The sequence below is a fragment of the Haliotis cracherodii genome, unplaced genomic scaffold, assembly GCF_022045235.1.
Source record: "Haliotis cracherodii isolate W230 unplaced genomic scaffold, xgHalCrac1.p SCAF_7, whole genome shotgun sequence".
Classification (NCBI taxonomy): Eukaryota; Metazoa; Mollusca; class Gastropoda; order Lepetellida; family Haliotidae; genus Haliotis; species Haliotis cracherodii.
In genome coordinates this window covers 55,909,657-56,053,835 of record NW_027266330.1, presented here as the reverse complement: position 1 = coordinate 56,053,835, position 144,179 = coordinate 55,909,657, and the positions used below count along the sequence as shown (strand labels likewise).

The window sequence follows — 144,179 nt, the reverse complement described above, 5'->3', positions numbered from 1 at the left end:
TATGACTGGTTGTTGCCTCTCTGAGTTCGAAGGGTAGCGTGCTGTCATTTGAGGTTGTCTAACTGGATTGGAAATGTACTGTGCCGATTTGGTAGGTTGTCCGACTGGTTTTGAAAGGTAGCGTGCTGTCATGGAAGCTTGCCCAGCTGTATCCGAAGGGTAGCGTGCTGTCAAGGAAGGTTGTCCAGCTGTATCTGAAGCGTAGCGTGCTGTCATGGAAGCTTGTCTTGCTGTATCTGAAGGGTAGCGTGCTGTCATGGAAGCTTGTCTAGCTGTATCTGAAGCGTAGCGTGCTGTCATGGAAGCTTGTCTAGCTGTATCTGAAGGGTAGCGTTCTGTCATGGAAGGTTGTCTAGCTGTATCTGAAGGGTAGCGTGCTGTCATGGAAGCTTGCCCAGCTGTATCCGAAGGGTAGCGTGCTGTCATGGAAGGTTGTCCAGCTGTATCTGAAGGGTAGCGTGCTGTCATGGAAGGTTGTCCAGCTGTATCTGAAGGGTAGCGTGCTGCCATGGAAGCTTGTCCAGCTGTATCTGAAGGGTAGCGTGCTGTAATGGAAGCTTGTCCAGCTGTATCTGAAGAGTAGCGTTCTGTCATGGAAGCTTTTCTTGCTGTATCTGAAGGGTAGCGTGCTGTCATGGAAGCTTGTCTAGCTGTATCTGAAGCGTAGCGTGCTGTAATGGAAGGTTGTCTAGCTGTATCTGAAGGGTAACGTGCTGTCATGGAAGCTTGTCTAGCTGTATCTGAAGGGTAGCGTGCTGTCATGGAAGCTTGTCTAGCTGTATCTGAAGGGTAGCGTGCTGTCATGGAAGCTTGTCTAGCTGTATCTGAAGGGTAGCGTGCTGTCATGGAAGCTTGTCTAGCTGTATCTGAAGGGTAGCGTGCTGTCATGGAAGGTTGTCTAGCAGTATCTGAAGGGTAGCGTGCTGTCATGGAAGGTTGTCTAGCTGTATCTGATGGGTAGCGTGCTGTCATGGAAGGTTGTCTAGCTGTATCTGAAGGGTAGCGTGCTGTCATGGAAGGTTGTCCAGCTGTATCTGAAGGGTAGGGGGCTGTCATGGAAGCTTGTCTAGCTGTTTCTGAAGGGTAGCGTGCTGTCATGGAAGGTTGTCTAGCTGTATCTGAAGGGTAGCGTGCTGTCATGGAAGGTTGTCCAGCTGTATCTGAAGGGTAGCGTGCTGTCATGGAAGCTTGTCCAGCTCTATGTGAAGGGTAGCGTGCTGTCATTGAAGCTTGTCTAGCTGTATCTGAAGGGTAGCGTGCTGTCATGGAAGCTTGTCCAGCTGTATCTGAAGGGTAGCGTGCTGCCATGGAAGCTTGTCTAGCTGTATCTCCGTAGCGTGCTGTCAAGGAAGGTTGTCCAGCTGTATCTGAAGGGTAGCGTGCTGTCATGGAAGCTTGTCCAGCTGTATCTGAAGGGTAGCGTGCTGTCAAGGAAGGTTGTCCAGCTGTATCTGAAGGGTAGCCCGCTGTCATGGAAGGTTGTCCAGCTGAATCCAAAGGGAAGCGTGCTGTCATGGAAGGTTGTCCAGCTGTATCTGAAGTGTAGTTGGCTGTCATGGAAGGTTGTCCAGCTGTATCTCGGTAGCGTGCTGTCATGGAAGCTTGTCCAGCTGTATCTGAAGGGTTGCGCGCTGTCATGGAAGCTTGTCCAGCTGTATCTGAAGTGTAGTTGGCTGTCATGGAAGGTTGTCCAGCTGTATCTGAAGGGTTGCGTGCTGTCATGGAAGCTTGTCCAGCTGTATCTGAAGGGTTGCGTGCTGTCATGGAAGCTTGTCCAGCTGTATCTGAAGGGTTGCGTGCTGTCATGGAAGCTTGTCCAGCTGTATCTGAAGGGTTGCGTGCTGTCATGGAAGGTTGTCCAGCTGTATCTGAAGGGTAGCGTGCTGTCATGGAAGGTTGTCCAGCTGTATTTGAAGGGTAGCCCGCTGTCATGGAAGGTTGTCCAGCTGAATCCGAAGGGTAGCGTGCTGTCATGGAAGGTTGTCCAACTGTATTTGAAGGGTAGCCTGCTGTCATGGAAGGTTGTCCAGCTGAATCCGAAGGGTAACGTGCTGTCATGGAAGGTTGTCCAGCTGTATCTGAAGTGTAGTTGGCTGTCAGAAGTGAAGTTGAAGGTGTAGGTTGTGCAACTAAATCTGAAGGGTACTGTGATGTCTTGGAACTATTTCTAACCAGATCTGAAAGGTAGAGATGCGTTACAGAAGGTCCTCCGACTGTACCTGCTGCTTGCTGGTAGCTTGCTGGGGAAGAAAGATCGATTGTGTGGCTTTTCTCTGGTACCAAGGTTGCAAGTGCAGCAGAAATGTTTGCCGTGGACATAAAAATGACCTCATTCTGCCCTTGTGTTTGGCGATCGGTCACCTTCAGAATGGGTTTATCTGGTTGACCTTGAGGCTTCTGGCTGCCCATCCAAGGGTTGCTTCCAATGAGGTTAGCAGCTTCTTCTGCCTCGACAGAGGGGTCGGTTCTATTGGCTGAAGCTGTGTAGGAATGAAACGGTGCATACGTCCCTGAAAACCCTGTGGTGTCGGATTTAAGAGGCTCGCTACTTTCGCAGGACACTGAAGGTTTAGGGCAGACACATTTGCAGGTCGGGCCTTGGTACCCCCCATTGATACACGTCACACGGCGAGGGCAAAACTCTGGAATGAAAATAATAAATTAAGATGCTAGAAGATAATAACAGTTTAGGGTTAAGGAGTTTTAGATATATACAACCCAACAGGTTAACGAAAAACAACAATGAAAGGCTGTGTGTTGCAATACCAGCAGTGAAACCTTTTCAAGTAGCATAATACAACTGTTGATAATGGGCCGCCTCCGTGGTCTAATGGTAGAGCGTCCGCCCGGAGAGCGAAAGGTCCGGGGTTCGATCCCCGGCCGCGTCATACCAAAAGACGTTAAAAGATGGTACTTGTTGTTACCCTGTCTGGCGCTCGGCATTAAGGGGCTAAAACAAGGACTGGTCGGCTCGGAGTCAGTATACTGTGTCTGAGTGGGGTATTCATGTTAAACTGCGGCATGGTATCTCAGTCAGCTAGCACTATAAATCGGCATCAGTCCGGACTAGTACAAGCAGCCACACACACACATATACACGTGCATGCAGTGCAATAATCTTGGACGCGACGTTAAACCCCATTTCACCTCAACTGTTGATAATGATGCTGTTATCTCTTGTTGTAAGTATATAGAAGGGAGACAACCCCGCACCGATAATTGCTTAATCAATTAACGTTCGATCAGCGGAATTTTCAAGCGGTTCTTCGATTGAAAATAGCTTTTAATATTTCTTAGAATGGGTTAGTTATAATTCAATAAAATATATTAATTCAACAATGTTTGGGACGCATAATTGAGGCACACTTTTTCCCAATTGTGTACTCTTGAGTCTATTTAAACAAACGGGATTTCATTTTAATTACATTCAATGCCTATCAGTGTGTACTATATTCCTTTTGATTGACGGAATTATCGGAGTGTCAAGAGGGACTAGCTATTTGATATTCTGACAAAGTGAACAAAATCAATCAGAATCCACGTCTTATATCACTTGTAGTTGCTTCAAACAAAATGGCGGCGCCCAGTAAAGACAATCTGATCGATAATCAAGGTTTCTGATGTAACAAAACGGGTCTGAACTCGCGAAGTGCAGTAAATCATTTGAACAATTTGATCAAAAACATGAAAAGATTTGAAAAATATATGTCGACATACACATGCTTTGCAAATCCTGCAGTCGACAAAAATCTGCACGTTAAACCGGCTGTTTAGTTCGTTGCGCGGTTTTGATTGAACTATGCATAGACTCGTTAATCCAGACAAAGTGTAACTCCGGAATTCCAGCATAGTTCGGCAAGGAATGAAAGTGGGCTTAGTCAGTTAACTCCACTGCCTCAGGAAGAACGAAAATACTTGAAACTAATGGTGCCTCACTATTAGATTTTATGGAAAAGAAAGAAAATTATGACACCCTGAATGAAAAAAAAAGGTTTTGGAAAAGATAATTCAGCTCTTTCCTTCCGAAAACAATGTAGGTCTTCACGCAGTGGTGGAAAAAGTATTGCCTCTCAACATAAATACCAAAAATCAAAGGTAATGGTTTCTGATCTATCACATGCACAGTTCGCGAAGATGCCCTCAGAGTTATCGTTCTTTGCTATTCCTACAGGGGGCTCTACCAACCTGCACACTTGTACATAAGGTTGATGGACTTTATGTCTGTGAAAGACAACGACTCTACCCGGCCAATCACATCCTGGTATTTTGGATCAAGGGTCTTGATTGTCACCCTTTTTCCATCGATGGAGAAGAACTGAAGGAAAACAAGGTTGATGAATACAATAATACTGACACAGCGGCGAAGCCCACTGGAAACAGTTCAGTCCAAATGTTTTTCAAAATTTAAGTGAGTGAGTGAGTTGGGTTTAACGCCGCTTTTAACAGTATTACAGTTATATCTCGGCGTGTCAGCTTAATGTTGGAGGAAAGCCCGAAGTGATGCAGGTCTCAGACGTTTACCACTTCGGTGGAACCCACGAGCACGGGTATGGTGCTGACAAACCTAGAAACATAATCGGGGTGAACCGGGATTCGAACCCACAATCATAGGTTTCTGGCGTGCCCAAGGGACGCAACTCTGCACAGCGAATCGCGGCGCCTTAGACGACTGGGCCAAGTTAAATATCTTCTAGGAATAAGTGCACGTCTTTTGTTATCAAAAGCTTGACATCGAAATATATAATGGAATTCATCAGCTGTTGCCGGGGAGTTACAGAGAGAACCTAGACGTTGTTCTCTGGGTACATTATTCCAGCGGCCAGTCTCGACTTGTGGTTATTAAAGTACTCATGGAAATAAAAAAAACCCTGTTTTGCTGGATTTAATAATCGACACAAAGCATTACGTAGATGTAAATACAAAATAACAAAACAACTGGAAAAGTACTAGTCTGGATTTTCTAGTTTTATCTTAGTGCTCAATACAAAATGTACTTTACAGGAGGTAATTTGTAGGCACTTTCAACATTCAAACATAAAAGTCCAAACTGACATGGCAGAAACAGGCTATAGGCATTATACAAATTAGCCTGGAAAAAAGTTCTCAAAACAACAATAAAAATAACAGCTATGTTTATGTACATAATAATAATGACATGTAAGTTGTTGTTTGAGAAGGGGATATGTTACTTTTACGTTCTGATATTTTGACGATGATTCACTATCCCACAATGCCACTGACAAATCACTAACCACTGACAAATCACATGCACGTGGGTTTCAAGCACCTGTTTTCACCTGTCGTCAAGGTGTCATAGGTCATTGACATTCACCTTGATCTACCAACACCAGGTTATGCTCAGTTTCACAATAGTCTGTTTTGTTCATATTTTTACACACTTTTACGTGTAAAAAGACATAAAAACCTTTGATATGCTGTATTTGTGCCAAGACCCAATTAGTACTAATTGAGTTGTTTGAATATTTATATATTTTGTATATTAACTGCATTTATTTAAAATCTGAGATCGAAAAAACAGGGTTTTTTTTCATTTCCGTGAGTACATTAGTGCGAAATCTTAAGAGCAGGTAATAAACAGATTTAGGTAGGTAGAGATAGTTTTCAAATATTGGCACTTCTTTAAGATATTTATAATAGAAACCTTTTGGACTCGACAATATTGAACTTCTCCAGGATTGTAGAAAATGATCGGTCAATTTTCTTTCCACAGACGAGACAAGCCACTTGGTGTTGAAATTACATGGCATATCATATACTTGGGTCAGGCCACAGGAGCTTAATAAACATTCTAAATTACATAACCAAGGGTGAATATTGGAGTTTACGTTAACATCCATCCTTATGAATTAATACATCAGAGTCGAAAACTTATTTTGTTGAGATCCTATAATATGTCTATACCAGGTCTATCAATAGCTCCCCGGTCGCGTCATTCCAAAAGACGTTAAAAGAGGGTACTTGTTGTCGCCATGCCTGACGCTCGGCATTAAAGGGCTAAAACAAAGACTGGTCGGCTCGGAGTCAGTATACTGTGTCTGTGTGGGGTATTCATGTTAAACTGCGGCATGGTCTCAGTGGGCTAGCACTATAAAGCCGGCATCAAGTCCAAACTAGTACAAGCAGCCACCCACACACTCACGCAAACACGCACGCACGCACGCACGCACACACAGGCGAAGTTCACCTCACGTAGAAGTATTTGTTGTTATTTATTCAGTTACAACTGGATATGGACCTACCGATTTCCCATAATGCATGAGCGACATGTAGTCATACTGGACATCCTCCGTCTCCACCAAGCGTTTGCTGATCTTCTTGAACTGCGGCACGAACGCCGGCATGACGCTCGTCATGTTGATGTAGACGTGGTCGTCTCGGTCGGAACGCTGGTGTTCGTGAATAAGGCCTAACGCATGGCCAAGCTCGTGCATAACTACCTTTTTCTGAAATGGGACAAGCGACGTCATTTTAATGTAAGAGGCATCCCAAACTCGCAGAGTTGTGTCCCTTAGGCGTGCCAGAAACTTATGATTGTCGGTTCGAATCCTGGTTCGCCCTGATTAAGTTTTTAGGTGGGTTTTCACCAAATTGGAAAATGTCAAAGACCTACATCTCTCCTGTACGAAGAGCTTACATTAAATACTGTTAACATCGGCGTGAAAGGAGATCTATTGTTTGTTTGTTGGTTTGTTGTTTAACGCCGCACTCAGCAATGTTCCAGCTATATGACGGCGGTCTGTAGTTAATCGGTAGTGGACCAGGCAAACCAGTGATTGACATCATGAGCATCGATCCACGCATTTGGGATACGGAGGCATGCTTCAGCCAAATATCCGAGCCTGACCACTCGATCTATTTAGCAGCCTCTTCCGACAGACAGGTTGGGGGCCTGTATTTTTACCCGGCATGCCTTGGGATCAGACCTACCGTTCTACAGTTTCCTGGTCCGAGTGTAATTTCCTGTTTGCCACCAACCCGACCGATTCGAGAGAAGCATCTGTAAAAGAAAAGCCACGTTCTATCATCATTTTATTCTACTTTTTAAAAAGATACTTTGTCGGGCATGATCTGTCTCGTGACAGTGAGTGAGTGAGTATTGTTTTACGCCGCTTTTAGCAATATTCCAGCAATATCACAGCGGGGGACACCAGAAATTGGCTTCACACATTGTACCCATGTCGGGAATCGAACCCGGGTCTTCGGCGTGACGAGCGAACGCTTTAACCACTAGGCTACCCGACCGCCCCCGTGACTCTAACAGAGTTACTCGGTGGATGAGAATTCGACGGAAACTAAAATATGGCTCTCCGAGTGAAGTTTTGTCTGCTGTTAAACGCCGCATTCACGAATATTCCAGCCCATTTCTGGTGTCCCCGCTTTTAACAATATTCCAGCAATTTCACGGCGGGAGACACCAGAAATGGGCTTCACGCACTATACCCACATGGGGAATCGCACCCAGCGAACGCTTTAACCAATTGACTACCCTGGTATGAGGTTTTGTTTGTTTGTTTGTTTGTTTGTTGTTTAACGCCGCACTCAGCAATATACAGCTATATGACGGCGGTATGTAAATGATCGAGTCTGGACCAGAAAATCCAGTGATTGACATCATGAGCATCCATCCAAGCCATTGGGATACAATGACATGCATCAACCAAGTCAGCGAGCCTGACCACCCGATCCCGTTAGTCGCCTCTTACGGCAAGTATGGGTTGCTGAAGACCTATTCTACCCCGGATCTTCTTCGGGGACAAGCATGGGTTGCTGAAGACCTCTGAGGTTTTGAATATATCGTACCCGGATCCGGTGTTGAAGACTGCCTTGTCCTTGTCTTTGGAATTAGCTGGGCGGAACGTGATGCACGTCTCATTCTCCCACTCCCTCATGGACGCGTGGATCGTCTCGACTTCTTTGACATCTGGATAGAGACAAGTGCATGTTAAACAGACGATCTCTTCAACTGTATTATACAGTAAACACCCGAATGATTTCGTCGGGAACGGAATCGTCATGTTTGAAGATGTTTCTCTGTTTTATGTGTGTATGTGTGTACTTGCTTGCGCGTGAGCGCGTTCGTGCTTATGTGTGTGTGCGCTTGCTTGCGCGTGAGTGCGTGTTTGTGTTTGTGTGTGTTTCTGATTTCATCGGGAACGGAATGGTCATGTTTGCAAATGTTGCACTGTTTTATGGATGCGTGCGTGCGTGCGTGCGTGCGTGCGTGCGTGCGTATGTATGTTTCTGTCTCTGTGAGAGAGTGTGTGAGGGTATAACGGTGGTCAGTAACCATTCGGACTAGATAAACCAATGACTGATATTGTAAGCAACGACCAACGCCCTAAAATTGCGATAATTGTAATCAACCAAGTAACCGAGTCTGACCACCCGACCCATCAAATCACCACTTACAAACATAGGTTGCTGGGAACCTACTCTAACTCGGAGTATCAGCGTCAGCATCCCGTTAGAAAAGGTCTTCAGCAACCCATGCTTCCTGTAAAAGGTGACTATGCTGGTCGAAAGAAGCGACTAACGAGATCGGGTGGTCTGGCTCGCTGACTTGGCATGCATGTCATCGTATTCCATTTGCATGGAACGATGCTCATGATGTCAATCATTCGATTGTCTGGTCCAGATTTGATTATTTACAAACCGCCGTCATATAGCTGGAATATTGCTGAGTGTAGCGTTAAACAACAGACAAACAGACAGACAAACAAACAAACACAAGGATCACAGTCACGCGAGCATAGCGTCCAAGGAATGGGCCAGTATTGTTACAGATGCTCTCATACTGCAACTGCGGTTAGGTAGTCATGTGGTTAAAGCGTACTCTCGTCACGCCGCAAGCACGGGTTCGATTCCCCACATTGGTACAGTGTAAGAAGCCATATTGTGGTGTCCTCCTCCGTGATACTGCAGGAATATTGAGCCTCACTACAAACACACTGGCGGAACGTTGTTGTTGTTGTTGTTTGTTTGTTGTTTAATGCCGCACTCAGCAATATTCCAGCTATATGACGGCGGTCTGTAAATAATCGATTCTGGACCAGACAAACCAGTGATTGATATCATGAGCATATCCAATTGGGATCGATGACATGCATTAACCAAGTCAGCGAACCTCAACCCGATCCCGTTAGTCGCCTCTTATGACAAGCATAGTCGCCTTTTACGGCAAGCATGGGTTGCTGAAGATCTATTCTACCCCGGATCTTCACGGGTCCACTGGCGGAACAACTCACTGAATATCCCTGTTTTAATTTCGTAGGGAACCTCCTTCTCTAACCATCGTGACGACAAGGCGGTCAGGGCTTTCCTCTTCCAGCGTCTCGGACTTCTGAAAACAGTCACAATGTGACAGACGTGACGTCATGGTGGCACAGATTTATTCGGATACCGTAAGCATTTTCATTGTAATATTCAAATAAACAAAAATTATATGTTTACAAAGTTATTGTCAACAAACCACCTGTGACTTGTCACTGCCCTGATAACCGATACCCATTGGTTTCAGGGGAGGTAGGGTGGCCTAGTGGTTAAAGTGCTTGCTCGTCACGCAAGGCTCGGGTTCGATTCTTTACGGTGGGGACAATGTCTGTACCCATTCTGGTGTGCCCAGTTGTGATATTTTGGGATATTACTTAAAGCGGCGTAGAACCATACGCACTCACTCACTCATTGGTTTGAAACGTATGCCAATACCCTCGCAGATATAAACACATAATGTCTTCTAAATTGTAGATACAAAACCATGTCATGAAAACCGAAGAATCTAAATATGGAGAAATATTTTCCCCCTATATGCAAATACGATATTCACACATTGGTGACCGTAAAATCGTATTAAAACGCGGATTTATTCAAAGTGTGGACCTCGTTTTTGACGTTTAGACCTCTATAAACGCAAAAAGATACAAGTATTAAAGTCAATTCTTGTATAGACAGGGGGCGCGGCGGGCCCAGACGTCAAAGGCGCCAAAATTGGCTGTAGGATGCTCATGATGTCAATCACTGGATTGTCTGGTCCAGACTCGATTATTTACAGATATAGCTGGAATATTGCTGAGTGCGGCAAGAAACAACAAATAAATAAACAAACAAACAACGTCCTACTCATAAAAATAAAAAGGAAAATATCTTGCAATGTTAAAACTCAAGATTACTTGACACGCCCACTAACCATAGTCTTGACATACGTGGAAACCATACCGGTATTATATGTTGTTGTAATATGTGCAGCATAGGTGTCCCCACAGCCAATGAAACGATCGCGTATATTCTGTACCCGGATGGTGGTAATACCCAATCATCTTGCAGGCCTAGGCGTTCATACTGATCAAGCCACGCCCCCTCGTTAGCGCTTTTAAGATTCGTTTTGGCTGTTACAAATGCAGACCTCCAAAAACGTTCTTTTGATTAAGCGCAACAGCGCCAACTTTACGTTTTCAAACATTTTTTCTCGACCAAAATATTGAGGTGAGGTTAAATTGGGTTTAATGTCGCGTCCATGATTATTGCACTTATATAGCGACGTGCGACGTGTGTGTTTGTGTGGCTGATTGTACTAGTCCAGACTGATGCCGATTTATAGTGCTAGCTCACTGAGATACCATGTCGCAGTTTAACATGAATACCCCACTCAGACACAGTATACTGACTCCGAGCCGACCAGCCCTTGTTTTAGCCCCTTAATGCCGAGCGCCAGACAGGGAAACAACAAGTACCATCTTTTAACGTCTTTTGGTATGACTCGACCGGGGATCGAACTCCGGACCTACCACTAGACCAAGGAGGCTGTACCCAACGTATTGAACATCATACTGGCTACATAGTGATGCAAAAAACATATATTACTATTTTTCATGATACTTTAACACCTCACGCAGCAATATTTCAACTTTATTACGGCGTGTTATTAATAATCGAATCTGGACAAGACCATCCAGTGATTGATATTATGAGCAACGATCCACACCGTCGGGGTACGATGATACGCAATCCATCGAGTCACCCAGCCAGACCACCTGATCTATTAATAGATCAGGTGGTCTGGCTGGGTGACCAATTCTAACCCGAAAACTCTACGAGGGTTTCACCATTGACGAGAGACCCGTGAAAATTCCAGGGTAGAATAGGTCTTCAGCAATCCTGCTTGCCGTAAAAGGCGACTATGCTTGTCGTAAGAGGCGACTAACGGGATCGGGTGGTCAGGCTCGCTGATTTGGTTGATGCATGTCCGTATCCCAATAGCGTGGATCGATGCTCATGATGTCAATCATTAGATTGTCTGACCCAGACTCTATTATTTACAGACCGCCGTCATATAGCTGGAATATTGCTGAACAAACAAACAAGCCAAATCTTTGACGAGTAGCTCACCTGGCATCTAGCGCTCGGTAGTGATCAATCAGCTGCTGTTGTTTGGGGGTGAGACACATATCCATGTCAAGAAGCACCCCACTGCACTCTTGCTGTCTGCTCGCATAGGCTGCAACAGTCGGAAACTACAGGTGAGACAACAGGCGGATATGGCAGGTGTGACAATAGGTGGATATGACAGGTGTGACAATAGACAGATATGACAGGTGTGACGGACAATAGGCGGATATGACAAGTGTGACATTAGGCGGATATGACATGTGTGACATTGGGCGGATATGAGAGGTGTGACAATAGGCGGATATGACAGGTGTGACGGGGCGGTGGGTAGCCTAGTGGTTAAAGCATTCGCTCGTCACGCCGGAGACCCGGGTTCGATTCCCGACATGGGTACAATGTGTGAAGCCCATTTCTGGTGTACCCCGCTGTGGTATGGCTGTAATATTGCTGAAAGCGGTGTGAAGCCATACTCACTCACTCACTCACTCACTCACTCACTCACTCACTCACTCACTCACTCACTACAATTGTGACACTATGAGTGAGTGATTTTGGTTTGACGCCGTTTTAACCTTTGCTCAGTTATATCATGACGTGTCCATGACAATGATCCAGGAGAATCCTGTCACGATTAAGGGAGACAACTCCGCATGCCCTTACCCCGCACACTTTATGTTGAAAGAACATGGAACATGGAACATAACATAAAATGTTTCTGACAACCCGGAAAATATTCATAAATATTTGCAAACCTAACAGACTATCAGTAATTACGTGATGTCACTATCAATACACATGTGATACAAATTAATTTTGAAGTATTGCTAACTAATATAAAATCAGTCAAAAACGAGATCGTCATCTTTGAGATTTGATTTGGAAAAAAATAAACGTCATTCAACATGACCGCCAAGAGGGGAGGGCAAACAATATGTGGTGGCATTGGAGATTTTACGTGCGCTTCTGCAGGATCCGACTTCGCACTCGGGCGACAAACGAGGGAACGACAGGCTTAAGACTCCAGTGTCATTCTCGCTTGTCCAAATGTGGGGGAGGATTAAAGTTATGTACCTAGTGTGTAAAATATATAAGAATCATAAGCTGCCGTTTTTCCTCAATTAAGGGCCCGGGTCCATTTGATTTTTAGAGTGGGTGAGTGAGTGAGTAACCCCGCTTTGAACAGTATACAGTTATATCACGGCGTGTCAGCTTAATGTGGGAGGAAAGCCAGAAGTGATGCAGGTCTTAGACCTACGAGCACGGGTATGGTGCTGACAAACCTAGAAACATAATCAGGGTGGAGCCACGATCACAGGTTTTTGGCCACCGTGCGCCCTTATATTTGAAGATAAAAAACTTGTTGAACAAGGTGATTAAAGTGATGCAAAAATTCGTGTCTTGGCCAGACAATCCGGTGATTTATTCTTGCGCCCTTATATTTGAAGATAGCAAACTTGTTGGACAAGGTGATGAAAGTGATACAAAAATTCGTGTCTTGGCAAGACAATCCGGTGGTCTATCCGTGCGCCCTTATATTTAAAGATAAATAAAACAAAAAACAAAACAAAACAAAAGCAACAAAAAAAAAGCAAAAAACCTAAAACAAACTTGTTGGACAAGATGATGAAAGTGACATACGTTATACGAATAATGTAATAATATTGAACGCAAGGATAAACATTATTTTACATGTGTTCCCTTATTTCTTATACTCAGTATATAGTACAATTGTGAGGTATCTAAGAGGGTTGCAGCAGCTGCACGCGTATTACCTAAGGCACCACTCGGGGACGACGTGTCGTTGCTGGGGAAGGCAGCGAACATGGCACCTGAATATCATTAAAATAATTTCAGTTGAGTCACGTTATTGAGAAGTGAGTTAGTGAGTGAATAGTATTTTACGCCGCTATTGGCAATATTTCAGCAAAATCACGGCGCGGGACACAAAAAAATGTGCTCCCGCTTTGTATGCATGTGGGTAATCGAACCCGGGCCTTTTCCCCGGGTGATGAGCGAACGCTCGAACCACTAAGCTACCCCACCGCCCCGTTATTAATTCACAACAAAATATGCGAAAGAATAAAACTGGTTCGAATCGTATGTTAACTGAGTGAGTATGGTTTTACTCCGCTTTAAACAATATTCCAGCAATATCAGAAATGGGCTTCACACATTGCACCCATGTGGGGAATCGAACCCGGCTCTCGGCGTGATGCTTTAACTACTAAGCTAGCCAATCGCCCTTATGTTAACTGGGGGCGGTCGGGTAGCCTAGTGGTTAAAGCGTTCGCTCGTCACGCCGAAGACCCGGGTTCGGTTCCCGACATGGGTACAATGTGTGAAGCCCATTTCCTGTGTCCCCTGCCGTGATATTGCTGGAATATTGCTAAAAGCGGCGTAAAACCATACTCACTCTCTCACTCACTCACTCACTCACTCATGTTAACTGGGAGATAATTAGGTTATTTCGCCAGTGAATGAATTGAGATTACGTGTTCTAATAATCAGGTCAATTCGGAAATAAAACAGAATAACTGGAAGTACTTTGGGTAACACAAGGTAGTGAGTGAGTGAGTGAGTTGGGTTTAACGCCGCTTTTAACAGTATTACAGTTATATCACGGCGTGTCAGCTTAATGTGGGAGGAAAGCCCGAAGTGATGCAGGTCTCAGACGTTTATCACTTCGGTGAAACCCACGAGCACAGGTATGGTGCTGACAAACCTAGAAACATAATCGGGGCGAACCGGGATTCGAACCCACAATCATAGGTTTCTGGCGTGCCCAAGGCACGCAACTCTGCACAGCGAATCGCGGCGCCTCAGACCACATGGTCCATTTGGTCGTCTTTTACAACCAACAGAGGGGACAATTTCAACCCGAAATCTCCACACATACGGGAACGGCTTATCTGTTCGTATTTCTGGAGTGAGTGAGTGAGCGAGTGAGAGAGTAAATGAGTGAGAGAGTGAGTGAGTGAGAGTGGGTGGGTGGGTGAGTGAGTGAGTGAGTGAGTGAGTGAGTTAGAATGGGTGGGTGAGTGAGTGAGTGAGTGAGTGAGTTAGGTTAATACCCCATTAAACTGTATTTCAGTTTTATCACAATGTGTCAGCTTGATCGATGTATTTTTAATCGATCTCCTTTAACGCCGATTTCAACAGTATTCAATGGAATATGTATGTATAGGTGAAAAAACCCACAAAGTGATGCAGGTCTCAGACGTTAACCACTTTTGTGAAACCCACGATCGGGGCGAATCGGGATTCGAACCCATATATTAATAGGCTACCTGAAGAGGAAAAACCTCACATTTCAATCTTCTATACGAATATTTACTTACTTACTTACTTACTTTGGAGATTTAACGTGCGCTTTCCGACTGATGCGTATTTCGCACACGTGCCCGGCCAGGCCATTTAATGTGTTTCCGAGAGGGGCGAGGGTGGTCTGTGCAACCCAAGAGGGGGCTTTAGGGGTTGCTTATATAGAATTTGGGAATTTTGAGATTTGGAATAGATGCCGATGGGGTTGGGGAGGAGAACTAAGGGAGCTGGGTATGGTGGATGTTTGTTTGTTTATGTGATTTTGATTTGGTAGGTTATTATGGTTTTAGATGCGTTTTATTAGTTCCGTTTTTATTAAGAATACGCCTAAGGCCTTGAAGTTTTCTAGTTTATTTTGTGGGTTTAGTATTGCTTCTAGAATGAGAGTCTTGTTTAGATTGAGGGTGGTTTGTAATGCGGTTCGATGTGTTAGGTAGTGTGTGCAGTGGATGAGTGCGTGTTCTGGGGTTTCTGGTTGTTTGCAGTGTGGGCAGTTACCTGTAGTGTGTTTTTTAAGTTTTTTTAGGTGGTTATTTAGGTTGGTGTGTCCTGTTTGGAGTTTAGTGATTACTCTGTCGATTTTTTTTGATGGATGGAGAATTTTTGGTTTGGTTAGTGGTTTGCTGAGCACTCTTTTGATTTGGCTATTTGAGTTTAGATATAGGTTATGCCATTTTTTTGTGATTTTTTGTTTGTTTACACTTTTAATTTCTGATTTTGAGATGGGTAAGTTTAAGCTTATTTCTGGGATTTTGAGTGATAGTTTAGCTGCTTTATCGGCGTTTTCATTACCGTATATTCCTACGTGGGCGGGTATCCACAAGAAGGTTATTTGTTTGCCTGCTTTTGTTAGGTCGTTGGAGCTTTTAAGTATTTGATTTATTAATTTAGGTCGGTTTTTGGTATTTTTGTTTTGGAGGGCTTGTAGTCCACTTAGGGAGTCAGTAAGTATTAGGATTTTTTGGTTGTTTTTGGATTCTTGATTGTGGAGGGCTGTGTCCATGCCCATTAGTTCGGCCGTGAATATTGATTGGTTATTTGGGAGTCGGAAGGATTGTGTGGTTTTAGTTGGTTGTGTGGTATGGACTCCGAAACCCGTGTGTTTGGAGGTCGGATCTGAGGATCCGTCCGTGTAAATGTGACACCAATTTGGCCAATTTTTGTGTATGTATGCTAGTGTGGTAGTTTTAGCTATGTTTGGGTCGGTTTGTTTATTTATTTGGCTAGCTAGTGTTGTGTCTACTTTGGGTATTTTAAGTTTAGGGGTGAAGATATTTGATTGTTTGCAGTTTTGTTTAAGATTTTTAATTTGGTGTTCATTTAGGTAGTTTGTTATTCTTTGGGATATTGGGGTAAGTAAGGGGTGTTTACGAGCTAGAGCTTGGTTTTTGGGGCTGATGTTTTGGTTTATTAAGTTTTAGATGAGAGGGTTTGATTGGGACGCGGCCCAGAAATTTAAGCTTAGCTGTTCCCTGCGTAGACTTAGTGGCATTTCTCCTGTTAAGGCCTGAAGTGAGGTGTAGGAGGTGCCATGTTGGGTGCGTGTAATGAGTTTGAGAGCCTGATATTGTATTGAGTCAAGTTTTTTAGATAGAGAGTTGTTTAGGGTGTTGTATATGGCGCAGCCGTAGTCTAGTTTTGATCTAATTAGGGATATGTAGAGAGAGAGGAGAGTATCTTTGGAGGCTCCCCAGTTAGAGCCAGTTAGGCATCTTAGGGTGTTTAGGTCTTTACTGCATTTAGTTGTTAGGTTTTGGATGTGAGCATCCCAGGTGAGATGTTCATCGAAAATAAGTCCTAAGAATTTGGTTTGTTTTTGAAATTTGATTGTTTGATTGTTTAGCTGGAGGATTGGGGAGGCGGGTTTCATGTTTTTATGTTTGAATACTATTCCTGTTGTTTTTTCTGTGTTAAGGGAGAAGCCCCATTTGTCAGCCCATTGTTGTATTTTATTAAGAGATTTTTGGAGTAGATTTTTGGCCATTTTCATGCTTTTAGTGCGGATCCAGATGGCTCCATCATCCGCGAATTTTGATGTGTTTACTTTAGGGGATAGACCCTCGAATAGATCGTATATCATTATATTGAAGAGGGTGGGGCTGAGGATACTGCCCTGTGGAGTGCCATTTTCTAGGGGACATTGGTCCGATAGAGTTTGGTCTATACCCACGGTTATTTTACGATTGTTTAAGAAGTCCTGGATGTAGTTTATTATCTGACCTTTGAGTCCTATTTTTTTAAGTTTTTGTATTAGCCCATCGTGCCATACCATGTCGAAAGCTTTAGAGAAGCCTAAGAAGATGCCTGTGGTATATTGTTTATTTAGTTGTCCTGTCTTAATATCTTGTTCTAGTCGGGCGAGGTTATCTAGGGTTGAGCGGCCAGGAGTGAAACCGCTTTGATCTGGGTTTATGATTTTATTTTGGGTTAGGTAATGTTGTAATCTATTTTTAGCCATTGATTCCATTACTTTACATAAGTTTGAAGTTACGAATATTTGTTTGTGTTTTGTTGATAAACACAGCATCAGGCAAAATTCTTCAACGATTACAATGTGACGTTGATGTCGCATCTATTCATAGCCATTGTTACCGATAATGGCCTTAAACCACAGTGTCTGAACAGGTCATTAATTATCGTACATGTAATGTATTGAAGTAAGACGAGTTCTATGGATGAACAACTTCTATATTACAATAATTGCTAAATCCCTTTGTCCATCCAATTAATACAGTGGCTTCCATCATCTCCATCTGTCTGCTTGTTTACTCTGTGTTCATTAGTCATCCACTGGCTTCCAATTAGCTTAATCACCTCTCTGTGTCCATCAACTAGTCACTGTAACAACTTAGATGTCAATAAGTGTATATATATATACCTATGTTGTTTAGCCTTATCCATCTATTGCTTGATAAAGGTGTTAGGATCTACACCGAAACGTCGCACTAATTGTAATAAAGAAGTTGTTCATCCATAGAACTCGTCTTACTTCATCACTCCAACTTCTAAATGCCACTGAAAGAAGTTATGTAATGTATTGACACTCGCCTCAATCCCATCAATCACCGCGGTCAGCTCGATCACGTGTCTGTCACATGACGTAACTTAACAAGCCTGTGTTGTGACTCGCCTTCTTTCGAGTTCAGTTCATTTCAACTTCAGTCGACTACAGGAATTGTGGTGAGTGAGTTGGGTTTAACGCCGCTTTTAACAGTATTCCAGTTATATCGCGGCGTGTCAGCTTAATGTGGGAGGAAAACCCGAAGTGATGCAGGTCTCAGACGTTTACCACTTCGGTGAAACCCACGAGCACGGGTATGGTGCTGATAAACCTAGAAACATAATCGTAGCGAACCGGGATTCGAACCCACAATCATAGGTTTCTGGCGTGCCCAAGGGACGCAACTCTGCACAGCAAATCGCGGCGCATTAGACGACTGGGCCACCCGTTCCCCCGGAATTGTGGTGAGGTCGGGTGATTCGACAACACTCAGTTAATCCCATCCATAAAATTAAAAATTGAAATAATGTCGAATAATTTAAAACATCCCGCCGTGTGTAACTTAGTAAACAAAGGGAGGCAATCTTTGAATAAAACAATTATTAAGAAGCTTAGCTACCCCTTCTCCTGAGTCGTCCCTCCTATACCGGTCAGTTATTTTAGCATAAAAACATTAAACCACTGAACGTGCCGAGGATGTGTCTTACTAATAACAACAAAAATATTTTTAATGAATATGCAATGACATTTAGAAAGCGGCCACATGTAACAAATGTTCTATTTGGGATAACACTTTCTTAGTGAAGAAAAGATTCTAGAAATTGTTTTGGGTTAAATCCCATCCGGGATTCGAACCCACACTCCCAGAGTGTGGCACGCATTCGCCAGCACACAAAGTCAGCATTCTAACCCACTCAAACAGCAAGATCTAACCCACTCAGACAGCAAGAATATTTGATTTACACTTATAAGAGTTCATAGCCAAGGATTACCTAGGAGATTGTGTAAACATAATTTTGAAAAATATACACTGGTGAGTCAATTAATTGTCAGGAGATGTGTTGTGAAGAACTTTTTAAAACTGCATATGTAGAGCATGTTGCGTACCAGCGAGGAGGAAGACAGGTGATTCTAAATACACTCTTCAAAAAAAAGAAACGCATAGGTGTTTTGAGAATTCCAATTAGATTTCTTTCACAGCAATCGTCATAAAGGCAATTCTTATGTTTGATTCCCGTTTATCATGTCCTGTTTGTTGTGCGTTGCGCGCAAACACATCTCAAAATGTTTTTTTTGTAAACGTTTATCAGCAAAAATGCAAAGGATGCACGGAAATTGCTTTCAGAAAAAGTTTTCAGCACAATGCAAGTGCAAAGTGTTGGAAACACGAGTAGAGACACTGACTATAAAAGACCGTACAAAATCATCAGTTCATTACGAATTGAGCCGATTATTATATTACCTGCTACGTCTGTGGGTTCCACTTCAAGCAATTCGTCTACGGTGGGGGATAAGGAACTCATAGGGACGCTGCACATCCCCTGTCTGTTGCGTCTCACCCCCCGTCCGGGACGGGCCAGGGTATTGTTTTGAGAATGTCTTCGGATTGCCAACATGTTACATGGAATATAGGCCATCTGCAAAATAAATACGTGAAGCGGTTTCAGTGAGTGAGTGAGTATGGTTTTACGCCGCTTTTAGCTATATTCCAGCAATATAACGGCGGGGGACACCAGAAATGGGCTTCACACATTGTGCCCATGTCGGGAATCGAACCCGGATCTTCGGCGTGACGAGCGAACGCTTTAACCACTAGGCTACCCGACCGCCCCGTGAAGGGTTTCAACACAAAGGTGAATTAATCATTGATAGTACAGAACTGTGGGGAATCCAGGTTAGAATTACCCCCCCCTGCTTGTTGTATTAACGCGACTTAATGGATCGCGTGGTCAGGCTCAGTGACGTTGTTCATAATATCAATCACTTGATTATCAGGTCCAGACTCGAATATTTACTTGACGTCGTCATGCAGCTCGAATATTGCTACTACGAGTACAAGTTTAAACAACAAACAAAAAGAGCAATACGTTGGCCATAACCAAGAACAACCCTTCCCCTTCTCCCTCAAAACAACGTGCTCGTATGTTTCACCAACGTGGTAAACGTCTGAGACCTGCATCACTTCGAGCTTTCGTCCTAGATTCAGTTGGTCCGTCGTGATGTAACTGAAATACTGTTAACAGCGGCGTTAAACCCAACTCACTCACTCCCCAAACAACACCAAACAAGAAATAATTCACGTAATCATGTCCATGTGCACTAAATCAAAGTAAAACCCCTGAAGATTCGGGGTAGAACAGGTCTTCAGCAACCCATGCTTGCCGTAAAAGGCGACTATGCTTTTCGTAAGATGCGACTAACGGGATCGGGTGGTCAGGCTTGCTGACTTGGTTGATGCATGTCATCGTGTCCCAATTGCGTGGATCGATGTTCATGATGTCAATCACTGGATTGTCTGGCCCAGACTCAATTATTTACAGACCACCGTCATATAGCTGGAATATTGCTGGGTGCGGCGTTAAACAACAAACAACAATAAATCAAGGTAAGAAAAGAACAACATACCACCTGAAAAAACAAGAGAATCGAACTGGGTCTTCGGTGGGACGAGCGAACGCCTCATCCACTGGACTACCCCACCGCGCGGAATATGTTTTACTGTTAACCAACATTCACTTGCTCACTTTATAAAGTATAAAAAAACAATGATGGACATTTAAACAAGACCGCCATTTCATTCACCCTGGGATGTGACCCTTGAACTAAAAAAGAAGTTATTTGAATATAAATTAAAATTAAAATTAATTTAATTTAAATAGCTTTGTGATATCAGTAGTTTCGGTATGTTCAGTTTGGTGATATCCAAATGTAACTAGATGACCTATTTATGTTTGGCCTAATAAGGCGAGTAACGGGATCGGGTAGTCAGGCTCGCTGACTTGGTTGAAGCATGTCATCGTATTCCAACTGCGTGGATCGATGTCATGATTTCAATAATTGCATTGTCTGGTCCAGACTTGATTACTTACAGACCGCCGTCATATAGCTGGAATAGTGCTGAGTGCGGCGTAAAACAACAAACCAACCAAAAACCAACTGAGGCTACTGTTCAGCAAAAGCAAAGGTGGTCGGGTAGCCTAGTGGTTAAAGTGTTAGCTCGCCACACCGAAGACCCGGGTTCGATTCCCCATATTACTACAGTGCGTGAAGCCCATTTCTGGTGTTTCCCGCCGTGATATTGCTAAAAGCGGCGTAAAATCATACTCACTCAGTAAAAGTACAATTAGCTGAAACACTTGTGTATATATAACGTAAGAATACATACTGAACACAAAAAGGTAGGGGTCATGGATGTTTAAGGGTATTATATTTGTAGTGAAGTCTGTTTCTTTAAATGTTTACGGTATATACAAATATTTCATGATCAGTATATAACCTTGGTTAGAATAGGTCTTCAGCAACCAATGCTTGTCGTAAGAGGCGACAAACGGGATGGATCGTGTGGTCAGGCTCGCTGACTTTGTTGATGCATGTCATCCATCCCAATTGCGTAGACCAACGTTTCTCGTGATGTCCGTCACGGATTGTGTGGTCCAGACTCGATTATTTACAGACCGCCGTCATATAGCTGGAATATTGCTTGCTAAGTGCGGCCATAACAAACAAACAAACAAACAAACAAACAGATAAACAAACAAACCTGTTGTTGTTCCAACTGTAGAGATGGAGTTGAGAAGGAGATGCAGATGGCTATAACAAGGATCCATGCCGTCATTGTGACCCTGTTTGTGCAGGAGGATCCACTTGGAACTGGACGTGGCATCTAACGCAAATCTCTATAGTATATATACTAATCCTTTAATCTCAGTATTTGTAACCTGATTGGTTAATACTGACACCTTGACACCTTGACACCAACTGTGATTGGCTAGAATATGATTGCTTCATTCAATGAGATAATATTATAAATAATATCGCCGTCCCCTTGTTGTGATTGGTTGACTGAGAAAGGTGTCCCAGTCAGGTATAATGTACTGTTCATTGGGTAGACGAGAATCCATTGCGTATTTGATTGACAGGCTATTTTTCAGCTGGTGTGAACATGTCAATATCATCGGCTGGGGACAATGCGAATGGTTACTATATGGTATACAAGCGTGAATCAGAACCCTCCGGCAGATCTTTTATGAACCGATCAAGATTATGTGATAACACGACATTGATACATCGAGATCAATACACGAGTGTAAGTACTCGTTGTAAGATAAATGGTATCTGACAGGTACGAGTGCAATTATCTGTTTCTTACATACACCTAAAATCGCACCTTTTAGCATCGAATCGATGCATTTTGTCTCTTTACATGATCGCAGAGGCGCATTAACACCTATCACATCGGTCATGAGTGACCTACTGATTACTGCTAAAAAATGATGTGACCCGACATAAATGGTTTCCGCCAAATTGTGGATTATCTAGATATGATCAAAGAACATTAACTTTCACCTCAAAGATTTTACCAAATATGTACAACAAAGTTTACTTGCGTATGACATCACTACCGGTGACCGACTTTAACAAAATGGCGTGCTCACTGACGACAATACGCGGGATTTTTAGAGGAGGATTTTCGTTGATTGGGAAGTCGTATATACATAAATGTGTCATATGAAAAATCAGAAACCATCTGACAATCTGCGTACTGTTATTTGTTTTTATGTTTTGTGATGTGACCAAGAGGATAGTCCGGAATGCAGATAATTACCCCCGTCGTGCGCGATTTTGCCTGTCACGGCGTCACACAAGACGGAAACTTTTACCATATCTGTTGAATTTACCTAATCATTGTAAAGTATATATTTATGATTAAATAAATCGTGTTACGATGCTCTTCCCGTGAATATTCTCAGACACGTTATCAAATGTATGCAACAATTAAACGAATGGATCTCTCAAAATAGGAGAAAATGTTTTACAGTGTAAAATCTTATTTTTGCTTTGTTTGATTTTTAGAGATTTTAGAGTTTTCCGAGCACATGTAGTGTTCGTTTCAACACATAATTTATTTTGCTTGCTTTTATCTAGATAATTTGTATAGGTGACAAAGATAATTCTTCGTTGAATTCTTAAATGTAGGAGGAATTCTCTTGGCTTTAGGACATCTACGACAGATAGCGGATCTAACTGCAATTCTTGTTTTAACCGAGCCTCGGGCTGGGGCATGAGGTAGCCTCACATCCCTCTATCATGCTGGGATATACATCAGTGTATTTAAAGAAGCGACAAAACCATTTCCATATCCATTAGAAATCTCTGCATAAAGCAGGGTCGATTGTACAATTCCGACTATATAGGGAGCATCTGTTTATGAATCACCATCAAAGAGTAATGATGATGGCGAAAAGGGGAGCTTATCCCGTCCCACCGGTCGCATTCGTCACAAACACATGCGAGGGCAAATCAATTACTCACCTGAAAAAAACATTGGAACATATGGTACAAGTCAAAATAGGGAATTGCATCGGGCATAATTTTTGTCGCTGATGCGTCAAATTTGGAAAAGGTCCTCCACATGTCTACATAAAACTTTTTGAAGGCTTTACTGAGGCCTTGAATGTTGTAACTTTGATCAAACAACTTCTGAGCAAGAGACGCCTGGCGCTACTTTGAAATCTTGGTAGAAAGAGCATGCTCGATTGTATCTCAAAAGTTGTGAAATGTAAACAGCAAGGCCCGGAGCTGCTGGAATATTGCTCGACATGAAGGGAAAGTTGACTATTCGACAGTTGAAGTCATCCCTCTTGTCTTATAAACCTACTGGCTGTTTGTGTAACCCTTGATAGAACAAAAACTACGAACAGCCTACGAGACGCACGTGCAGATTTCGTGCCATTGGGAGACGCACGTGCAGATTTCGTGCCATTGCGAGACGCACGTGCAGATTTCGTGCCATTGCGAGACGCACGTGCAGATTTCGCACCGTTGCGAAACCCACGTGCTGAGGTCACCGGTTTCATTGAACCGAGTTCACGACTGCAGGCGATATTTCATCTCCGATACAGGTTATACATTTGAGAGTTTTTATTACAGTTATTTAATTAAAAACGTTGTCTATGCGATGAGTCGGTTTATAAGTTGGACAAACCATGTCTCCTCGAGATTGTTAGAGATTGTAAACCCTCACATTCGGGAACGTCCCTCATGTGAGGGTTTACAATCTCTAGGAATCCCTCGTGGACATGGTTTCTCCTACAGATACAGTCTTGTGGAGAGTGTTTTGTCACTCTGAATCTTTATGCATAGGTCCATCTATGAAACAGATGAGGCGGTCTCACTCGTTTCCTTTATTTCTAGTACAGGTGGGTAAATTAGTGGAAGGGAATAGGCTATTTGATGGTTATTGAACAATGTTAGATCATCGATATACCTAAAGCTTAAGTTAAACTTCTTGGCCAAATCACCTTGTTTTGACTTGGCCAATCTGAGCAGAAATTCCGATTCATATGCATAAAGAAACACATCCGCAAGAAGGGGGGCACAGTTGGTGCCCATGGGGATGCCTATTTTTTGCCTAAATGTCCTACCCCACAATTACCTTGATTTTAAATAGATGTTATCAATGAGGAAGTACAGCATTTCACATATTGTTTTCTCAGTAAAGTTCAGATGGCATTTGCTTTCATTTTTCACAAAATGTCCTGAACTTCTGAATATAGTTACGTGACTGTATCTATGTTCGCCACGTTTTGTAACAAAAGCCCCATGGATCAAGGAATGAAGTGTTTCTTTAAGTTTATGTGGGATAGTGGTGTACAAAGTTGAAAAATCAAATGTTTTGATAAAAAAGAACTTGTTTTTGAGAATCCAAATAGCATTAATACCACTTATCTCCAAAACTTTCTGTGAATATAAAGAAAGTCCTTCCTTGATTGTATTAAGGATTATGGTTAGTCGTTGAGACATGGTTTTGGTGGTACATTCGCTGGACCCAACCATATATCTCTCTTTGTACGGGTTTTTATGGAGCTTCGGAATCCAGTACAAAAGAGTAATAGACATGTCTTCAGGCCTTAGATTCAAGTCAAGAATTGACAGTACTGATGTATGGTTTTGGCAGATTTCATCCTCAGTTAACACACCGGCATCATTTGTGACATTTGATATGCCATTTATACAAGTTCTTGGATCAATCAATTAATGTAGTGATGTTTACATATAATGGTTAGGTCTTGTCAGCGGGAACAACTACAAACTTTCCATGTAGATTGCTGAAGACCTATTCTACCCCGGATCTTCACGGGTCATCAAACAATGTACTTGTATTCACGATTATGCATGTTCATTTGAAGGACTGTAACACAGTTATGGTATCCGATAACATGTTGTCCTCTATGTCCATAATTTATAGTCACGATATGGCTGAAATATTGCCGATGTGACGTTAAACTTTAACTCACTCACCATAATTTATAGTGAGTGTGTGAGTATGGTTTTACGCCGCATGTCGCAATATTACAGCAATATCACCACGGGGAACACAAGACTTGGGAGATATACATTGTACCCATGTTGGGAATCGAGCCCGGGGTTTCGGCGGTACCTCACCGCATTTGACTTCACCACATTTGAACTTCGTGCGACCAGATTTGGCAATCGGTTGATCATGATGTAAGTTGAAAATATCTTCTCGTTAACTCTTGAAATTTAGAATAGCTCAGAAAAAAACCCATTCATGCAATGAAAAATATATTGTTACAATATTCCCGGCTCCATCGTCAATAACCTATGCTCGTCGTTAGAGGCGTGGAAGATTCGGGTTAGAATAGGTCCTCATCAATCCATGCTTGCTGTAAAAGGCGACTTTGCTTGTAAGAAGCAACTAACGGGATCGGTTGGACAGGCTCGCTGACTTGGTTGATGCAGGTCATCTTATCCCAATTGCGTGGATCGATGTTCATGATGCAAATCACTGAATTTTCTCGATTATTTACAGACCGCCGTCATATACCTACCTACGTCGTGACTATCTTGAGTTTTTAAGTTTAAAACCGGAGTTCGTTTAAGAACATACGTAATACTTCCATTTCTTGAATTGCTTTTTAATCAGTACGTTTTATTTTTTTTAAAGCTGATTCTCATTTGGTGTAGTAGAAGCTATACAGACTACCCGCCGGAACCACCCCTTCACGTACCACACCCCTCACGTGCGAGTACCACATGTCACGTGGTGTGGTTTCCTTACGTCATCAGGCGGAGATTTACGATCACGTGTGTGATAGATATCTTCACCCCGAGTAATACCAGGTGCAATGAATGACATAATCCATGACACACACTATATATGTAGCTAATACTATATATCACACGGTCTTATGTGGCTAACAGACTGTTATTGTAATACCATCGCGATCATTAAGGGAGCTTATATAATTATTCACATACATCAGTGCGTGTGACTTGCACGAGAAGTGTATGGAATTCTAGAAGGGACATTGACACGTGGTCGCATTGTCGCCCTGGTGAGAATAAGCAAAAGGTGTAAAAAATAACCAAAGAGCGACAGCGCGACATTTTGTCCATTTTGTCGCATTGTCTTTTTTATTTTAACAAAGGGCGACAATGCGACAAATCGCCAAAATGTCGCGTTGTCGCATTGTCGCCCTTAGGTTAATTTTGACAACCTTTTGCTTGTTTTTGACAATGTCCCTTCTAAGATTCCGTAGAAGTGGGTTGACGCATAAGGCATCTGGATTACGATTCCGACGATTTATATGGAGGCCTCTTCATACCTGGATACTAAAGTACTCACGGAAATGAAAAAAAACTGTTTTTTCGACCTCAGATCGTAAATAAATGCAGTTAATATACAAAATATGTAAATATTCCAACAACTCAATTAGAACTAATAGGGCTTTGGCACAAATACAGCGTATCAAAGGTTTTTATGCCTTTTTACAAGTAAAAGTGTGTAAAAATGTGAATAAAACAGACTATTGTGAAACATGGCATAACCAGGTGTAAGTAGATCAAGGTGAATGTCCATGACCTATGACACCTTGACGACAGGTGAGAACTGGTAAATAATGCGTATAGTCTGTTTCTGTCAATTCGGACTTAGTTTTATTTTTGAATGTTCAAAGTGACGACAAATTACCTCCTGTAAAGTACATTTTGTATTGTTCACTGAGATCAAACTAGCAAATCCAGACTAGTACTTTTCGAGTTGTTTTGTTATTTCGTATTTAAAGCGACGTAACACTTTGTGTCGAGTTTTAAATTGAGAAAAACAGTTTTATTTCATTTCCGGGAGTACTTTAGTTTTTTTCTCAGACCCTTGAGAGTCTATTTAGAAATGACTTGCCAAGTCTAGATTGTTTCAGCTCTTATATTGATATTTTTCTGGGCTCCATTTGGATGTTATTATTTATTTTGCAATAATTTGCAATATATTTTGAAATGAGAGAACTTTATTTCTGGGACTAAATGTTAGTCTCATCTGGATACGCCCAGTGGAAGCTATGACGGGGACTAGGAGTAAGTTGGGTTTTACACGGCTTTTAGCAGTATTCAAGCAATGCCACGATGAGGGACAACAGCGACGGGCTTCACGCAGTGAAGATCCGGGTTAGAATTGGTCTTCAGCAACCCACGCTTGCCATAAGAGGCGACTAACGGGGTCCGTTGGTCAGACTAATTGACTTGGTGAGTTCAGGTGAAATGGGGTTTAACATCGCGTCCAAGATTAATGCACTTATATAGCGACGTGCATGTGTTTGCATGTGGCTGCTTGTACTAGTCCGGACTGATGCCGCAGTTTAGCATGAATATCCCACTCAGACACAGTATACTGACTCCGAGCCGACCAGTCCTTGTTTTAGCTCCTTAACCCTTTGGATGCCGATTTTTTTTCTGACGCACATTTTCCTAAGAGCGGAAAAGTGAAGGTTGTAGAGGAGGGACATATATGTCCCTGTGGCGTCCAGGGGGTTAACCCCCTGGCTGCCACCTAAAAATAGCTTGTGTACTATTGTTGTTTAAAGTTTCGGCGAAGAAGTTGCGGTCATTTTTCTGTGTTTTTGCAGAATCTGAGGTTTAGGAAGCATTCATGGAATTTCTAAGTATACGTATGAATATGAGAAGTGGCACATTTTCAGACAGACTGTTTTTTACAGATGTCAGTGGGTATGTATTACTGTATGATTGTTTTTGAATACGCTGTGATACTCAATGTGATGAACGAGGCCTTGAACAAATACTGTGAAGAAAAATATACACACTCCATTCACCATCGATAAACTGGGCATTTAGTGGGTTTCATGAGCTTATTGATACATAGATGCGTAGATATTTGATCATTTTCTTTTAACCAAAATATTTTTGAAGGTTTCAAACATTCAATCAAAATTAAAAAAAATATTTCAATGGCGGCACAGTGACTTGGTAAATGCATGTCATCGTATTCCAAATGCGTAGAATGATGCTCATGATGTCAGTCACTGGATTGTCTGGTCCAGACTCGATTAGTTACAAACCGCCATCGTATAGCTGGAACATTGCTGAGTGCGACGTTAAACAACAAACAAACTTCACACATAATAACCATGCGGGGAATCGAACCGGGCCTTCGGCGTGCGCATTAACCACGGGGCTAGCTAGCCGCCCCTCAGTACAATGAACTCTGATTGTCGTATCATGACAACAATACCAATAACACTTATTTCTATTAATGTGAAGATTGTCAAAGGAGGTGAAATGGGGTTTAACGTCGCGTCCAAGATTACTGCACTTCTATAGCGACGTGCATGTGCGTGTGTGTGTGGCTGCTTGTACTAGTCCGGACTGATGCCGATTTATTGTGCTAGCTCACTGAGATACCATGCGTCAGTTTAACATGAATACCCAAATCAGACACAGTATACAAATTCCGAGCCGACCAGTCCTTGTTTTAGTCCCTTAATACAGAGCGCCAGACAGGGTAACAACAAGTACCATCTTTTAACATCTTTTGGTATGACGCGGCTGGGGATCGAACCCCGGGCCTACCGCTCTCCGGGCGGACGATCTACCACTTGACCAGTGGAGGCGGTCGAATATATGAGGGGGCGGTGAAGTAGCCTAGTAGTTAAAGCGTTCGCTCGTCACGCCGAAGTCCCGGGTTCGATTCCCCATATGGGTTCTATATGTGAAGCCCATTTCATGGTGACCCCGTCGTGATATTACTGGAATATTGCCAAATGCGGCGTAAAACCATACTCACTCACTGACTCACAACCCATGCTTGCCGTCAAAGAGTGAGTGAGTGAGTTTGGTATTACGCCGCTTTAGCAATATTCCAGTAATATCACGGCGGGGGACACCAGAAATGGGCTTCACACATTTTATCCATGTCGGGATTCGAAACCGGTTCTTCGGCGTGACGAGCGAACGCTTTAACCACTAGGCTACCCGACCGCCCCTGCCGTCAAAGAAGACTATGCTTGTCGTAAGAGGCGATTGCGGGATCGGGTGGTCAGGCTCGCTGACTTGGTTGATGCATGTCATCCATCCCAATTGCGAGGATCGATGTTCATGATGTCAATCACTGGACTGTCTGGTCTAGACTCGATTATTTACAGACCGCCGTCATATAGCTAGAATATTGCTGAGTGCAGCGTTAAACAACAAACAAACAAACAAACAAACACTGACTCACTTGAATATTTCAAGGGCATGATCCAGTTCTTGAATGCATGATCCCATCTGTATGCATGCTTCCCCTACATTGGACTGACAGACAAACATACATAAATGTTTATTCAGTATAAGAGGCATAATGGCCTTAAGTACAACTCAGTCACAGGTCAAGATTAACCCTTGTACAGTACATGTCATTTAGAACTGTCTACAGAGCGAACATCTTCAATATTATCATAATTTAAGATATTTACCATTGAGTACCTTTCACACGAAAAAACATGGAATTTACACCAGATTTACAGTGGAAGCCACAACAACCACATGATGACACATTTACGGATAAAATTAACACAAAAATGATGAAGTGATATCTTACATTTACATAAAACAACCAATCAGTGATTTATGTGCTAAATGTATTATGTATAATTCAGCCCCAAAGAAGATTTTAAACAAGAGTAATACCTAAGATGTAGAAACTGAATCGTGCCAATGTTGTTAATAAAAGTCATTAATTAATAACACAAATAAATATGAAAATATCTTTTCATTGAGCTTTTCACCCATATACGGGAGCCTTTTAGGGCCATTTGTTTTTTTCGATACTATCTTGAAATTTCAAGATACTAAGTTGACATTTCAAGATACTATCGTGAAATTTCAACTTAGTATCTTGAAATCAACTTAGAATCTTGAAATTTCCAGATAGTATCGAAAAAAACACAAAAAACAAATGGCCCTTAAAGGCTTCCGTACCCATAAGCAGAACCATTAAAATATAATTTTATATTATGAAGCCAAGTTATATTTGTCATTTTGACCAAGTTGCTTTCTCATTATTTTTTATAACATTGGTTTGTTTGCTGTTTAACGCCGCACTCACCACTATTCCAGCTATATGACGGCAGTCTGTAAGTAATCGAGTCTGGACCGGACAATCCAGTGATTGACATCATCTGCATCGATCCACGCCATTATACGATGACATGCATCAACCAAGTCAGCGAGCCTGACCACCCGATCCCGTTAGTCGCCTCTCATGACAAGTATAGTAATACTGGTAATGAGATACCCATGCCCCATTTAATTTTACCAATATTTCAATACTCAAACAATGAATATCGACCAATTTCATACAGAACAACCTTATTTAAAGCATTTGTAACTATACTCAAAAACATTTTTAAATATCAAAATTTTCACAGACATCATTATACTACAGTCGCAAGATTTCAGAACCATATAAAAAATAGGTGCAACTTTACAGTAACCAATTGTACCGGCTGTTGAAAATATAACGTACATATTTCTTTAATAATTTATATATAGTAATTATTGCTTAGATGCTGCAATTGCCTTATACATGTATGTCGTCGACCAATATAAAAGATTATAAAAACCTTGTTAATATAAAACGTCAAGACGAGAGAACAGCCAACCCGAACACACTTCATTGGACCCGATATGCAAAAAAGCTATGAAAAGCACATGAATGGACCACCGAAAATCACAAGTTACAGATTTTAATCTCGATCCATATAATATCCAGTTTCATGTTTAGATACAATGCCTACGTTTCTAAATACAGAAAATTTTGTCTTGTGTAAATTAACAGAGAACCATCATTCACAAGCGAAGGGTTCCAATACATCTGGTTGTTTTGCAAACCACGAACAGTATAATAGAAAGAATAATATATTCAGCAAATAAACAAACTGACAAAAAACAACAACAAATCAAATAAAACCACGAACTGTATTTTCAAACAGAATGATATAATCACATTAAGACTTAAAGCTCGAGAAAGCTGCCTTCTGATTGGCTAATGTCGACTTCATGTCAGTCATTCCATTGGTCGTTTAAAGTCCGGGAAAGGTCGGTCTGCCGTGACCCCTAATTGGAAAGTTATTGTCTTTTTTATATAACAAATATGAAGATGTGTTCGTAACAATGGCTTTATATCGGATAATTTTTACAAGTTTTTTTAAGTTGCGTGGGTGTGCTACAAGGGTGTATATTAAGCCCCTTTCTAATTTCCTTTTTCATAAATGAATTAGCGTATCAAATCGAAAAATAATTGCACTCATTGGAACTAACTACACGAATCTATTAAATTATTTCTGCTTCCTTTCGCTGTCATGTTCTCGAGCACAATACCTGGTTTGCAAAAGCAAATGCCGGTGACGGGTCGAGACTTACTGTAAATATGGTGAAAACCAAAGTTGGAGTTTTTAAAAATGGTAGTACCGTATCCGGAAAAGAAAAAAGGCATTATAGAGGGAAATTCGTAGAAGTTGTTCTATTTTATAAAAAAAAAAATACTTAAGTGTGTGTTTTACAAGCAGGATAACTGGGTCCAAAGAATGCAAATTACATTTCATGGAAGCTAAGAATATTTTTCTAGAAAAGCAAATTACTACATTTAAGACTGCTACAATACCAGAACCTTATCTATTAAGTGTAACTTTCCACTCAGATCTTTCTTGATTTAGTTGAAGCTCACATGATCTTTTCATTGAGACGGGCACTTATGTAGGAACACAGTGATTGAGTTGGGTTTAACGCCGCTTTGAACAGTATTCCAGTTATATCACGGCGTGTCAGCTTAATGTGGGAGGAAAGCCCAAAGTGATGCAGGTCTCAGACGTTTACCACTTCGGTGAAACCCACGAGCACGGGTATGGTGCTGGCAAACCTAGAAACATGATCGTGGCGAATCGGGATTCGAACTCACAATCATAGGTTTCTGGCGTGCCGAAGGGACGCAACCCTGCACAGCGAATCGCGGCGCCTTAGACGACTGGGCTACCCGTGCCCCCCAGTAGGAACATAGTCTTTGTAGGATTTGTAAAACTTATTGTATAGAAGATATGAAAATCACTTTTTTATGTGTATGTCCAATGTATAATTATTTAAGAGGAAAATATCTAGATAACTATTTCTACCACAAACCCAAATGGTAACAAATTTTGTAAATTAATGACATGTGATTGTAGGGAAACTGTGAGAAGTTTATTTATCATGGTATGAAGCTAAGAATTCATGGTATGAATTTGTAAGACCCCCAGAGTATGTTCTATAGGCTTTTGGCCTCATCAGAACCATGTATGAAGATTGATTGGTACTCATATACGATACCTGTTACCGTGAAGATCTGACGAAATCTCAAGTGAATTCTGAGAGAATTTTGACCACCCAATGAAATTGAAGGAAGTTTTGGTTTCTCAGCCAATCAGATGTCAGCTTTCTTAAACGCAACGGCATCATTTCTCTACCACCTCGATTTGGGAATGTCGCTGCGTACAATGGAAACATTTACGCCTTCGATGGTACTCCCTTTTAGGTGAAAATGCCATGGCGCTCAGAAACGACAGGGGTCCTCAGAGCCCCGGTATCGTATCACAGTCCAAGACGAATTCTGCGGTAAACTTTCCTCCTAAAAATTAATACAAACTCATTTATTTATTTCCAAATGTTAATCTCTTGCAATTATACATTTCAAGTTTTGTTTAACACGTCAACCTTACGTCGTCATTATACCACAAGAACGTTTAAAAGTGAGAATTATTTGAAATTTCGTAGGATTCATTGTATGTTTGAATCGCATGTTAAATGTGTGGACAAAACCCGAAAGCTTGAAAATATTGAAAAATAATGATTTGATTGATATTAAAAGGTTTATTACGCGATTTTTGTTCAATTCTGCGGAAAGTCACATTTTCTGTATATCTTTCCGCGGACCCGCAGTATTCGTCGGGGACTGGTATCGGACTAAAGGATCTACAGAAAACTACGTTGATAACGAACACGATTATAACGAACTGACGGATATAACGAACTTACATTTTTGTCCCGACTATTTGCTGTAGTTATGCTGCATATATGCTTATAACGAACTACGGCTATAACGAACTAAAATTAGTAGTCCCTTTGAGTTCGTTATAACCGTAGTTTACTGTATTTTAATAACCTAACAAAACAAAATAATGATGATAAAGAACGTTCACTAATATGTCCAGCAAAGTTTCGATTTTTCAGTTTGTTAAAAATTCATTATCAAACGATTCCAATAATCAGTTCTTATATTGTAATGACACACTTGAACTCCTATATGTGTCTTTCTCCGGATGTTTTCAGTGAGTGAGGTGGGTTTAACGCCGCTTTTAACAATTAATTGTTCAATAACACAATTACAGTGTATATGATGGCTAGTTTACCACAAATCATTCATACAAAGATATACATGTATTAGTTGTTTTTAGAAAGAACTCCCTCTTACTCTAACATAATGTTATTCCAATAAAAGGAAGCAATCATATATAGATAGCTATAATATACCAACATACATTTTGAATGGAAACCTAATGTAATAGTGAGTGAGTGAGTTGGGTTTATCGCCGCTTTTAACAGTATTCCAGTTATATCACGGCGTGTCAGCTTAATGTGGGAGGAAAGCCCGAATTGATGCAGGCCTCAGACGTTTACCACTTTGGTGAAACCCACGAGCACGGGTATGGTGCTGACAAACCTAGAAACATAATCGGGGCGAACCGGGATTCGAACCCACAACCATAGTTTTCTGACGTGCCCAAGGGACGCAACTCTGCACAGCGAATCGCGGCGCCTTAGACGACTGGGCCACCCGTGCCACCGATGTTTTTAGTTATGTTTCTTCAACAGATAATGTATTCATTGTCACTTCTTAAGCTATCAAATTGTTAAGTATTAGTTGCACTGCATACGGTACATATTTGCACATATTTTGTGCTGATGTACGTATGATCTGTGCCAAACATTTACATATCTCATTGATGTCTATATTTTGATATTCCAACAGTAACAAAATCACAATGATACCGAAAAAACAAGAAATATCACAATGCTTTGACGAGTCTCTTTTTCAAGTACATGAACACCACACGATATATATTATAATACGTCTCCCCGAAATCGCCATACAATAGATAGTGAGTGGGTGTTGTTGGTTTGTTGTTTTACGCCGCACTCAGCAATATTCCAGCCATATGGCGGCGGTCTGTAAATAATCTAGACCAGACCAGACAATCCAGTGATTGACATCATGAGCATCGATCCACGCAACTGGGATACGGTGACATGCATCAGACAAGTCAGCGAGTCTGACCACCCGATCCCGTTAGCGCCTCTTTCGACATGCATAGTCGCCGTTTATGGCAAGCATGGGCTGCTGGAGAACTATTCTGACCTGGATCTTCACGGGACGTGTGAGTGAGTTGGGTTCAACGCCGCTTTGAACAGTATTCCAGTTATATCACGGCGTGTCAGCTTAATGTGGAAGGACAGCCCGAAGTGATGCAGATATCAGACGTTTAGGATGTTGGTGAAACCCACGAGCACGGGTATGGTACAAACATAATCGGGGCGAACCAAGATTCGAGCTCAAAATCATAGGATTCTGGAGCGCCCAAGGGACGCAACTCTGCACAGGGCCTAAACGGGGCCTAAACGACTGGGACACCCGTAGGAACATAGACTTTGTAGGATACCGATAAAGTAATTGTTATCAATCACTGTTAAAGTAGATAGTGCAATTTTCCTTCACAAGACGAAGTAAAAAGTAAAAAACAAACTGCTCATATAATGTAATGCTTTTAAGCAATAGTCCGCGTATATATCAAGTCATGCCTGCAAACAAGATCACGTTCGTTGTGTCACGTTGGTCGACGAGGATGTTATGTGACAAATCGAAATAATTCCATCCTCGCTACTCTGGGTTATTTTTGTAAGTAAATGGCTCCGACAAACAACATCGAGTTCTGCGAATTGCTCTTGTTCAGCGATGTGAGAAGCAGATTCAATGACGTATAAGAATTGTTTTGATTAAGGTAAAGTTTGTACACAGGGTCAGTTTATGTGTCACGTGTTTTAGCAGGAAGAGTAGGTGTCACGTGGTCAGCAGGAAGAGTAGGTGTCACGTGGTGAGCAGGAACAGTAGGTGTCACGTGGTGAGCAGGACGAGTAGGTGTCACGCTTTTTAGCAGGAAGAGTAGGTGTCACGTGGTGAGCAGGACGAGTAGGTGTCACGTGTTTTAGCAGGAACAGTGGTGTCACGCTTTTTAGCCGGGACAGTAGGTGTCACGCTTTTTAGCAGGAACAGTAGGAGTCACGTGTTTTAGCAGAAACAGTAGGTGTCACGTGATTGAGCAGGAACAGTAGGTGTCACGCTTTTTAGCAGGAACAGCAGGAGTCACGTGTTTTAGCAGGAACAGTAGGTGTCACGTGTTTTAGCAGGAACAGTAGGTGTCATGGGGTGAGCAGGGCGAGTATTGTCACGTGTTTTAGCAGGAACAGTAGGTGTCACGCTTTTTAGCAGGACCAGTAGGGGTCACGCTTTTTAGCAGGAACAGTAGGAGTCACGTGTTTTATCAGGAACAGTAGGAGTCACGTGTTTTAGCAGGAACAGTAGGAGTCACGTGTTTTAGCAGGAACAGTAGATGTCACGTGTTTTAGCAGGAACAGTAGGAGTCACGAGTTTTAGCAGGAACAGTAGGTGTCACGTGTTTTATGAACCGAGGCATCGATGACAGCCGGCTACCTTATCTGAAAAAACAACAACCCCGAAACAAAAGAATAGTTCTAGAGTACAAGACTCTATCAGTGACTGAGTCTGTTTTTGTGACACTTTAACCAATTTTTCGTTCATATCAACTCAGCCAAGTTGAAAACGCGGGGTAATGTAAATCTTTGACGTTTGTCACATCAATGAAACATGCTGGCAGGAAAATGGTGCTGATATTTAACAGTTGTTGCGAACCTTGGATTTGAACTGACAACCAGCGGATCTTGTCACGCCTAAGGGACGCAACTGACTAGGGACTAAAGGCTTAGCTGAGACAATACCACGAATCGGGAGTCCATGGACTTTTCTTATACATGTTCAAACAATTTTAATCGTTTAATTACTTGTTGTCTCTCGTAAGTTCTTCAAACAGGACCATTTAGGCATTCATAACCCAGACTATTGTGAGCCTATGTAAAAGTATGGAAGTTAAGATCATCTTAGCGCTAAGGTCGCTTTGTGCAAGTGGGCCCGCAGTGGAGTCGATTTTATCATACTAAATGGGGGAGTTGGAGTAGCCGAGTGGTTAAAGCGGTTGCTCGCCAAGCCGAATGCCCAGGTTCGATTCCTGTGTGAGTTGGGTTTAACGCCGCTTTTAACAGTCCTAACATGGGTGAAATTTAAGAAATCCATTTCTGGTGTCTCCCACTGTGTTAGTTCTGGAATATTGCTAAAAGCGGTTTGATTTTTTTCTCACTCACTCATAATAAAATACAATAAATAAAACAGTACCTCGCGACACGAAACAAACACAACATCACAGATTTAAACCAGTGATGAAAAAAGAGACATTGTTCAGAGCAAATATATACATCGGGCAATAAAAATTATATCTTTTTTTCGTTTTGGGAACATACATAGCAGTGTAAATAAGATAAGAAACACAAACGCCCATCATCAAAAGAAAAAGCAGGGAGGGTCGGGCAGCCTAGTGGTTAAAGCGTTCGCTCGTCACGCCAAAGACCCAGGTTCGATTCCCGACATGGGTACAATGTGTGAAGCCAATATCTGGTGTCCCCCGCCGTGATATTGCTGGAATATTGCTAAAAGCGGCGTAAAACCATACTCACTCACTCACTCTTCTTAAAGCAGAGTTTACTGTGAGATTCCGACTTCACCATAAACAAGTGTTTATGAATCTCTATAAATACTAATGATACAAGGTTTCGCCAACAGGTCAGCGTATCCTATACCATCGGTGGCACCCATCACAAACACATGCAAAGGCAAGTCAAGTGTTGACCTAAAAAATTCACGGGAGCAGCTTACCCAAATTTACAGAATGTCTTCCGCCTGCATTACCAAGTCGCGTTGTTGGGTGGACACTGCTGCCTTGTCTTCTGGCGCAAACACGTAGGAGATGCTGAAATCTGTGTTGGGGCAGGAGAAGTTCACGTCGTCCACGGGAACGTACGGTATCGGCTTCTTGGTGGCATTCGATTGATTCTCTTTGCTGGATTCTGTTAAAAAAAAGGATCCCAGAATGAACGCCTATCTTGAAGAGTGAGTGAGTATGGTTTTACGCCGATTTTAGCAATATTCCAGCAATATCACGGCGGGGGACACCAGATATTGGCTTCACACATTGTACCCATGTCGGGAATCGAACCTGGGTCTTCGGCGTACCCAAGTCGGGAATCGAACCCGGGTCTTCGGCGTGACGAGCGAACGCTTTACCCTACCGCCCCTATCTTGAAGAAAAGTCGGTAAACTGATGCACTAAAAGAAAAATAACGCCCATTTTATGGAATACAGGGGTGTTGGGATGGATAGGGCTTACATTAATTATTTTTCCAAACCAAGATGTACGGTATTGTCAGTATAAAGGTGGCAATACAAGGTCGGATCCAGCATTCTGAAAAGAGTGGGGACAAAAGGGTGGGGGTCTACATCATACTACATTTTTATCAAAAGGGGGGTCTTGACCCCCTTGACCCCGCCTCTGAAATCCGCCTATGCAGAGACCATATATCGGTATATGGTCTCTGGCCTACGTGATATGGTATGTCTCCAGCCAGATTAACGCCGCTTGGGCAATGTTTGTCTCAACCACTCGGCTTGACCATTCGGCTTGACCTTCGCCATGTAAGGCCAAGGACCCGAGATCCATTCTTGTCATGGGTACAATGTGTGAAGCATGATCATAGTGTCCACAGCTTCGCGATGCTGTAGGACAAACCTTACTTTTAGCCCCCCCCCCCCCCCCCCCCCCCCCCCCACACACACATAAAAAAACAAAACAAAACAAAAAAACCCAAACGAAACAAAAAAAAACCAAACAAAACACACACCAAAAACCAAACTAACCCCCAAAACAAAAGCAAAAAAACAAGAAGAAGAACAAAACACCAAAACTATAAACGTTACTACATTTGGGGTAAGAGGCCAAATTATCAAAGAATCTTGTAATGGCCGAGCCCACACTGGTGGCTGCAATGTTACCGAGAGCGTAACGACGGTGTCACGCGCTGGGAAGGAGCTTGAGCTTATCGTAAAAAGGGAGATAATTGCTCAAGGGAGATAATTTCGAGTTAGTGACTGAATGGCAGTTATGTCCCTTACTGTCGGCGTTAGCAGAGCCCTCAGGCTCTCCCCTCTCACAGACGGAAGACTCTGTGGGTTGCTCTTCAAAGGATTGGTGATAGAATGTCCTCACTCCTCGGCTGCTGGCACATCCCATTGTTGCCTAGGTAACAAAGTCAAAATCTGGAAGCAATAATAACACCTCGTAAAACATAATTTCGATATTCTAAAGAAAATACAGATGTCAAAATTAATGACGGTAGAAATATTATCTTGAAGTTTATTCTCTTTTTAATATCAAGAAACACTTTACTACTCCAACAGCGCACTATCGGACTCGTTCTCGAGCATTGGTGTGTGTGCCAACATCAGCCATTAGGACACTTTACGATCAACACACGACCCAACATCAGCCATAAGGACACTATAGGATCAACACACGACCCGACATCAGCCATAAGGATACTATAGGATCAACACCCGAACCAACATCAGCCACAAGGACACTATAGGATCAACACACACACACCCCAACATCAGCCACAAGGACACTATAGGATCAACACACGACCCAACATCAGCCATAAGGACACAATAGGTTCAACACACGACCCAACATCAGCCATAAGGACACTATAGGATCAACACCCGACCCAACATTAGCCATAAGGACACTATAGGATCAACACCCGACCCAACATCAGCCATAAGGACACTATAGGATCAACACACGACCCAACATCAGCCATAAGGACACTATAGGATCAACACACGACCCAACATCAGCCTTAAGGACACAATAGGTTCAACACACGACCCAACATCAGCCATAAGGACACTATAGCATCAACACACGACCCAACATCAGTCATAAGGACACTATAGGATCAACACCCGACCCAACATTAGCCATAAGGACACTATAGGATCAACACACGACCCAACATCAGCGATAAGGACAGTATAGGATCAACACCCGACCCAACATCAGCCATAAGATCAACACCCGACCCAACATCAGCCATAAGATCAACACCCGACCCAACATCAGCCATAAGGACACTATAGGATCAACACCCGACCCAACATCAGCCATAAGATCAACACACGACCCAACATCAGCCAAAAGGACACTATAGGATCAACACACGACCCAACATCAGCCACAAGGACACTATAGGATCAACACCCGACCCAACATCAGCCATAAGGACACTATAGCATCAACACACGACCCAACATCAGCCATAAGATCAACACACGACCCAACATCAGCCAAAAGGACACTATAAGATCAACACACGACCCAACATCAGCCTTAAGGACACTAAAGGTTCAACACCCGGCCAAACATCAGCCATAAGGACACTATAGAATCAACGCCCGGCCCAACATCAGCCATAAGGACACTATAGGATCAACACCCGGCCCAACATCAGCCATAAGGACACTATAGGATCAACACCCGGCCCAACATCAGCCATAAGGACACTATAGGATCAACACCCGGCCCAACATCAGCCTTAAGGAGACTATAGGATCAACACCGGAGCCAACATCAGCCATAAGGACACTATAGGATCAACACCCGACACAACATCAGCCTTAAGGACACTACAGGATCAACACCCGGCCCAACATCAGCCATAAGGACACTATAGGATCAACACCCGACCCAACATCAGCCATAAGGACACTATAGCATCAACACACGACCCAACATCAGCGATAAGGACAGTATAGGATCAACACCCGACCCAACATCAGCCATAAGGACACTATAGGATCAACACCCGACCCAACATCAGCCATAAGGACACTATAGCATCAACACACGACCCAACATCAGCGATAAGGACAGTATAGGATCAACACCCGACCCAACATCAGCCATAAGATCAACACCCCACCCAACATCAGCCATAAGGACACTATAGGATCAACACACGATCCAACATCAGCCATAAGGACACTATAGGTTCAACACCCGACCCAACATCAGCCATAAGGACACTATAGCATCAACACACGACCCAACATCAGCCACAAGGACACTATAGGATCAACATCCGGCCCAACATCAGCCATAAGGACACTATAGGATCAACACCCGACCCAACATCAGCCATAAGATCAACACCCGACCCAACATCAGCCATAAGGACACTATAGGTTCAACACCCGACCCAACATCAGCCATAAGGACACTATATCATCAACACACGACCCAACATCAGCCATAAGATCAACACCCGACCCAACATCAGCCATAAGGATACTATATCATCAACACACGACCCAACATCAGCCATAAGATCAACACCCGACCCAACATCAGCCATAAGGACACTATAGGTTCAACACCCGACCCAACATCAGCCATAAGGACACTATAGCATCAACACCCGACCCAACATCAGCCATAAGATCAACAACCGACCCAACATCAGCCATAAGGACACTATAGGTTCAACACACGCCACATTGTGACGTGAGGTCTAGAAACGACGTCATTCGACAAATTGTGGTTCCGCTGCTGTTGCAACTTGGTGTCCTTATAGGTAAACACTAAAATTCCAGTAATAGATAGAACATTATATTTGTGTTCATGTCATACTATGTTTACGACTTTCGTGTCGTAAACATAGTATTACATTATGGTTGTTGATTGTTTGTTGTTTAACGCCGCACTCAGCAATATTCCAGCTATATGACGGCGGTCTGTTTAAGAATTGACTTTCACTTTGTGCGAGTTCATTGGAGTATGAACCTTCATAGAGTGAGGGCCAAACTGTATACAATGTTTGGCCCTCACACTATGAAGGTTCATACTCCAATGAACTCACACAAAGTGAAAGTCAATTCTTATAATTTTTTATCACAATTTCTTCCCTCAAAGGATGGATGCCAAGATCTAAACACAATCTTATTTAGTACGTGTGACTTCATGTTTACACTGACAGCCATACAACAACCAGCCATATCGCGGAATAAAATAGTTCCCCAAAGAGAGAGGTGACAACACATGTGTTCATATAATATCCCCATTAGATGAGAAAGGTCTGTAATGAACTACCTCAGTAAGTCAGTCACAATGACAGCGTGTCGTAATACATTTACATCTAGTACAAGACGTCAAAATGGCCGACACGATAAACGTGACGGGAGGATTTCCGAAGTTGATTATGAACCTGTAGCGGTTACATGTGTTAGTCATTATTGATCAACTGACCGATTATTGAAAGGGGATTAAAGATGCGTCAAACAGACACCAAGGTAAATTCGTAGATTGCTGGAGACAATCACTGTCAGCCTAGACACAGATCGAGTCGATACTGACGATAGTTTGGATGTGCATTTTTTCGTTTGTTCATTAGGATGGGCCGTAGCGAGGAAATTCGTGAACAATCATGCAGTCAAGCTCTCTAACGTTTCTCAGTATATACTGAAATGCTGAGACCAAGAATAAAGGTTCTAAATGATCAGAAAGAACGCTTATGTATGTTTTCGTGCCAGGGAATTCCCAGGGGTTTCTCCAGGAATGTGGAAGTAGTCCGTCAGTGTTTACGTCATTTCAAGAACACGGTCTCGTGAAAAACGTATGAACGTCAAATTGTGTCGTTCATGCACTTATGAACGTCAATTTCGCGGCCATGTGACCGACCTTTCGTCCAATGGAAAAGCCGTATATCGTGTAAACTTCAAATTAAAAAAAATATTATCATCTCATAATCGCAGTGGTGCATAATGCATAACATAAGTTATGAGTGACGTCATCCGACGTACTGCTTTCTACTCATAAATAATGTGACAGTATACAAAAAGGTTGCACCATATCTATGGATTAGCAAGGCGATGAAGATAATATCTAAACCCGTTGGATGTCGAGTTAAACATGGTCACCTCACAGAAATTGCCAAAAATGTACAACAATGTTTACTTCAGTATGACATCACTACCGGTGACCGACTTTTACAAAATGGCGTGCTTTCTGATAACAGTACATAGGATTTTCAGAGGAGGAATTGTGCATGTGCCCAGCTTCCCGAGGCAAGGGAGTTAACTGAGTTGAAGCTGGACTTTTATAGTCAGTTAACTCCCTTGCCTCGGGAAGATGGAATGTATCATGTATACGTAAGTAATAAGAAACAATCGGAAATTCTTCGTGCTGTTATTTCTTTTATGTTTTCCAATGTGACCAAGAGAATTAGTCAGAAATGCAGATAACTTACCGTCGTCGGCGTGCGTCAGGCGTCACACAGGACGGAAACTTTTACGATTTCTGTTAAATTTACCTGATCATTGTAATGTATATATTTTTAATTCCAAAATTTGTCATACGATACTCTTCCAATGGATGTTCTCAAACACGTCAGCTAATGTATACAATTAGACGAAAGGATTTCTCAACATAGGATTTGTTTTTGTGTTGTTTAAAGCAGCACTCCGCACTATTCCAGCTATATGACGGCGGCATAGTCACCTTTTACGGCAAGCATGGGTTAATGAAGACCTGTTCTACTCCGGATCTTCACGGGTCCTCAAAATAGGAGAAAATGCTACACAAAGTACGGTTTTTCACACGCCTAATTTATTTCGCTTAATTTCATCTCGATGATTTGTATTGGTGACAAAGACACAACTACATCGGGCCGACGTTGACTATGCATCGGCAACCGCCGGCAATATCGGCATCGGCAAACTGCAGCGGTCCGCTGTCGGGCCAATGCTGATGATTGGCATTGGCACTATTGAACCTGATATATGATTTGATTTTGTAATGATAACATAAAAGACAAAAACACATTTGTCGATTACAATGTGACAAATATTAGATCAAATATATTTACGAAAAATACAATAATTCTATTCGAACTCAAAATATTAACTTTATTTTTAATCTTTAAATTAAATAGATCAAGCACATCCACTGACCATTTTTGCTGCACATATACAACACACAGAGAGAATTTAATTTGATTCTAAAATCTAGAAGGAATTCAGGGATGCATGTATGGCAGCTGAGTTTGAAATATCCGTGATCGAACAGGCATAATCGAACATCGAACATAGCCCATGTATTGATAATGGAGATATGGACATCTAAAGAGCACCGACCCGACAAGGCTTGTTGAGATGGTTTGGTTCAACCTATGTTTCCATTTGGGGAGGCGGGGACCCGAAGAATGGAGATGTTTTACTAAAACAACACTTCAACTAAAATGTGATGATAACAATAAGCACTACCTTACCTTATCATCGGCCGAGAAGACCAAAAACTGGCAGGGAGGTAGCAATTCCGATCAGGATTGCTCGGATGTCAGGATCTATGAGAACGAGTCTGCAGCAAATCCAGGGAGCGTCTATCTCTTCTACCTGTCAAACATACATCCAGACTGTGATGCATTATTTTAAAAGGCCACAAAAACTGCTTGGAAATATCCGGGATTTGTTACAATAATGCCCCTTTAGGTAAAAATTCCCCGAGCACCAAAGTGCAGAAGATATCGAGAAAGGCGGGTTTGTCCCATTGGTTGGTTGGTTTGTTGTTTAACGCCGCACAGCAATATTCCAGCTATATGACGGCGGTCTGTAAATAATCGAGTCTGGACCAGACAATCCAGTGATTGACATCATGAGCATCGACCCACGCAATTGGGACGGATGACATGCATCAACCAAGTCGGCGAGCCTGACCACCCGATCCCGTAAGTCGCCTCTTACGACAAGCATACATGTATTCGCCTTTTACGGCAAGCATGGGTTGCTGAAGACCTATTCTACCCCGGAAACCTTCACGGGTGGGGTTTGTCCCAGGTGTACAATTGTCACTCCGTCCGTTCATCCACAATCACATACCTCTACCATGCAGGTGTTGACACCAAGCAGGTATGCAACATCACAAAAACACATGTCTGTGGAATCCTTGAAACACTACATCTCTGGATCTCGCAGTGCGCAGTAGCGAGCCACAAGTGAAGTACTGCATGGCGTTCTTGTACCAAAGGGGCGGTCGGGTAGCCTAGTGGGTAAAGCGTTCGCTCGTAACGCCGAAGACCCGGGTTCGATTCCCGACATGGGTACAAATGTGTGAAGCCCATTTCTGGTGTCCCTCGCCGTGACATTGCTGAAATATTGCTAAAAGCGGCGTAAACTATATTCACTCATCTGAATCTGTAGCTGAAAGTCATGTCTCAATCATGTCGGCATGTCCTGCGGATCGTTTGAACTTGGGTTTACTATGGGCGACATTTCTGACCCATTTCCCTCAAATGTACCTGTTTCCCGTTTCGGGATCAGTATGAACTTTCTTGCCAGAGCCAATCTTCACAATTGTACCATGAATTACAACATGCAGCAGTGAAAACATCAACAGATAACTAACGTTGTCGAGCTAAAAATGGCGGCGAGTATTGTCAACAAAGGTCAAGGTCGAATGACGATCCATATTTGTAAAAGTGGGTCAATGACATGCGTTGTGTATTGATTGCAGTAAATGTTTTAAAACCGATAGTGTTGTTTATTGTCTATTTTAGCTATAATAACGGTAACACTACCTCCTTCGTCGGGCAGTAACTGGAAGACCTCGGGCGTCTGTAAATGGTAATGCCCTGATCCGATTTCACCCAATTAACAACAGCATGCCGAGTCTAAGCTCCCGACAGAGCACCTGTCACTTGAAAGAAAACCTGAATTTCGGAAACACCTGTGGATGAGAAATCCATTTGATTTGTTTGTTTGTTGTTTAACACCGCACTCAGCAATATTCCAGCTATATGACGGCGGTCTGTAAATAATCGAGTGTGGACCAGACAATCCAGTGATTGACAACAAGAGCATCGATCCATGCGATTGAGATCGATGACATGCGTCAACCATATCAGATTCTTAGTCCAAGCCGGTTACGATGGTACGCGTGACATATAGCCAGCCACTCTCCTACCCAGAGTTCCATGCGGCCAGCACCTCTGCCACAGGCCAGCGCCATGTGACGATTCGTCACATCTTAGACAGTCCATTCAAGATATTGCATATGTTTTTCATCTGTTTCATGTGGAGAGATATATTGTCATGCACCTCGCTGTCGCAGTTGTAGTATCATATCTATATAATTATGCAAGACGATATGTAACGCGCACCAACAGGTTTGCATTGTCAGTTTGTTCTGATTTCAGAATAAGCGCGTTTGTTCACAAAAAGAGAAAAGTCCGGTCACGTTATATGCAAATTAGCCAGTTGCAGTGGCGTCATGCTGAGTCATAACTGCGCCGGAGTGTGATTGCTCGCAAATGACGAAACCGGAAGTGGATCTTGTTCATCGAGCCTCGTTTTCGCTTTTAATGGCCGCCGCGTGAGAAACGAGTACAGCTGACTCACTCGTGACCAACTCGTGTTATTCCGGGACAAGCTATTTGGTCGACCGGTCCTTGTTTAGCCCCTTATGCCGAGCGCCAGGGAGGGTAACAAAAAGTACCATACTTTAATGTAATTTGGTATGACGCGGCTGGGGATCGAACCCCGGACATTCCACTCTCCGGGGGGTCGCTCTACCACTAGACCACGGAGGCGGTCCCCTGGGGAGAGTAACGTGGGGTACTGGGGATCAATTCTATCCGCATGTCACTATGACGTCACGCCGTTAATTGTGATCCAGAAAATATGATGTCGCAGTCAGCTACATTCGTCACCACTCGCCCCTTTCCGTAACACACACACACACACACACACACACACACACACACACACACACACACACACACACACTGCACGTCGCTATATAAGTACAATAATCTTGGACGGGCGTTTTCAAACCCGATTTCACCTCACCTCACCGTTTCATGGTTACTTACGAAACTGTGCAACACGCTTTCAATTCCTGTCAAATGTTCCAGTTTTAGAAATTGAACAACCTTATATCTTTCAGTAGTAGGTTACCAAAATTCAACGAAGGCTGTCGGAAAAAAAATATTTGAGTGATATCATAATACGGTTCCTATCCGCTGAATCAAACACTTTCTTAAAATCAATAAGATTTCGTTTTTTGATAAAATATATATGATCTAATAACGTTATATTTCTCTCAATTAAATCAGTCTTATAAAAACCTCCATAAACTGGCAATAAAACAGTATAATTTAATGTAGCTTTATACCTATCAGGTGGCAGTATAGTGTAAGATCGACGAGAGTTCACAAGAAGATTGAAAGCTTAGGTCATTTAAAACACCTAATACTTATTGTATTAAGGGGTCACGGGTGGCCCAGTCGTCTAAGGCACCGCGATTCGCTGTGCAGAGTTGCGTCCCTTTGGAACTCCAGAAACCTATGATTGTGGGTTCGAATCCCCGTTCGCCCCGATTATGTTTCTAGGTTTGTCAGCACCATACCCGTGCTCGTGGGTTTCACCGAAGTGGTAAACGTCTGAGACCTGCATCACTTCGGGCTTTCCTCCCACGTTAATCTGACACGCCGCGATATAACTGGAATGCTGTTAAAAGCGGCGTTAAACCCAATTCACTCACTCACTCATTATTACATTAAGTTTCCATTCAAATATGTCTGTTGGTATATTATAGCTATCTTTATATGATTATTTCCTTTTATTGGAATAACATTATGTGAGAGTAAGAGGGAGTTCTTTCTAAAAACAACTAATACATGTATATCTTTGTATGAATGATTTGTGGTAAACTAGCCATCATATACACTGTAATTGTGTTATTGAACAATTAATTGTTGTCAAAACAGTCTGTAATTTTATGCTCAGTCATCATTTTATTTCCAATACATATAGGCCACAGGCCTATCAACAAAAGTTGAGTACAGACAGGTTTCGCATTTCTTACTTCATTTGAACAATATAGATATTTTGCTAGATTTGTAATAATATATGTATCTAGTGATGACTGAAGCATATTTAATTTATGAACGTTAGGATGACAATAGAACTTTGCTTTGAGATGTAGTTGCCGTAACTTGACATACGATTGACAAATAAGCAGGAAGTGATACTCGGTTTCAACACAGTCTAATTTACAAAGTTTGCATTTTCTTAAATTTCTTGGAATTATAATGACGTCCATTCTCAATTTTTAAAGTATGACAACTCAGTCTGAATCTCGTGAGGGTTGTTCTCATATTTTGCGAATTTAAGAATGACAAATATGGTTCACATTTAACAGTTTTAAAACAAGCATAAAATGACATTTTTGAACTTGCAGGAAGTTCGCTATGCCCGATCTGCTGAAAATTGTCTTTTAAACGTTGTTGAAACATATTAAGAAAATGCTCCGTCATCTCTTGTACGTGACACGGATCTAACGAAAGGCAGAGGTTTGTTTGTAAAAGTAACTTGTAATTAGAGAACGATAAAACAATCCAATTGTATAACAGCAATTAAATCCGATTTTGATATCTTTAACTTGCCGCTGTGCAAAATTTTATATTCCATATCCTTTCACACAAACACACCCTTTAATATACTATTAAATTATTAGTTAAGCATCATATGTAATAATTCAACTGAAATAATACACCTCATGCTACTTAATGTGTCAACAATGACTATACACAAATGTAGCGCCCACAGCAGCACTAGACGAGGTCTAATATTTTATTGGAACGTATTTGAGAACAATTCTATTACATCAAATCAACAATCATGCAAATTCTGATTTGTTCATGATTTTAAATTCTAAGATGCTTCGGTAACAGATCTAGAGCGCCGACAGTACTTTACCGTGCGATAAAGTACACTTTTTGAGTTAATTGAAAATGGGATGACGTCATGACGCTGTTCAAATTACCTCCCCCGTGAGCTAACGTATCCATGGTAACATTGTTCTAACATTTCTGTCAATCAAGATGGCGCATAATATCATATTATCGATCGATGGAATAGTTTCTTTTAATTTGTCAAATAATTGACTATTATTCCCTGGGAAGAAATATGGCAAGATGACGTCAACCATGCGGCCGCCTAACCCAAAACATATTAATGTCATTGTGTTCCTTCTATAGCAGCAACAAAGTTGTCCGAGGCGGGCGTTCATTTAAAGTAATTATAGCCGTCTGTGGACACAGGAGAGCACGGAAGCCTTTTAGGGCCATTTGTTTTTCTAAACACAAATTCTTGAAATTTCATTTTGTATCTAAGTTTCAAGATAATGATAATTAAATTTCATGAAAATTTTAAGATTATAACTTGCAGTTTCAACTTAGCATCTTGAAATTTCAGAGATCATTATCTTAAAATTTCAACTTAGTATGTGTCTTGAAATTACAACATAACAACTTGAAATTTCACGTTAATATCTTAATAAAAATGTGTGCCATAATTGCTACCGGGTTCTGTCTTAGCGCAAACGGGCATACCTAAAACAATTGTCAACTCGTTGCCTAATGATTAACATATATTTCCCCATATATTATATATATTTCAGATGCAATTTAAAGCACACCTGGACATGCGAAATTATACAGTATGATTGAACACATGTAACTGTGTCTTGGGTATATTTTTAGATGCAAGGCGTATGTAAAATCAAAAATTATTTCTTTGACGAAGAACTTGAAATCATGCGCGCATTCTGATTGGTTCGTCGTGTTTCCGCACATAACATTCATCGATGGGGGACGAGTCTTCTTGCAGGTTACGGAAAGGGGCGAGTGGTGACGAATGTATGTTCACATGTTCTCTCGGTCCCACAATACAATTGTGAAATTTTTCGATCTCGTGATTAAACAAAAGCTAATTATTGTAAAAAAATAAATATAAATCATTCTTCTCTTACATCTTATATGTTACATCTGACAAGTTTCTAGAAGAGATCAAAGAATAATTTTCCTACTTGCCAAAGACCAAGCTGATTTCAAATACTGAAGTAACTGAATATTGAAGTTAGACTTAAACAACTAAATAAATAGCTTGGTAAACAGGATGGGTAAACAGTGAACTATTCATCCCACCCTGCATTGTTGGATTTGTGCTAAGTCAGTGTTCAGCTCCTATACTGCACTGGGAAAATAACAGAACGGCCAGACTCACTTGCTAAATTATTTCAGAAAAGGAGATCAGATGACAGCAGAATATTATGTCAGTGATAAGAATTTGAGAGGTCGAATACTTACGAAAAGTGTTGCCGTGATAGTATCTGGATTGCCAAATTGTCACAGCTTGTCCCGCTTGCGTGCCTTGTTCACATCGCGATATGACATTCACCCTATATGCATTCAAAGCCTCGCTTTCAAACGGACGTGTCAAAAAAGTACATTTATCAGTGGATGATTAACAGAGGCTAAATTTACGCAAATCAAAATCTCGGACATCTCTTAGGGCTGTGTTTTTTCCATTAAAATCAGATTTTAGTTCTCGCTACAGCTAAACATTTGTTATTGACACGATCATATTCATATTCTACATTTCAGCGTAAATTAATTAAAGGTAGACCGATCGCGATTCTTGCATAACGTTCAAATTTTAGAATTTATAAATGTGGGTGTTCTTGATATTTTGGAGTTGGATCCCTCCCTTTTACAAATACTTGATCAGCCCTTGATAGCCAGTCTTGACAAAGACCGCTGCCACATCCTTAAGTCTTAGCTCATCAATTGGACTTACCACGGTCGTAGAAATAATTATTGATTGATAAAACTGGCATTGGTATGGTGTTGACATTCAGATCGAACCAGCCTGCAAACCTTTACCTCGGGTGCCCGAGTTCCCTCGAGCAAATACCGAGTGTACAAGAAGGTGACTAGTTGTTGTGTGACCTGCTCGTGCATTGGTGGCAAATAATGGCCTCGTTAATATCAAATACAATTTACGGTGAGTTATAACAAATAAGAATTGAATTTACACGGGAAAAAACCATATGTATACATTACCTCAGTATGTTGTGATGTTTCACAAGAGGAAGCAAATTTGTTATCCTTATATTTTGCTGGAGCTGGATAATAACGCGAAGTACCTGTGGCGCTCGTGCCGCAACCTGTGACTTGGTATTGTCTCTGTGATCACACCTGCTCTCGTCGCGAAGTCCGTGCCTAGCAACGGCGGGATGAAGCGCCAAGTCATATGCAGCTGAGGAGGAGGTGTCCACCTGTCAAGCGCTGCTCGTGTTAAATAATTATCTTACCTCTCATTATTGAGAATTTCAATTTTACAATCAAACTTGATCAAGCTTCTGGAAGGCAAAACTGGTACTAAAAATTGAGTTACGACCATACATATAAACACGTGAAGATCTGGCGAGAATAGGTCTTCAGCAACCTATGCTTGCCCCCCAAGGCGATTGTATGCTTGTCGTAAGAGGCGACGTACGGGATCGGGTGGTCAGGTTTGGTTGATGTATGTCATTGTGTCCCAACTGTGTGGATCGATGCTCATGGTGTCAGTCACTGGATTGTCTGGAATATTGCTGAATGCAGCGTTTAACAACAAACAGACAGACAGACAGAGAGAGAGAGAGAGAGAGAGAGAGAGAGAGAGAGAGAGAGAGAGAGTAGCCGGATAGCCTAGTGGTTAAAGCTTTTGGTCGCCACTCCGAAGATCCGGGTTCGATTCCCCTTAGGGGAAACAATGTGTGAAGCCCATTTCTGGTGTCCCCCGCCGTGATATTGCTGGAATATTGCGAAAAGCGGCGTAAAACCAAACTCACTCTCATCACAGAGGAAGGAGTCCCGGCCAGGTTAAAAGACCATCAAAGCCTGTAATTATCTGCTTAAATTCCTCTTTATTTGTGAGCAGGGGTATTGCAAACTTATTTGTGTCATTTCTGTTATCGATATCCTGTTCGCGCATTGTTGTAGAAGAAATACACTTGCATTCTGCGCACAGAACAGAACTTTTAAAACGATATATTCACGCTATATTTTGGTATGCACAAATTGAACAGAGATCCGATGCCCCACACGGGTACAATGTATGAGTCTATTTCTGGTGCCCCATGCTTTGATATTGCTGGAATATTGCTGAAACGTAAAACTATACTCACTCTTATAGAAGGAGCACAGCGGTCGATAGCTCCCCCGTGCACCGTGCTGACTGTGTATGATGTATGGTGTATGATGTACGATGAACGGTGTATTATGTACGATGTAACGTGTACGGTGTAGATGTATGATGTATGTTGTACTGTGTAAGATGTATGATGAACGGTGTATTATGTACGATGTATGATGTACGGTGTAGATGTATGATGTATGGTGTAAGATGTATGGTGTAAGATGTAAGGTGTATGATGTAAGGTGTATGATGTACGGTGTAAATGTACGATGTATGATGTATGATGTAGGGTGTATGATGTACGGTGTATGATGTACGGTGTATGATGCACGGTGTAAATGTACGATGTATGATGTATGGTGTAAGATGTATGGTGTATGATGAACGGTGTATTATGTACGATGTATGATGTAGGGTGTATGATGTAGGGTGTATGATGTATGATGTATGGTGTATTATGTACGATGTATGATGTAGGGTGTATGATGTAGGGTGTATTATGTACGATGTATGATGTACGATGTATGATGTATGGTGTTTGATGTAGGGTGTATGATGAACGGTGTATTATGTACGATGTATGATGTAGGGTGTATGATGTAGGGTGTATGATGTATGGTGTATGATGTACGGTGTAAATGTACGATGTATGATGTAGGGTGTATGATGTAGGGTGTATGATGTAGGGTGTATTATGTACGATGTATGATGTACGATGTATGATGTACGGTGTTTGATGTAGGGTGTATGATGTAGGGTGTATTATGTACGATGTATGATGTACGATGTATGATGTACGGTGTTTGATGTGGGGTGTATGATGTAGGGTGTATTATGTACGATGTATGATGTAGGGTGTATTATGTACGATGTATGATGTACGATGTATGATGTACGGTGTTTGATGTAGGGTGTATGATGTAGGGTGTATTATGTACGATGTATGATGTAGGGTGTATTATGTACGATGTATGATGTACGATGTATGATGTACAGTGTTTGATGTAGGGTGTATGATGTAGGGTGTATGATGTAGGGTGTATGATGTAGGGTGTATGATGTAGGGGGTATGATGTACGATGTATGATGTACGATGTATGATGTACGGTGTTTGATGTAGGGTGTATGATGTAAGGTGTATGATGTACGGTGTTTGATGTAGGGTGTTTGATGTAGGGTGTTTGATGTAGGGTGTATGATGTACGGTGTATGATGTAGGGTGTATGATGTAAGGTGTATGATGTACGGTGTTTGATGTACGGTGTATGATGTACGGTGTTTGATGTAGGGTGTATGATGTAGGGTGTATGATGTAGGGTGTATTATGTACGATGTATGATGTAGGGTGTATGATGTAGGGTGTATGATGTAGGGTGTATTATGTACGATGTACGATGTATGATGTACGGTGTTTGATGTACGGTGTTTGATGTAGGGTGTTTGATGTAGGGTGTAGATGTAGGGTGTATGATGTACGGTGTTTGATGTAGGGTGTATGATGTAGGGTGTATTATGTACGATGTATGATGTACGATGTATGATGTAGGGTGTATGATGTAGGGTGTATGATGTAGGGTGTATTATGTACGATGTATGATGTAGGGTGTATTATGTACGATGTATGATGTACGATGTATGATGTAGGGTGTTTGATGTAGGGTGTATGATGTAGGGTGTATTATGTACGATGTATGATGTACGATGTACGGTGTAAGATGTATGGTGTATGATGTAAGGTGTATGATGTACGGTTTATGATGTACGGTGTTTGATGTATGGTGTATAATCTACGGTGTATGATGTAAAGTGTATGATGTACGATGTAAGATGTAAGATGTACGATACATGATGTATGGTGTATGATGTACGGTGTAAGATGTACGATGTATGACCTACGGTGTATGATGTACAATGTCTGGTGTACGGTGTATGATATATGATGTATGATGCACGGTGTACGATGTATGACGTACGGTGTATGATGTGCGATGTATGATGTACGATGTATGATGTACAATGTATGATATATGATGTATGGTGTATGATGTAAAGTGTATGATGTACGATGTAAGATGTACGATATATGATATATGATGTATGGTGTATGATGTACAATGTATGATGTACTGTGTATGATGTACGGTGTATGATGTATGGTGTATGATGTACGGTGTACGATGTATGATGTACGATGTATGATGTACAATGTAAGATGCACGGTGTATGATGTACGATGAATGATGTACGGTGTATGGTGAACGATGTATGATGTACGGTGTTCGATGTAAGATGTACGATGTATGATTTAGAGTGTACGGTGTATGATTTACGGTGTACGATGTATGATGTACGGTGTATGGTGAACGATGTATGATGTACGGTGTACGATGTAAGATGTACGATGTATGATTTAGAGTGTACGATGTACGGTGTACGATGTAAGATGTACGATGTATGATTTATAGTGTACGATGTGCGGTGTATGCTGTACGGTGTACGATGTATGGTGTATGAGGTACGGTATACGATGCATGATGTACGATGTATGGTGTATGATGTACGGTATACGATGTAAGATGTACGATATGTGATGTATGGTGTATGATGTACGATGTATGACCTACGGTATATGATGTACAATGTATGGTGTACGGTGTATGATGTACAGTGTCCGGTGTACGATGTATGATGTACGGTGTATGCTGTAAAGTGTATGATGTACGATGTAAGATGTAAGATGTACGGTACATGATGCATGGTGTACGGTGTATGATGTACGGTGTACGATGTATGGTGTAAGGTATATGATGTATGATGTACGGTGTATGATGTATGATGTACGGTGTAAGATGTACGGTATATGATGTATGGTGTACGGTGTACGGTGTATGACGTACGGTGTATGATGTGCGATGTATGATGCACGATGTATGATTTACGGTGTACGATGTATGATGTATGACGTATGCTGTACGGTGTACGATGTATGATGTGCGGGGTGTGGTGTACGGTGTATGATGTACGATGTATGATGTACAGTGTATGATGTATGACGGTTCAGTCACTGGGCCTGCTCAGAGGCAAGTCTACAGCAAATGTCAATAACAATTCTCATGTTTCAGTTTATGTCAATATAGTCACAACTGATGGCTGATGTCAATGTGACTTGGATTTCACTGGTAATAGGACCAGTACAGAGTAAGTGATTTAATGCAAAATTTACAGCATTGAATTGGGGGCAATGTGAAAATACAAGACCTGCAAAATTAATACTTAGGCTTTCCCCCCACATTAAGCAGACACACCGTGATATAATAGGAATACTATAGACTCACGCACTCTAGTCCGTTCGTGGAGCTCTCTTTACTCAACATGGTGTGTCAGAAGTGTCTAACAACCTTCTCGACACGGAACTTTGTGAGTGCGACGAGCGGGCGTCAAAATAGGTGGGATTACTCCTGTGAATTCTAAACGGAAACGAGAATGTGTGCCTCGAAACTGCAGGAAAAGACAATGAGTAATTCCGAAGTACGGAAACAGTATCGGTGAGTGAACAGCGGTGTAATGCTTAACTGAAGTAAACAGTAAACACAGAACTTTGAACTTTATTTTCTTACGAAACAAGCATGGCATTATTTCAAATTCAACCACCTGAGCAGTTTGACTTTCGTGGTGGTTTGGTGGTGGTTTGTTGTTTAACGCCGCACCCAGCAATATTCCAGCTATATGACGGTGGTCTGTAAATAATCGAGTCTGGACTAGACAATCCAGTGACTGACATCATGAGCATCGATCCACGCAATTGGGATCGATGACATGAATCAACCAAGTCAGCGAGCCTGACCACCCGATCCCGTTAGTCGCCCTTTACAAGCATAGTCGCCCTTTATGGCAAGACCTATTCTACCCCGGATCTTCACGGGTCTTTCGTAACCCAGAAAAGTGGGAACAGTGGAGAAAACGCTTTGAAAGATTCAGAATTTCTTCAAAACTAAGCGTAGATGATGAGAAACTGCAGATTAATAACTTGTGGATTGAATCTGAAGCAGAGGAAATACGTCATTTCTTTTGTCAAATGATGATGCGATTTTGGGCAAGTTTGATCATTCTTCATTGTGAAACAGAACGTTATATTTGAAAGAGCCAAATTTAACAGTCGCAAACAAGATGAGGGGGAATCAGTTGATTCTTTTATCACTGCACTTGCTGAACACTGCAATTACCAGAATTTGAAAGAAGAGATGATCAGAGACAGGATGGTTGTAGGACTACGTGATACTAAACTTTCAACCAAGTTGCAGTTAGATTCCACACTCACCCTGGATTTAGCGATCACACAGGCTCGCCAGTCAGAAACTGTAAACAAACAACAGGAGGCCATGAGAAACAACTTTCAAAATCAGAACGCAGAAGGGAAAGTTAATTCAGTTACCGTAGAAACCGGCAACAACTGGCACCATTTAAGCGATGTGAAGATGTAAGGGAGATAACTCTGTCCCTACTATATTTGTGACCCGAAATACGGCTGCCAGTATCAGCATGTTCAGATTCGCCGGCGGCACCTCTTCCAGCAGATGTACCTGTATCGCCATCGTCAACAACGACAACATCATCTACCGGTGTGACTTCTACCACAAGATCTGGAAGACGTGGGGTGCCTCCAAATAGACTTGATTTGTGACATTTATGTGTTAACATTTCTTCATGTACTTTTGAGTACACGTTCAAAGTTTGAATGTTTCAAGTCCCAAAATTCATGGGAAAGTTTTCAGTTAAATTCAAGGGTGCCAAAGTTAAATGGTAATTCGCGTTGTGCCAAATTGACTTTAGTGAGTGAGTGAGTTGGGTTTAACGCCACTTTTAAGTCCACTTTTAAGTCACCGAAGTGATGCAGGTCTCAGACGTTTACCACTTCGGTGAAACCCACGAGCACGGGTATGGTGCTGACAAACCTAGAAACATAATCGGGGCGAACCGGGATTCGAACCCACAATCATAGGTTTCTGGCGTGCCCAGAGGACGCAACTCTGCAAAGCGAATCGCGGCGCTTTAGACGACTGGGCCACCCGTGCCCCCCAAACTGACTTTAAAGGTGACTCTGAACTTTAATTCATGAAAGTTCTCAAAGGAAAGGGGGATGCAATTTCATTCAAATCAGACCTCAGTTCTCGCTACCGCTAAACAAAGATCTGAGGACATCCTATTAGGGGTCACGTCAGAACGACCTTTCATCCGACCAACCAGAGCATCGCTTACCAGATTTTGAAAGTGACAATGTAGACCATCTATTAGCCATTCCAGAATGTTCTTTTGTTCAGGTTTCAAATTTGTAATCGAGAATAGCGTTATCGCTGTTCAGGGTAAAAGCACAGGAACTCGATGATAGCGTCTATAACACAATATATTCGTAAAGAAAAAAAATCACACCCCTCTATATACATAGAGACTATATAGAGGGGTGTGATTGTTTTCTCTATACGATTATATTATGTTATACACCTATCATCGAGTTCATGTGGGTAAAAGCCCAGTCTAGGTTAGTTAGAGTTAGCTCCCCTATGTTGGCGTATTACTTCATGAGGTGACGTCATGAATTGTGTCGGGGCTCGAGTGGACGCCATGCTGGCTGTCGCATGTAACGCCGGTCAATAAATCGTACTCAAACGAACCTTAGTCTTCGTGTCAACGTAACACAACACACTCGACCCGTGAAAATCCGGAGTAGAATAGGTCTTCAGCAACCCATGCTTGCCATAAAAGGCGACTATGCTTGTCGTAAGAGGCGTCTAACGGGATCGGATGGTCAGGCTCTCTGACTTGGTTGATGCATGTCATCGTATCCCAATTGCGTGAATCGATGCTCATGATATCAGTCATTGGATTGCCTGGTCCAGACTCGATTATTTACTGACCGGGGGCGGTTGGGTAGCCTAGTGGTTAAAGCGTCCGCTCGTCACGCCGAAGACCCGGGTTCGATTCCCGTGTGAAGCCCATTTCTGGTGTCCGGCCCCGCCGTGATATTACTGGAATATTGCTTAAAGCGGCGTAAAACCATACTCACTCACTCATTACAGATCGCCGTCATATAGCTGGAATATTGCTGAGTGCTGCGTTAAACAACAAAAGATAAACACTCACCCATTACTTATACCACACAAAAAACTGATAAAACAATAAGTTATGTTCTTACCGTGTCAACTCCTTATAAAATATGACTTACTATTGTTATTAATGGCTTACAAGGAAATGGGTGGAAGGAGACAGTGATGGGGTGTCGTGTTATTCCGGGACAAGCCGAATAGCAGGTTACGGAAAGGGGCGAGTGATGACGAATGACTCGAGCTGTCACCTCCTTATAAAATATGACTTACTATTGTTATTAATGGCTTACAAGGGAATGGGTGGAAGGAGACTGTGATGGGGTGTCGTGTTATTCCGGGACAAGCCGAATAACAGGTTACGGAAAGGGGCGAGTGATGACGAATGACTCGAGTCAGTACATGGTGCACACGGGCTAAGTTACAGCAATTTTACGCGCGCTTCATTGGATAAATCATTCAAAAGAGAATTCCATTTATTCGAAGGATTATTTAGGTTCTGATTTAGGAATGTTGTCAACTTTTGATGAAAGTACTAAGATATTTCTGAGGTACAATCGAGCATACACTTTCTAAGAAGATTCCAAAGAGCGTCATGTTTGAAAATCAAATGGTTGCCCCCTAATCAGCGGAGGGAGTGTGTGTTTGCGTGCGTGCGTTGGTTGATATATCCATACGCAGCCTGATAACACAGGAGTAGACCACGAGTCTGCAGACGTTGGCTAATGAACTAACAAAAACTTGATTATCTACACAGCGAAGTTGTTAAATTATGTGGCGTATGAGACAAGAAAAGAGATTACAATTTTACGCTTGTTGCAAACGCTCAAAGGGAGGGAACTTTTGAAGGACTATGATATCCAATTGAGCCTCGGCATCTTATTTTTTGAGTGAGTGAGTTGGGTTTAACGCCGCTTTTAACAGTATTCCAGTTATATCACGGCGTGTCAGCTTAATGTGGGAGGAAAGCCCGAAGTGATGCAGGTCTTAGACGTTTACCACTTCGGTGACCACGACCACGGGAATGGTGCTGACAAACCTAGAAACAAAATCGGTCTTATATTGTCCTTAAATGCGTCCTCCTTTTTAAGTATACTATACGTATATACGTTTGAATAAATTTTTTTATAGGAATCGGGTATACTTGGTGTAAACGTGCTACATCACGTTAACTACTTATTGTAGATGTGTTTTGAACAACAATAGTACGAGATACGTATGTCACGAGCGGGGTAGACGGGATTGTACGTGCTGAATGGGCTTAGACACTACCAGGCCGAGGGTCGACGAGTGTACACGAACGTTCCGCTCGTACAACACCGCTCGTACAATAAACGTTTGCCATTAATAACTTCTGTTATTATTACTTATGGTATCTTTAGTTGCCGTGTACGAATATGAATTTTATTGCTGCGTGACGTCATTGGCGTGAATGTTTTGTTTGTGAAGTCATCATTGTGTTCTATGACGTTGCTATGTATAAATAACTGATCTTCGTTGTGAGAAGTTTTCTCTGTAATTTTTATTAATTAAGTCACGAACCTGGTTTGTTTAAAAATTAAAATCTTTGCATATTGAAATGAATGATATGCACAACACATAAACTTAAACATAAATCGTCGAATGAAGCCACCATATAACTCAAAATGTGAATTATTACTTGACAATCAGATGACGTCATGAAAACATGAAACCCTATGACGTCATGTCCGTACAGACCGACCGATCCATTCGTGACCAACTCGTGTTATTCCGAGGTTACGGAAAGGGCGCCAAGGCTCGCTAAATACAATGTTTATTCCTAATGCAGGATATTTACCATCCCCAAACACGCTCGCATGATAACCTCTATGTACCCTCGTTCTAAAAAGCTGGAGATGCTAATTTTAATCCAACTCCATAACTGTGTCTTTATGTAAGAATGTAAGAAGTGTACAATTCCTAGGGAAATTTAAAACATCAACGCCAGAAAAGAACTAGTCACGATTAAATGCCGAAACAGATTCCATTGGGTGAGTGAGTGAGTTGTGTTTAACGCCGCTTTTAACAGTATTTCAGTTATATCACGGCGTGTCAGCTTAATGTGGGAGGATAGCCACTTACGACTGTCGTTGCGCTACAGTACGATCGCCTTGTGGAACGGGGCCCTGAACAACAAAATTTACAATCACGTCACAATACCCTATGACGTAATTTGAGGAATTTTGTTGCGAGATCCACCAGCGAAGCAATGCCATGAGACGTCAGCCTGGCAACATGGTTGCTGGGGTCATCGAGTGTGCATAAGCTCCTCTAAGTGATCTATCATCTCCAAACGCACTGTCGCTGAATAAGCCAAGTGATGTTGAGAGGTTTCAATATCTGTTCGTGAAACTTGTTCCCTTAGTACACACAATGTGTAATACAGCTGTATGTTTATTAAACGGATGATGTCTTCACGGCAGGTAATAAAAACGTCTACGTCCTGGCGTGTGTGTTGTCTAACGTTGCACAGCAGTAGTCCTGCCTTACGACGGTGGTATGTTGTTTAACGCCGCACTCAGCAATATTCCAGCTATATGACGGCGGTCTGTAAATAATCGAGTCTGGACCAGACAGTCCAGTGATTGATATCATGACCCGGATGTGACGTCAAATTGGGATCGATGACATGCTTCAACCAAGTCAGCGAGCCTGACCACCCGATCCCGTTAGCCGCCTCTTAAAACAAGCATAGTCGCCTTTTACGGCAAGCATGGGTTGTTGAAGACCTATTCTACCCGGGTCTTCACGGGTAGATCCCTTAGCTCAGGTCTGTTGATGACGAAGAAGGGAGGTAAGTGGACCTGGTACTTATCCTCTCGTATCATTAGTGAGTGAGTGAGTGAGTGAGTGAGGATGGTTTTAGGCCGCTTTTAGCAATATTCTAGCAACATCACGGCGGGGGACACCAGAAATGGGCTTCACACATTGTACCCACAGACAGTATACAGTATACTCACAGACAGTATACACCCCATGGAGATGAGAATGAAATAGGATCACACCGATCCATGGGGTAACCACTTCGCGCTTTGAGCGTGTTTTAGTCTATTGGGTTCGTAAGGGTAGCCTTGAGTTGCCTATCCTACCCCGGATCTTCACGGCAGCATGGCCTGACAATCCAGTGATGAGCCAGATAATCCAGTGATACGACAGTGCATTTACTGATTATGTTGAAGCTAAAAGCAATGTTAATTCTGAATTACGTCTTCTGTGTACAAGTACAGAAATTCTGCTTCTATATGTAAAGAGAAACATTTAAGAAATATGTTTGTCAGTTGCGTTGGTTCGTCACCTAAGTTCCCGGTTTTGATTCGTGACGTGTATACATTGTGTGACCCCCCCCCCTGTGCTGTGGATGCATGGTGGTATAAGGCGCCATTATTCAACGTGCAGAGTTTTGTCCCTCAAGAGTGCCAGGATCCGCTGACATGATTGGCTTCACTGAGGTGGGAAACGTGCGCACCTGTGCCATTCCTACAACGCTGAGTTCACACGCCATGTTGTTCTTGTTACTGAGTGAGTGAGTAAGTGAGTGAGTTTGGTTTAACGCCGCTTTTAACAGTATTCCAGTTATCTCGCGGCGTGTCAGCTTATTGTGGGAGGAAAGCCCGCCCGAAGTGATGCAGGTCTCAGACGTTTACCACTTCGGTGAAACCCGAGAGCACGGGTATGGTGCTGACAAACCTAAAGACAATCAGGGAGAACCGGGATTCGAACCCACAATCATAGGTTTCTGGCGTGCCCAAGGGACGCAACTCTGCACAGCGAATGGCGGTGCCTAAGACGACTGGGCCACCCGTGCCCCCTTTTGTTACTGAGACAGCGTCATCACTGAGGCACCTAATCGCCTGCAAACAAATTATCACGTTATTCAATAAGGTAAGACCCGTGATGATCCGGGGTAGAATATAGGCCTTGTCGTAAAAGGGATCGGGTGGTCAGGCTCGCTACTTGGTTGATGCATGTCATCGTATCCCAGTTGCGTGGATCGATGCTCATGATGTCAATCACTGGATTGTCTGGTCCAGACTCCATTATTTACAGACCGCCTTCAAATAGCTGTAATATTGCTGAGTGCTGCGTTAACAAACACACATTAAATCACTGTAACGAGAAAAATAAAAACAAAACCGGTAGAACACACCCGGCCAGTTCGGTACGGAGGACAGCGGGGATGTCAAGATATGTTGAGCCATACTGGATACCGTATTTCCTCTAAAAGACGATAATGTTTGCCAGGACCCTACCTGTATCGTTGGCTCCCCCCGTGGTGATTCCGCGTATGGTTGTTTGTTGTTTAACGCCGCAATATTCCAGCTCTATGACGGCGGTCTGTAAATAGTCTAGTCTGGACCAGACAATCTAGTGATTGGCATCATGAGCATCGATCTACGCAATTGGGATACGATGACATGCATCAACCAAGTCAGCGAGCTTTAACGACAAGCATGGGTTGCTGAAGACCTATTCGAACCCGGATCTTCACAGGTGGAGTGAGTGAGTGAGTGAGTGAGTGAGTGAGTGAGTGAGTGAGTTTTGTACGCCGCTGACAAAACAAAACTATATATGCCACGTTAGTTAAAGTATAGTTGTCTGCATGACCAACGACCAATGCATTCGGGACACGATGACATACTCAGGCCATACGTTGTGGTGTGAGTAAATGAGGTTTAACGCCGCTTCAAATAGTATTCCGGTTATATCGCGGCGTGTCAGCTTAATGTGGGAGGAAACCCCGTAGTGATGCAGGTCTCAGACGTTTACCACTTTGATGAAACCCACGAGGCGAACCCACCATCATAGGTTTCTGGCGTGCCCAAGGGACGCAACTCTGCAAAGCGACATGCGACACTTATGACGACTGGGCCGTCCCATGGGGTGCCAAGGACCCATTAAGTCCCTGAATCCCCCGGGGAGACAAGCATGGGATGCCGGGGACCCATTCTGTCCCTGAATCCCCCGGGGAGACAACCATGGGGTGCCGGGGACCCATTCTGTCCCTGAATCCCCCGGGGAGACAAGCATGGGATGCCGGGGACCCATTCTGTCCCTGAATCCCCCGGGGAGACAACCATGGGGTGCTGGGGGCCCATTCTGCCCCCGAATCGGAGAGATTGAAATAGTGTAGTCGGTAGACCTTAGCTCCAAAATCACAGACCACAATTTTAACGGTCTACTGCAGTTTTTAGTTTATTGCGATATTTATCTGCAGTGGTTGCCATCTAAATTCCACTGAAGCACGACAAGGGGAAACGGTAACATCTCTATAACTTAATTTGAGTGACAATGTTCAATTTGTATACAGGTATGCGCCGGCCGTTCGCTTGTCAATTTCCTCAACACAGTAATTCGTGTGGTATGAAATCACGATCACAGCACGTCCAATGTAAACTCGGCCAATAGCAATTACCGGTAATCAGCTACAAATATGTACCACTTGTCGAGCAATATCATAGGACTTCATGACATAATATCCCCGTGAACTACTAGCTTAGCAACTTATGTCACTCAGTGAGTGAGCGCAAGCGACTGGTGACAGACGACGGAAGTCAGTTGAATGACACCTGAACGCTCAGCTATCAGCGGCAGGTGGCTTTTATTAGCCGGGCATAACGCGCCCAAGGAAGAGTCCGCTCACAATACAGGTAGTAGGTGAACGCTCAACATGGCGACTCCGGATCGGTCTTACAGGCGATATCGCTCTTGGAACGCCGATATTGACGAGACGGGAAGCGATGCCTTATTAGATTACCCTTCGACAGAAAGTATTCCCTCCAAACGACCACGATGTGTCAGTCTTTGGACGTGTGTGTTGGCGGTTGTTACCGTCGTCATATTGTTTCTGTTGGGATTTTGCCTCGGCTATTATATCCGAGAGAGCCTCAGCTCTACACAGATTCAAACTTTCGATTGCGCTTCGTACCGCAAAGATAAGTTCAACGATTCAAAATTGGAGAGTGTTCATGAAAAGATTATGTATTTTATTGCTGAGGATCCCGGGCGAATAAGACAGTTCGTAAGGTAAGCATTTGATTTAATTTGGAAGATCAGGCTAACAAAAGAAATTGTCATGATTTTGACAACGCAAAATGATCATTTTTGCATGGTGTCATAATTTTGCCTTTCTTACTTTTACATTGCAACACTTAGATTTAACTTCGTCTCATGGAAGTTGCTGATATTTCTAGAACTGCATTGTAGCGTGCTTCTGTCAACAATGTGTGTCCCCTTATCTCTGCGACATTCCGAATGATTCATCGTCGTATTATTCAAAAGGTTATTACATTGAACATTAGTTGTCATAGCAATGGCATAGAAGATACGTGAAGATTTATAACTGCAAGATTGACTTAGTAAACTATGGTTGCAAGTTTCATGGCATGTTAATGTCTACATGTTTGAGAACATCAACAGACACTTCACCCCCTAGTTGGTAAATTTAGCAAGTAAATTTAGTAATTCCTTTCTACTCCTGCTCAAAATGACAGTAGAAAACATGACCTAACTTGTAACGATTGTAACATCTAGATTCGCTTTGTCATATTGAGGTTTTATTTCTCCGGTTACACAGACAGGTTACTTTGCCGTTTGAGTCTGTTCTTCCATGCATATCTAAGTCTGTTTAATAGTTTAAACAAAAATAAATAATTCAGTACCGATGTTGAAACTGCATGTACTATCCAGACAAATACCTGGATAACTTGTAGAGCAGATGGCTATACTCACATGTATGACTCATTCAACTATAAAGGCTCTTAACTGAATCTTCCACTTTCGATTCACTGAACCTTTTAACATGTTTAACCCTACTTTTAAATGAAGATTTTAAGATGACTGCCTACTTGATGAAAGTTCTGAATATGAGAGTGCTTTTATGTTTTTTCGGACAAGTCATCCTTTATTGACGGAATGTTATTTTCCAAGGAAGATCTATAATGGCATAGACATGTATTCAATGGTTGCTTGAATTGGCAAATTACGCAAGCATTGTTTATCTTGTCTCGATATCGGAAGGTTTTATAAGAAAAATAATTCTGGAAATCTAACATAATAGATGTTATTGTGACGCTATATATACCATCTTGAAGTCTCAAGAAAATTTCTGCTTTATATACGCTCGGTTATCATTATACTTAAGCACTTTTCCATGACAAGCTTAATGTCCAAAGAAAATGTATGTCATATAGTTTTTTATTTATTTACTTATTTTATTTGGGGGCATTGGTCCAGTCATCTAAGGCACCACAATTCACAGTTTGTTGTGGGTTTGAATCCAAGTGTACCAGACAATATTTCTAGGTTTGTCAGCACAATACACTGTGGGTTTCACCGAAGTGGTAAAATGTCTGAGACCTGCATCACTTCGGGCTTTCCTCCCACATTAAGCTGACACGCCGTGATAAAACTGGAATACTGTTAAAAGCGGCGTTAAACCCAACTCGCTTAGTCACTTGTCCATATTTCAAATGAGTTGGGCTAAGTACCTGAAGCAAATGTATGTATTGTAGCCTGACAGTGACAGAATGTCCTACAGTGATGTATATTTGCAGAATTAAGCCGAGCTTAGCCTATGAAGACATCAATCATAGTTTGACGAAGTTGACCTGTCATGTCTGCGTGACGATCATTTCATACCAGATGATGTATTATCAGAATGTTGTCTGACAAAAAAACAGAAAAAAATTGTCTTCATGACTGATGTCTTGTAGTTTCATAAATGACTAATTTGTCCCAAGGAAACGGTTTCATGTCTTCATCAGATGTAGTCAGTGATTTATTGGAAGATTTAGAGATATTTACATCGCATTCAATGCAATAAGAGATGTGTGAAACTAAGTATTAATGTCTTCTTCCTTGTTGCCATCTTGATGAAGCAGTTTGTTATAACTGTATTAACATGAATTGGGAAGTTTGGCTGACATTTGTTGCATATTTGGGGCCGATTATTGCTTTTTGATCAGGTCTAGATAAATCTCGGGAACACTCCCTCAGAAAAAAAGTTTTATTTTTATTTTAGGGTCTCCCACGATTGGAAACATACCCATCCACTTTTTACTCTTGTGAAGTAAAAAGATGAAAATCTACCTTCCCAGTTTTTAGATGGTTAAAATAAGAAACAAATGTGTTTGCATCGCTATACTTGTAGGGCTTCACAAAGTGAATTTAGGGCTAAGACTGGTGTAAGTCTATATTGAACTTTACGTAGAAGAGTTAAAATCCAAACACTGTGTTTCCTTGTGACCAGCTGACAGGAGCAATATTTCAACATAGACCAGTGTGAGGGGTGGTTAATCCCGATTAGGTTCATATCCCATAGATCCAAGGATAATATGTGTCTTGCTTACGCAATCTGCTACAAGACTTATTTATTTTCTTTACCATATGATCTGTTGTCATATGAAGTATAAGATGTTGTGTGTTAGCATTATGGTAAACCCTATACTCTATTCTGCAAGAAGCCTATCGTGGGATTACTAGCCGGCGCAGTCTCCAATATATAACATTTGTTTGTTGTTTAAAGCCGCACTCAGCAATATTCCAGCTATATGACGTTGGTCTGTACTTAATCGATCCCGTGAGTCACGTCTTAAGACTAACATAGTCGCCTTTTACGCCAAAATGGGTTGCTGAAGACCTATTCTAACCCGGATCTTCACGGGTCCCAATATATAACAATTAATAACAATAATTATATAAATAATATAATAAGGATATAGTTTATTATAATGTCATGTGTATATATAAAAAACATACATGTTGGACTTATTTTTCACACAGGGCCTTGCAGGCCTAAAAGACATTCATTTTCAAAACTACTTTCAGTAACAAGATAAAAGCATATAAATACATTTGTATTTACATATATAACATTACATACCTATATACTTATTATATACCTTCGTACATAATGCAGTTACCCACATTACCATCTGTAATGATGAATAAGTAATATTTCAAAAAAAGAAATTTCCAAAAATTTATCAGGTATTTCCACAGGTTTATAATGCATTTGGAACACACCAGTGATGAGGAAAAATAAGCCTCAGATTTTTTAAATTCTTTTTAAAATATTTTTTGGAAATAGACGAATGTAGGTTAGTCCCTGTTTTGTAAGGCGGGTGTTTTCTGGTGATGTAGAATAAAACAGTATAAAAGTAAAAACTTTATCTTGGTCAGATGTGCTCAAGCTCAATTTGCATCTAAAGTGTAAAAGAAAATCTGCCTTTTTCATTTACTGAAGCCATACTTATCATGCTTATGTATATGAGATCATGTCAGAGTGCCAAAAAGGTGATGCAAGATGTCAGCCATTTGAACATGTCTGATCATTTTCGTGCCAATATTTTGAAGGTTTCCAAAACATTAAAATCAACATTTTCAGTGGGCTGAAATTCTCCTTTGGCCAAGAACGGCTTGTAATTCTATCTCATTTAAGATGTTATAATAGCATGGCCATCTTTTAAAGTAAAAAATGACCATGATATATTTAAAAAAAATATATATAAAATGTATTGTCTCTACAAAATTGAAACATGTTGCCAATGGTTTAAGAATAAACTTTTACTATTTGGAATGAATATACTTGTCCTATAATTAATACCCTGAAATTAGCGCCTGCTTCAACCGATCTGGGTGTCACTTCCTGGAAAGCGTGTAGAGTGTTTGTTCAGCAGTAATTGGATGATGACAAATGTCTATAGATTATTCAGGCCATTGTTTGTTCAGGTCGTAATAATTAGCCAGCCATTGATGACATCCTCTGAAAGCCTTTTAGTGAAGTGAAGGTAAATTAGTCCCGTTTGTTTTGCCTCGTTATCCCGATTTGTGAATAAACAGTGATTAAGAGAAAAGGTATAGAGGAAAACTAATTTTCAAGTTGATGAGGGAAATGTTTTTTACAATGTATATTTCTTACCTTTTTTATTGGGATTTGGAGATAGTTGGTTCTGTGACAAAACTCTGACAACAACATTATGGAAATAGTTTTGGCGATGTTTTATGTTGAAACTGATATCGAATACTATTAGTACGACAACATCTCCCAACAACAGCCACATTTAGTCCCCACATGGTGCTTCAAAATATCCTTATCAAATGCTAAGTAGCATATTTACTTTTAGCTGTAGTTATTCTGGCAATTACATGTCCCTGAATAGCTGCAAGTTTGAAGATAGGCGGTAATCAATAATAACTCACTCACTCTATTACTATCTTTGTTTGAAGATTGGACAATATCGATCATATTCAAACTGCTGCAGTTATCAAAAAGGTTTTGTTTTGCACTTATTTTGTAAGTCTATCAATCCCTGTTTATCAATCATCTACACTGTACCATGTTGAAATAGATTTTGTTTTAAAAATAAAGAACAAAAAGAAACAGTGTTGTATGTTTTGCTCTTTAACAAGGGTAGACTATGCACTGAATCTTTTGCACCAAGTCTCATGCAAATTATTTACATACCATATTGGACATAAGAAGCACCCAGGGCGCTCTTAAAATTAGAAATAGGGGCTCTTATTAGAATATTATTTTGGTGAAAGTGAGTGAGTGAGTTTGGTTTTACGCCGCTTTTAGCAATATTCCAGCAATATCACGGCGGGGGACACCAGAAATGGGCTTCACACAATGTGCCCATGTCGGGAATCGAACCCCGGTCTTCGGCGTGACGAGCGAACACTTTAACCACTAGGCTACCCGACCGCCCCTATTTTGGTGAAAAATAACAGAGTTGAAAGATCATAAATTTCGTGATTTATGCTGACAGCATGAAATGTTTAGATACGACAGATATATTTTTCAAGAATTTAATTTCCCATGATTAAGGATGCATATAACACACATATTATACGAGAATAAATAAGTCTTGTGTACATTGATCAATTGGAAGGGGTGCTAATTGGGATTGTTCACTAGCCAATATATTAGCAAATATCGCCATGGACGCTTATTACGTCGAATACGGTAACTGTCAGGGCATAGAAATAGCAAAGAGTCTTTAAATAACCACTGCGTGTCTTTAACATGTGTATGTGAAGTGTATATTGACAAGATTTAGCATTGTTTTACATGTACTATGTATTGACAACTGCTTGACAAACTGTGCCAAACATCAAAATATTTAACATTCTTGTGCAAAGTTCAGAGATAGTTTCCATACATACCACATAGCAACATATCTGAAATGCCCATTCCTTGACGATATATCCATAGACATGCTCTCACTAAGTTCATTTGTTTTACTTTTTTAGAATTGGTAATACTGCTTTCTTTACAACTATTTTGATGTTTGACTAGGTAAGCTTCAGCTATCTGTTCCAAGGATGGTGTTGTGGAACAGAAATGCTTATATCAAGTTCAAATCTGTTGTTGCAATTCTAGAATTAATCCCATCTAAACTGTGTACAGTTATAAAATTATTATCCCATTGACTCTTTGAAACATGGCTGTTTAAGGGTGAAGGTAATTAACCCATGAACTTTCAAGATGTTTTTTAACACAATGATAAGTTTTTATGACGATAGTTTCACAAATCTGATCGTGCTGCTTGTAAGTGTTTTCATTATGGAGTGTTCTCAAACTGACCTTCACCACAAGACAATCCTCGTGTTAGCATAAGCCACTCTCCATGAGACAACTTCAAGTCGTCAAATATTTTCTAATTACAACAGTAAACATCAAGGCTTCCGTGGATGCTTAAGGCTTAATACTCGAGACCTCATTTTCAGAGCAAACTGTGCAAATTGTTTCATCTATCAGCTAAGGTATGATATTTGCCTCAACATACCAGATATGCCCCTTGCTCATCCGAAACCTGTACGAGATATCCGGTTATGCCATCAGGTTTACACATCCTCAGGGTAGACAAATCGGGTTTTATTCTCTTTACTCCAGATCAAACAAAATTAGTCTGTGAGGCGGGATAGTGTTTATCCAAGCACAGACAACACACTTCAACCCCTTATCTTGATGGGTGAGTGTTTTGGCACAATAGACACGCAGAATTCCGTGGATTCGATGATGGCTTCATATTGTATTCACGGCAACAAATAAACTATGCTGGGTTTGATATTGTCTGTGTAAATTGGGTTTGAATGCTGATGAGCGAGGGCCTCTTCTCCAGCTGTTTGTTTCCTGGGGAGGGTAATTCTTCTATTTAAGAACTTCTTATTCCACAGACGAGAACTTGGAAAGAGAAAATCAGAAAGAATTTCAAATTTGAATTCATGTGGGTTCCTGCTAAGCCTGCTTAAAAGAAAGGTTTAACATAGCTACTTTTTTGTATTTTAAAGCCATATTTTTTCTCTTACATGGTTTTATCTAGACTGGCTCAGAGGCTGATATTCAGCCCAAAGACCGCAACAAATGTCATTAACAGTTATTCCCAAAATGGAATTAAAAGCTTTCCAATTAATGCTATGGTTTTATGGAAATAACCTGTATTTCACTTATAACAGGATGAATAAATAGGAAAAGTTTGTCATGCTTAGTTACATATTACATTACAGTTACATACAATGTCATGTACATGATGTAGGCCTACCTCTGAAGTTAAGAAAATTTAAACTTTAATAAAATCCTATTTTGATCAAAATAAAGATTTTTTCCCCCCAATTTGTGTCAGGGTCTCCTAATTCAGAATCGTTTATAAATCCCTGACTTACAAAAGAAAATATTTGATATTACTATTCAATATCTGTAATTCCTTCAACAAAACATTGAATAATTACACAAAGATCAGCAGACTGTATAGCTTGATACCGAATTAACGTAGAATATATCAATCTATTTAAATTTATTGCATACTTCTGAATGATTTACAGAAAATTCTAAATTATCAGCCTCTCTGAAATGAAAAAATCTCGGAAAGTCTACAAATTCAAACTGTCATGGTGTTCCTGTTTCTAAACCACATAACCGTATTTAAGGATCGTTGTTATTGACACTCGAGACCCAAGTCAAAGTTTATTCTCGCTAGAGTAACTCTTGCCCTAGTGTATATGCTGAACAATATGGCTTGCTAAGTGTCTGAATACACAGATAAATAGCTTCATGTGGAGGTGACTGGCTTTCCTGGTGCTTTTGTTGTGTCTGACACGCGACATACAGGAACTACACGATGTCACAGTGTGCAGCAGGTAGCTATTATCTTCCCGAGGCAAGAGAGTAAACAGACTTTAAAAGTCCAGTTTCCACCCTTGCCGAACTAGACTGGAGTTCCTGGGCTCGATCGTAGAGCCACCTGTGGCTATTACGAGTTATGACCCTTCTATGCCTCTCCTATGGACCAATCAAATTCCATCCCTCGTATCACTTGCATTTGCTTCAAACAAAATGGTGGCACCCAGTTAATACGATCTGATCGATAATAAGGATCTATTTTATATCTATATAAAACAAGTCTTACATCGCAAAGTGCATCAAATCATGCGAGCACCTTGATTAAGAACCTGAAAAGATGTACCGGTAGTTAATATCTGTTGACACTGAGTCAGCGCTGCACATGCTTTGCAAATCCTGCAATTGACTGAAATCTGCATGACAGTTTACGAACCAGATTTCGATTTCATTGCATGATTTTGAAGGGACTATGCATAGACTCGTTAGTCCAGCCAAAATGTGACTCCATAATACCAGCCTAGTTCGGCAAGGGTGGAAACCGGGCTTTAATAGTCAGTTAACTCTCTTGCCTTGGGAAGATGGGTAGCTATGTACCTGCTTTACTTTTATGGCTCAATAAAAAGACAACATTACTTTCGAGAAACAAGTCTGATCCGGCAAAATAGCTTCAACTGACAGTTTTATATACATTATTTATTAAATGTTTTCCAGGGCTTGATTTAGCTATATAAACATGCACAAATGCAACCTATACCTACACTCTTAGCTTTATGTTCCATACAACACCACCAATCCCAATGTTTTGTGTAATTTGTCATGCTTTTGACTAACTGTGTAGGTCACCGATTGAGCACTCAGAGTGGACCACCTCCGTGGTCTTGTGGTAGAGCGTCCGCCCCGGCCGCGTCATTCAAAAAACCTTTAAAAGATTGTACTTGTTGTAACCCTGTCTGGCGCTCGGCATTAAGGGGCTAAAACAAGGACTGGTCGGCTCGGAGTCAGTATACTGCGTCTGAGTGGGGTATTCATGTTAAACTGTGGCATGGAATCTCTGTGGGTTAGCACTATAAATCGGCATCAGTTTGGACTAGTACAAGCAGCCACACACACACACACGTGCATGCACGTCGCTGTATAAGTGCAATAATCTTTGGCGCGACGTTAAACCCAATTTCACCTCACCTCACTCCGAGTGAGTCAGTGAGTCAGTGAGTCCTTTCTATTCAGCTATTTCACAACAGCCCTGGTAAGACAAGACGTGACAGTCGATATGTGCAGAATTACTGCAGATTTACAAACAACAGATTCAGAATTCAATATGCCCCAAGCGTTGAGAAATGTGACCAGTTGTGCCATTCCATGGTTTAATCAGCTGTACAACTACAGCTCAGGGTTTAATCAGCTGTACAATTACAGCTCAGGGTTTAATCAGCTGTAAAATACTTGTCATGGTTTAATCAGCTGTATAATACCTGTCATGGTTTAATCAGTTGTATAATACCAGGCATAGTTTAATCAGCTGTAAAATACCTGTCATGGTTTAATCAGCTATACAATTATAGCTCAGGGTTTAATCAGCTGTAAAATACTGTTCATGGTTTAATCAGCTGTAAAATACCAGTCATGGTTTAAACATTTATACAATACCTGTCATGGTTTAATCAACTGTACAATACCAGAAGTGGTTTAATCTGTTAACATGGCTACTGGTTAGACACAATTATATAATAATGACCCAAGTTTGAATGTGAGATAAATGAGTCAAAGTGGTGCATATTAATTAAATCACAGCATATGGAGGACATGTACCCATGGCAACATCTGTAGTGCCATAGCATGATTTGAATTTTTATCTCTGCAAAGGTCAGCCACATGGCTTTGTTTGTTGAAATCGACTGAACCCAAGCTGTCAGCTGTCAATCACATCCATCAGTTTAAAAGTGTGTGAATTTCAACAGGGAAGGAAATGGTTCCAACAGCTGATGGTCAAAAGTGTCAAAAGTTCAGGTGTCACTTTCAAATAACAACATGTTTATTGTCCAAGACAGAAGACCACCCATGTGTGTAAAAAACCCAATAAAATTTGGGTTTTTTAAAGAGGACGGTGTCAACAGGTGCTAAAATCCACATTGATTCTCTTTGATCATATTTATTTGTTTCGGATGTACTCGTACAGTGAATTTGGTACATGTATAGCGTATTGATTTACACCAGTTTGTGGCATATATATTAGTTCACATTATATATTGCTTTTAATGACCTGTAAGCACTGAAAACATGTTTTAATTAAATTTATACAAGGCCGCTCCAGTTTATTAATTTTCTAGGCCAACTTTTCAAGATACATCAGACAAATCCAACAAGAAAGCATTGATGATATTTAAAGTACATTATTATTAAAAGTTGTTGTTATAATGTTTCTCTGAAAAGAGTAGTATCACTTCCATAAAATTAAATTAAAAAACTAGAAATATTGTGTCAGTTTAATAACCTTCATTGTTCCTTTTTGTTCTATGACTTTAATGCTGTGGTTCTATGACTTTAATGCAGTGGTTCTATGACTTTAATGCTGTGGTTCTATGACTTTAATGCAGTGGTTCTATGACTTTAATGGAGTGGTTCTATGACTTTAATGCTGTGGTTCTATGACTTTGATGCAGTGGTTCTATGACTTTAATGCTGTGGTTCTATGACTTTAATGTAGTGGTTCTATGACTTTAATGCTGTGATTCTATGACTTTAATGCTGTGGTTCTTTGACTTTAATGTAGTAGTTCTTTGAACATGTGGGGTATACAGTATAACAAAACTTCCTTTTTAATCAGTAATCAAACTTTGTAAAACTTTTAAAACAATATAGCATTATTTTCCCACTTTACTGGCCATTGGCACTTAGTTTCATATCTTAGATAAATACTGGGTCAGTTTCTTGTCAAATTATGTTCAGCCCAATCAGTGTCCACTGACCTTGAATTCAGGGCCGAGGTTACAGGGCCAGAGCTCCAGATAACTTTTTTAGAGTTTTTTCTCGAAGGTTTCTATTTTGATTGGGTTATTACATTTTTCATGGGGTAACCAATATTTTTCCACTCGTCTTTTCATCACTCTATTGGGTTTTCCTGAAATGAATAAGCATTTTGAGATTTAAAAAAAAAAAGGAAAGAATGTTTTAGATGTATCATGATGTTTATGACGGCTCTAAATATAGACTTGACTCGGAAAGTAAATTAGCTCGTAATTGTGTTTCGGAAATTAGCTCCGTTGCACGCTGGCTGAAAAAAGCTTCACTGTCTCTTTTACGCGTGCTGTTTTTAAAACAATTGACTTTTTCATTTAATGCATGCGTTTCTGTACGCAAGTTAATTGAAAGAAGTTGGGTTTTGATAAGTTGTCAGAGGTTTTTTACGCAAATACGCAGCTTATCTGTAGCTCTGTAGGGCCAAAAAGTAGCTCTGAAATTCTTCTTGACTTTCAATAGTACTTGCTTTATTTTCGCATCCTACCTAGTTTATGAGTTGTCTAACACGAGGAACCAGCAGGGACCTGTTGCAGAACGGGAAAGGAGAGGCCATAAACAACTTCAAATATCACGTCATGGCCATTAAAACACCTGCACCCACTTAGCACTGGTCTGACATCATCATAATGTGAAGGTCATCTCGGCCTGGAGGTCACTCCGTAGTATGCTGGTGAGCGCGTGATAGTTTCCTTGTAGTTCCGTGATTGTTTTCCATGTTGAGCCAGATTGTAGAGATTGGAATCATATTTGTGTTTGCACAGAGACGTATTGGTTTCTGGGTATCATGTGGTTGTGTGGATTGGGTAACTTGCATGTTTGGTTGGACTTTGTATCAGGCCTCAAAGTAAACTTTTTTCACAAGAAGCCACCTGGCTCCTTTACATTTTTTAAGGAGCCAAATAGAATTTCAAGGAGCCAAGGCTTAATGCAGGGAGCCAAAAGTTACATTTGCCTTTGAATGAATTAATGAAATTGATGCTTTGTTCTCTTTACCTTAGTGAAGATTAAAAAAAACCACCCCAAACGTTTGGTTCTGATTTATTTGCCGCCATTTTTCTGAAGGACGACCAACACACATACGACAGGCGACTAACTTCAACTAATGGATGAAAAACAAACTAGTAGGTCACACCATCACTGAATTATGATACCGAAATGATACCAAAATATAATTGATTTTTTTTTTGCCAGAATAAACATCTTTATACGTATTATTCACCATTTCTTATGCACAGTGGTAACAAAATATCATTTTTTTTCATTTCACCTGATTGTAAAACAGCCTGCATAAACATATTTTGTCTGTCATTTTTCTTTTAGGTCTTTTTTGTTAGTCTCATCAACCAATTAAATATTTATATATATATATAAGGCCAAACGAAGAAGGGAATACAGTCAGTGACGCTCTTGATGTATTGACAATAAAACAATGTGAGGCAGTGTGTCGATGATGAAATCAAGCAATTAGATCATTATAACCTATCTGTCCTTTGTCCAACAGTTATCAGGTGTCAGATATTTCGAAATTGAAAATGTTGACAAAATTCACTCACGTCCAGTCATCCAATATCAGTACTAAAGAATAGACGTTTGTTCATTTGCAAAGTCTTCTTATGTCAATACTCAGTATATTGCTTCAAAGCAGTTGTTTTTTCTACATCAAAGCAGAGTTTGAAAGGCATTTGGTCCGAATCATCGTGCATCCTAAAACAAGATGCTATTAAACAAAAGGCAATATTGCACCAAAACCATCATTCCTTTCATCTAAGTGCGGATTGATTTCATATCACAAATATCAGATTTTCCCTTGGGATTGTGTAATGTACTAAATAAACTTGCAAGAAGTTTAAGGTTAATAGACAATACACAATCCAGTTTTTGATGTCATCCTTGCTTTCATATTGTTCATTGATTTCAACATTGCTGGATGTAAGATACAAGTACATTGACATTGAATGGGTGCAAAAGCAGATTTCAAAATAGCAGCCATTCCCCATGATTAAGTCAGACATGAAGGGAATTTTTTGTTTGTTTCATTGCTCGACTGTCTTTTCTGAGCGGTAATCATGATAAATCAAACCCAGTATTCGTATTACATGTGACATCATGGTTGTACATCACCCAATCTGACACGTAATCGGTGCACTTTTCGTAGTCACTCCATAAAGGCTTGTCAAGACTGTCGGCTTACATCATTGATCAATTTCAGCGCTAATGCACAAAATCATGTTTTTTATCCCGATCATTTTCAAAGCTTATTTGTCGACTCTTTGATGCGTTAAATCTGTTGGTAATTAATATGACTAATCAGTTTGAGGGGGTATGGATTTTGTGATGAGATAATTTAGTTGTGCCGTGATCGAACGTTTCCTCCAGCGTTGCTTACATCACCGTAGGGTTATTACGGTGATTAGGATCAATTAGATTTATGTCTCCTGGTTATTTTGTGTGGTTGGTGATGATATTTACCTGTAGGATAAGTGATGGTATGTATGATGGTTGTATTGTGTTGTGTTTGAGGATGGTATTCAACATGATTTATTAATGGCATTTCAGGGTTTAATCTTTACCTGCCACGGGTCAGTATTAGGTCCCAGGATATGTTAGTGAAAATTTCCCAGTTCATGTAATATTGCTATAACAAATAGGGCTAGGACGATACACCAACTGTGCGATCCGATACGTATCATGATACCGTGTCCACGAGTGAGTGAGTGAGTTTGGTTTTACGCCGCTTTTAGCAATATTTCACCAATATCACAGCGGGGGACACCAGAAATGGGCTTCACACATTGTACCCATGTCGGGAATTGACCCAGGGTCTTCGGCGTGACGAGCAAACGCTTTAACCACTAGGCTACCGCCCCTACCTTGTTCAAGATCTGATACGTATCAAGATACTTGCATGTGATCTTGTCTGAGGTGCCTAAGCCTTCTTTTTCATAGACAAATTAGTCAAATACCTGGCACAGTGACGAGTTACAGTTGGCAGTGTCAAGTATGGAGCAGTGCCTGAAAATATTTACTTTTTCACCACTAATTTTCACTGCTAATTAGTGTTTGGTGTAACAGCCATTAAAGTAATCATTTAAGGTATGTATGATTTTTTTTTGCGACTGTGATCGATACTTGTGTCGGGAAGTTAAATATGCATCGGTGTATCGTTCCACCACTAATAACTAACGTTATGGCTTTGGAGAGGTGACATGACCAGTAGAAGAAAAAACTTTGTTTTGACATTTCTGCACAGAATGAAATGTTAGAATACAATGTTATTTCTGAAAATGATTTATCTTAATTTTGGAACAAAATAATGTTTCTTTCCCCAATTTTCCTACCAATCATAGAAAATCAGTAATCATTATCAACTATACAATATGAGGCCCACTATCAGCTATACAATATGAGGCCTCCTATCAGCTATACAATATGAGGCCTACTATCAACTATACAATATGAGGCCTCCTATCATCTATACAATATGAGGCCCACCATCAACTATACAATATGAGGCCTCCTATCATCTATACAATATGAGGCCCACTATCAACTGTACAATATGAGGCCTCCTATCAGCTATACAATATCAGGCCTCCTATCAGCTATATATATTATGCCCGGCATGCAGATATATAATAAACTTTTAACACTGTTGGTGAGGTATTAATAACAGTGTGAGGAGCTTACACATGAAGCCGCTGTATGTATACGCTGTGTATACAGTAGTCCTGTATACGCTGTATTTACCATGGAGTACCAGCAGACAGGCAATAACGCCTAGCTGGATGAATACTGGCCACAATGCGCAGCCATATATTTACTAAGCGGAGTGTATTGTTAATGTACAGTATCACAAGAAGTGGGCTGACCTGGTAAGAAGCTTAACAGTAATTGAGGTATTATTTGCTGATATGTACAGACTGTGTTCAATTGTTGTACACGGGGGGAAGTAATACCTAGATGGCAGATACACACAGAACATGTACACGGCTTAACCTTGTCCTTGATTTATGAGTGTTCCGTTTTCCCTGACATGGTTCTATGATTGTAGGTTCGAATCCCGGTTCGCCCCGATAATGTTTCTAGGTTTGTCAGGACCATACCCGTGCTCGTGGGTTTCACCAAAGTGGTAAACGTCTGAGACCTGCATCACTTCGGGCTTTCCTTCCACATTAAGCTGACACGCCGCGATATAACTGGAATAGTGTTAAAAGTGGCGTTAAACCCAACTCACTCACTCACTCTGACATGGTTACATTTAAGAATTGACTTCTATTTTTGTGTTTGTGTAGATTTGTACTTGTTTGTACTTCCATAAATGGAAATCATAATCACATCAATTCTTATAAAAGAAGAAAAAGAAAAAAAAAGGGGTGGTTGGGTAGCCTAGTGGTTAAAGCGTTCGTTCGTCACGCTGAAGACCCGGGTTTGTTTCCCGACATGGGTACAATGTGTGAAGCTCAATTATGGTGTCCCCCGCCGTGATATTGCTGGAATATTGCTAAAAGCGGCGTAAAGCCATACTCACTCACTCACTCTTATAAAAAATTATGTCAACAATAACTTCAGAGAGTATTTATCAGCCAAACAGGTAACAGTGAGTGAGTTCGATTCCTCACGTAGGTACAATGTGTGAAGCCCATTTCTGGTGTCCCCGCTTTTAGCCACCAATATCACGGCGGGGTACACCAGAAATGGGCTTCACACATTGTACCGATGTCAGGAATCGAACCCGGGTCTTTGGCGTGACAAGCGTGACGAGTGAACGCTTTAACCACTAGGCTACCCCACCGCCCTCAAACAGGTAACAATCGTCTACTAGTAGGCATGACCTTAGTTTTGTTTCGTTTTATGGAAAAGCCAAAAGAATTGCATGGTTAGCCAATCAAATGCCATGGGATCACTTGCTATTTATTTATATGAATCACGTGTTTCGATATTTAATATGGCTGTATACTCAGCAGCAATTAGATGAAACATGAAACTTATTAATGTATTTTGATACAAACAGTGAATTAAGTAAAAGTATTGCATAGTGTTGTCATAGCGACTGATTTACGACACCCATTGTCTGAAGAACATTTAATTGCAAAGGCTCATAACCCTGGAGCCATGACATCTATATGCCTTGAAACACTTAATTGCTGTTATTTATAAGATGCTAATCCTATTTGTTAATCCCCATTTTTGTGTACATGACCGTCTGTCTAATCGACCGAGGATTAGCATCTTATAAATAACAGCAATTAAGTGTTTCAAGGCATATAGACAATGGGTGTTGTAAATCAGTCGCTATGACAGTAATAGGAGTATCCTTCCTTCTGGCATATGTGAGTGAGTGAGTGAGTGAGTGAGTGAGTATGGTGTTACGCCACTTTTAGCAATATTCCAGCAATATCACGCCAGGAGACACCAAAAATGGGCTTCACAAAATGTACCCATGTCGGAAATCGAACCTAGATCTTCAGCATGATGAGCAAACGCTTAACCACTAGGCTACCCGACCGCCCCCTTTCTTGCATAAAAGGGGCAGTGAAGGTAGTCTAGTGCTGACAGAGATTGTCTGTCAAGTCGAAGAATTTGGGTTCAGTTTCCGATATTTGTGCAATGTGTGAAGCCAATTTCTGGTGTCCCCCACCATTATCTCAAAGGAACATTGCTCTAAATGGCGTAAAAACAACTCACACTTACATAAAGTATACAACTTATCATGTTACTTACTTTTCCCATGTCTGAATTGAATTGTCTGACCTCAACGCATTGAGTGTATGCAGGGGTCATTATAAAGAATAACACCCCGCCGAGACAATGCACATAACACTCTAGTGGTATACCAACATGTATTGACCCTGTAGGATAGGAACCCGTAAAGGTCAAGGACTTCCACATGTTCAAGTATAGCCGATAAATCATCTCTTTCTGAAAACCTGATATTCTCGTTCCTATAAATACATAAGATAACTTTCATATCAAGTTTTCCTCGTTTCTCAAATTAAGCAGATCCCGTTGCCCTTAAGGGGGTCAACATCATATACTACTCAAAAGAAGTTAAGGAACAACGCTTTTTCACATATGACTATAGTTAATTGTCATGGCCATGGGTTGTATACTTTGTCCTTTGTAAAATGTGTAGGGGAAGTATTTAATATATGCTATGAAAATAACAGCTGTGAATTGGAAAGGCAATGAACTTTCTGCTTGAAGGCTCAATAAATTATTTTCCGAATAAAACTGAAACCATTCTCTGTGCTCCTGCCTGTAGACATTCTTCTCAAAGAGAGTCCCCTATTTTATGATCACAAATATAAATATAAACGGTTTTATTCCTCTTTCATTCCTTTGTAAACAGATGTTAAAGTTAGTTGTCTACCATGTAGTATTCTTTATTGGTTCCTTGCAATGACCTTTGTAGAAACCCTGGTTAGGGAATGTTTTCCGACGTGCTTCATTAACTGACTTTGGAGTCCGTGCCGGGGAGGAGACAATGTGTTGACATACTATTGTCCTTCCTTCAAAGGGTAGACTGCAGTTGGTTTCTTTGAAGTTGACCCCATCCCTAACAGAGGGGCTGTCACCAAAGGGCAGGTACATATTGTTCAGCATTTCAAGTAGTTTCATGCACATAAAGTAATTTTGGCATTTTAAGCAGTTGGGGTATTTTAACTGCTTTGTAAATTGAGTTGAGGTGAAATGGGGTTTAACGTCGCGTTCAAGATTATTGCACTTATAAAGCGGCATGCATGCACGTGTGTGTCTGTGTGTGTGTCTGTGTGTGTGTCTGTGTGTGTGGCTGCTTGTACTAGTCTGGACTGATGCCGATTTATAGTGCTAGCTCACTGAGATACCATGCTGCAGTTTTAACATGAATACCTCACTCAGACACAGTATACTGACTCCGAGCCGACCAGTCCTTGTTTTAGCCCCTTAATGCCGAGCGCCAGACAGGGTAACAACAAGTACCATCTTTTAACGTCTATTGGTATGACGAGGCCGGGGATCTAACCCCGAACCTTCCGCTCTCAGGGCGGACGCTCTACCACGGGACCACGGAGGCGGTCCCTGAGGTGATGGAAATGACTTCTTGTTTAGTGCGTGTTGTAAAAGCTTGGGGAACTAGTCTGATATCTTTATTGGGATAGGAATGTTCAATTTCCTTTGATATCGTTCATAAATATTTTGATTTTATCAGTGCGGTAAGTCAAACATGTCATCTCAGTGATTTCTCTGGACCTGCTCAAAGGCCCAAGTCTGAAGTAAAATTTCAAAATTAGAATTATATTTGCAAAGTTATGTTATTATGGTAATAATTATTGTTATTGCTTTGGCAAGATGACTTCATTTCACTGATAACAGGATCATTAAACAAGAAGACTCTCATGTTTAGTTGTACGCTGAATGAAATATGTAAATTCTCTTACATCTATGAAAATATGGACTGTTTATGACAATCTCCAGTAATATGAACAAATTAATGTTTTTCTGAAATGTATCTGCCAAGGGCTCTTAGTTTGGAAACCCAGATAAATCCCAGGATTAACTTCTTTTGGTACTTGGAACTCTCCTGATGGTTTTTGTAGTGAATGTTATATTCAGGTCTATACTTGAAACCATGCAACATGGTTTTTTGTTTGTTTGTTTGTTTGTTGTTTAACGCCGCACTCAGCAATATTCCAGTTATATGACAGCGTTATATAACATGGTATATAACATATACTTCTATTTAACTTTAAAATATCATTCGGGTGAGGGGGCATGGATGGCCAAGTCATTTAACGTGCTGCAATTTGCTGTGCTGAGTGACATGTCTTGGGAACGTCAGAAACCTATGACTTGGTTCGAATCCTGTTTCTAGGTTTGTCTGTGCAATACTCATGTTGGTAAACGTCTGAGGCCTGTAGTATCACTTCGGGATTTCCTCCAACACCAAGCTGACATCTCTCTCACTCACTCACTCACTCGTCGTTTATTTCACTTGTCTTGTATGTTATAGGCCCATTGATTGATTATAACAGTGATAGAGACAATTTGTTTGTGAGTAGATGTACGATGTAGCTTAGAATTGGTCCCTAGCAACCTCTGCTTGCACTAGGTGGTTAAATGGATTGGGATATCCGACTCTGTGATGTGGTTGACTGCGTGTCATCGTCGTGCACTCACAGCGTTGGATGATGCTCATGTCCCGTTTGCTGGGATCGATGCTCATGATGTCATATCGCTGGAACATTGCTGAGTGCGGCGTTAAACAACTTGAAACGGTAACTCTCCCGTACAGGTTTATTTTTTGGCAGGCCACCATCATACAGCTGGAATATTGCCGAAGGTGGCCCTTAGAAATACACAAAAAATATGATATTGGTAGTGATAATATATTTTGTGAGTGTACAGGGGGATCCTTGTGCTTCTGTTGTAATTGAATCTTGGAACCTGGGGTGGTGGTAGCCTAGTGGTTAAAGCGTTCGCTCGTCCGCCCCGATTATGTTTCTAGGTTTGTCAGCACCATACCTTTGCTCGTGGGTTTCACTGAAGAGGTAAACGTCTAAGACCTGCATCAATTCGGGCTTTCCTCCCACATTAAGCTGACACGCCGTGATATAACTGGAATACTGTTTAGAGCGGCGTTAAACCAAACACATGCACTCAGGTTCGCTCGCCATGCCGAAAACCCGGGTTCCAATTCCCCCATTGGTACTATGTGTGAAGCCCATTTTTGGTGTCCCACACCGTGGTGTTGATGGAATATTGCGAAAAGCCGCGTAAAACCATACTCACTCTTGGAACCCTTAAACATTAACTTGTCCACATAAGGGTTACGATAAGGCGATAAGGAGTGCTTACTATTCACACTTCGGCAAGACTTTTTTATTTTGGTTCATGGATCTTTGGTCCCAAAATCAGGTTGGTCGATCGCAAAACAAATAAATCCAATTTCAAATGTTATGTTTTATATCCTCAAAATGTTAAGTAAGGCGGAAAAAAAACACAATAAAAATTAAAGTTGGGCAGAAGGTTTAAAGATAAATTTCAAAACATTTCAATTTATAGTATTTTATATGTATATTGACAGCAGTAAATATGTTTTAGTTACATTTTTGAATATTTTCCTTTCTTCACATTTCAATTATGAGAGTTGGCAGGTTTGTAAAGCAAGATTCAAAAGGTCGGGTGAAAATTTCGAACTTATGTTGTTGGCCAAATGACCTTTTTACCCATTCACTCCTTATTGCCTTGCTTGTGAGTCAGTTTCATTGTGGCTTATTAAACTAGCTTCTCGTGGTCACACTCTGAATATCAACAAAGCCGTATCACTTCACCATAGACCCGAGTGTCGTTCAGACCTACTTAGAATAAAAGATTGGTTTCCGTCTGTCAACACCTACCCTCAATACACCATCACCGAGATCAAGTGACGTTCTGGCACAACTCTGACCCACATGGGTAATGATGTTGTAGAGATGTGTGTTTTCTGCTTTGTTGTCAGGACAATAGTATCTTTGAACATATCAACTTCCTTTGTATGTTTTGGCTTTGTTCAACTGGCATAAGAGATTTAAGGCTTAACAATGAGTCCTATATATCACAATGGAATTACAAACATTTAAGTGATGACTTTTAAATGATGCCTTTCTTTTTAATCCTCAATTACCTTTGATGTGGAGGGTAGGTTGGGGGTAATTTGATGGGATTGTGTGTCCTTCAGCAGATGCCTTGGGGCTGGAGTAATTATGTTTTCCTGGCAACTGATGCTGTAATGAGATGTCATTGTCAAGACATGTAGAGATTTATTTGTGGTGCAGGATTACAGGAGAATGTCTTCAATAACAGAAAGACACAAGATGTAGCATGGCCATGTTTGTCATGCTTTTTGTCATGCTTTTCATGCTCTGACTTTCATGAGACAACCTCTGTTGTGGGAATGTGGGAAATCTGGTCCATGTTTAATGGAGCATTGATAAGTGACATCAGACACTTAAGACTTGAAAGCAGAAACTTTATTTGCCCAACATCTTGCTTAATACGTTGGGTCTCTATAGACTTTCCGCAGCTTTCCGATTGGATAACGTTGGATAACTTGATATATTCTGGACTGTGGATAACTTGATATCTTTTTAATGGTCCTTAGGTCTCTTGGTTGTCAAGGTTATACTGTCTATACAGGTATACTGATTCACTTGAATATACAAAGATTATTCTCAGTGAATATTCCAAAATGCAAGATTGTTCTAGGTGAATATTCTGAGAGCAGGAATATTCTAGGTGAATATTCTGGGTTTAACACCACTTTTAACAGTATTCCAGTTATATCACGGCATGTTAGCTTAATGTGGGAGGAAAGCCCGAAGTGATGCAGGTCTCAGACGTTTACCACTTCGGTGAAATATTACCCACGAGCACGGGTATGGTGCTGTCAAACCAGGATGAACCGGGATTCGAACCCACACCCATAGGTTTCAGGCGTGCCCAAGGGACGCAACTCTGCACAGTAAATTGTGGCGCCTTAGACGACGGGGCCACCCATGCCCCCGGCAAGAGCTAGAAGGAGGGACAAGGGGGAATCCAATTTTAAGTACTAAAGTTTATAAACTGTTTATTTCATGTATTACCTGTCCCCAGTATCTGAAGGAACAACTACAGATTATCATGAGGTCAAGCTCAGTGAGTTGGATGACTGCACTTCAAAGTGCCCCGTTGGTGGGGGCTTTGCTCCAATATCAGTCTCTGGGTTGTCTAGTCTTTACTCGATTATTATGAGGCTTTTTATAAATATCCAAGAATTATGAAACAGAGTGAGTGTGACTGTGTATGGTTTTACGCCGCTTTTAGCAATATTCCAGCAATATCACGGCCGGGGACACCAGAAATGGGCTTCAGACAATGTACCCATGTCGGGAATTGAACCCAGGTCTTCGGCATGACGAGCAAACGCTTTAACCACTAGGCTACCCGACCGCCCCTACGAAACAGAACACACTGTTATAATCTAAGAAATGTTTACGTGCATCGTTCAGCTTTTGAGTTAGGAAACAACATTCCATCCCACACGTTTCTAAAGCTCTAGGAAATTGGAGTTTGAAATTTCCTGAATATGATATATCCAGCTTTATTTCTGTCCGACTTCTTGTTGCAGAAAATACTCTTGAAACTAAATCAATTGATGTTTTTTGTTTTAGTCCAATTCCAACTTGTGCTATTTCTTTATATATAGATATATTGCCAGTACATATTGTCATGGTTACGGTATTCTATATTAATTCAACAGTAACATATATATCACTATATCATCTGTAACGAAGTGACACTTTCTTCCTCTAGATGAGAACTCCACCGAGAACCTTCATGTATCTCATAGCCTTTATCCAACGAAGTGACAATAACAGGGAGATTGTCTGATGTATCCCGTCTATTGTCTGATATATCCCGTCTATTGTCAGTGTATATATCAGTGTTATACACCACTGGGTATAATGAGGCAGACTTCACAAAGCAAACAGACAGTTTGTGATACGATCTTGTCTGCCCCTAAAGTACATATCCTAAGATCAATACTATCTCAAACAGCTGTTTAGAGGTAATGAATCATTGACACCTTCAAAGGAGAAGTCACTGTATGATGTTTATCACACAAGGAGCCCAGATACGGCGGATTTAAACAACAAATTCATGTTTCTATAGTAACACAATTACTATACTTCATGTATTTAGATTCACAGGTTATTTCAAAATTTAATTTTGAGTAAGTAACGTGTGTGGTCGTATCCCTGATTAATGTCTAATTTGCATACTCGTATATGCAAGGGGCCGACGTATGGTTCTCTGTAGGAAGTGACAACTTGGAGACGATGGCTTCAGTATATACAGTTTTACTTTATACATGTAGATATATACATACAAAAGACCAGCACATACAAAAGGTCAGCACATAGTGGTTGTGGTTGTTGTCTAGGTGCCCTGGAGCACCCAGCCTAACCCTAGCTAGGCTAAGGGTAAGACGTTTCTTTTTCTTCCTTCTTTCTGGACCAAGGCTTATATGGCCAAGGTCATCTGACATTTAGTAAGTAATAAATATAAATGTAAACAGTAAATCATCAGTGACATACTTGCACATCTCATTCAGGATGGCAGACGGTCGATGTACACCAAAATGGGGATTAACAAATAGGATTAGGATCTTATAAATAACAGCAATTAAATGTTTCAAGGCATATAGATGTCATGGCTCCAGGGTAATGAGCCTTTGCAATTAAATGTTCTTCAGACAATGGGTGTCGTAAATCAGTTTCTATGACATAAGTTTAAAATTAAGGATTTAGTGTGGAACCCTTTATACAGCAACCATGCAATATTATTAATTTTTTAAAAACAAAAACTTTTTTTCCCAGTTTGTCTGGCAGGGTCACGTAGTTTGGTATCCAAGATAGATCTCACTGTTCCACGTGTTCTATAGATGATTGTGTATTGTTAATTGAGCAGAAACAGTGTGTGTATGTTCGCTGTATTATGTCAGAAGGTGACTTCAAGTTTATCAAGAGGGTTTAACTGAAGTTGCATTAGAAACATGCAGGGATAGATTACTCCCTCTCGAGTAGATATTGTCTGGTGTTCAGAAATATGCTATTAATACTTGATACATGACACAGCTACTGCATTTATACACATTTTTGTTTTGCTAAGGTACAGACATATTTTGTGCAATGCGATGTTGTCATGTGACACAATACAACACGTAAGTGCATACCTGGTGCTGTGCCTTCTTCTTCTACAGGTTGTCTTGTGTCTGAATCAAAAAATACCAGGAAACTTTGTGCAGTGCTCCCCCCCGAGAGACATATGTCAATCCTTGTCACTACTTCCTTGAGAAGTATTTCCTCACAAACTGTGTGAAGAAATGTTGCTATGTCATAAATATATACAGGTGGCCAAGTTGTCTAAGGTGCCGCGATTCATAGAGTTGCGTGTCCCTTTGGCACACCAGAAACCTATGATTGTGGGTTCGAATCCTGATTCACCCCGATTATGTTTCTATGTTGGTCAGCACCATACCCGTGCTCGTGGGTTTCACCGAAGTGGTAAACGTCTGAGACCTGCATCACTTCGGGCTTTTAAATTTCCTCCCACAGTAAACTGACATGCTGGAAATAACTGGAATACTGTTAAAAGCGGCGTTAAACCCAACTCACTCACTCAGTGTTGAATGTCAGCTTCTAAAATGAACTTCAGTTCATATTCCACCCCCTCTAACTTGTTCCAAGTCACCACACTCATTCCCTCTTGAAAACAAGTTCATTTCCCCAATACCCGCCCTGGTCAATTTCACCATGCTCAATATGTGTTGAAAACCTCAAAATCACCGTTTCAAATCCTGACATGCTACATTACCCACAGGAACGTCTTGGACACAAACGCCCTCCCAGCATTCACACCTTCTGACTGAGGAAGAACCATTCAATCTCTCATAATTACATGGCACGTTGATCCCTGACATTCATCCTTTATTGGGCAAGATGAGTCAAAGTTCATCCAGAGAATGTCTGTGCCCTGAAGCTGCGTCTGCCTCAGGGCTTCTCCCAGGGAGTTTCCGCGTCTGCTTCTGTTGAGGTGCTCAGTGTTCTTTGATGGAGGTTTGACGTCTGCTAGTGTGGACCTCGGGGCCCTAACAGGTGGTCTTTAATCATTGTGGTCAAGGGCTGTGTCCGGTATTAGGGGTCAGTATTGTCCAACTCAAGGGGTCAGTGTAATGGGGGTGGTGGACTATCGAGATGTGACACTTGTGATTTACAGGAACAATTGTTTTGGGGTATTGTTGAGGGTGGCCATTTTGGATGTCAGGATGTTGATTGGATAAGAGTTTCAATTTGTTGAAGCTTGAGAAAGGATGTTTGGAGAGACCATTTATTCTTGAATATTTGTCTTTATTTAATTAAATGTTGTCAAAAATAGATTCTTTCAATTGTATGGAACACTACTGAGTAGATTTCTGTGTGTGTGTGTGGTAGCCATGTTAAAGTGTGCATGGTCTCACAGTGGGCTAGCACAATAAGACCTAGGCCCAAGTCTGGACTAGTACGCCCACGCACGTGCACACACACACACACTAATACACTGTGACACATGTGCATGCATGCCACGCCACTATAAAAGTGCAATATTCTGGAACCCCATTTCACCTGACCTGGGTAGATTTCTTTCACATACTTTTCACTGGGATAATCCTGTCCTACTAGAACTGACTGTGACCTAGTGCTTGGATATGTGGTCATATGAATCTTACTCAATAGTGAAATAAACTAACTTAGACATTTCAGTAAGTTGTTTCATAACAGTTAGACAAGTTACAATGGGCAGTGAACAGTATTTAATGCCCTATTGTGATTCAGATGTGGAGGTGCTCCACTACGTATGGAGACAGGAAGATATACCAGCACGCCTGTTTGAGGAGACAACTTGTTTTTATTTCCACGATCAAGTGGACAAATGTCACATTCTACTTTACTGCCTGCTGTATGCTCACATTTGGTTGATTCTTTGAGCTAAATGCGAAGACTTAGGGACTGGTCAGATGTTTTTAGGACTATCGTATGTAGCTTACATGTTGCCCCCCCCCCCCCCCCCCCCCCACACACACACACACACACACACACACACACACTACATGTAACAGGTTTTCAGGACACCCCCCTTCCCCATAATTAATTACCAGAGCCTATCTAATGTTCAATTTTTTGGATTTTATATTTTGTCATTGAACTGATTTATATGAGTACTATATACGAACATGTTGTTGTTTTTACTATTTTCTGACCAAAATTCAAGTTTTTACTATTTTCTGACCAAAATTCATGTTTTTACTATTTTCGGACCAAAATTCAAGCTTTTACTATTTTCTGACCAAAATACAAGTTTTTACTATTTTCTGACCAAAATTCAAGTTTTTACTATTATCTGACCAAAATTCAAGTTTTTACTATTTTCTGACCAAAATTAATTCTGATTAACAATACTTGCACAAAAACAAAAATACAATAGCTTTCAAATCCTTCAACCCGCACCCCTTCTAACGCAACCCTCCCCCCCCCTGCCTCTCTATCACTAATCCTTTCTTATGACATCTTAAGCTGTTATCAGAATGTCAAATCTTAATGTATTCACAGGTCAAAGAACACGTATATTGAGGTCCAATGCAAAGGTCATTAAATATTTTGCACAGGTCAAAGGCCATGCGTAACCATTTTCCTTGAGGCAGTTCTTTGGCCGATAAAGAACTTGTTCACAGGAGATAAAAGATTGGTATCAGCTTTAATCTCTAGCCTTTGACTACTGATAGGTCTTCTGGAAATGTTTGTGTATATATGCTAATTGAAGATCTTCAGATCTGTTTTTGTTAAAGATCTTCTGCGGGGCATAGCGTTGATGGTGTTGATCCTCAAGAACATCAAACTCTTTGATGGATTCTGATTACTAAGCGCAGAGATAAGAAACTATTGACAGTATATTTATTGCCATATTCATAGGATTAAACTCTTGGGGATTTAATTAGGATTAAAAAATATTTGCCCTTGACAAATTTGAATGATTATTATTTTTTTTAAATTTGGGTATTTGTTAAAGTTCTTATTTTCTGAATTTCAGAGGTATTTTGTATTTTAACTTTGCATGCCATGCATGTATTTAAAACTAAGCATGGAAGTCTCTTCCTCTTAATAGGTCCTGTTTTCAGTAGTTATCTGACCCGTGAAGATCCGGGGTAGAATAGGTCTTCAGCAACCCATGATTGCCGTAAAAGGTGACTATGCTTGTCGTAAGAGGTGACTAACGGGATCGGGTGGTCAGGCTCGCTGACTTGGTTGATGCATGTCATCAATCCCAATTGCGTGGATCGATGCTCATGATGTCAATCAATGGATTGTCTGGTCCAGACTCGATTATTTACACACATCTGTCATATAGCTGGAATATTGCTGAGTGAATCGTTAAAAATCAAACCAACCAACCAGTAGTTATCTAGGATTCGGAACTAAGTGCCCTTGGCCAGTGAATTGGGAAACTATTTTGTTCAAAATTGGGATTGATCAAAGTTCCTATTTTCTTAATTTCAAAGACATTTTGGATTTGCACTGAATGCAATAATGCAAATTATGCATTAAAGCCTCATTTTCTTCATTGGTCCTGTCATCAGGGATCTAAAAGTCTGCTGGACCAAGCCATCATATTGGTCACATGAATTAGGAATGTGTAGGGACATTGACTGCTGACATGTAACCAAATATCAGCCTCCGAGCAGGCCTAGAGTGAGTGAGTGAGTGAGTGAGTGAGTGAGTGAGTTGGGTTTAACACCGTTTTTAACAGTGTTCCAGTTATATCACAGCGTGTCAGCTTAATGTGGGAGGAAAGCCCAAAGTGATACATTGACCACTTCGGTGAAACCCAAGAGCACGGGTATGGTGCTGACAAACTAGAAACATAATCGGGGCGAACCGGGATTCGAACCCACAATCATAGGTTTCTGGCATGCCCAAGGGACACAACCAATGAATTCCGGCGCCTTGACGACTTGGCCACCTGTGCCACCAGCAGGCCTAGAGAAACCCCGGACACAAATAAAACATTGCAAGTAACTTTTTACTAATCTGAACCGCTATCACCCACAATTGTTTTTGAGGTGTCAGGGAGCAAAAAGCAATCTAAAATATTTTTTTAATGTTTCCGAAAATATATTTGAAATGGAGCATACCAAGCCCATGTGAAATTTCACTTATCTGCTCATACAATTCATAAACATATATTCAAGTGATAAGGACATATTAGCCATGTTAGCTGGCTTGTAAGCATGTTATATGACAGATGCAGGTCAGGATCGGACCAATTGATTACGCCCTATCTTTATGGTTTTATTACTGAGAGGGTTTGAGTGTTATAGTGAAGCAATGGAGCATCTACAGCCTTGTATTTCACTGTGTTGATGGCCCGGTGAGACAGGGGGCTGTAAACATGTCAGGGTAGGGGACAGAGTAGAGCTTGCCACTCACATGACCACTGCCTGGTTGCTGGGTCCATGTCAGTTGTCCAGATTCAGGCAGTAGACGTTTGGCGCAATCCAGCCTTCAATATTCAAGCTAGTCCTGTAGCCGGATCAAAAGTTTCTTAAAACAAACTTGTCCTGCAGGGCAAGTGGATATTATATTGTACTTGCTCTGTAATATTTTCACTTTCCCTTTTAATTTTTTTTTATTTGTTCTCAGTTATTATTAGCATTTTCTGTAATTAATTTTTTGTCAACTCCTTTCATTAATTTTGCATATTATTGGTCAGTCCTCACTCACTCACTCACTCACTCACTCACTCACTCACTCACTCACTCACTCACTCACTCACTCACTGACTGACTAACTAACTGGCATATATGCAGGTGATATGGTCATCACTCACTCACTCACTCACTCACTCACTCACTCACTCACTCACTCACTCAGGATTAAAGACACAAAGTTACCAAGACCTACAGATAAGTGAAATATACACCCCACCTGAAGATATTATGTCGTGCTAAGCAATAAAAGTTATTTTTGCGCACATATCAAGTATCTAGCTTGGAACCAGAAAGGTCCAGGTGGAACAGGTTATTTAAACTCATGGGCTGATAATCCGAGCCCAGAAAGTTTACGAGTCCGGAACAGATGACAACCCTATTTGTTATTGGTTTCCCGGTTATTGGAATTCAACGTTTCACCTGCCCAGGAGATATTAAGACAACCCTTTCAACATGATTATTTCATGATTGAAGTGTTTGTGTTCTGGGATGATAGATGGCATGTTTGTATGTCAGCTGCCATGGCGACAGTGGTAGGCGTGTTTAGTGTGATGAGTGAGTGAGTTGGGTTTAACGCCGCTTTTAACATTATTCCAGTTATATCACGGGGTGTCAGCTTAATGTGGGAGGAAAGCCCGAAGTGACGCAGGTCTTAGACGTTTACCACTTCGGTGAAACCCACAAGCACGGGTATGGTGCTGACAAACCTAGAAACATAATCGGGGCGAACCGGGATTCGAGCCCACAATCATAGGTTTCTGACGTGTCCAGGGGACGCAACTCTGCACAGCGAATCGCGGCGCCTTAGACGACTGGGCCACCCGTGCCCCCCTTAGCATGATGAACAATTCACTGCGTCGGTGATGACACACAATAAGCCATCTGATCCTCGTTTTGTCACTGATTTCAACACGATTGAGGACTTCGGGACCTCTTCTGGCCAGACACACTGCCCATTCATCAGTGTTGAGATGAAATATACATACGTTTGTTTGATAAATATTTTCTCCAAAACATGTTATAATAGTCTTGAAAGATGTTGTAAACCACTGCAAGACCTACGGTCACTCAACTTTCCATCCAGTCTCCACCCTTGCTGAATGAGGCTGGAATTCCTGGACTCGATCATAGCGCCACCATGGCTATTATGAGTTTTGTCCCTTTATGTCCCTCCTATTGACCAATCAGATTCCACCTCTCATATCACTTGCATTTGCTTCAAACAAAATGGTGGCGCCCAGTCAAGATGATCTGATAGGTAATCAAGATCTATATTGTGATAAAATGAGTCTTACATCACAAAGTGCATGAAATCAAGTGAGCACCTTGATTAAAAACATGAAAATATCTTTTGATGTCTAGTTCGCAGTGCACATATTTTGCAAATCCTGCAATCGACAGAAATCTGCATGAACCGAATGTCGATTTTGTTATGCAATTTTGTTTGACCTATGCATAGACTCGTTAGTCCAACCAAAATATAACTCAACAATTCCAGCCTAGTTCATCAAGTCTGGAAACTGGACTTATAAAGTCAGTTAATTCCCTTGCCTCAGGAAGATGACAGACACTTTGTGCAAGTACCTCTCAGCATATGTCAGTCCCCCAACAGAAGATGAAACCAGGATTTGGGTTCACAAATTGTACTTATGTAGGGAATCAAACCTTGACCTTTGGCTTGATGAGCAAACACTTTAACCACTAGACTACCCTACAGCCCCTGTTTGGAGAAAATATTGATGTGTAGGACTTTAAATGGATATTTACATTCTTCACAGCTGTCGAGAGTATTGACATTCATATCACTCTGTGATATAGCCTCATTATGATGTCTTTCCCGGTTTTATTGATTCTGTTGTCAATTACCTGCAAACCTAATATTATAATGGATTATCAGAGGTTGATGTTACCCCAGCCTCCAAACAAATAATGAAAATGAAAATGATAACGTGTTCAAAATAATCACATCTTCAATCAAACATGGAATTTGAATTACAGCGAACCACGTTTATAACGAACACGCTTATACGAACTGACGGATATAAAGGACTGTTTTTTTTACCCATCCATTTGCTGTATATATGGTGCGTATATGGTTATAACAAACTATGGTTATAACGAACTAAAATTAGTGTTCCCTTTGAGTTCGTTATAACTGTGGGGGCATGGGTGGCCCAGTCGTCTAAGGCGCCGCGATTCGCTGTGCAGAGTTGCGTCCCTTGGGCACGCCAGAAACCTGTGATTGTGGGTTCGAATCCCGGTTCGCCCCAATTATGTTTCTAGGTTTGTCAGCACCATACCCGTGGTCGTGGGTTTCACCGAAGTGGTAAACGTCTGAGACCTGCATCACTTGGGGCTTTCCTCCCACATTAAGCTGACACGCCGTGATATAACTGGAATATTGTTAAAAGCGGTGTTAAACCCAACTCACTCACTCACTCACTCACTCGTTATAACTGTAGTATTAACAAACATTAAGCATGTTAATGCTAATTCACCAGTAAAATTAACCAAAGATGTCCTGGGCTATGAAGATATTTTTACTTGTTGTAAATGATGAACACCATCAAAGGATGTCTAGATGATTAAACAAGCTGTCTGTGACTTTAGTGACAAGTCTGAAGGCCGAATCTAGTAATCGTCTGTTTTGTCCAGTTCAGCTGATAATACTAGACCACATAATAACGCTGTAATCTTCTGAAAATGATGTTTAGAGCTGTGTTTGTGCTCGTTGTCTCAAACGTTTTCGGCACAGACTACAAGCTGGTTCTCTATCCATAAACCATCTTCTGGCTCGGCGACTCAACGACTCAACTCGACATGATAATGAAGACGATAAAACAGACTTCGGAGAGCATAGGATTATTATCACAATTTTATCAGACACCTACATGATGTATGCACGACTTAATTCATTTACCATGAGTTACACACGAGAAGTATGAGAATAACGACACTGACGGCAACTTGGGGACAGAACAGATACCACAAGACACTGACAGGACATGTTGTTCAGATGAAAAACGACATTCAAGGTTGTTCAACGACAGACGTTAAACCTAGAGGCCTTTATTAAAATCTATTCAGTTTTATCGAAGCTTGTCAAAAGCAGGCAGGCATATTTGACGTTCGATTCATGTCAGCCCGCCCATGGTCTGTTGAATGCTTTATGTGAACATTATCACTGCATGGTTGTTTGATGTAATAACACACTCTGCTCTGGGTAGTCGGGAAATGGCTTTATAAACTTGAAAACCGTTCGGCTTTCACTATGCTCAAGTTGTGTTAGAGTGTTGCTTTTTCCTGATAATTGTAGTCTAGAGTCGTTTAGAAAAGGGACATCCTCGTGGAGTATTTTTATCTTCACAGATGGCTTAATTCTGTCAATACACAATGGTCGAATTCAGTTAAAATTTTGCTCTTTGTTCGTTTTCGTAAAGATTGTAATTTCAAAGTATGCAGCATGTGCCATGCCAATGAACATTAATGGATTTCAAACATTTTTGATAAATACACATTCGAAAAATATCAAATGAAATCTTTTCATAATGTAAAAGGTTGTTTTGGTAGTTGTTTTTTTGTTTAACGCCGCACTCAGCAATATTCCAGCTATATGAGGGCGGTCTGTAAATAATCGAGTCTGGACCACAATCCAGTGATTGATATCATAAGCATCAGTCCACGCATTTGGGATCGATGACATGCATCAACCAAGTCAGCGAGCCTGACTACCCGATCCCGTTAGTCGCCTTTTACGACAAGCATAGTCACTTTTTACGGCAAGCATGGGTTGCTGAAGACCTATTCTCCCCCGAATCTTCACTGGTCTAATGTGAAAGAAAAGGGAAGTCACATACATGTTAAGTCTTTGAAAGGAAGGCATTTAGAAGTGATACACATAAGGAAGAGTATTTATGGATGTCAACTTCTTTATTACGAAAAATTATTATAAAGAAGTTGATACCATAAATTCACTTACTTTGATTAATATTAGGTGTGAATATAAGTTATTAAGAAATTGCTGTGAAAACATTCGTAAACATTAGCACTAATATTCCTGACATAAAAATATCAGCACTAACATTCATGACGTAAACATAGCACTATTCATGATATAATCATTCCCATGTTAAGGAATCTATATGCCCAGGTAATTGGACAGAAGGTCAAGGGTCATACACAGGTTCAACACGACCCTTCACCTCTACAGCAATCAAAACGATCGGTGTTTCATTGTCAATTGGAAATGAATCGGATAAAGTAACTCTCCAGTCGAATGGCTCCTCATGCGCCGGACTGGTTGAAGTATGCTGGCGCATGTGTCGGAGTATTTGTTTATTCGTCTGCGGTCCTGAATTCATTGGCTTATCAATACAGCAGCGTGTGAACTGACTGTTATGATGGTCTCGTGTGTGTATGCACGGTGTGAGTTTGTGACAATGTGGCCACCCAGTGCCGGATGTGATAGCTTGTCGAAGTGCTATTAGCATTGTTGCTTTAGGACATGCCACATTTGGAAGGGTCAGTTTTGTAATGTTAGCTGACTGAACGACTGGCCCATGATTTCATCACTGTTGACAAGTTTATCGCCTGAGAAGGATAAAAATGCCCAAATACTGTCTTTTTACAAAAAATTTTTAAGAGGGATAAGAATTTGGGACTGATACAGAGCTCCAGATAAGCTTTTGGTGTTGTGGGTATTTTACCCATGCATTTTAAAATCATTTGGTATCAGTAATTCTATCTGGGTATTCAAATTTCTGTTACCCACTAGTTTTTACACATGTGAGTATTTAAGTTAAATATTTAAAAACTCTATTTATCTAGTCCCTGCAAACTTCCACAAGAAAGTGTGATGGCAAATGATCGTGATGTAACTGTCATCGTGGAGTTCAGCAAGGTTGACGGAATGCCCGTTTATAATTTCAAAATAAGTTGCTGATTTGCTAATCGAAAATGCAGGGTTACTCCTCAATATTTTGATGATACGTACAATTTTTATTTTTGTAGCGTTTCGAGCAATGTTGGGGTACGAAGCATAGAGAAATAGTGACAAATAATAAGAAATATTGAAAAATACTGAGGAATATTGAGAAACATGGAGAAATATTGAGAAAGAGGGAGAAATATTGTTTGTTGTTTAACACCGCATGCAGCAATATTCCAGCCATATGACGGTGGGCCCAGACTTGACTACCAACAGGCCACAGATGTATTCTGTAATAGTGCTCACTCGCTGAGGCACAAAACAACATTCACTCCCAAATATAAAAAAAAATACAATTCTCATGTTGAGAGGTTCTTACCGTAATGTTCGCTCATCACTCAGACGTGTGAAGCCCATTTCTGGTGTCCCCCGCCGTGATATTGCTAAAAGCGGTGTAAAACCATACTCACTCACTCTTACAGTAATGAAAATAAAACTAAAATGTTAATTAGTGACTAGAGATGGAGTATAAGTTTTCTCAAGACCGCATTTCAAAAGATATTTTTGGCCCAGCACATCCTGGCGGCATCTTAAAGTTGGTCCCTTCAGTCTGGTGCCGTTTGTTGCTGTCTCTCCTGCCAGTCCACCCACAGAGTGAAATGTCACATGAATTATGAAGAATTAATCCTGGTCGGAGACAAGATACAGAGCCTCCTCATCTTCTATAAATATTTGTGTCCTAGATGATTGATCAGGTCTTACTGTCTAGCTCACTGAGACAAACGTTGTCATGATTGATGTCAGAATGAGTCATACTAGTGCTGATGTCCTCAATTTTTTCAGGTTAAATTCTTATACATTTGTTTAATAGTAAGTGCTAGTGCTTAGTTCTTCCTTTTATATTTAGCTCTAATATCCTGTAATTAATGTAGATGTGTGTTGAAAAAGGAGATGGCGCTAGTCTATCACTGTTATTGGGGTTTGCTGTCAATTCTCATTTCAGTAGCTGGCTTTCATCTTGACAAATCTAAATCATTTACCGTAATCGCTCCAAAAGTACAAAACTAGTTCATACTTGCTTTCAATATGCATTGAACATCCTTTGCTCCTAACTCTTTTAATTGCTATAGCCCAGGGGTACTCTGGGATAGAATTGGTCCCCAGCAACCTATGCCGGTTGTAAAAGGCAACCCAATGGATGCGGGTGTCATGCTTCGGGACTTGCGTGTCATCGTATCCCAGTTGCGTGGATCGATGCTCATGATATCAATCACTGGATTGTCTGTTCCAGACTCGATTATATAGCCACCGTCATATTGTTGGAATATTGCTGAGTGTGGCATTAATAAATAATAATAATAACAAGTCCATTAATACTGCGCCAGATTCCATTCAGCAAGTTAATACTCATGGCGCTACATAGTTTTAGCAAATAATGCTAATGAAAGGGGGAGTAGAGTTGCTAGTGTTGTCTGAAAAGGTGTATTTTCAGATGAGGCTTAAAGGATGAAAGCGATGGCGACAGCTTAAGATCAGATGGTAGTTTGTTCCATAGCGAGGGGAGTGGTCGGGTAGCCTAGTAGTTAAAGCGTTCGCTCGTCACGCCGAAGACCCGGGTTCGATTCCCGACATGGGTACAATGTGTGAAGCCCATTTCTGGTGTCCCCCGCCGTGAAAACCATACTCACTCACTCATCACTCCATAGTGAGGAAGTACAGAACTGGAAAGATCTCTGACCAAAGGTTTTGAGACGGGTTTCTGGGACTTGTAACAGGTGGTTATTCTGAACAAGAAACAGCGAGACTTTAGAGTAATTACGGTAACCTGCCATCTAATTAGATTAGAAACCGGAGTCCACACTCACACCTAGTAAATATCTGTTTGGCGTATGCAAATGTCACACTGATTTAGATAACAATGATGTCATACATGACATATCCAACAACGGGCGACACACAGTGAAGTGAAATGGCATAGAGTAGGCCTGATCTACCAATAGCAATCCAGGAATGTTGTGTTCTTACAAATTTGGGAGTGTAAATATCGCGTGGAGAACTGGACAAGTTGAATAAACAGATACAGGTTGAATACGTTTGTAAACACAATTGACAGTAAAGATTTTAAACAAATATTGCACCTGTATGTAGAACCGCTCAACATGATACCCCAGATGGTGAAGTTTAGCGCCTGGGTGAGACGAAATGTGCTCGGCATGTCAAACAAAGGCTTACGTCGGTTTGAGTTGCTAACATTTCAAAGAAGGGTGTAAAAATGACGTCAGAGGTCACGGTTTATTTTGTGTCAATTTGACTTAGATGAAACATGAAAGTGTTGATGAAATTTGTTGTAGCATTAATTCGTGGGGTGGTACTTGTGTGTTGTGTATTGTTTGTGATTGTCATAGGATTAAATTCAGTTTATGCGAAGATGATCTGTGTTAAATATTAATGTGTGTGTGTATGCATGGGGATATTCTAAGGACAAAGTATGAAGGATTTGTGTAGTAAAGAGGTGATACATTGTAATACTGTTTCTTCAAGCTGGTTGGTTTGTTGTTTAACGCCGCACTCAGCAATATTCTAGCTATGTGACGGCCGTCTGTAAATAATCGAGTCTGGACCAGACAATCCAGTGAGTGACATCATGAGCATCTGTCCACGCAATTGGGATCGATTACATGCATCAGCCAAGTCAGCGAGTCTGACCACCCGATCCCTTTAGTCACCTCTTACAGCAAGCACAGTCGCCTTTTACAGCAAGTATAGTCGCCTTATACAGCAAGCATAGTCGCCATTTACAGCAAGCATGGGTTGCTTCTTCAAGAATGTCGCGGCTAGTTTATGTAGCGGGAAGCTTATGGACTTATCATCATTCTCGGGGGGTGTCATGTGTGTTAGTGTGACCGTGTGTGAGTGCCTGCATGAATGTGTGTGGGTATTTGCATGCATGTGTGTGTGATTTTAAAAAATGAAAGAAACTTCCTCCAGAGAATATTGAATAAATAATTGCCTGTGGTTTTACAAGAAACATAATTGTCCCATAGCATGCTTGATGTACTTCATAAATGTATTATGAAAATAAATAATAAATACTTGACTCCTCCATTAAACATTGAATGTCTGAAAGCTGCCATCGACACAATATTCTGTCTGTACAAAACATCTATCACGTATCCTTGGTATATTTATGTTGATATGAGGGTTCAGGCAACTCTGCAAACTATTCCTGAGAATGAGGACAGGATAGTGAAATTGAGCTTTTGACACATTTATCCATATTTCCTAGCTTGTTTAGTCCAATTCTTAATTGTACTGGCAAGAAATATAAATGTTTATAACTCTTTTGATACCAATTTGTTACAGCTTCCTATTTCTAGTTGAAATCAAGTTGTCAAAATATTTTTTCCATTTGTTGTTTATATGCACAATATAAATAAAATGCCATACTTGTTAGGGACCGATATCCTGGGGGGTAGGGGGAGTGTGGAGGGATTTTATTGGAGACAAGATATTTTTCAGCTACAGCTGCAAAACCAGATGAATTTTTTAATGAATACTATAAGCCTAAATAAATTTGTTCAATCATCTTGCTACTATGTATTTTTTCTGAATTTTTCTTTTTTTTTCTACCAATAGTCAGAAGTTTGTTTACTCCCTCCCTCCATCCCTCTCCCATCCCACCCCCCCGAATATCTAATCCGTTACATCACTTTTTGATATAGACACTTTTAGTTAATGTTTTCTATTTATTTACTTTTTAGTAAATCAACAAAGACATGTTACATAGTCAGACATAAATAATACAAATTATTTATAATTATATAAATAAAATAAATGAAATAAATAATTATACTTCTATAGAATTCATTAATGATGAGACCGGTGAAGATTTGGGATAGAATTGGTCTTCAGCAACCCATGCTTGCCGTAAAAGGTGACTAGGCTTGTCGTAAGAGGCGACTAACGGGATTGGGTGGTCAGGCTGGCTGACTTGGTTGATACATGTCATCGATCCCAATTGCGTGGATCGATGCTCATGATATCAATCACTGGATTGTGTGGTCCAGACTCGATTATTTACAGACCGCCGTCATATAGCTGGAATACTGCTGAGTGCGGCGTTTAACAACAAACCAACCAACCAACCAACCATTAATGATGATAAATAATGAATGATTAATGATTACATATCTTTCCGTTCACAGAGACTTCGGCAGCACCGACCCCATCTCCCACAGCCCGCTGGAGAAGAAGTTAGAACAGACGATAGAGGAAGAGTTTGAGGAGTACAATTTTGACGATGTGGACGTGCAGGAGTACAATATCATCACCACGTACCCCGACCCCAAGAAACCCAACCTTCTGCAACTGTTTGACAGCCAGGGGAAAGTAAAAGATAGTGTTTCCTTGAAGAACTCTCCTGTGGTTGAAGATAGAAACACGGAAAATTCCAGTGGGAGTGCACCTTACGTGAGGTTTCCGTTTGTGTCAAACACGCTGGGAGGAAGTGCTAAGGTAAATTGTTTTTGCAGTTTGTTTAGTGCTGTGGGGTTATGTCCCCATATATACGTGCAAAGCTGGTGTGTATGAAGTCGGGGATCGCCCAAGGATAAGAGAGAGTGAGTGAGTTTGGTTTTACGCCGCTTTTAGCAACAGAGACACAAAGCTGACAGAACACATGCTTTGAAAATCCTGTGATCAATCGAAATCTGCACTGCAGTTTATGTACCGCTATGAACCGTGAACTATGCATAGACCATGTAGAGTCATGAGACCAGCCAAGATATAACTCCATAACTCCAGCCTGGTTCAGAAAGGGTGGAATCTGGACTTTCATAGTCATTAAACTCCCTTGACTCGGGAAGATGGAAGGCCATTAGCAGAGATCTATATACAATTTTATTTAGTACGTGTGACTTCATGTTTACACTGACAGCCATACAACAACCAGCTCCCTTGCCTCAGGAAGATGGGTTTCACAATACTTTCTTGTGTTTTTGTTGGTGGTAGAGTAGTCACTCTAGCACCCCTACTTTTATAGCCGGCACACCCAAAACCATGACTGAAAGTCCCCAGGTTGGTCTGTTGTTTAACGCCGCACTCAGCAATATTCCAGCTATAAATGACGGCGGTCTGTAAATAATCAAGTCTGGACCAGACAATCCAGTGACTGACATCATGAACATCGATCCACGCAATTGGGATCGATTACATTTATCAACCAAGTCGGCGAAACTGACCACCCGATCCTGTTAGTAGCCTTTTACGACAAGCATAGTCGCCTTTTACGGCAATCATGGGTTGTTGAAGACCTATTCTATCCCGGAATCTTCACGGGTCGAAAGTCCCCAGGACTCGCAGACAGAAAGACTTGCGTGATTCTGTGTGTTTATCATGTTTATCATGTTTATCATGTTTATCATGTGGAGGCCAATTCTTGTTACACACTTCTCTGATGAGTCTGTTTTTAGGATGTCATATTACAATTTCAATTTTGTTCAACACGAATCTCTTCAAACAGAGCAGGGTAGTAAATGTCATGTTTCGTTCCCTTTTAAAAAAGATTAAAAATAGATATATTCCTGAAGTTGAAATCTTTCTATATGGTCATAAACTGGGCATGACATGTTCATGTCTTTGAAATGTCTCTGAGCTTAATTGAAAACAATTTATGTTTACTTTCTGAAATGATATTGAATAAATTTGCATAATTGCATATCCTACTGAAAACAATCAATTCAAGTCTGTTGACAAGGCACAACATGAAGAATAAAGCCATGCTGTAACCTGTGCAGTGCTGGTGAGATTAAATCCTTCGTGATGAATCCCAGCTGTATCTGCCCAGAAAAGAGGCTTACTAGGCAGGAATGTGTAATTTCTTGTTTCTTGGACTGTCTACCTACCCTATATTTTGTAAAAAAACAAAATATAGAAATCAAAATGCTATTTTAAAATTTCTATTACCTTTTATTTTGTATTTATGTTAAAACTTTATTTGAAGAGTTCTTATAGGAAATAAATCTCAAATCAGCCCAAATAAGTTTATATATTTCTTTTGCTTCCTGTCGTGTATTAACCAAGCTATGTCTGAAACACATTGGTGTGCCTAAAGGGATTTCATCTGAAATACGGATCATGAACTCACGGAAGTGACCTCATCTCCGGGACTCATAGTAATAATAGCCATAATCGACTGTCTAATCACAAGCGAATTTCGGAAAGAAGTGCAAAACTGTAACTGCTGTGTCCAATGTTATTGAATACATTCTGTTTACATTTGAAATGATCCGTATAAATTTGAATAAATCAGTATCTTGAACAAAGTCCCGCACAGGCATGAAAAGGACTTGAATTTGAGCCTGGCCCTAAGGAGGCCTTAGTTTTGAATCTGCTTGGAAATAGCCCTTAACATTTGAAAATGTTTGAAAGGACATGAATTTGGTGACCATGGTTAAAGTTAATTACAATAATTTGTTTCTCTAAAACTTGTGGGGGCACGGATGGCCCAGTCGTCTAAGGCGCCGCGATTCGCTGTGCAGAGTTGTGTCCTTAGGGCATGGCAGAAAGCTATGATTGTGGGTTCGAATCCCGGTTCGCCCCGATTTTGTTTCTAGGTTTGTCAGCACCATACTTGTGCTCGTGGGTTTCACCGAAGTTGTAAACGTCTGAGACCTGCATCACTTCAGGCTTTCCTCCCACATTAAGCTGATACGCCGTGATATAGCTGGAATACTGTTAAAAGCGGTGTTAAACCCAACTCACTCACTCACTCTAAAACTTGTAATGATTACAGTCATAATTTCATTAAAACATAATGCTGAAACACTGGAGTATGGTCTTAAAAATGTTTGTGTGAAGCTCATTTCTGGTGTCCCCCGCCATGATATTGCGAGAATATTGCTAAAAGCTGCGTAAAACCATACTCACTTAGCTTACATTATTTGAAATAGTTCCAATTGTAACATTTCCTCAATAGTGCTGTCTGAAAGTCTGCTTAGCTTTTAGGGGGAACGGTATATCTGGGATTTGAAAAAAACCATAAGTTTGTTCCAGGAATGCTGAAACAGAAATAGTTGGCTTCTGGTTTGACTAAAACAAATAAAATTGTTACCTATGTGATCTAAATTGCCTGAAAAGAAACAAAAATGCACACCAAATATGTGCAATCACACATACACAGACACATGCACATGCACAAACACACACTCCGTCCTATTATTAATGGCTAGTCCCTTGGGCAACACAATATTTTGTGATTTCTCGCAAAAATCAATATTTTGTAGGTGAGGGTATTGTGTGTCCTTCAAGGAGAAGTCTTGTGAAAGCTGTGATGACATTCACTTATTGCCGATGATTGTGAGCTAAGAGACGTAGAGAATTGTTTGTGTAGTGATCTGATTGAAATATAACCTATTTCAAATGATTAGGAAGAAAGTATTAAGTTTCAGGGCTGATAATGAACTTCAGAAATATGATACATTAAAATCATCTTAACCAAATCTATGGAATTGTCTGCTACTGAAAACGATGAACAATTATTGTTTCCTGACTGCCTTCCAGGAATGTTGAAATAGGTCTACAGGTTGCCTTGGTTACCATGGCCTTGGGCACAAACTTCCTGCTGAATGCCACGGTATGGATTGTGCAATGAGTTACTCGAGTGATGTTGTTTGAAAATCATAGCATCTGATGCCTATATTTGTGTATTGATATTAGTCTGTCATACAGACCCAGAAACAAATATATCCAATACAGCCCATGCAAGTCTATAATGTTTGGCAAGTCTAGACTACTGCAGCTTCTGAAAATGAAGAAAGTCTCTGGGCTCCTGTTTATTATATTTTATAACTATGATTTAACGACTGTTTTTTCTGTAAAATATGTTCATTAAAGAGACTAGATGTTAGTCTACATTGATATCTGTTTGGGAGGAAAAGGGTGGCCTAGCGGATAAACTGTCTTGGAAGGTCTGGGTTTGAATCCTGACACTGCGCACAGAACTGATCTTATCAGAATCAGAAAACAAAAGTGTCCTCAAATATGCTGTGTCATGAGTGTCCCTGTCTCCAAATATGCTGCAATTTGCTGTACCGAGTTGCGTCCCTTTGTCATGACAGGAACTTATGACCATGGGTTTGAATCCTGTGTACGCCCTGATAATGATTCAGCACCATGTTTGTTCTTTCACCAATGTTGGTTGGTTGGTTTGTTGTTTAACGCCGCACTCAGCAATATTCCAGCTATATGACGGCGGTCTGTAAATAATCGAGTCTGGACCAGACAATCAAGTGATTAATATCATGAGCATCGATCCACGCAATTGGGATCGATGACATGTATCAACCAAGTCAGCGAGCCTGACCACCCGATCCTGTTAGTCGCCTTTTACGACAAGCATAGTCGCCTTTTACGGCAAGTATGGGTTGCTGAAGACCTATTCTACCCCGGAATCTTCAGGGGTCTTCACCAATGTGATAAGCATCTAAGATATGCATCCGTCCAGCTTTCCTTTGAAATAAAACTACACGCCATGATGTGACTGAAATCCTGTTCAAGTCTGTGTAAAACTTGACTCACTCACACTAGAAAGATGCCAATCCGAAAGAAAAATAGAAAATGCTGTAAAAGAGAAAGTCCTGAATGCTTGATGTCCTGTCAAAAAGGTGTTTTGAAATTAGAAAGCAACATAATCGTCTCCTCATGTCAACAATAATTGTGTGTGTTGAAGCCGTGAACCAAATGTCCCCGCCCCCGAGATTATCAAATTGTCGGACCTTAGTACAGTGTTGAAAGAAGGCGAATAACCGTTGGTGATAACTTTTTCTTAAGCCCAAAGTATCTGTAACATTTCTGTAACAATGCCCCAGTGTTCTAAAAGCACTATAATTTTCAATGCAGAGTCACTTCCCTTAGTTGTTACAGGATCTAAAGAGTGTAGTTGGTATCAACAGGTGGTTAATCTTTACTGGGAGTTTTCCCCTTACATGAAGCTGACATATTGCTGTTGGGGAATAGATACTACAGAAATGTAACCCAAGTAATTTTCTTTTTTCACAAATGTATCCTAGCGTGGCAATATTAATGGCGGTGAAGTATTTGGGGGTTTCAAGGTTAACAACACAATTGCAGCATAGTGCACACGTGACAGAGTTAAGCCAAACTCAAGCTGGCTTAATGCATTGTGAAAACAGACAGGGATGTTTATGTTCCCTGGGGTACGTTTCTGTGGTTTCTTTGCCAACACTGACCCCGAGATAATAATAGAAAATGTTTTAAAGAAGTGTTCAACCAAATATACTCTGTCACAGTTTTAGCTGAACAGCTTTGACAATTTGCATGTATGCGAGTTCTTTACCAACATTATCTGTTTCAGGGTGGCGTGTTTTACGGACATTATGGCCGCCTGTCTGACTTGTTGACCTTCAAAGGTCAAGGCATCAACATCACAGGTCAAATTTTGCTCCTTCGATTAGGAGTAACATCAGTTGCAGAAAAGGTAAAATATGTTGTGTAGAAAACAGTTTATCTAAAATATGTTGTGTTGAAAATGGTTTATGTAAAATAAGTTGTGTTGAAAACAGTTTATCTAAAATATGTTGTGTAGAAAACAGTTTATCTAAAATATGTTGTGTTGAAAATGGTTTATGTAAAATAAGATGTGTAGTAGGTTTGGGACGAGTCCAAATTTACTACCCGGGTACCCACACCCCTATTACCTGACCCTACCCGGCTACCCGCTGTTGGTGCAAGAGATAGGTACAAAATGTCCGATTGGGAAAAGTTTGACAGAAGCCCTGGCAGAGTGTATTTAGATACAAGTAGAAAACAATGTGGTCATGCATACTCTGAAGTTTTTTGTCAGGAAACAGTATATCACGTGACTAACCACGGGTCCGGGTAGTTCTGTGGGTACCCGGGTCCTACTCAGTACCCACCCGACCCGAGTACCCGAGTTACGCGTCCCAGCCCTATTGTGTAGTTTGTTTTTCATGCTACATGTAATTTTCCCTACATAATATCTTGATTTAAAACCAACTTGATAAAAACTGTTGAACAAAGGTTATTCTTACTCAAACACAACAATTTGCATTGTATGTTTTGATTTTTGAAAAAAACATATGCGCTGCTCCAAAGTCAATTACTGAGCTCAGATTCTAAGTGTCTGTTGTAAGTCAATCTCACAGCCGTGTCCTAATTGGACGAGACAAGAGTCCCTTTAAGGAACAGACATCTCTTTCATACATCCCTCTTTAGTCCTGTCAGGGCTGACCGTCTACCAATTAGCTGTGGCGTGTAAATCTCGGTGATAGACACCTATCAACCGCCTGTCTTATGTAAAGCATGTAAATAGACCAGTGATTATTGTTGTAATCAGACAGCGACACACAGAGGTTACATGCTGTGTCCCGCCTTAATGCCTTGGCTTCCCGACTTGTGCTCCTGAACTGCAATAGGTCCTTTGTTAGATGCTCAAGGTCTGCAATAGCTCCTTTGTTAAACGCTACAGGATGGCAATAGGTCCTTTGTCACAGGCTACAAGACAGGTAGGCTGGATGTGAACTTGTTGAGGGTCGTTACGTAGGAGCGAGGAGGTTTTATGGACCGCTGACCCAGTTCATTTCAAGTATAGCGAACATATGATATACACACACTAGCAAACAGTCAGGTCGAAAACCATTAACATGATCTGTTGGGACGGCTAAAAAAGTCCTGTAATCATGTGACTGAATGGAAGCACTTGAATGAAGACAACATGTCAAGACATGATTTGTTTGGAGAAATAAATAACCAGTTTGATATAAGAAATGTAGAGGTTATCTGATGTCTTGAACTTTTTGGTCTTTTAAGTTATATGATGTAGTTTATTTACCAATAAAATTTGTGACAAATTTATTCTGGATTTTTTGAGTAGATGTTTATAAATAAAAAAGTTTCATGCAGGTTAAGTGTCTTTACAGGTCAATTATACATGATTTTGTTTTACTTTGACATTCATCAACAATCCTATTGGTATAAAACAAAAAGTAAAATTGTTTTTAACCATTTGACAGACTACTTGATTGTATTGTGTTGGTGGTCTTAGAGGTTTGTCACAAGGGATAACACAGGATTTGAGTGAACTCAGCATTGCAGCCCATTCTGGTATTTTCATTCATTACCGTATTCGACGTAATAAGCGCCAACGGCGATATTTGCTAATATATTGGCTGGTAAACAATCCCGATTGACACCCCTTCTGATTGATGAATGTACTCAAGACTTATTTATCCGTGTATAATAGGTGTGTTATATGCATCCTTAATTATGGGAAATTAAATTCTGGAAAATTATATCTGTCGTATAGACACCATACAGGCTGTCAGCATAAACCACGAAATTTACGATCTTTCAAATCTGTTGTTTTTCACTAAAATAATATTCTAATAAGAACCCCCCTATTTCTAATTTTTAGAGCACCCTCGGTGGTTATTATGTTGAATACGGTATATTACTGATGAACCTGAAGCGGTAGAAAAGTGATTACGAGATACATTCAGGAAGCACTAAAATAATATTCTATTAAGGGCCCCCTATTTCTAATTTTTGGAGCACCCTCTGCGCTTATTATGTTGAATACGGTATATCACTGATGAACTTGAAGCGGGAGAAAAGTGATTTCTAGATAATTATGTGCGTTATGGGTATCATAACTGTGGGTAAGGAGTCCACTTGTCAGTCTAAAGGCGTGAGTTTGATGGCAAAGAACGGTGTAAAACCAAACTCACTGACTCAATATTCCTGAAGTGAAGTCACTGAAGTACATTGTAAGAAGTAGGCTGGTAGCTGTCATCAGGGAGATTGGACCGGCTGTGTTATCTTGGAGTGTGTGGAGGTGACAACAGCCGTGTGGTGGCTGGATTGTAGACCTGTAGATCGTGGGAGAAGGCATTGATAAGTTCAGGGTGGTGTTGTATGAAACAGGCTTGGAGCTACGACTGTCGTAAGTCTATGTTAAAGTATGGGGGTTATGATCACCTTAGTGCTATGACTGTCGGAAGTCTAGGTTAAGGTATGGGAGTTACGGTCACCTCAGCACTAAGGATATCATAAGTCTACGTGTAGGTATGGGAGTTATGATCAACTTAGCACTACGACTGTCGTAAGTCTACGTGTTGGTATGGGAGTTACGATCAACTTAGCACTACGACTGTCGTAAGTCTATGTTAAGGTATGGGAGTTATGATCAACTTAGCACTACGACTGTCGTAAGTCTATGTTAAGGTATGGGAGTTACGATCACCTTAGTGCTACGACTGTCAGATGACTAAGTTAAGGTATGGGAGTTACGATCTCCTTAGCACTAAGAATATCGTAAGTCTACGTTGCACTGTACAAGGGTACCCTTGTCTCTCCTGCCTTGCACAATGGAGAGTTGTTTCTTTTAATATTGACAATGAGAAATCATTTTTTACAGGAGATGTTTTTTGTCATAAAAATTGTGTTTGTCATCTTTCATCAGTGGCATGGATCGCAGCTCATGCATTCTGTCCTGATTCGAATGTCCAGATTTAATTAGTGTAAAACAATTTTTCCTCCCAACTAGCCAGGTAGGCTGGTGATGAAATGTAACTAGCCGTCTTGAAAGTTTCTGGTACACCTTTATCATGTTTATAACAGCTTGCTAGAGTAAGTAATCATTATCATTTTATCATATATTTCACTCCATGCCTTTAACATTTTTGTCTTTTTGATCACAAAGGTAGTTATTGCTCTCAGGTACGTGTCACGTATCGCTGTCTGATTTAACCTTACCAGTGTGGCAATGAATGCATGTTTTTACTGTGAGTAGGGAGGAACAAATCTGGACAGATATCATACGAGACAGTGGTCAGGCAGCTGTTTGGGACTCTGTATTGGTCACTCACTCACTGTAATATTGACCAATCATGTTTGGTTCTTCCAGCTCCAGGTGGCCCAAGATGCTGGGGTGGCTGGGGTGCTGCTGTACTGGGACCCCCTGGACAAGGAATTGGCAGCTCCACATAACGCCTCCTTCATCCCCTATGCTTCAGCCGGATGTGGTGAGACGAACTTTTGATCATTTTATGTGACCACAAGTGACGGTTCACTATCGATTTCTTGAATTAATTTAAATTCATTGTCTTGTACAATAGCCTCTACTCCTATTTAAGGAGGAGCACGAATGGCCCCCTTGTCTAGGACTCCCTTGTGAACACCGAGCTATAGGGTTCAAATCCCAGATCTGTTACGATTCTGTGTCAGTATCATAACTGTGCCATGGTTTTCACCAAAGTGTAGCTGTAAGGTGAGACATTAGTGGCCCTCCTAACTTGGACTTGTGAACTTTTGAACTGGTCCCTAAGCTATAAAAAACTAACTCCCGTCCTGTGTTGTTTAAAAATAATGTTTTTACGATGCTCCAGATCAGTCCAGCTTGTTCACCGTACCCACCCAGACAATCTCTACCAACATGGCCGCCAAGTTTCTGAGAGAGCTGCGAGGAGCTTCAGTGCCAACGACATGGAAGGGAGGATTCAATACCACGTACAGATATGGAGCAGGTAAATAACCCAAGGTGTACACGCTGGGACACTGTACGAAAGACCATGTGACGTACAGTATTATCTTTTTAGGCTTAACATTTTTTTGCTTTGTTTACGGATCCTCTGACCTCATAATTAGACAATTTGGAAACAAATAAAATCAGAATGACAAGCAATTTCTTATACCACCGATCCTAAGGTTCACTTTGAAAATAAGGATTTTTATTTGACGAAAACAGAAATTTTGTCATGTTAATGTTAAACTCTAATCATCTGTCAGACAAGTTCATGGAACTGAAATGTCGTCAGATTTTAGATTTCTAATATTTATATCCCATGTCATCTCATTATCAGCTACTTGAAAGAAATTGGTCTATGATAAATTTTAAATATGTATGTGAATAATTAAATGTTGTTTTAAAATTTGGTGTGATGCTCTATCAACTGACATTACTGAAGTCTCTGTCCAGGGGGTTAAAGTATCGTCAAATTATTGTCCCCTGTGTGACATGTAATCCTTTCATAATCGATGTAGCTATCATCAACCAGTGTTTTAAGCCAAGTCATTGCTGACTATTTTTTAATATTGGCTAGTATTGTGCACAACCACCAGTGGCTAAAGTGATGACGTAAATCCTGCTGGGGTATCATGCAGGAAGCAGATCGAGGTACTGTAAGTCTGGTGGCCTAGCTTTGGCTACTGGTGGCCTATAGCCCGTGTTTTAAAACTGTATACATGATATTGCTTTCCTCAAATATGTTTCATAAATTGTTTTTAAATACAGTGTGCTCAAATATGTTTCATAAATTGTTTTTGAATATAGTGTGCTCAAATATGTTTTTGCCGATGCAACATTAAATTTTAACTCACTCACTCACTAATATTTATAAGGATCCACACTAGGCCTTTTTATTATATGACCTACCAAATCAAATAAAACTTTAAGATGATTAAAAAATCCTGTACGATGCACCATCTTTTTTTTTGACCAACCGGCTGAAATTTTTACCATCAGAATCTGTAAATATCTGGGCCCACTTGCACAAAATGATCTTAGCGCTAAGACTATTGTAAGCCTATGCTAAAGTATGGGAGTTACGATCATCTTAGCGCTAAGATCGCTTTGTGCAAGTGGGCCCTGGCCTTAGTAACAGATTGAATTGGTTTCTATTATCTCTTCTCACATGGAATTGGTAATAGGATAATAAATCTCTCTCGACGTCCCATGTCCACAACCCTGCGGGGATTCTCGGTTAATCTCCAGTTCTTGATCCTACTGACTGTGGTCGGACTGTAGTATTGAGACTGTGTACAGTGTAAAAGAACAATCGCTTTATTCTACTAAAAGATATGTATATATTTCCTACTTGTTTTGCTTGCAGTCGTTTGAAATTCACCTGTAAACCTTTCTTGTAGCCTATGTCAATATTGTGTACATATATAGGCTCACTGTTTGACATTTTCAAACTGCTGTTTTCGTAACTCTTTCTGTGACGGGGGCCCAGTCGTCTAAGGCGACGCGACTCACTGTGCAGAGTTGTGTCCCTTGGGCACGCCAGAAACCTATGATTGTGGGTTCAAATCCCGGTTTGCCCTGATTATGTTTCTAGGTTTGTCAGCACCATACCCGTGCTCGTGTGTTTCACCGAAGTGGTAAACGTCTGAGACCTCCATCACTTCGTGCTTTCCTCTCACATAAAGCTGACACATGTGATATGACTAGAATAGTGTTAGAAGAGGCGTTAAACCCAACTCACTTACTCAATTTCTGTGTCAATTACTGTGTTTGCCTAAGTCTAGGGTTATCTCCCTTTAACTGAATGTAAATAATTTTGAACCAACTATTTTTCAGCTTTCATTTTGATGTTGCGATTACTTCATCCTTTTTGTACCAGTATTTAATAACTACTGTTTATTTTTTACAGGCAACTTTACAGTGAAGATTACAACATTTAACAAAAGGAAAGAAGTTTTTATAAGGAATGTTGTCGGCAAACTTAGTGGATATTCAGAGCCTGGTAAGTCTTGAAAAACAACTAAAATGATCTTATACAACTCTCTTCTGTATCTTATGAACCAAAATATTTGTATTTTTAAAATTGATATGATGCCATTGTTTGAGCTTTGTCACAATTTACTCAGTTATTTGAGTCGCTTTTCCAGGGAAAAAAATGAATGATTTGTAAGTAGGATAGGAGTTGGATTACTCTGGTTAACATTAATAATAAAGTTAATTGTTATATATTATTGTGATGTTTGTCAACTCTGAAAATTATAATGAATAATGAATGAATATAACAATGTATTCATTAATGCTCACTCTCACTAGACAACTACGTGATAGTCGGAGCTCCCCGATCGTCCTTCCCAGGATCCTCTACTGATGCTCTCATCTCCACGGCCCTGCTGCGGCAGATCGCGTGGAGTTTACAGTACAAGAAGACCGACCAATGGAAACCAAGGCGTGGGATAAAGCTCATATCGTGGGGAGGGTCGGAGTTCTCTAATGCTGGGATGAGAGAGTACATCAAGGTAGGATCAAGGCTTTATCATATTCCTGTCATATCTGTATTTAATATCTGTTCCCTAGCAAACTATGCTTGTTGTCCACGGTGACCTTGTGAATTGGGAGGATTTGGATCAGCGATATGGTTCATTGCAGTTCATCGTACTGTGATGGTGTGGATTAATTGATGCTCATTGTATCAATCACTGATTATTATTTACAGGAAGTCATATGTTGGAATACTGCTTAGTGCGGCAATTAACAACAAACTTCACTCACTCACTTTCTGTTAGTAAACGTCATCACTTTGGGTTTTCCTCCAACATTGGAACGTTGTTATATAACTTGAATACTGTTCAAAGTGGTGTTAAACTGAACTCACTTATTTTACAGTAGGGGTTGTGACTCACTCACTCACTCACTCACTCACTCACTCACTCACTCACTCACTCACTCACTCACTCACTCACTCACTCACTCACTCACTCACTCACTCACCCACCCACCCACCCACTCACTCACTCACTCACTCGACCACCCACCCACCCACCCACCCACCCACCCACCCACTCACTCACTCACTCACTGGCATATATGCAGGGGTATACAGACATCATCTGGTCTATCTGTATGTGTTAAGCATAACTTGAAAACTGTGAAAGATTATTAACCAGGGGCTGAAGTGGTGCCTTTTGCTATTGTTGGGGCCGGGGGATTTGTCATCTTCTGATGACTCTTGTCTACCAGTGCTTTAAAGACACCTGAAGTATTCTGATGCTTTTGTTTCCAGGCCAATGTGCACCTCCTCAGCAGGAGAGCTGTTGCCTACTTTGATCTGAGTGAACTCGCCACAGGGAACAAGACCATCGTCGCCACAGTCACCCCAGCGTTGCGGAAGTTGCTCAACATGGCCGCTCACAGGGTAGGTCACGCATCTCCCTTTGTTCCCCTCAGCTATCCCAGGACCGACTGGTTCTAGGCAACTGATCTTGCACTCCAAGACCAGGGCCCACTTGCACAAAGCGATCTTAGCGCTAAGATGATCGTAACTCCCATATTTTAACATAGGCTTATGATAGTCTAAGCACAAAGCTAAGATGATCGTAACTCCCATATTTTAACATAGGCTTATGATAGTCTAAGCACAAAGCTAAGATGATCGTAACTTCCATATTTTAACATAGGCTTACGATAGTCTTAGCTTTGTGCTAAGACTATCGTAAGCCTATGTTAAAATATGGGAGTTCTGAGATCGCTTTGTGCAAGTGGGCCCAGGTTAACTCTGGTTAATAAGTCTGTCAGTTCTCTTTTAATGTCTGCTGATTTTGAGTTTGCTGGATTTTCATAAATCAGTTTGTTGCTTCAGTTAACTACTCTTTTGCATCCGAAGGATAAACAGATGCTACATACAACATTTCATTTACAATCAATTAAAACTTCCAGCCTCCAGTCAGTTAAAGGGAGACAATCCAGTTCATGACTGCAGTCTTGTGAAGATTCTAGGTTAGAATTGGTCTTCAGCAACCCATGCTTGCCACAAGGGCCAACTAACGGCATTGGGTGGTCAGGCTAGCTGATTTGATTGATGCTTGTCATCGTGTCCCAATTGTGTGGATCGATGTCGATAATGTCAATCACTTGATTGTCTGGTCCAGATTCGATTATTTACAAACCGGTGTCATATTGCTGAGTGCAGCGTTTAACAACAAACAAACAAATCATTTTTTAATTATTTTTTTTTATTTTCCCTCTTTATTCATCAACAGGTACAGCATTTATATATACATGTCATGTCAATACAATTGTGGTACGTGGTTTTCAAAAAATGTACATTTTTCCAACAAGCAAATCATGACTGCGACACTCATCATTGTTTAAAACAGAATGACTGAAGTGAAAAAATGTCAATTTGACGAAATTATTTTCAGTTTTAGTCATTTATTTATTTCTTCATGGGTTGGGGGCGGTCGGGTAGCCTAGTGGTTAAAGCGTTCGCACGTCACGCTGAAGACCTGGGTTTGATTCCCGACATGGGTACAATGTGTGAAGCCCATTTCTGGTGTCCCCTGCCGTGATATTGCTGGAATATTGCTAAAAACGGCGCAAAACCTTACTCACTCACTCTTCATGGGTTGTCATTCCTGTGTACTGTGGGAAATAAATATTAGTTCAATGGAATTGCTTTCAATTTTCAATATACTTTTTTTTCTCCACAGGTTCCCAATCCCTTGAATCCAGAGACCATGATCCTTGAGGACTGGGACAGGAAGTCAGCTGAAAGCCCCTCGCACTGGTCTCCGTTCAAACTGTACACACAGGATGCCACACGCCACCCCTTCCTTCATCTCGTGGGGGTCCCTGAGCTTCACCTCCAGTTTGTGGGAAGGAGCAGCCAGGTGAGCGTACTACTCAACGTTTGATAGGGATACAGGGAGCCTCACCCAAGTGTTTTCATATCCAATATTTGGTGAAGGTGAAATTGGGTTAACGTCGCGTCCAAGATTATTGGACTTATATAGCGACGTGTGGCTGCTTGTACGAGTCCGGACTGATGTAGATTTATAGTGCTAGCTCACTGAGATACCATGCCGCAGTTTAGCATGAATACCCCACTCAGACACAGTATGCTGACTCCGAGCCGACAGTCCTTGTTTTAGCCCCTTAATGCCGAGCGCCAGACAGGGTAACAACAAGTACCATCTTTTAACGTCTTTTTGAATGACGCGGACGGAGATCGTAACCCCAGACTTTCCGCTCTCCGGGCGGATGCTCTACCACTGGACCACGGAGTCGGTCATATCCAATATTAACACTAGTTGATAAAGGTTTATAACCTCTTAGGCTTGTTGAGAAGTTTAACTTTTATCCTCAAGAGTTGGCTAGTTTATGTCCATGAGACATGGGGTGAAATTCTGTTTATCATGCAAACTCATTCCATAAACCTATTATTTACATAGCTGTGTAGTGTATAAAATTCACCCAATTTTCATTTAGACAATAACAGTGTGCAAGAACAAAGCTAATTCTAGAAGTTTAGTTAAAACCTACCTCCCTCTTTCTCTCCTTCCCTCCTTCCTTTCCTCACTCACTCACTCACTCAATTGTTTTCAGACTCCTGGAAACATAGATGACATGAGAGAGCTTGATAGTCGCCACCACTTCAAATACCACATTGCCGTGAGCCGCGTTGTCACCATGGCGATGCTGAGGCTTGTCGACGACTACGTGCTGCCCTACTCCATCAACGACTACGCACAGACTCTGCATGTGGCAGTGTGGCAGACATCCGAAGCAATCAAGGAATGTTCCGATGAATTTAGAGATCTGGGTAATTAATTCACTCTAAAAAGCTGATCAAGAATCGGTTACAAATGCATTATTAAGTAGATCTATCTTTATATTTCTCTCTTTGGAATGAAAGATGCCTTGTGGTGGCACGTGGTCCTGTGCACAGCGCTCAGATCACAAATCAGGGGAAGTTAAGCAACGTCGGTCTCGGAGAGTAGTTGGATGGGTGACCACGTTAAGCAGCTTGACTCCTGAGAGTTTCTAGGGCTTCGGTCCTGCCCCACACTGAAGCACATGTACCACATGTGGTGTCTCCTTAGGCAGGTGACTTTGTTCGAAATGTGCCTCTGTTCACCCAGCAGTGAGTGGGTACCCGGTAGGATGAGATAGTAATGTGTCTGTTAACCTTCTAGCGCCTCACAGGCAACTTGGGTTGTATACTCCCCAGGGAGCTGAGAATGAAAATCGAGTGCTCACTGATCCATTGACCGGGGTAATAATAGTGTAGCGCTATGAGCATCCACTTGGTGAATGGAATCTGGTGCATTATAAATGCACTTATTATTATTATTATTATTATTATTATTATTATTAGAGTCATCTGTAGGTTATTAATCATCAGTGGTCACGTGTGGCAAGGACCAGCCCACAGCTTGTAAATGGAATGCACTCTAGTGACTTACATACCACCATCTCTCCTCACGTCCCAACAACTTCGACCACTGTATGATATATGCTACTCAAAAGAAGTTTAGGGTCACAGAATTTATTGATATTTTGTTAAAATACAAAATTATAGTATCAAGGCAATTGCTGAGCCGGAAGATGCTGGAAGATGCTTATTGGCAAGGGAATCATTCAATCATAATAACGTAGACGTTCATCCTCTCTCAGTAAGCTGAAGGGACGTTAGGGTAGCCTAGTGGTTAAAGCGTTCGCTCGTCGTGTCTCGTCAGAATTATAGTATTGTGGCAATTGCTGAGCCATACGATTCTGGCAGATGCTGGACGATGCTCACTGGCAGTCATTCAGTCATACATGTCCTCATCTCTCAGTCATCTGACGGGCCATCCTCGCTCAGTCAGCTGACGGGGCGATAGGGTAGCCTAGTGGTTAAAGCATTCGCTCATCACTCCAAAGGCCCAGATTCGATTCCCTACATGGAGACCCGTGAAGATTCCAGGGTAGAGTAGGTCATCAGCAACCCATGCTTGCCGTAAAAGGCGACTATGCTTGTCGTAAGAGGCGACTAACAGGATCGGGTGGGTGGTCAGACTCGCTGACTTGGTTGATGCATGTCATCGATCCCAATTGTGTGGATCGATGCTCATGATATCAATCACTGGATTGTCTTGTCCAGACTCGATTATTTACAGACTGCCGTCATATAGGTGGAATATTGCTGAGTGGGGCGTTAAACAACCAACCAACCAACCAACCCTACATGGATACAATGTGTGAGGCCAATATCTGGTGTTCCCCACCTTGATATTGCTGGAATGTTGCTAAAAGCGACCTGATACCATACTTGCTCACCCAGTAAGCTGACTCGCCGCGATTACCTGGAATACTGCTCAAATGGGCGTTAAACCCACCTCACTCACTCACGGAATGATTCGTTCATACTTCCAGCACCTGAGCTGACCGTCACAGACCTTCTGACCGAGACAACCACAGCGTTCGAGGACCTCATCCAGATCTACCGCAAGAACCAGGACATCCTCGGGGTGAAATCAGTCAACGAAGTTAAGATGTTGTTTGAGCGAATATTTGTAACTGATTTCTCAGGAAAACGGTAAGAGAGACCACGTAGACAGGTGTTTTCAACACAGCAATAATAATCCTTCAATATCATTGTTACTGGGACCATTTTTATTTAATTTTTGTGTTTCTCTTTGCTTGATCATTTTTTGTTTCTGTCCACTCCAAGTAAAGTTATTCTCTCCAAATTTTATTTTTGTGAGTTTAAGTAGAATCCTGAATTGAATCTTATGTGTATGTTTGTCTTCTGTGTGAACAACAAATTAAAATTGCCCTTTTGGAAAAAATGACAAGTTAATTGAAACGTATATGTTTATTTTATTTTTTTCACGTTTATTTCAATAGTTGCTTTATCAATTGGGGCATGGCTGGCCCAGTCGTGTAAGGCGCTGCAATTAGCTGAGCAGAGTTGCCTCCCTTGGGCAAGCCAGAAACCTTTGATTGTAGGTTCAAATCCTGGTTCGCCATGGTTATGTTTCTAGGTTTGTCAGCACCATACCCGTGCCCATGGGTTTCATCGAAGTGGTAAACGTCTGAGACCTGCATCACTTTCCTCCCACATTAAGCTGACACGCTGTGTTATAACTGGAATACTTTTAAATGCAGCGTTAAAACCCAACTCACTGACTTAAGTAACAGCTTCACTGAGACACTCACTCACTCACTCACTCAGTGATATAATTCGTTTGTTTCTGATTTCAGGTTTTCAACCCATCACGTCTTGTATCCAGCTCTTCACGACGACAGCAGTATTGAACATGCTCAAGAATTGTGTCGGGTTGCCAAGGAAACTAATAAGTGGGATAAAGTGGATAAATTTCAACAAAAACTCTACAGGGTCTTACACGAAGCCCTCAGAAGTTTGCGAATGAATGAGTGAAAGTATTTCATCTGCATGTCGCACATGCATGGGATAGTGCAATTACCTCCCTTGGCAGGAGCTCTTCTGCAATGAAGTTACTATTATCAGTCAATATCTGATCAGAGAAGAAGCTGTCAAGAAGACGATGTGATTGGAAGGAGTTATTTATATACCGGTAACCAGTCCAGTGAATGTATTTGCACTTGGTGTGGGTACTGTTAATATGAACGTGGTATTCTTCAACAAGGATTATTTACACAGAAATATTCATGATGGAATGATGGAATATTAAGATGACAATCACTTTTACAATGTCTCAAGGAGGACTCCATCTTGTACTGTTTACCCAACAGCTGATAATAACTTACTGCGACAAGATTTGCAAGGAATCTCTCATTTAATCTCATTCTTGGACCTGGAAAGGAAGACTGCACCCTGGACGGATATTGGATCTGTATTGTTGAATGACAAAAGTGCGAATCTGTTAGTGCGCATATTTTCATGGTTATCCTATAGAGAGAATAGAATGCCTGCTCAGCCATGGTTAAATGAATGGTTATTTAGATTAGGGTAAAGACCTTCGTGTGCCTCTTTGTGAAGGAGTATCATGGCCCGTTCAAACCCTGTGGAGTTGGGTTCAAACCCAGACTCAGAGCGAACACATGAACCTTTGGGATACTCCCTCTGGCCTGCTAAAAGTGACTGGTCACAACTGTAAATGACAGGACACAATTTTCCTGTATTTTTTTAATGTCTTCTGTCTCATGTGACACCGTGTTTATCGACTCCATGTGTATATATTCGTGTGAAGAAGGTGCTAATCCCTCGGGGTCCACACATGTCAAAACAATTTTGACGGAGTGTTCATCTTCACATTTTGAACTTCATGCCATAATTGACTCGCATATTTGTGATGTACAAATGATTATTACATCCTTCAGTCTGTTGTCCTTTCATGTCCGTCATTTACCCCGCTTAGCTTCCTGCTGTTTCACAATACAGACAAAGGCACTGACCTCGCCCTAACCAGATCCCAGACTAACCAGATTCCACCCTTACCCCACCCTAACCATATCGCGTCCCTACCAGTTCCCAGACTAACCAGACACTGCCCTTACCCGACCCTAACCAGATCGCGTCCCTACCAGATCCCAGACTAGCCAGACCCCACCCTAACCAGATCACGTCCCTACCAGATCCCAGACTAACCAGACACCGCCCTCACCCCACCCTTACCAGACCCCACCCTAACCAGATCCCAAACTAACCATACCACACCCAGCCCAAATCTTGATCACAACACTTACCGTGACCCTAACCTAACCATTATCTCAAACCTCACTGTGATCCCTGACCCTGACCTTGGACCCTAACCATATCCACTTTGATGTTTTTGACACCGACCTTGCAGTGACATGGGCTCCAACCTCCAGCCATAACACCAACCACAACCACAACCACAACCACAACACCAGCCACAACCACAACCACAACCACAACCTATTCAAATCACCAGCAATATCCTACCATCCAAATCATGCATCTCCTTGACCCATAACTCTCTCAATACTGAAAATGCTACATTTATTTGAAAACCTTGTATTGAGATGAGAGTACTATTTACCTGTAGTAGACTCCGTGGTTCTAATGGTTCGCCACTGAGCCTTAATGGGATGGTTCTTAGCCTGGGGGATAATTTTGAAGCTTATTAATCTGCTTCCTCCTCTTATCATCCTGACTGCCTCCGTGGTCTGGTGGTAGACATCTGCCCAGAGAGCTGAAGGTCTGGGGTTTGATCCCCAGCCACGTCATACCAAATGGTACTTTTTGTTACCCTACCTGGTGCTTGGTATTAAGGGGCTAAAACAAGGACTGGTCAGCTCCGAGTCGTATACTGTGTCTGAGTGGTGTATTCTTGTTAAACTGCAGCATGGTATCTCAGTGGGTTAGCACTTTAAATCGGCATCAGTCTGGACTAGTACAAACACACACACACACACACACACACACACACACACACACACACACTAGTACAAGCAGACACACATACACACAGAGACAACCACACACACATATACACACATATGCATGAACGTTGCTATATAAGTGCAATGATCTTGAATGCGACATTGAACCCTATTTCTCCTCACCTATCATCCAATAGTGGGACTATTCTCTGCCAAACTGGCTGATTAAGAAGTTTAAACCCCACTTTGTCTGTTGACTTAGTTTCTGATGTATGTACAGATACAGTAATATACTACACATGCCATGACAGTTGTATGGAATAATCAGATGGTCCCTTTGAGTAATATATGATTACCCTTTTTGCAAAATGAAAATGTCTGAATTTCACACATGACAAACCAATCTGGGGTGAAAACATGACCTGAGGTCGGCCTGACAGGGCATATTTACATCCAGAGGATAAACACTCATCCACTTGTTGCTTTGGTTACTGGTGGTACATAGTGTTTGCCAATTATTACACAACATTCTTACATTTGTACATATGTAAATCTCTAAGTGAATACCTCCAGGTATTTGTGATGTAATATGACCTCTGTGTGACCTTCTGCTATGCCTGTAGTATGATGTGTAGTGAAAGCTTAGAAAGACCATATCTGGGTCACAATGGTTCACTAGGTCTTCAGCAACCCATGCTTGCTGTAAGAGGTGACTAAGCTTGTCGTAAGAGGCGACTAACGGAATCGGGTGGTCAGGCGCGCTGACTTGGTTGATGCATATCATCGATCCCAATTGCGTGGATTGATGCTCATGATGTCAATCACTGGATTGTCTGGTCCAGACTTGATTATTTACAGACCACTGTCATATAGCTGGAATATTGCTGAGTGCGGCGTTAAACAACAAACAAACAAACAAAATTACACAACATTCTTACATTTGTACATATATAAATCTCTAAGTGAATACCTCCAGGTATTTGTGATGTAATATGACCTCTGTGTGACCTTCTGTTATGCCTGTAGTATGTTGTGTAGTGAAAGCTTACAAAGACCTGTCCTGTGCGGATTTGGGTCACAATGCACAGTACTTATGCTAAGAAACTGGGGATTGGTTGTCACACTCCTCTACTTGACTGATTGCTTATTGGACATCCCATGCTTGTTGTTAGAGGCAACTAACGGGATCAGGTGGTCAGGCTCGTTGACATGGTTGATGCATATCATTGTATCCTAATGGCCTAAATCAATGCTCATGATATCAATCACAGGATTGGCTGGTCCAGCTTAGATTATTTACAGACTGTCATATAGCTAGAATATTGCTGAGTACAGAGTTAAAACTAAAAAACAAACAAATATCATTGACTATCAACAACTGGTTTTCCTGGTCATAAAGCAACAAACCAACAAAAGATACAAACCAGTCATCTAAAGTGTTTTACTAAGAGTACAGTGGAGTGGAGTTTATGGAGTACCCTGTTCCTCATACTTAGGGACCAAGCTTACTGTTTCCTTGTTTCATAAGGGGCAGTCGGGTAGCCTAGTGGTTAAAGCGTTCGCTCGGCACACCGAAGACCCGGGTTCGATTCCCGACATGGGTACAATGTGTGAAGCCCATTTCTGGTGTTCCCCTCCGTGATATTGCAGGAATATTGCTAAAAGCGGCGTAAAACCATACTCACACCTTGTTTCATAAATGATCATACCCTTATGAAAAGAGCAATCCTCTTAGCATGGCCTTGTTTAACTATGCGATCATGTTGCTACGACTGTCATAAATCTATGTTAAAGTATGCGAGTAATGATCGTGCTCCGATGCTCTGTAGAACATGGCACAGATTATAGTATGTTTAGATCAAACACTTTTAGTCGTCACTAGTTTTAGAATTAACCTGATGCTGTAGAATTTTACAAGTGCCAATTTACACCTTACATATACATTGATGACAAGGAACTGAGAACTGAAATACTGAGTATAAACCTAAGTATTTTTTTAGTGCGAGTTGATGTTTGTGACAAGAGCATCCATTAAATATTTACCAAGTATATACAGTCAAGTCTTGTTAATCCGACACTCATTAATGGGACAATTGGCTTTATCCGACACTAATGATGGGAACCAATTAAATCAGTGCTATTTACCCACATTGCCAGGGTTCTCCAACATAGATTGCGGGTTTAATAAATAATCTACCAACCTGCTCTGTTTTTACAAAAGTAAACTTACGTATGAATTGACCACACATTATAAGCTGAGTTCAAATCCCAAATTTGCGTTGATTTGCTTTTGTTTGTTTTCAGCACCAATCACATTTAGGATCTGGACCACACATTATAAGCTGAGTTCAAATCCCAAATTTGCGTTGATTTGCTTTTGTTTGTTTTCAGCACCAATCACATCTAGGACCTTGCTATAAGTAAAATGCTGTTCAGAGCGGTGTTGTTTAATACTGCAGTTGGCAATATTCTAGTTTTAACAGGGTGGTCTGTAGATAAGACAATGACAATGTACAAGACTGACTCCAGATTCCTTCACAACACAGCAGCAGGGACAATTCAATACGTTTCAGCCTATTCAGATATTTGAGCCTTTCTGGAAAAATACGAATATATGTGTATGCCGGTATTGATACTAAAATGTCACTTCATTTGTAATGAAGCATCTGTTTATTTTGAGAAGAATCTTGTCTTTGATTGACGTTATTTGTTTATCAGAAATGTACATGATATCTAGAAACGGTTCTTGAATGTGGTTACTAGATGTTAATTTGTCTCATGATTGTACAGTCATGTGTGCTGAAGCTGTATAACATACTGCTTGCCCATTGCATCATTGTTTTGTACCGAAGGTATTCATCAGATCACTTTATAAAAGATGCACAAACTGACCTTGTCTGTGTTGTTTATGAAAGGTGTTCATCCAAAAACATTCAAGAAAAAATTGTCTCAGAAGGTCGTCATCAGATCCAACAACAGACGCACCAAACCACTGATAGTGTTTTGTGCAGGAAGTCATCAGATCACGTAAAAAGATGAACCAACATCACTGACAGTGTTTTGTAAAGCTGCCAGTCATCAGATCACGTAAAAGATGAACCAACATCACTGACTGTGTTTTGTAAAGCTGCCAGTCATCAGATCACGTAAAAGATGAACCAACACTACTGACAGTGTTTTGTAAAGGTGCAATTAAGTCATCAGATCACGTAAAAGATGAACCAACATCACTGACTGTTTTGTTAAGCTGCCAGTCATCAGAACACGTAAAAGATGAACCAACATCACTTACTGTGTTTTGTAAAGGTGCAAGTCATCAGATCACGTAAAAGATGAACCAACATCACTGACTGTGTTTTGTAAAGGTGCCAGTCATCAGATCACGTAAAAGATGAACCAACATCACTGACTGTTTTGTAAAGGTGCAAGTCATCAGATCACGTAAAAGATGAACCAACATCGCTGACTGTTCTGTTAAGCTGCCAGTCATCAGATCACGTAAAAGATGAACCAACATCACTGACTGTTTTGTAAAGGTGCAAGTCATCAGATCACGTAAAAGATGAACCAACATCACTGACTGTGTTTTGTAAAGGTGCAAGTCATCAGATCACGTAAAAGATGAACCAACATCACTGACTGTTTTGTAAAGGTGCAAGTCATCAGATCACGTAAAAGATGAACCAACATCACTGACTGTGTTTTGTTAAGCTGCCTGTCATCAGATCACGTAAAAGATGAACCAACATCACTGACTGTGTTTTGTAAAGGTGCAAGTCATCAGATCACGTAAAAGATGAACCAACACTACTGACAGTGTTTTGTAAAGGTGCAAGTCATCAGATCACGTAAAAGATGAACCAACATCACTGACTGTGTTTTGTTAAGCTGCCTGTCATCAGATCACGTAAAAGATGAACCAACATCACTGACTGTGTTTTGTTAAGCTGCCTGTCATCAGATCACGTAAAAGATGAACCAACATCACTGACTGTGTTTTGTTAAGCTGCCAGTCATCAGATCACGTAAAAGATGAACCAACATCACTGACTGTGTTTTGTAAAGATGTCGAGCCGAGAAGATCCGGGTTAAAAAAGGTCTTCAGCTACCCATGCTTGTAAGAAGCCACTAACGGGTTGATGCATGTCATCGTATATCAATTGCGTGAATCGATGTTCAAGATGTCAATCACTGGACTCGATCAGATCTCGCAAGTGATGCACCAACACCACTGACTGTGTTTTGTAAAGATGGCAGGCATTCCCTGAAGTGTTTTGGTCGTGAATAGCTTCCAACTTCCTCATGGTGCGTTAAGAAATAACACATTCACACTCTTCTGTTGAATCAAAGCGACCCTCCACCACCCCCTATATCTATTATCTTAAGAAACCCCTTCTAAATGCAGAGTCCGTTGTTCGATTCCGACTATGTTATAAGCATGTGTTTATGAATCACTATCAAATAGCAATGATACGTGTTCGCGAAAAGGTGAGATAATCCTGCCCCACCGTTGGCACCTGTCACAAACACATGCAAAGGTAAATCTGGAACATCACGGGAACCTATGGCACAAGTCAAAATAGGGACATCATTTTCTTCAGTGATGCGTCCATTTTGGAAATGTCCCGTACATGTCTTCACCTTGATCCAACAACTTTTCAGCAAGAGTTGGATGACGCTCTCTCAAATCGTCGTAGAAAGAGCATGCTCCATTTTATCTCTAAAGTTGTGTAATGTTGGAAGCCGTTATGTTCAGCAGAACAAATCACAAGATGTTATGAAATCGTACTACATAAAAAAACCATAATGTAATAGAAAAAGAGATGGCCTTAGAAGCCGGCATTGACCTGATTAGTCTTATCGTTAGTCTTATCATCCAATGTATGATGTCATGACTTGTTTTATGTCTTTGTATACATCGGAGAAAGTCGACATTGGTGTATTGATTAATATAAGATAGCTACACGATAAATAGCAAAGAACAATGAAGAACGAAGCGTGGTTTATTTCACGATTAAACATTGTTCTATCATGACGTCATTTCCGGAGATTCGAACATGCTCACAACTTGATGACGTCGTATATATGACGACGTTTTTTTTTAGGAGGGGGTGTCTGGTTTGTTGTTCCCCATAGATGTAGCCGGGCAACGCAGATAAACACGATGGCCGAACGATCACATCCCAAAGCGGTAATCCCCGTCATCAGCAGCCGTAGTATGACTCAAACACACACCCAAGGTTCACAGAACGTTGATATCAATCCATTTCAGCTTCAGTCGGGTCTGGATTTCTTTCCAGCGCTAACTTTACTTGGTGCAACTTTTATTTCAAATGAAGGTCATTGCCGTACGTAGTCGCCATTTTCTGCCGTTTGTAAAACCAAGGGATGTCACTCCAAATGGAATGTTTGAGACGGATGACGTCACGACGTCACGACTCTCCGGGTTCATATAGTTCGCTTTAAATAATTAAAGTTTGATGTTTAATGGATTGTTTTGTTATGATTTATGTATCTGTCAAAATAAGGATTGAAGTTGTATTTGTTGATGTTCATCGGCTGATGAAAACAGTGCCTCACGTGAGCAAATTTACCATGAACTCACTCATGAAGTGAGATGTGTTTAACGCCGTTCTTAACAGTATTTCAATCATATCACGGCGTGTCAGTCTTCATCAGTTGATGAACGTCAACAAATACAACTTCAATCCTTAAATAAATCCGCGTAAATATTGTAAAGCTTGTACAATTTAATGTCATCCTCAAAGAGGCTGTACATAATGATGATTTCTCATAAATAAATAAATGCGCCCCTCATGGTTTATTCTCCCTGCAGTGTTTTATTGTTCGATACACAAGATAAATACGTATTTGTTGCAGTTACATTTACATTTCATCGGAGACTATCAAAGGTTTTATATATTGCGTGGCCTATATCTTCATATGATATGATGTTGAACAATTTGTTTTTGATTTGGAGTTTACACGATATTCGACTTTTCAAGGGAGAGAGGCCGGTGTCCCGGTATAAACTCTCCCCCCGGAGAGTTTATACCGGTACAGATTCTCCCCCGGAGAATCTGTTCTGAAATAAAATCTCCCCCGGGCGGATATGTTTCGCATGGATTCGGATTCGGATGGATATCACCGCAGCCGAAGAGAAAAAGTAAAACTAGGAATGATACTCGGAAATTAGATAAGCAAAGTAACCCAAAATATAGAGAAATGTGTATCATCTTCCCGAAATGATAAGTGTGTAGAATAGATTTAAAAAAAACCCCACCCCAGCCTGTATTGAATAACATCAACCGGCATCGTCAAAGCAAAGTGTACATGTAATTGTTACAATCGGGCTGGCGGTGAATCTTAATGAAGAACACCTTGTTAAAAAGACACACCGAAACTGATTTGCATAACTGATGACCACAACCATCAAAATAGTAAAAATGATACAGTATAACCTCATACTGAAGAGAAAACAAGAAAAAACACAGAGAAGTAAAATAGCACGTCATATAGAAATGAGATAAAGTAATCTGAGAAGGGATTCATACGTTATATACAACTTAAAAAAATGATATTATGAAAAACGAAAGGAAAAGTGCCCCCCCCCCCCAAAAAAAAAAAAAAAAGAAAGAAAAGAAAGAAAAATACCCCGCAAAATCAATAACAATCAAATGACCGCGTAACTGTTCATAGGTGTATGAACGTCACATATCACAAATTGACGTTCATGCGTTTTTCAGGAGACTGTATTCTTGAAATCGCGTAAACCCTGACGGAATACTTCCACCTTCCTGGGGAAACCCTGGGATTTCCCTGTCACGAAAACATACAGAAGTGTTGTTTCTGATCATTTCCTTTAACCTTGAACTCAGCACACATTGATAAACGTCAGAGAGTTTGCTCGTTCAAGAATATCCTCCCTACGACCGATCCCAGTAAACGAAACGTAGGCACATCACCTATCGTAGTATCAAGTCACAAGTTCCAACGTTCCAACAGAGTGGCCCTCACTCTATGAAGGTTCATGCTCCAATAGGGGCAGTCGGGTAGCCTGGTGGTTTAAGCGTTCGCTCGTAACGCCGAAGACCCGGGTTCGATTCCCGACATGGGTACAATGTGTGAAGCCCATTTCTGGGGTCCCCCGCCGTGATATTGGTGGAATATTGCTAAAAGCGGCGTAAAACCATACTCACCCACTCACTCATGCTCCAATAATCACACACAAAGTGAAGTCAATTCTTAATTAATAAATATTCATAGCGCAATTCAATCCGAGAAAAATATGTAAAAGATACGCAAAATCTACATCCTGATTGAAAACTTCAGCAGTAGAATACAGTCAACTACGGCTATAACGAACTCAAAGGGACCACTAATTTTAGTTCGTTATAACCGTAGTTCGTTATAAGCATATATACAGCACAACTACAGCAAATAGTCGGGACAAAAAAGTAAGTTCGCTATATCCGTCAGTTCGTTTTAAGCGTGTTCGTTATAAACGTAGTTTACTGTAGATGATCGTGAGTACTTTTATGCACCCGACCTTCATCTCAAAGAAATGATAAAAAATACGTTATTTTTGTTTTTTAATTAACAAAATATCCGATTCTTAGATTTCAAAATATACACGTGAGTAGTTATTTAGTAATATGTCAAATATCGCGATTTTGACGATGCATCTATTGTTCAGACGTTGTTTTCAATAAATTAGCCTACTCAGTGACAGTGGATGATATCAATGAACAGAGTGTTACCCGCAGGATTCACAACTGTGGAGTGTATTTGTGTGTGTGATGAATTTTGAGTATTCAATTTCACAGTGAAGGTTGAATAGGTGAGACATAATGCATCTATTTATAATCCCTGGATGCGACGGGGTTATATATGATACAGAATTGATTGTTACTTGGTCTCAAGCTCCGACGCGTATTTTAGATAGAATATCTAACCCGTGAAGATCCGGGTAGAATGGTCTTCAGCAAGCAATGCTTGTGGTAAGAGGCGACTAACGGGATCGGGTGGTCAGGCTCGCTTGACTTGGTTGATGCATGTCATCGTATCCCAATTGCAAAACATACCTTCTAATAAACCTTGTTCAATCAGTTCTGTGCTCTAATGGTTAGGACCGCCTCCGTGGTCTAGTGGTAGAGCGTCCACCCGGAGAGCGGAAGGTCCGGGGTTCGATACCCGGCCGCGTCATACCAAAAGACGTTAAAAGATGGTACTTGTTGTTACCCTGTCTGGCGCTCGGCATTAAGGGGCTAAAACAAGGACTGGTCGGCTCGGAGTCAGTATACTGTGTCTGAGTTGGGTATTCATGTTAAAATGCGTCATGGTATCTCAGTGAGCTAGCACTATAAATCGGCATCAGTCCGGACTAGTACAAGCAGCCACACACACACACACACACATGCACGGTCGCCATATAAGTGCAATAATCTTGGACGCGACGTTAAACCCCACTTCGGGCGGTCGGGTAGCCTAGTGGTTTAAGCGTTCGCTCGTCACGCCAAAGACCCGGGTTCGATTCCCGATATGGGTACAATGTGTGAAGCCCATTTCTGGTGACACCCGCCGTGATATTGGTTGAATGTTGCTAAAAGCGGCGTAAAACCGTACTCACTCACTAAACCCTATTTCACCCCACCTCTAATGGTTAGATTGCCTGGCTACTGATCAGGAAGTTGTGGGTTCGATTCTCGTCATCCATGAAAAGGTTTCAATTCTTGTATCCGATTTAAGAAAATTCGACGTTTGCAACATTCATAAGGAACCGATGTTACTAAGAAAACGTAAAACCTCATACCCTGGATATATCTTACTCATCTTTTGGAGTGCCATGCTTTTAATGTGAAGGAAACAAAAACAAGGCAAAACAAAATTATTTATGTTTTAATTGTTAAAAGAGTAAGTGAGTTGTGTTTAACGTCGTTCTTAACAGTATTCAAGGTCCCGTAAAGAAAAGGATGACGTCACTAAAACTTTATAGATAACAATACAGAATATTTATAAACTTTTAATAGAACTCTTATAAATATACCGTTCAACAACCTTTTTATTGACAGCTTTGGGTAAAATGTGAGCGAATAAAATATTTGAAATGTATCATTTTAGAGTTTTAGATTTGGCTGAAGAGCATATATGTGTCTTGTCAGCATATGAAGGGTTAAAGCAATCCGCAGAAAATATGCAAAATAACCAACAGGTAAATATCAGCAATATTTCCTGTATTCAGAAAGTGCTGACAGTGTGTATGTGTTCAGTATCTGATGCCGACACGATTCCGTAACGTAGATTACAACATCTGCCACTTAAGGGTATTTTTCAACCAGGTCAGGCTCGTTCATTAATGTTAATAGTTGTGTAACGTTCCATTTATAACCGCTTAAGACACTGCGCGTCAAGAACTCCCGCAGGTGTGCGTTAATGTATTAAGTGTTAAGAATTTCAATCTACGATTGATCGTTTGCACCTGGACTGATTGCTAGTTACATTACACGAGAGTATGATACACAGACATGGCTGAGGTGTCGACCTGACATTAAATGACTCGATGGCGACATGGTGATGACAATGTCGTATATCCCGTATAGATGGTGATGACACTATCGATCTATGCCGTACATCCCCTAAACATGGTGATGACACTATCGATCTATGTCGTACATCCCCTAAACATGGTGATGACACTATGGATCTAGGCCGTACATCCCCTAAACATGGTGATGACACTATCGATATATATGGTACATCCCCGAAACATGGTGATGACACTATCGATCTATGTCGTACATCCACTAAACATGGTGATGACATTATCGATCTATGTCGTACATCCCCGAAACATGGTGATGACATTATCGATCTATGTCGTACATCCCCGAAACATGGTGATGACATTATCAATCTATGTCGTTCATCCCCTAAACATGGTGATGACATTATCGATCTATATCGTACATCCACTAAACATGGTGATGACACTATCGATCTATGTCGTACATCCCCTAAACATGGTGATGACACTATCGATCTATGTCGTACATCCCCTAAACATGGTGATGACACTATCGATCTATGTCGTACATCCCCTAAACATGGTGATGACATTATCGATCTATGTCGTACATCCCCTAAACATGGTGATGACATTATCGATCTATGTCGTACATCCCCTAAAAATGGTGATGACATTATCAATCTATGTCGTTCATCCCCTAAACATGGTGATGACATTATCGATCTATATCGTACATCCCCTAAACATGGTGATGACACTATCGATCTATGTCGTACATCCCCTAAACACGGTGATGACACTATCGATCTATGTCGTACATCCCCTAAACATGGTGATGACCCTATCGATCTATGTCGTACACCCTCTAAAAATGGTGATGACACTATCAATTTATGTCGTACATCCCCTACAGCTGGGAATGCCAGTATCGATCTGTGTCGTTCATCCTTTTACAGCTGGGGATGCCTGTATCGATCTGTGTTGTACGTCCCTCACAGCTGGGGAAGCCAGCATCGATCTATGTCGTACACCCTCTAAAAATGGTGACGACACTATCAATTTATGTCGTACATCCCCTACAGCTGGGAATGCCAGTATCGATCTGTGTCGTTCATCCTTTTACAGCTGGGGATGCCTGTATCGATCTGTGTTGTACGTCCCTCACAGCTGGGGATGCCAGTATCGATCTGTGTCGTACATCCCCTACAGCTGGGGATGCCACTATCGATCTGTGTCGTTCATCCCCTACAGCTGGGGATGCCAGTATCGATCTGTGTCGTACATCCCCTACAGCTGGGGATGCCAGTATTGATCTGTGTCCTACATCCCCTACAGCTGGGGATGCCAGAATCGATCTGTGTCCTACATCCCCTACAGCTTGGGATACCAGTATCGATCTGTGTCGTACATCCCCTACAGCTGGGGATGCCAGAATCGATCTGTGTCGTACATCCCCTACAGCTGGGGATACCAGTATCGATCTTTGTCGTACATCCCCTACAGCTGGGGATGCCAGAATCGATCTGTGTCGTACATCCCCTACAGCTGGCGATACCAGTATCGATCTGCGCAGGATCGTTATACTCTTGTCACCTGTTCGCAGGACAGGGTTGATATTAACACACCATCGTTAGGATCACGATGGAAATGGTTGAATAAAACATAAGAAGTGAAATATCCCTGTTTCATAGGTTTAATTACTGACTTCATTGTGATGTTGTGTAATTCAAAAAGATAATGCATCATGTCTATGCTAAACAAATATGTAAACTGACACGCTAAAGAAAGTTTATCGAGCTTGTTTTTAATGTTATTGATAACAGAACGATTTTTTTTCTATTTAACCATCACTCATTCCTGCAACAGTTCGTAAAACGTGTTCTGTGACTAGGTTATTTTGTGTAAGACCGCCTCCGTGGTCTAATGGTAGAGCGTCCGCCCGGAGAGCGGAAGGTCCGGGGTTCGATCCCCGACCGCGTCATACCAAAAGACGTTAAAAGATGGTACTTTCTGTTACCCTGTCTGGCGCTCGGTATTAAGGGACTAAAACAAGGATTGGTCGGCTCGGAGTCAGTATACTGTGTCTGAGTGGGGTATTCATGTTAAACTGCGGCATGGTATCTCAGTGAGCTAGCACTATAAATCGGCATTAGTCCGGACTAGTACAAGCAGCCACACAAACACACACATACACGTCGCTATATATCTTGGACGCGACGTTAGACCCCATTTCACCTCACCTATTTTGTGTAAAAATAAATCTGTTCATTGAAGACTGGGGTAAGAAATGAATGCAACCGCTTGACACCTACCATGTTAGAAATGTTGTGAATTTGTGCCGAATGTTTCAAATTGATTTTCAAAGAAATAATGTCTACGATACCCATCAGCAGTCGTGCATTTTGCGAATTCCTTTTTTAAGTTTTTAAGTTTTAAATCAAATGATATAAAATCATGTAGGAGTATTCTGACTAAGAGCCATTTCAGTTAATGTTTGGATATAATATCGCTAACTAAAGATATTATTTTTAATTGAGAATCAAACATAAGATACAATCAACTGAGAGGTATAGTTTAATTTTATACTTGCGCTTGCAAAGCAACAGAGCCGTGAAGATTCGGGGTAGAATAGGTCTTCAGCAACCCATGCTTGCCGTAAAAGGCGACTATGCTTGTCGTAAAAGGCGACTAACGGGATCATGTGGTCAGACTCGCTGACTTGGTTGATGCATGTCATCGATCCCAATTGCGTAGATCGATGTTCATGATGTCAATCACTAGATTGTCTGGTCCATACTCGATTATTTACAGACCGCAGTCATATGGCTGGAATATTGCTGAGTGCGGCGTTAAACAACAAATAAACAATCTAGCATACAAAGCAACATGAAAGTTAAAATACAAGCTCAATGTATATCGAGCAATGCAATGTTTTACTCCAGTCAAACTGTAGTCTGGGGTGAACAGCCTTAAACATAAAGCCTTAAATAGGTTGTTTACATGCTGACACGATGCAAAGGGTTTTGTTTCCATTTAAACATTTATGACATGTTGTGCCTCAAGTCGGTGAGGCAACTCGAACGTCATTTTATCGCCCATGCAGGGACGTTTAGTTGTCTCCCGTGTCAATAGAGGGAAAAGGTTGACGCGGTACAAGACGCTTAAAAGTAACCAGACAGTTCAGACGTGTGTCAATATTTTAACGGAACTACAAGATAACGATTACCTCGCGCACAAGTACCTTGATACGATGGCCCATAAGGGACATGGAGTCTGTTTTTCAATATTTTGATGTTTCACTTACTTTTATCGCAACCTTTTGCAAATTAACACGATTTGTCTTACAAATATGTGAAGATATTGAATCGCTGAAAAGGGAAACGAAAATGTCAAAAACAAAAACGAAAATGTCAAAAACAAAAATGAAAATGCCAAAAACTAGAATGAAAATACAGAAAACTATTTCCACCGCGGTGTAAATAGTTTTCCGTGGTTTCATTTTAGCTTTTGGCCTTTTCGCTTTTGTTTTTGACATTTTCATTTTAGTTTTTGACATTTTCGTTTCACTTTTTAGCGATTCAATATCTTCTTTACCCTTGGGCACGCCAGAAACCTATAATTGTGGGTTCGAATCCCGGTTCGCCCCGATTATGTTTCTAGGTTTGTCAGCACCATACCTGTGCTCGTGGGTTTCACCGAAGTGGTAAACGTCTGAGACCTGCATCACCTCGGGCTTTCCTCCCACATTAAGCTGACACGCCGTGATATAACTGGAATACTGTTAAAAGCGGCGTTAAACCCAACTCACTCACTCACTCAAACATGGGAACAAGGGCATCTCCCATAGTCCCCGCGTGTATGGGTTTAGAATTTAATGTCGGTGTTCACTTCCCTAGTTTACCGTATTTCTTGTGCAAAGTGCTCGCTTTCCCCTTAAAACAGCTGTATAGAGAGGGGTGAGCATAATACACGCCTGCATTGAGCTTTTTTCTTTATCCCAGCACCAAAACACTACCACAAGCACGTAATATCGGAAATACCATATCAACAAAATAAATACTTACTAAAGGTCGCAAGTTAATCCAGTTATTGCACTATCTGGTTATAAAAAGTGATTAGTACACTATTGACTATTGATTATTTGACTCTATCAACATATAGTTTCGACAAACTGGTCACACGTAAAGAATATCCGGGAATATAAACGCAAATACATATTGAGGTCAATTCTTATAAATAAATACGTCAAAAATAATAAATTCAGGCTGCTTGTTTCATGTTATGTTTTGGACCGTAGGTTTGCAATGTTTGGGCGATTGTTTTCACCCCAGTAACTATTTGATAACTTTGTATTTTGGGGGGTCAAATCTAATTTTCTAAGTTTTAGCTTTCGTGCCCGACAATGTGATATTATACTTTGTGTGTTTAGAATCTATACGGTAGTTTCTTTACCCCTGTTGCTTCACATTTGAGACAATTTTCGTCAGTGATCGGACAACTATTGAGAATCAAGCGGGTTATACACTTACATGACTTCGTCAAGTGTGAGGAGAGGTGAAATTGGGCTTTAACGTCGCGTTCAATATCATTGGGCTCATATAGCGACGCTTGCGTGGCTGATTGTGCTAGTCCTTACTAATGCCGATTTATAGTGCTAGCCCACTGAGATACCGCAGTTTAACATGAATACCCCACTCAGACACTGTATACTGACTCCGAGCCGACCAGTCCTTGTTTTAGCCCCTTAATGCCGAGCGCCAGACAGGGTAACAACAAGTACCATCTTTTAACGTCTTTTGGTATGACGCGTCCGGGGATCGAACCCCGGACCTTCCGCTCTCCGGGCAGACGCTCTGTCCACTAGACCACGGAGGCGGGCCATTTCAAAATACAAACACATGTATCAATAAATATAAACTGTTCTTATTTCAAAATTTGCGATTTCCATGAAGATGTGATAAGGTTATTTCTGGTAATGACTGTAATCCAATTTTTTTCTCATGTAGTAAGCGGGGGCACGGGTGGCCCAGTCGTCTGAGGCGCCGCGATTCGCTGTGCAGAGTTGCGTCCCCTGGACACGCCAGAAACCTATGATTGTGGGTTCGAATCCCGGTTCACCCCGATTACGTTTCTAGGTTTGTCTGCACCATACCCGTGCTCGTGGGTTTCACCGAAGTGGTAAACGTCTGAGACCTGCATCACTTTGGGCTTTCCTCCCACATTAAGCTGACACGCCGCGATATAACTGGAATAATGTTAAAAGCGGCGTTAAACCCAACTCACTCACTCATGTAGTAAGCTGGATAATTTTCTAAATGTTAATATTTCAATATCCATCACCAAATTGGTCCCACTTATGAACCGTCTAAATGCAAGAAATACCAGAAAGAAATGAGAAAGAAATCAAAATACCTTATACTGAAACAATACAGCGTGTCGCGGTGTAAAAGGAATTCGACCAAAGCGTGCGAGATGACGACCACATGCAGCATGGATTAGGTGGAGTCATGACATGATAAATTGAACAGCCTCTCATCACCTGCCTCGGTAGTTCAGTAGGAAAACAGTGGATTACAAAACTTAACGCGATATGTGAGGTTGCAGGTCCGATTCACGTCACTGTATTTTTATGTAGAAAAAAGTGACTTTTCACCGATCATCAAACACAATTGTGTCATATCAAGGCAAGTTCATAAAATTGTAAAACCTGGGTATTACATTTGAAATGTAAAACCTCAAAGCAGGTTTAGAAATGACCCATTTGGAGCATGAGCTGGTTACTTGGTTTAGGTAGTAGGTTTACCCGAGATTGTCAGGTAACACGATGAAAGGTTTATAACTGCAATTTAACACCGGTGTGTCGAACTCTGGTGTATCGAATTCTCGGATTTGTCGAACTGATTGATTTTGATAAGTTGACAGAATAACACCTGATATGGTTGGCCTCGCACTGAAAGAAAAGTACTCGTTTTGTCAAGTTAGTTTCCATGAAATGAATCGATACACGTAAACATTTCAACAGATCAGTGAACAACAACGAACGAACGCTTTAAACCTTGTTGCATTCGAGACATAACAAAACTAATGCTCTAAGGGACCTGTCAGCTTAATATATATAATATATATTTATTGACATCATAAGCATCGATCTACGCAAATGGGATACAATGACGTGCATCAACCAAGTCAGCGAGCCTGACCACCCGGTCCCGTTGGTCGCCTTTCGCGACAAGAATAGTCGGCTTTTACGGCAAGCATGGCTTGGGTCAATGTGTGTGAATTTGTGTTTGTATGTGAGCGTGAAAATGTGGCAGTTTGTGAGTGTGTGTGTGTGTGTGTGTGTGTGTGTGTGAGAGAGAGAGAATATTCCAGAGTCACGTGACGCTTTACCAAAAACCAATAAGACGGCGATGTCTGACGCCATGTTGTCTCACCATAAACTGGTGACAAGACAGGGATCCAGTTAAAATGGCACAAATTACGTCATAATATAAGGGGGATAACTTGGCCTGTTCAGATCCATTCGTCACCACTCGCCCCTTTCCGTAATCTACTATTCGGCTTGTGCCGGAATAACACGAGTTGGACACGAATGGTTCAGATCGGAAACGAAAGCCTCATGACGGCATAACATTTTCACACTATTTTAAGCTCCCTACTTTCAATGTGAGAAAATGAGTGTATAATTTCAAACATTGATATTATTTTCACACTATTTTAAGCTCCCTACTTTCAATGTGAGAAAATGAGTGTATAATTTCAAACATTGATATTAACTATTTTTAAAATTGCATTTTGTTTCAAATAACTAAAAAAGCGATTATTGTGTGTACAGTTCCCTTTTAAGATCGGCACCCATAGGGTTCTATTCCGCATCTTGTCCGCATACTGACCTCAGTGGGGGGCGGGCGGGTAGCCTAGTGGTTAAAGCGGTCGCTCGTCACGCCGAAGACCCGGCTTCGATTTCCGACATGGGTACAATGTGTGAAGCCCATTTCTGGTGTCCCCCGCCGTGGTATTGGTGGAATATTGCTAAAAGCGGCGTAAAATCATACTCACTCACTGTCCTCAGTGACATCAACCGGGGTACCGAACTCACCAATCCGCTGTCTCAGCTTCAGATGCTGCGAGTTACTGCGAGTTACTTTAGAAACCGTTGCCTTCAATCTATTCTATTTATACCTCAAAGCAAATACATACAATTTAACATTGACTAAGTTCTTTGTCTTTAAGCAAATCGTTGGAAGGTTTGACGTTCTATTAGTGTCATAAATATATCACAAGCCGCCTATTAGATAGACCAGCTATTGTTATTGAACACAACTAGTAATTATTATTTTGAACAATATTGTTGAAAGGATCGACTATTTTTAAGTTTGTTGTCAATTATACATGATACACTATCTGGAACACACATTTCAATTATCCACTGTCAATGAACGGAATGTTTGTTTCCCCAAGTAGATAATTTCAACTCTTCTCGCCAAAGAGCACGAATCTTCATCGATTAAATCGAGTGAGTGTAACAGCCGATCTCGGAAATTAACGATTAGATATTTTCAAATAATTGTATAGTTCTTAAAGACTTGTGTAATATTAATTATGCATACTCCTACTACTACTACTACTGCTACTACTACTACTACTGCTGCTGCTGCTACTGCTGCTGCTGCTGCTCCTACTACTACTACTACTAATTGACACAGAGGTCCATCCATGGTACGACCCGGAATATTTAGAGGGCGTCATACAAATTCTTTGGAATAGGCCCGTTTACAGCCTCAGAAAAGTTCTCGGTGGGTTCGACTAGGGAGAAGTCCCATTTCGCTGTCTGGGCTGGGTGTAGAGGGGGCAAGGGCCCTGAGCTGACTGTGCAAGGACCACCCAAACCGTCGTTACTGCATTTTTTACTTTAATCTGTAAATAATAAGAAAAAATAATAATAATCATCATAATCATAATCATAACCTAACAAACAGGAAACATAGTTTTTTTGGCATTAACGAGGCGAAATTACTTTTTTCCCTGACTGTTTTTTCCAACCTAAAACACATTTTTACTTTCTCAAACTTAAAACACATCTCTTCGTTTAACAATGGCATTATAATAGAAGAGGTATATAAAACGCTCTATACCAATATTCTAGGGCGGGCACACACCCCTCTAACTAACTCACCCACAACCCACTCACACATCCCTCCAGTGCACACGTATTCACTAACTCACCCACCAACTCACTCACACACCCCTCCAGCACCCACTCATTCACCAACTCACCCACCAACTCACTCACACACCCCTCCAGCACCCACTCATTCACCAACTCACCCACCAACCCACTCACGCACCCCTCCAGTGCACACGTTTTCACTAACTCACCCACCAACTCACTCACACCCCCCTCCAGCACCCACTCATTCACCAACTCACCCACCAACTCACTCACACACCCCTCCAGCAGACACTCATCAACTAACTCACCAACCCACTCACACATCCCTCCAGTGCACACGTTTTCACTAACTCACCCACAAACCCAATCACACACCCCTCCAGCACACATTCATCCACTAACTCACCCAACAACCCACTCACACACCCCTCCAGTAAACACGTATTCACTAACTCACCCACCAACTCACTCACACATCCCTCCAGCAGACACTGATCCACTAACTCACCCACCAACCCACTCACACACCCCTCCAGTGCACACATATTCACTAACTCACCCACAAACCCAATCACACACCCCTCCAGCACACATTCATCCACTAACTCACCCACCAACTCACTCACACACCCCTCCAGCGCCCAATCATTCACCAACTCACCCATAACCCACTCACACATCCCACCAGCACCCACTCATCCACTAACTCACCCACCAACCCACTCACACACCCCTCCAGTAAACACGTATTCACTAACTCACCCACCAACCCACTCACACACCCCTCAAGCACCAACTCATCTACTAACTCACCCACAAACCCACTCACACACCCCTCCAGTAAACACGTATTCACTAACTCACCCACAAACCCAATCACACACCCATCCAGCACCCATTCATTCACTAACTCACCCATCACCCACTCACACACCCCTCCAGCACCCCCTTATCCTCTAACTCACCCATAACCCACTCACACGCCCCTCCAGCGCCCAATCATCCACCAACTCACCCACCAACCCACTCACACACCCCTCCAGCGCCCAATCATCCACTAACTCACCCACAAACCCACTCACACACCCCTCCAACGCCCAATCATCCACTAACTCACCCACAAACCCACTCACACGCCCCTCCAGCGCCCAATCATCCACTAACTCACCCACCAACCCACTCACACACCCCTCCAGCACCAAGTCATTCACTAACTCACCCACCAACCCACTCACACGCCCTTCGAGCACACACTCATCCACTAACTCACCCACCAACCCACTCACACACCCCTCCAGCACCCACTCATTCACCAACTCACCCATAACCCACTCACACACCCCTCCAGCACCAAGTCATTCACCAACTCACCCACCAACCCACTCACACACCCCTCCAGTAAACACGTATTCACTAACTCACTCACCAACCCACTCACACACCCCTCCAGCACCACTCATCTACTAACTCACCCACCAACCCACTCACACGCCCTTCGAGCACACACTCATCCACTAACTCACCCACCAACCCACTCACACACCCCTCCAGTACCCACTCATCCACTAACTCACCCACCAACCCACTCACACGCCCCTCCAGCGCCCAATAATCCCCCAACTCACTCAACACCTCAGTCATACATCATTGCAGCAGCCACTCATCCATCTGGTATTTTGCTTCGTCGGTACACAATAGAAAGACATTTAACCCCTCCGAGAGTGGTGTGGATAAGTCCATGTTGAATAGTCTATCCCACCGCAACCATTACCCAATCTGGCCATTGATTTTCGTATTTAAAAACGACAAAGGCTTCCATATTCATAAGAAATCTCTGACGTTAATTCTCATAAGATAAAACATGCGACACTGAAGCGTGACTCGAGGTTTTTTAAGCATAGCATGTTCATGTTTCCATCGAGTTTCAAAAGATTGGAGAATGCAAAGTTTGTAAATTTGTAAATTGACTCACTGAAGCACATGGACGTTAGTTGTGTATTCCCCAGCAATGAGCTAGAGACGGGTGTTAGCCCGATTGGGACTAACTGAAGCTGATATCATCAGGTACTAGCATCGTTCCTGGACCATCACGTTGTAAGAAAACAATAAAAGAAGAATTTGAATTCTGTTCGAACCATCCATAGTACATTGATAAACCCATACAACAAATTCAAATAGTGTTTTCAATTTGTAGTTGATTTGCGGTATTGATTGCAAGCTTTACTGCCCAAGCAAAACAAAATTATTGTCAATTAAGTATTGCCTGTCAAACCTTCTCATGTATCTTTCAAGCATTCATTATTCCTTGAACATTACAACATGGCTACTCTTCACCATCTGTCTGTTATTAGTTAATGAAATACACCTTGAATTCTAGTGGAGATTAAACACGTCAATACGACTTATTCCATTAGTGTCGACACACTCCACTGAGTTAAAGGCAAAAACACCCGTGACGCATCAAGGGAATAATAGTTGGTAAACGTCTTGAAGCCCTGTTCCTATGGGGCAGCTGGCGAAAACCATTTCACTCGCTGGAACCGATGTAGTTGCAGATGTTTGTTTGACTGCTGAAGACGCGATTGTGCAGTGTGAATCTCATTGCAAGGTAAGGGCTATTGTTGTGCCATGCATTTAGTCAACTATGAGTTAAATGTCAGTAAGAGCTATTGTTGTGCCATGCATTTTGTCAACTATGAGTTAATGTCATAGGATGAAATTTAAAGTTGAAATACTTTCATCTTTCGAGTGTATGAGTGAGGACAGTTGGTTAAGCACCCTGCTTTGAACATTATTACTATAAAGGTAACGCTATTTTTCAGGGCATTATCATTTACAGAAGCCCGAGGTATTCCATTACCTGCTCGACGAAGGAGGTCAGTTGAAAAAGCCGAGGGATTCTGCAAATGATAATCCCCTAAAAAATAGCGTTACCGTTATTATAGCTAATATGGATGGAGTTTGTTATCAAATAAATAGAAACATCAATATCGGTTTGGAAACATTTACTGCAAACAACACGAATGCCACTGACCCACTCTTTACAAATAGGGAAACGTCATAGAACAAACCAGATGACGTCACTATTCAACGTGACCTATCACCTATCCCTATCCTATGATGTCACCTAACAACTGGCGTAATAATGGCCCGTCGTCAAGCAATAAGAGGGCATTATCAAGTTACAGTGGCCCGTTGATTTTTGATAACATGCGGGCGGTTTAATGATAATTCTATCCATTTTAGCTATAAAGTTACACACACACCAAGCACACAGGGAGAATTTCGGATTCTAACCCACAATGATGGGGTTGTGCAACTCTACATAGTAAATTGAGGCCGCCTTGGACGCCGCCACAGTTACGAACTTCACGACAGGACGAATCATTCACGAGATTTAAATTTTGAAGAGAGCTAAGCAATGACAATAAGTAATCATTCACGAGAACTAAGCATTGACGAGAAGTGATCTTTCACGAGAACTAAGCATTCACCAGAGCTAGGCACATGCGAGAACTGATCTTTCACGAAAACTAAGCACTCCCAGAGCTAAGAACACGAGAACTGATCTTTCAGGAGAACTAAGCACTCATTAGAGCAAAGCAGATACGAGGACTGATCATTCACGAGAACTAAGCACTCACCAGAGCTAGACACATGCGAGAACTGATCTTTCACGAGAACTAAGCACTCCCAGAGCTTAAATCGAGGACTGATCATTCACAAGAACTAAGCACGCACCAGAGCTAAGCAGACACGATATCTCATCATTCACGAGATCTAAGCACTAATGACAGCTAAGCACTCACCAGAGCTAAGAAGACATGAAAACTGATGTTTCCCGAGAACAAAGCACTCACCTGAGCTAAGCAGACACGAGATCTGATCTTTCACGAGAACTAAGTATTGACCAGAGCTAAGTAGACACGAGAACTAAGCACACACCAGAGCTAAGCAGACACGAGATCTGATCTTTCACGAGAACTAAGCATTGACCAGAGGTTAGCTGACACCAGAACTAAGCACTCAGCAGAGCTAAGCAGACACGAGAACTAAGCACTCACCAGTAAACATTGAAAAGAGCTATGCATTGAGGGAACCTGAACCTTCAGATAAGAAGAGCTTATAAGTAACTGTCGGTTCGTGAATAATATAATAATCTTTTGTATTGTCTCGATCTTGAAACACATCCCTCCCTTCTCAAACATGAAATACATAGTTTTAGACAAGACATTCTTTTTTTTAAATTCGTTTGAAAAATAAATAAGAAATCTCCCTTGTATGTATGTATGCCACGGTGGCCGCTTAGGGACATGGAGTCTGTTTTTCAATATTTTGATTTTTCACTGACTGTTATCTTAACCTTTTGCAAATTGACACGATTTGTCTTACAAATATGTGATAAATCATGTATAAAGTAGCTATTGAATCGCTGAAAAGTGAATATCAAAAACTAAAATAAAAATGTCAAAAACAAAAACGAAAATGTCAAAAACAAAAACGAAAATGTCAAAAACAAAAGCGAAAATGTCAAAAACTAAAATGAAAATACAGAAAAGTATTTCCGGTCGCGGTTTTGTTTTTGACATTTTCGTTTTTGTTTTTGACATTTTCGCTTCACATCTCAGCGATTCAATAGCTGCTTGAAAGTACATTTTCCATGATTTCGGTTGTTTTTATACATGATTTATCACACATTTGTATAACAAATTGGGTTAATTTGTAAAAGGTTACAATAAAAGTAAGTGAAATATCAAAATATTGAAAAACAGACTCCATGTCCCTTATGGGCCACCGTAGTATGCAATGTGAGTCGCCCCTTCGTGGTGCACCTGGATGTATACCCTGCTGTCAATCTTTATAATGCGTGACACAAGCCTCTTTCCAATGCCGTGAGATCCTAAACGAGTGGTATTTCAATTGATTCGACGTTGTGATATCTAAAGAGTGTACTTTAATTGAGATGTGGATTAAACAATCTACGCATGAATATTTGACAACCAACAGTCCATAAAGTAATTCGACGTCTCCGATATGTTTTAACGAGAACAAAACATTCACATTGAAGCATGGAACAATAAGGTTGGAATACACGCTGTTGCCACGAGTAAAAACAGCTTGTTATTATCTATTAAGTAACAGAGAGCACGGGTGGCCCAGTCGTCTGAGGCGCCGCGATTCGCTGTGCAGAGTTGTGTCCCTTGGGCACGCCAGAAACCTATGCTTGTGGGTTCGAATCCTGGTTCGCCCCAATTATGTTTCTAGGTTTGTCAGCACCATACCCGTGCTCGTGGGTTTCACCGAAGTGGTAAATGTCTGAGACCTGCACCACTTCGGGCTTTCCTCCCACATTAAGCTGACACGCCGTGATATAACTGGAATACTGTTAAAAGCGGCGTTAAACCCAACTCACTCACTGAAGTTACAGCTTCACTGAGACATTGCTGGTATCACTATATATAATGATGTCACATAATTGTCAATTTCTAATTAAAATAGTTCTTGGGAGATAAAACAACACTCGTCAATTTATAAACTATATCATTTATGCACCTGGATGTTTTTTGTGTGCATCAACAAATATTTGGCTTTTGTTGTCAATAAACATGTTTATCTAAACAAGCCACCTGACAAAATGGACATTTCATAGCAAAGGTAAATATAAATTTGGATTACCAAATGCACAAATACACATGGCATTTTGTATATACGATGATATAATAACCAACCTAGTATTACTGCATCTCTGATCTGTAGAAGGGTTTGGTTTGGTTCCTACAAACCCAAGCCAATATAAAAATGGGTTGTAAATATATTACTCAAAAGAAATTGAAAACACCTGATTTTTGCATATTGATATAGTTAATCGGTGGGAATGACCCGCGTACCAAAGCATCAGCATCGCAGTGAGTGTTTGGTTTAATTCCGCTAAGAAGTGTATTTCCTATACATGTATATCGCGGTGTGTCGTCGAAAACAACTCGCGCTAACTACAAGCGGTTACCTCTTTTTAATAAAGCTCTAATTTTGCTTTTGGAAACGAAAAAAAAGATCAAACATGGAAATATATAAAGATATTTTACTTGGAAACCATGAAGACCATAGAAACCCGTGAAGATCCGGCGTAGAATAGGTATTCAGCAAGCCATTCTTGTCGTAAAAGACGACTAACGGGATCGGGGGGTCAGGCTCGCTGACTTCGTATCCGAATTGCGTTGGTCGATGATCATGCTATCAATCACTGGATTGTCTGGATCAGACACCAGGATTTCTGGAAAACTGTCTCTTTGTGCTATTCATCGTACGCCTACGGCACGAAGTGTCCATCACGTAGCTGGAATATTGCTGAGTGTGGCGTTAAACAACAATCAAAATAAAACTTAAGCTACTACTACTACTACTACTTCTACTACTACTACTACTACTACTACTACTACTACTACTACTACTACTACTACTGCTACAACTACTACTA

The 144,179-nt window shown here is 41.1% G+C and overlaps 1 protein-coding gene across 1 annotated transcript; it reads left to right on the top strand.

The window, feature by feature from the left end:
- The first annotated feature begins 63,304 nt into the window (after positions 1-63,304).
- LOC139448233 (aminopeptidase NAALADL1-like) lies at positions 63,305-119,870 on the top strand. Its single transcript, XM_071229751.1, has 12 exons — positions 63,305-63,730; positions 100,282-100,591; positions 105,450-105,572; positions 109,020-109,137; positions 109,501-109,638; positions 111,547-111,639; positions 111,951-112,153; positions 112,918-113,049; positions 114,344-114,523; positions 115,239-115,455; positions 117,048-117,210; positions 117,879-119,870. The coding sequence occupies exons 1-12, from the start codon at positions 63,375-63,377 to the stop codon at positions 118,054-118,056; spliced, it is 2,211 nt and encodes a 736-aa protein (XP_071085852.1). The 5' UTR covers positions 63,305-63,374; the 3' UTR covers positions 118,057-119,870.
- Positions 119,871-144,179: the final 24,309 nt, after the last annotated feature.

Excerpts from the sequence above, each read along its gene's own strand:
- LOC139448233 (XM_071229751.1), top strand. The coding sequence starts at position 63,375 with ATGGCGACTCCGGATCGGTCTTACAGGCGATATCGCTCTTGGAACGCC. Across the intron at positions 109,138-109,500 it reads CTATGCTTCAGCCGGATGTG|ATCAGTCCAGCTTGTTCACC; the intron begins GTGAGACGAACT and ends ACGATGCTCCAG. Across the intron at positions 109,639-111,546 it reads CACGTACAGATATGGAGCAG|GCAACTTTACAGTGAAGATT; the intron begins GTAAATAACCCA and ends TATTTTTTACAG.